At 36.8% G+C, this 130,491-nt stretch overlaps 4 protein-coding genes and 1 pseudogene across 16 annotated transcripts; 2 read left to right on the forward strand and 3 right to left on the reverse strand.

Annotated features, from left to right (window-relative positions):
* Positions 1 to 1,485: 1,485 nt before the first annotated feature.
* On the reverse strand, positions 1,486 to 5,603 carry LOC113642460 (caspase-6-like). 4 transcript variants are annotated; one of them, XM_027145990.2, is made up of 7 exons: positions 5,485 to 5,576; positions 5,197 to 5,241; positions 4,765 to 4,902; positions 3,979 to 4,055; positions 3,716 to 3,891; positions 3,411 to 3,561; positions 1,486 to 1,778 (listed from the first exon to the last, which is right to left on the reverse strand). In XM_027145990.2, exons 2-7 carry the CDS (start codon positions 5,223 to 5,225, stop codon positions 1,558 to 1,560), a joined length of 792 nt encoding a protein of 263 aa, XP_027001791.2. In that variant the 5' UTR covers positions 5,226 to 5,241; positions 5,485 to 5,576; the 3' UTR covers positions 1,486 to 1,557. The 4 variants fall into 4 exon arrangements, with proteins under 4 accessions (XP_027001791.2, XP_027001790.2, XP_027001789.2 ...); XM_027145989.2 differs by having other exon boundaries at positions 5,197 to 5,346; positions 5,485 to 5,558; XM_027145988.2 differs by lacking the exon at positions 5,197 to 5,241 and having other exon boundaries at positions 5,485 to 5,603.
* Positions 5,604 to 11,111: 5,508 nt separating this feature from the next.
* On the reverse strand, positions 11,112 to 13,133 carry LOC113642459 (annotated as a pseudogene).
* Positions 13,134 to 30,397: 17,264 nt separating this feature from the next.
* LOC113642424 (caspase-6-like) lies at positions 30,398 to 36,513 on the forward strand. 9 transcript variants are annotated; one of them, XR_007140481.1, is made up of 10 exons: positions 30,398 to 30,488; positions 30,728 to 30,772; positions 31,255 to 31,356; positions 34,047 to 34,085; positions 34,583 to 34,717; positions 34,966 to 35,042; positions 35,138 to 35,313; positions 35,498 to 35,636; positions 35,899 to 36,178; positions 36,460 to 36,513. XR_007140481.1 is itself a non-coding variant. In XM_027145899.2 (9 exons), exons 3-9 carry the CDS (start codon positions 31,283 to 31,285, stop codon positions 36,126 to 36,128), a joined length of 870 nt encoding a protein of 289 aa, XP_027001700.1. In that variant the 5' UTR covers positions 30,398 to 30,488; positions 30,728 to 30,772; positions 31,255 to 31,282; the 3' UTR covers positions 36,129 to 36,513. The 9 variants fall into 9 exon arrangements, 8 of the variants coding, with proteins under 8 accessions (XP_027001700.1, XP_027001704.1, XP_027001701.1 ...); XM_027145899.2 differs by having other exon boundaries at positions 35,899 to 36,513; XM_027145900.2 differs by having other exon boundaries at positions 30,402 to 30,488; positions 31,277 to 31,356; positions 35,899 to 36,513.
* On the forward strand, positions 36,426 to 40,629 carry LOC113642426 (caspase-6-like). Of its 2 annotated transcripts, none has more exons than XM_047812939.1 (7): positions 36,426 to 36,560; positions 37,633 to 37,699; positions 38,658 to 38,795; positions 39,130 to 39,206; positions 39,294 to 39,469; positions 39,624 to 39,774; positions 40,332 to 40,629. In XM_047812939.1, exons 1-7 carry the CDS (start codon positions 36,524 to 36,526, stop codon positions 40,550 to 40,552), a joined length of 867 nt encoding a protein of 288 aa, XP_047668895.1. In that variant the 5' UTR covers positions 36,426 to 36,523; the 3' UTR covers positions 40,553 to 40,629. The 2 variants fall into 2 exon arrangements, with proteins under 2 accessions (XP_047668895.1, XP_047668896.1); XM_047812940.1 differs by having other exon boundaries at positions 39,670 to 39,774.
* A 4,227-nt stretch (positions 40,630 to 44,856) lies between these two features.
* Positions 44,857 to 65,899, reverse strand: LOC113642423 (calcium uniporter protein, mitochondrial-like). The gene is made up of 8 exons (XM_027145898.2): positions 65,522 to 65,899; positions 48,858 to 48,912; positions 48,579 to 48,749; positions 47,746 to 47,850; positions 46,599 to 46,759; positions 46,054 to 46,257; positions 45,182 to 45,298; positions 44,857 to 45,073 (listed from the first exon to the last, which is right to left on the reverse strand). The coding sequence occupies exons 1-8, from the start codon at positions 65,618 to 65,620 to the stop codon at positions 44,981 to 44,983; spliced, it is 1,005 nt and encodes a 334-aa protein (XP_027001699.2). The 5' UTR covers positions 65,621 to 65,899; the 3' UTR covers positions 44,857 to 44,980.
* Between the last annotated feature and the right edge of the window lie 64,592 nt (positions 65,900 to 130,491).

Consider the following 130,491-nt stretch of genomic DNA (forward strand, 5'->3'; position numbering starts at 1 on the left):
CAGGAAGCAGTGATATAGCAGGTTATTAAAGGATAATAATAACTTGTCCCTCTTCCTTTCACTTGATTTTCTAGTTTGTGGTTATTTATTTTAGCTTGTTGATTTTTCCATGCACCTTCAAGGTTGGGAGTTTGATTGTTCTCCCTGTGCCCTGTGTTTGTGCTCTGTGTTTGTTCCTCATATGATCTCTGAGAGTTTATCCTTGCCTTTGTTGCCTCCAGCTTGCTCAATAGGGATCATTTTTAGAGATATACAGTAACTTCAAAGTAAACTTTTTATTCTGTTTCTATACTTTTGTAAAGCTGCTTGGAGACCTGTGGATTGTTAAAAGTGCTATTCATCTCTATAATGGAGACAAGGCAAATTATTTTTTTTTCACTTCTAACTGCGGTTAGAAGTGAAATTGCATGTATATTGCATGGGCATGGCTTTTACTGTACATACTTTTAATACTCCCTGAATTGGGAAATCTAGCATTGGAGAGCAATATAATAATTGCTTAGCAAAACAAATACACACGAACAGTTTCATAGTATGTATGAGAATAAAAGCTTGACATTTTAATAATCCTTTTAAAAATGGGGTGCATAAGGTTAATGACTAAAACATTAAAATCCATTATGTATCATGTCATAATAACCTAGGGTCCCAATAAGGATCAAGCAATTTAAATGGAATAAAAAAAATCCTGTTCAAATTCACGTTTGTTTGGCTTCATAACTTGTTTTTGCCACTGTCTTGTTTTTATCCTTGTGTTGTTTACTAAACCGTTTTCCTGTTTTTTGTGCTATTTTTGCTATTCTCGAAAAAGTTTGTTTCATCATTTGATCCTGTGTTTTGACATTTGTTCTGTTTCTCGACTTCCTATTTCTTGTTTATGCCAGTTTACTGATCACCAGCCCTCTGCATGTTTTAGTATTTCAACCTGGCCTTGAGATTTGGATTATTTGTGTTAGTGTTTATTAAAGATATTAAAGACATCTACAGCTGCAATCGCATCTCCTCTAACCTCTGCAGCATCAGACTCTCTCCACTGATTCATAGCTCGAATCTAATTTTGCTAAAAGATAATGTTACTTCCATGTTTATTAACTGTCTTTATTTCTGGTTATTATTTTCCAGTTATTATTTTGTGTGGTGTGTGTTTAATCTCAGACCTTTTCCCGGAATGAAAGTCAACACTAGCTATGCAGAATAAACGTGACACCTGAGTTCTCTAACCCTGAACTAGTTGAATAATATTCATTAATGATTTCCTATGACATGCCTTTTATGAAATAATGTTTGGAATGGATGTTTTGCATTAATCAAATGCTAATAATAATAATAATAGTGAACTATTATTGTAATTGTTTTTACTTCCAGTTTTATCTTTTGTTTATCAGTACAGCTCTGAAACTTGGAACTATTTTGAGGCATCAGCTCATGAGGATGAAGAAGATGGTGAAAAAAAAAAAAAAAAAAAAGACACACCTACACATTACATTTACTCAGTGTCATTGTTTATTGGTAAGTGAGCATTCGTAATGCACTGGGAATTGTTTTTTACTTGTTCTTCTACTTAAAGAGGAGTTTTTTAGTCAGCATGGAGATGAAACAGGGCATCTGTTTTTTTTTCTCTTCTCCACCTTCTGGGTACATGTCACGTTGGGAAACCTTCAGGTTGACCATCGTCAATAGCTCAGTGATCTCCATGGTTGAGCCATGCTTTTGCAGTGTTTCACATAAGTCCTGAATATAGTATGATCCTGATTCCTTATTGCGAATGGAATAGAATCCTATTAAAGGAGACATAAAAATCAGTGTATAAATAGATTCAGCCAAGGAACCTAATAACCTCTATTAGCATCTAGTAACCTTAATCGAACCAGGATTAAAACTCATTAAGATAAAATCACTTTTACATCAGTGACTATGGGGTCAGAATTGTTTCGTTATTCTGAATAAATATACTATGATTATAAATATACTATGAAATTATTTATGGCATTTAGCAGGTACCACGTTCTCGTGGCGCTGACCAATCGTGGCACGGTCTACCTCCAACCAATCACGTGCCACGATTGGTCAGCGCCACGAGACCGTTGGTACCTGCTAAATGCCATAAATCGATATGTTTTATGCCATAAATCTAAATGCTTCTTTTCAGCATAGGTCTAAATCATTACACCACCTATGCATTATGGATGTAATAACTACATATTATAGTGATCTAATCCCTGCTAATTGGCATTATTGAGGGATTTTATTTTCTACTTCTGAATTCTCGTAAACCATGTTGAGTCAAACTTCCCTTTTTGAATACTGAGCAGGAAGAGTTAGTAAAAAATGTTGTTGTTGACAAGATTATTGATATTAGAGTTAATTTTTAAGGTTCTTCCTCTTGTGTAGATTTTTCCTCTTATTCCCAATGAAACATGTTGACATGGTCTACCTCCAACCAATCACGTGCCACGATTGGTCAGCGCCACGAGACCGTTGTCCGATTGGCTGGAGTAGACGGTGGGCGGAGTCCAACCATTTGTGGTTTCTTGTGCACGTCTTGACGTTAGAAATGTTTCAAATCCACAAATTCACAGAACGCGATTCACAAATGAGCAGGAAGCCATTTATAAATAAATACAATAAAATATATATTTATAAATATTTTTTTATTTGCAAATCACATTTTATTTATTTGTGAATTTCATTTATTTTTGTGAAATTTGTAACATATATTTACGGTTTGCTTATTGTGCATTTGTTAATTGAAAATGTATTTGTGAAACTCTTTATATTTATTTGTGGATCATAGTATATTTATTCAGAATAACGAAACAATTCTGACCCCATAAGTGACCTGCTCAAGAAGGTACAGTAGCAAAATACAAACAACAATCAACATATTAAAATATATAAGGAAATAAGAAAGATAAATACATAAGTAGAAAATAAAATTCAAACATTAGAGAAACTTCCAAAATGCACATAATTAAAGTTATCAACAAGCACCATAAATTCAGTCTGCAAATGGAGTGCAGAAGGCAGGTAAGGCATTAAAGATAAAATATTTTCCCTCTTCCTTTTTAAAGAAGACTGTTATTTTTGTTTTTTATCCGATATAATTAATGACAAAATTAGGTACCAAGCCATATATTGATTTATAAATAAAACGATATCAGTATGCACTTGGCTTGTTTTGTGGCATATTTTGTATTATTCATAAAAATTAAATCCTCTATTAATTTTGTTATGCTTGAAAGACAGTGGGCTTAGTCCTGCAAGTCAATTAATACCTTTGTCAGCTTTACATAAGAGTTTTAAATGGAAATTTACAATCAAGAACCCTTTAACCCGATGTCATTACATAAGCTTGATATAGTAAAGAAAATTTATAGGAGTTTTATAGTTTTCATTTCTTTTATACTCACCCATTCCTGAAGAGTAACACATGAGGAAATCTGCCCCTGCTGGGATGGTGTAGATGTTAGCTGCTTCCTCCACCTCATTATCATCCTCATCATCAGAAAACTCTCCTGCCATGCCAGTCACAGGAGTCTCATACTTTTTACCAGCACATGCCTTCATTTTCAGAGATTTATAACAATATTACAGCATCTTTGTCTGTGTAGTTTGTTATATACGTATATGTTTCCTTCATGTGGAATAAAATGCCAATGTGATTGATCGGTTTTCTTTACTGTATTAAAGTAGTGTTAAACTACATTAGAGTCACCTGGAAGATGAAGATCTTGGGCTTCCCTACAAGACTTTTGCACTGATCTCCTCTGAAGAGATCAGTTATGTCCTTGATCTTGATCATATCATCTTGGGCAGAAATTTGCCCTTCTTCCCCATGAGTCAGGAAAATGCAGACAAAGCAGTCGGCATCTGTGTGGTCCATCTCAGCAGCTGTGGTTAAATATTAATATTTAGGTTGAAGGCTGGCAATTTTACAGTGAACAAATTGTTAAAAATGATAAAGTTACATGGTCGTACCTTTATGTAGTTCTTGTAGTACAGTCTTCTTATCTTTGTCATTGTAAACTTTTACTTGAAATTTTAAGTCCCGAAATCTTAGGAAAATAAAAAAAAAGTTGTAAAATGATTGTTATTTTGTTGTTGTTTCGTGTTCAATGCAGTGTTGTTTTTTCTGTTTTTTTTTGTTTGTTTTTTTTGGTTGCAGCCTGGACACTCAAGGGCTTACAGCGCTTACTGGAAACCAGTTTATGTGTGCAGAGAAGTCAGATAAAGCAGTTACAGAGTCCTAGCTTGCTGTCTGTGGTAAATACATTAAACATACATTAAATAATAAGAACTCTCTCTCTCTCTCTCTCTCTCTCTCTCTCTCTCTCTCTCTCTCTCTCTCTCTCGCGAGCGCGCGCGCTTGCTCGCTCTGATCAAAAGCATACCACTTTACCTTATGGTATATATGGTATGGACTAATAGAGCCAGTTGTATTTTGGAATGAGATGGAAAACCATTTGCATTAAATGAACAAACAGCTCTGTATTGCTCTGAGTACAACTCTGACAAGAATAAAGCAGTTACAGTGAGAGTCCTAGCTTTCTGTCTATGGTAAATCTAACAGTGATTAGTCAGAATGTTCTTTTGTTTATAGGGTTGACATGACTACATAAAATTAGCTGCTTACTGAGCCTTACATTTAGGTTTGTTAGGTTGTTTTAGTAAAAATATTAATGGAATTTTAGCGGAGACTTCCAGGTGTCCTGTAAATATATAAATATATTGATGGCTGGATAGATAGATATTGTTTTTATTTACCTTTCTTTGAGGTTGTCTCTGTCTTTATCTGTGCCATGACGTGTATTTGAATTACTTTGAAAGTTTTTCTGGTTAAATATTAGTGCATTGCCTCGCCTCTTGTGGTCCATCTTGTACTCCATGGGTGAATCAGCTTTACTGGAAAATAAAATCACATAATATGCTTTTTAAATATAAGACTACATATACAGCATACATATACAAGAGTCCAAGCAGAAGTCCTGACAGTGAAATGACAGTCTAACAAAATGAAAAAATGAAATTTTTCAAAAAAGTGAAAACCTCTAGATTTAGAGGTTGAAGAATTACTGAAGAAATAGAAATAATCCTTCCAGTATTACACAAAGTATTACACACAAACATGCACAGACACACACAACCCACACACACTACATTAAAAACTACTTTAAAACAAATGATGAATTGTTTTACCGTTTTCTTTTTGCACGCGGCCGAGACATTCTATTTCTTTAGGTCCTTCACACAGGATAAGGAAATAAATGTCAGATTTAAACAAATGTAATCCTGTTGCTGGAAATGACGTTCATACTACTGTAGCTGCTCTTTATTATAGCAGGACACCTTTAAAACAAGTTGGTTTTAAGCTTTACAGGAAAACAAAAATTTTATCAGAATTTAAACAAAAACATCTCCCTGAGACTATATGATTAAGATAAGACTAAACAAAAAAATGAAAAAATAAAAAGCCTTGAAACTTACTTGTAACCTGTCACTAAAGGAGTGTGTGACATTTCCTAGTCTGGCAATAATATTTTAGCACCACCTACTGAGTGCCCTTTTCTGAAAGATTTTAGCACCACCTCCTGAAATCTTTTTTATATGGTCTCATGCATGATGACCTAACATGCTGAAATGCAGTTATAAAATAATTTACATATTGTTATAGAGAAACTTCTATAATGTTGTGAAATACATTATAACATTATTATGTTATTCATTTCAAGGTATTAACACATTAATCAAGTTTATACTGCTCACAAAGAATTATGTGCAAAGTATAATTACGGGTAATTATACATATTAGTATCATTGCAATTATGAATGAAAAATAAAGAGAAAGGAATATAAGTTATCAATTATGTGAAAAAACTGAAAGGAATTGCGTCAGACAATAAGTATAGAACAATAGTGAAATCTGGAAAATATCAAATTACAGAAACTTTTTTTTATTTCAGTTTGAATTTTGAAAGTCTTTAGTGTAACTTTGGTAGTAAATCATTAATGATGTGACTTTTGCTGTAATAATAATTGTATTCTTCTAACTATTAATATCTCATGACTGTATATCTGTTGTTTGGTGTGTGTGTGTGTGTGTGTGTGTGTGTGTGTGTGTGTGTGTGTGTGTGTGTGTGTGTGTGTGTGTGTGTGTGTTGTCAAAAACCTTTGCACTATGAAAGTGAAAATTAAATTAACTGCTATAATAAACACATTATGTAATACTTCATTGCTTTAACCTGTTGAACAAAGTCAGTGACTTCCTCTAAATGCCTGTTATACAAATTAGCCAGAAGGAAAGAAATGTTCATGCTGTAGTCAGAAAGTACTGTAATTAAATAAAAGGTCAATGATTTATTAGCTTTGTTAATAAGACATCTATTTATTTTAATTTTTTTTTGTATTTGTACATCAATTTTACTGTTGCGTTCACAGATCTCATGAAGATACATTCATTAATTGACATTTTTAGTAACAGCTTTATTAAGATCAGAATCACCGTAAATCCTTAAAGTTTCCTGGGAACAGCAGAAAATTCACCCCAGATGAAGCACTAGTTCATCACAGGGCACAGTGTGCACAATGCTCATCCAGAACTAGGCATGTTATAGTAGCCAATATTACTGAATGGTATGTTTTAGTGCAGTGAAAGAAAATCCGATAAGCTTGAGAACAAACACAAACACAACAACAATAACCCCAGCTCAAGATCAAACCAGGAAGCCACCAAGACCACGATATTCCTTGCAAAATATTACAAAGCAATTAATTATAATAGTAGTATTCTGAACAATACCAATGCACTGTAGTAATGGTGACAGTTTGTACCCATCCTGAGGCATCCAGACATTGTACCAGCTCCCAACGTCCTCTGATGGACGAAGCCTTTGGACGTCCACTAAGGATCCTGAGACATCTCCAGTTAGACTCTGTGATACTAAGGAGATCCGAAGTCCATGATCCTTACACCAATACAACATTTAAATGACTGTATATTACAATCACACCCCCAGTGTCACCCATATGAGGATGGGTTCCCCTTGAGTCCGGTTCCTCTCAAGGTTTCTTCCTTACCAATTTAAGGGAGTTTTTCCTTGCCACTGCTGCCTGAGTCACCTCAGACTTGCTCATAGGGGGATAAATACATACAGATTGGGAACTATATACATCTAATAATAACCTAGAATTTTTATTCTGTTAATTCTTATTTTTTTTATTATTCGTTATTTCCTTTATCGTTAATTATGTCTACCTTCTGCTCTATGTTTATGTTCTGTAAAGCTGCTTTGAGACAATGTCTATTGTAAAAAGCGCTATACAAATAAACTTGAATTGAATTGAATTGAATGCACTGGGTCTGGCTGTTACTGGTTACTATTAATTGCACCTAAAGTAGATTTTTTTAGTTAGCATGGAGGTGAAGCAGAGCATCTGTTTTTTTGGCATTTTTCCAAATCCCAGGTTAGCATCACGTCGGGAAACCTTCCGGGTGTCCAGTGTTAGGAGCTCGAGTAAACTCCAACATTGAGCCATGCTGTTTCAGGGTTTCACATAAGTCCTGAATGTAGAATGTTCCAGACTTGGTATCGCGAAAAGAATAGAATCCTATTCAGAAAAAATATTAAAATCAGTGATTTAATTTAAATACGATCAGCCACTGAATCTACAGTATATGACCAATAAGTTATACGCAGGGTTATGTATCTAAATAAAGTGAGCTAGATAGACTTTATATGTGCAACTGCGCTGAATTGTATCTACACAGAGCGTTCATAACACATTGGATAAGCAATAAAAATATTTCATATGTACTTTTAGCTCTGACTCACTGATAAGAGCCAGAATTTCAATCATGTTTTTTTCATACTAACCCTCTACAGAGTAACACATGAGGAAATCTGCCCCTGCTGGGATGGTGTAGATGTATGGTAAGACCTCTTTTGTATCATCAGTAAACCCTCCTACCATGCCAGTTATAGCATCTTCATATTTCTCAATGGCACATGCCTACATTCACAAAAACACAAATTGTTTGTTTTTATGAATATTTGTTATATTTTAATAACATCTGTAGCATTTCCTGCATATATAATGAAATGAATGCTGGTACATTTAATAGAGTATTGTAAAATATTAAAGGAAAAGTAGTCACTTGGAAAATGAAGATCTTGGGCTTCCCTACAAGGCACTTGCATTGATCTCCTTTGAAGGGATCTGTTATTTCCTTGATGTTGATCATATCGTCAGAGGCAGAAATTTGACCTTCTTTACCATGAGTCAGGAAAACGCAAACAAAGCAGTCGGCATCTGCGTGGTCCATTTCGGCAGCTGTGTATAAGCAAAAGTTAATAATGTTTATCCTACAGAATTTATAGCAAATAAATCAGCTCTCTGAACCATGTTGATGTTCAAGAGCATTGTACCTTTATTTATTTCCTCGAGCACCTCGGTCTTATTTTTGTTATCATGTATGTTTACTTCAATTCCTAAGGCTTGAAATCTGAAATATACTGTAAGTAACAAAATGTTCACAGTTTATTTTCTATCTTATTTTTACAACTGTACTTTAGGTATTTTAATCTTTAAAGGCTAGATTCATAATTATAAATATTCATTAGAAAAAAGTGTGCCCTGTGATACAATTTACCAGAGCCTTACAAAAGTAAAAGTCTAAAATGTTTATTTATCCAGGGAAAAACAGATATCTATTCAGTGAAGAAGAAACTTATTTCATTCAATGTTTTTGTGTGCACCTTTGATTCAGGTTGTCTCTGTCTATCTTTGTTCCACGGCGTTCCTCAACAAATTGAAAATGTTCATGGTTGAAGATTAGTGCTAAGCCTCGCCTCTTGTGGTTCATCTCGTACTCCATTGTTGGATCAGTTTTACTGGCAATCAAAAGCACATACTATACAAGTCTGATGCAGCATCAGGTTTCAAAGATGATTTAATTAGTTGTTGAAATTTACAGTTTGTTACTGTTTTTATAAATACAGCATAAAGCTGTTATTTTCTACATTAACAGTTAATTAATGTTTATTTGCACTTTTTTAACTGTAAACTACAAATATGTTGTTATTATACTGAGAAATGGACTTAAGAAAAATACAATGTACAAATATAGTCTTTGAAACATTAAAAATTGAACACAATGCAGTGTAACTTCAAAATGTGTTTCATTAAAACTGAAAAACAAAAGCCACTTTAATGACAAAATATTCTCAAAATTAGTGGCTGATACAAGTGGAAAGACTAAAACTTAAGCTTCAGAATAAACTTTTGTTTCACTGAATAAACAAAACATTAATATATTATTAGAAAAAAATAAATTAGTGACTGAGAGAAATACTGAGTGAATATGAATTACTGAATCATCAGTAAATAAGAATTACTGAATGAAGAAAGAATTCAATGAAGAATGAAGTCAAAATTTAGGTATTCAAGAATGAACACCTGAAAAAATTGTGCGACTTTCGCACTAAAAGCATATTTTCGTTGTGTGTGAAGTGTATGTCTGAGGTGTGTGTGGTATGTTAGTGAATGATTGCGTTCACTTATATGAAGTACCATTCAAAATCCATTAGCTTCTTAAGGAGTCTGGCAACCCGAGTGTTGCATGATTTCTTTTTGTGAGCGACCTTTCCTGTCCGCTTTGATAGGACTTGTCCACCCTTGGTGCCTTTTTCAGGATTTATGCCAATGAAGCACCTGAAAAAAATGAATACATTCAGAATTTTTGTTGGTAAATGTTTACATAACGAGAATGTGAATAGAAATTAATATATGAATTGAAGCATCTAACCTCTGAATAAATTCCAACGTGGATGCAGCTTGGTACTCCACATTGAAAATGTAGAAAGTCGAAAACACATCAGCAAGCCCAGACAGGAAACTAGACAGGACTAGATGCCCTTACAGATTATTTGCCCCTCAAAACTAATCATCCATTTATGAATGCAGCTTCCTGGTTTTTCACCTAAAACATTTCAAAGAAAAAACAATGTCAGGCAGTCACATAACATATTCATTTTCTACTGCAAGTTTACAAATAAATGCAAGGGATACTGAAATCATTTTACCTTGTCACAGAGCCCTGTTCTTATTGTTATAACATAACAAATGCATTTCAAAATGCTGAGTGTGGATTGGTCTAGACAGACACAGAAGTCAACATGTGTACATAGAATTATGTATTATAGGACAAGTTTTAATGCAATTTATATTAAATTCTTATTTGTTCTGTCTCTGTTGTGGTGCTTATAAACCAGAGAGTATTCTTAACTTATACTTTTAACATTATATCTTATTGAATTGGATTGTAAGGTTGACTTTACCACATTGCGGGGTGGAATAATTGTTCTTGCAAATATTATTAATAATTTTCTGTAAATTTCTGTAAGTGCTAAAATCAAAAAACACAAACCCTCTTTGGGCTGATTGCTTTCAATACACTTAATGTATATTAATGATGTGCAGAGTATGAAAAAGAAATAATTAAGTCAATAACTCAAGTAAAGGTAAATAATTGCTGTTCAATTGTATATGAACAGAATGGTGAAAAGTGTCAATAAAACAAAAAAAAAGTCATAGCATATTTCCATGTTAAATGTTCATTACTACATTCCTCTGATTATTATTCCTCTGACAAAATGCTACTTTAATGATCGTTACAAAATGAACATTACAAATTTGTTAAAACATAACAAATAACCAATTTGGTGATGACATAATTCTGCTCAGACATTACTGATTTAAAATAAAAAAATAGTGGGTAATTTTTTATAACTTGTTACGGCCTTAGCCTTTATTCTTACTTTAGTGTGGTGTTTTCAGTTTATATTGACTTGGTCTCTTCCTTTTTTTTCTCTGAGGTTAGGCTCCCCTTGAGGGGAAGCTCTTTCTTCCTGTCTTCCGTCATATTCATGTTGACGTTTTGTATTGAACTGAGCTTCATGTGTGCGTCTTGTCCAGGTGTTGCTGATACGCTGTGTTGCTGATACGCTGTTTCCATTATATTCTCCTTTTTGTTCTGTGTTTGGTGTGTGTTCATGAATGGTTTGGGGTAATTTCTAGTTGCCTGTGATGCGTGAGTGCAGATAATTAATTAATGACTCGCGTGTCCTTTTATGTTACTTGCCCCCTCTACGAGCATTGTTGAAAATGGGGTTTGTAACAGACTGCAGTTTCAAGTTGGAATTTGAAACATTGCCTGCTGTCATTCCAAAATATTGTAGTATAATTTCAAATAACAACTGAAGAATCTTTTCAAAATAATAGAAATAACCTGTTTCAGCCTTTTCTCTTGCTTCCTCTTCATGTTGCTTAGTTTGCTCCTTTTTTTTCTCTTTCAAAGTCTTCTCCTTCAAACTTCTTCTTCAGCTCTTCTGTTTCCTTCTGTCTCCATGCTTCATTTTCTTTCAGGATCCGCTGTTTCTCTGCTTCTATCGCTTTCTCTACTTCCTGAAGCATCTCTGTAGTAATGTTCTCCACCATTTACAGTGACCATCATATCAATCTGGTGTAGAAGCTGGATGACTTGTTCTGGATTCTGGTCTTCATTATTAAACACATGGTATCGTCCATTGCATTTCTTGATAAAATTAAAAAGCTTTGTATTGTTTCGAACAAACTGATGAATATTTTTCTCCTTTAGTTGATCTGAAGAGAAGAGAGCCATAGTGTACCTGGAGGACTTTTCTCCAAAGATTTCTTGAAATAGCTGAACTGTTTTTTCTTCTCCTTCTGTAAATCTACATATTTGAATCACAACTAAAAAGACTTGAGGTCCAGGAGCAGACAAGGGAATGCACAGCTTAATCCGACCGACCACCTCATCTACAGATAACTGAGTGTCAAACAGCCCTGGAGAGTCAATAACAGACACTTTTCTGCCATGGACATGTCCATTTTCTTTCTCACACCATGTGGTTACAGATGAAGAAGACAGATCAGATTTAAAAGCCTTTCTTCCAAGGATGGTGTTTCCTGTTGCACTTTTGCCCACACCTTTCTTTCCGATCATCAGGATCCGAAGCTCGTCACTGGATTCTTGAACTGATACTGTAGAACATAACATTAATTTCTTGTCTTTTTGGCTTTTTGGCATATTGCTTCTTAAAGTATTATAACCTTACCTTGTTCACTTGAAGACTTGTTCTGTTGCATCTGTGGGAAAACAGCATTTAGAGCAGTGGCTTCCTTTAGATATTCAATATAAATACTAAGTTTGTACAGAATGGATCTAACATGTTTATGAAAACAGAATCCAGATATTTAGAGAAAATATCATCAAAGGAAGCGATTTTACACCAGATCATGTGCATGCTGCAGAATCAGTTAGAAATTGCTTTTGGTTGATTAAAATATTTTCATGTCAATTGGTAAACTATATTTAATGTTTCGGCAAATAATTTAGCCATAGAAGCATCTGATGTGTTTTACAATTAATATTCAATAATTATTTTATGTTTCTTCCTCATGCAATCTAAGGAACTTTTTTCTTGCCATTTTTGCTTTTGGCTTGCTCATTAGGGATACTTATTTTTTTAATTTATATGCAGAATTTATCTATTTCTGTAAATCTGCTTTGTGATCATTTCCAGTGTTAAAAGCATTAACAAATGAAACTGAAGTGATTTGAACTGAATTGAACTGAATAAGATAAAATATTCAGTAACTTCTATCGAACATTTAATGCTAAGCTGCAGCTCAATTTATTGTACACAATATAACTCTTCATAACAGAAGTATTTTGACAGTCATGAAATTTCAGCCTACCTGAATCCCAAGAAATACCATAAGCAAACATCCCAAACATACAAATAGTTTAGAAGAAAGCATCCAGGACGTTTCCTTCTGTTCTGTGTTTTTTTTTTTTCTGTAAGCTCATAACCTTTTTTCATAACCTTTTTTCCTGTAAGCTCATTCTGCAAAGCTGAATAAGAATGAAAGTAATCATGTGTTTAATTCCAAATAAGATAAAGTTGCAATGAAACAAAACAATAACATTATGGCATTTTTATTAAGTTAAAATACATGTTTAGAATTTAGGACTTTTCACACTTGAAATATAGAGCTCTGGGTCTTTGTAAACCCTGGGTAAACAGAAACCTGGGTTATCTTCATGTCTAACACTGCTCATACTTTACTTATGGTTTAAAATGAATCCTTAATGTTCATAACCTGGTATTTCACAAGGTACATTAATAAACTTTGGGTTAACGCTCTCATTTAATCTAAATCATGATGTGCAGCCCTACGAGTCCATGGTCCCACATGAGGAACCTACTGAATTTTAATCATGTAGCAACGATGAGTTAAAATACTCCTTGAAATACGCTGTGATTTTGTAAAAAAGCTCTTTATAATGAAGAAAAACTCAACGTATCATTGTTGCACAGACACGAGAATTATGTGTATATAAACACTGAAATGTTTACTTTTAAGATGTAATATCCTCTGTGTAATATGTATCCTCAGATTTTCTTTCTCAGCTTAACAGCACTAATCTAGACACAGTGTACGCTATTCGTACATTAATGATCTACGTGGACAATGTGTTCTTTAGTATCTTACTTTGTCTAATTATCTAAGATGTATTACTTAGATCCCCTTTGCTTCTGAGCACAATTGCTTGATGTTCGGTGTTTTGCCGCTTCACGCTACCGACTACTGACTACCGAGCCTGTTTATTTATGTGTTACTCCGTCCTGCTCATCACGTGAAATGAAGCATTCGCTGTTAAATTTCTGTGTTCGGTGTTAAGGATTTTACTCGTAACCTTCTAACTTCTAAAAGTCACGTCGTTTCACACTGAACACGTTTGGCACCGGTGCGAACGGGGAACGTTCCTCATTGTAATGGTTGATGGTTGAAGTCTCTTCAACCATCAACACACTACCACACTACCTTTCAGTGGCTAAGTAACTTTGTTTTGTATTCAGGAACGATCACTTTCACTTTAATTTCCTCTCACAGAGCATCATTTACACATCACACTCTGGATCTGGTTGTGGCACTCATTCATTTCATTAGTTGGCATTCACACATTTACATTTACAGCATTTAGCAGATGACCTTATCTAGAGCAACGTACATAAGTGCTTAAATCTCTATCATTGGATACATTAATGCTGGTTGATTAGGTTCCATACTTAAGATACCATGAGTTTAAAACATTGTTCAAAGGTACAATGAAAAAGTGTCAAAGGTTGTGTTTTTTTTAAATGCAAAAGATAGGGAAAGAAGTGCTTGTGGAAGCGTTTTCTGAATAAGTAGGTCTTCAACCGCCGTTTGAAAATAGCCAGTGAAAAACAAAAGAACCCAACACGTTTGAGGTGCAGCACATTAGAATATACAAATCACCAACCCAGTCTCATGGCAGTTCGTGACATAGGTCACGAAATGTATTCTATTTCATTCGTGTTCGTGGAGATGAATTTCCGTGTCACAAAACACGGACTTTCGATCTAGGCAAGGCAAGGCAAGTTTATTTGTATAGCACATTTCATACACAGAGGTCATTCAAAGTGCTTTACATATAAATTAGAAAACCATGATTCACCATCCAGCTGTAGTGAGTTCTGTGGGCAGGGCTCAGCCTGAGCTGTGTCTGTGAACAGTAGTTGTTGTGGCTGCGGAGTTTTATCCTTATCAACTGAATGTCCATCCAGGTGTTGGTGTGAAATCCTGAGTGGACTGGCACACTCAGCTGATGAATGATGAAGGAAGAAAAAGATATTGTCTTTAAGCAACCTAGCACCTAGTTTGTTTGGGTGGATACCATCTCTGTTAAAAAGTTGCCTTTGACTCCAAAAGATATTAAAATTGTCAATGTAATTCAGTCCTCTCATGGTGCAGGTTTTTTGCAGCCATGAATTTAAACTTAGTAGCCGAGAAAACATATTTGTTCCTCTGGCTGGGAGAGATCCACTGATGAATGATTGAACTTTCAGTCTTGCAAGTGTTTCAAAAAGTTCATTGAAATCCCTCTTGAGGAGCTCAGACTGCTCTTTCCAAATATCATTCTTTCCCACATGTATGACAATCCGACTGAGAGACTCTGTTTCATCAGAATGTTGTAAAGTTCCTTGTTAACATCAGAAACCCCCAGTGAGTGAGGGAAGGATGGAGCGGGAGATCAACAGGCGGATTGGTGTATCTTCTGCAGTGATGTCGTCGATATACCAATCTGTTGTGGTGAAGAAAGAGCTGAGCCACAAGGCGAAGCTCTCTATTTACCGGTCGATCTACGTTCCTACCCTCACCTATGGTCATGAGCTTTGGGTCATGATTGAAAGGACGAGATCCTGGATACAGGCGGCCGAAATGAGTTTCCTCCGCAGGGTGGCTGGGCGCTCCCTTAGAGATAGGGTGAGGAGCTCGGTCACTCGGGAGGAGCTCAGAGTAGAGCCGCTGCTCCTCCACATCGAGAGGAGTCAGCTGAGGTGGCTCAGGCATCTGTTTCGGATGCCTCCTGGACGCCTCCCTGGAGAGGTGTTCCGGGCATGTCCAACCGGGAGGAGGCCCCGGGGAAGACCTAGGACACGCTGGAGGGACTATGTCTCTCGGCTGGCCTGGGAACGCCTCGGTATTCCCCCGGAAGAGCTGGAGGAAGTGTCTGGGAAGAGGGAAGTCTGGGCATCCCTGCTTAGACTGCTGCCCCCGCGACCCGGCCCCGGATAAGCGGTAGAAGAAGAAGAAGAAGAAGAAGAAGAAGAAGAAGAAGAAGAAGAAGAAGGGTCAAAATTGACCCATAACACCATAGATGTTACAATAGTTAATAAAATTAAAATAAAAAAATATATAAAACAAATTTATTTAAGAGATGTGTCCTAATACTCATCAGTAATAGTCAGGAAATATAACAATCTTTCATTTATTTATGTAATTCCCTTGAGGTTAGTTTTACCATTTTTTGGAATTGAAAACGAAAAGTATAGCTGTGATTTGTGAGGCTGAACAGAGGGAGAGTATATTTGTGTCTTATTTTTGGTTCATCCCTTTTTCTTTTGGTTTATCAATGTGTTAAATATTATGCACTGCTTTGTTGTGTGGTTTGTCCCTTCTGTAAAAGTGGATCCAACCTAGTTTCTTCTCAATTGTGGGTAATTAATCGGTAAATTAGTATTAATCTGTAAACTAGTATTTTTTTAAGAGCAAATGATTGTCTTTTTTGTAAAATAAATTTGTACTTTTTTTTTTTTTTTTTAGAAAGTCACGTCTCTGTCTTCAATCCCATCCGAACCAGCAGGGTCCTTCATATTATCGTAACTTAATTTTGGTTTAATTATTCTTTTTTTGGTTTAACTTATTTTCCTGGGTAACCCAGGTGGCGTATTTTCCCTGGGTCTATTTGACCTGGTTGGAAGGTTTTAATGTGTCATAACTTGGGTTGTCTTCCACATATTTGCCTGAAATTTACCAGGATTGTTCCAAATTATGAACGTTGCAAGTATAATTAATTTTGTCTATTTTTGTTGAACTACGTGTTCAGACCAGTATATATTATACGTTGTGGGTCATTTTGACCCGGCCACATTTAGTGGGACAATAGGTCACACTTTTGCCCTTTTCAGCGCAATGAACATACACACAGACACACAAATGAACACATAAAATGTTCACTAACACATGCACCCAAAACACACACTCACACACCACACATGGGCACAAACACACACACAAATTGGGAATTTCATCTCATTAGGCCTCCAGGAAAAAAAAGCCAAACATTTGTAAATATTTCACACTTTTTATATGCCTTCGCCTAGCAGAGGGCAAAATATGATCTACGAAATGATGCCCCACACACACAGTCAAACACTGTTCAAAGTATTGGGCATTGCAATTCAGTTGGCCTCCAGACAAAACAAAAGCTACACATCTGTAAACATTTCACGCACACAGGCACACACACACGAACACGCACAGGCACACTGTTACGACCTACGTTCTTGTATTTGGTATGTGTTTGTTTTCTTTTCTCTCTTGTTCTGTCATGTTTTAATAGGTTGTCCAATGATGGTTTCCCTTCTCTCGATTGGTGGTTCAGAAGAGGCGTGGTATTTATAAGGGTGCTTCCGGCGTTCAACAGGGAGCTCATTTTAGTGTTTGGGTAGAGAGCTCCGGGATCCCTTCTCCGGACGATGATCAAACTTGCCATCTTGTAGTGAAAATGTGCCTCTTGAACAACCTGATTATGTTCCTTTGTTCTTAAAGTGATTCCTCAAGCACATGGAGCGTAGGGGTGTTCAGCCTATTTATTTTGATATCCTGCTTTGTACTTTGATATCCTGGTTTGTTAGCATTGGGCATTGTAATTTATTGGGTCTCAAAAAAACAATCATTTGTAAATATTTCACACTTATGCATTTGTCCAGCTGGGGACAATCTCTTCTCTTCTTCTACCAACAATCTTCACACACACACACACGTTGTGTTTTCATATTCAAATCATATTTGTTTCCTCTCTCTTATTCATGAATTTAGTTGCATCAGTCAGCTTTGGCCTGGCTGAGTAATGCTTGACATTTATCAGTCAGTGGTTATCCAAAATCATATTTAATAATTTCCCCTTATTTTACTCAAAACATGGGATAATTTCATAAGGTTTATTTTTCATAAATTAAGTATAATAAAAAAAACATAAGGAGGTAAACAAAGTTTTATTCACATGATATTATGGCATGTTTTTGAGGTGTGTGTGTGTAGCCTGTTGTTGGTTGATCAGATGACATCAAGTGGGCAAAATAAATATTACAAATGTTAAATAGATATTACACCCAGAATGGTGATAATTGTAGAATGTTTTTTTTTTACTAAAAAAATTAGGCATTTTTGTATATAAATAAGGTTTATTATACCAAATATATATATATATATATATATATATATATATATATATATATATATATATATATATATATATATATGTATGTATGTATATATATATATATATACATACATACATATATATATATATATATATATATATATATATATATATATATATATATATATATATATATATATATAGCAAAATATATGTTAATATCTTGGAAACAAGTTAGACTAAAAAGGTGAAAAAAAAGGCTATCATATACTTTATAAGCACTTTATAAGCAGTCAAAACAGACAAGGTCAAGTTGACTCAGTGCTCCTAATTTGTATACAATAAGACAATAGGAGGGTTAATTCTTAATACTTTAACCAAAGGTTACATACACAAACATTTCCATTTATTGTCTCTGACATTATATTTGGAAATAAATTACACATACAGTAAATGACTGACACTAGTGAGCTTAGATAAAGTTAGCTAATGTTAGGGTTTAATGCTGGACGTTATAGTGTTAGTGGTGTATTGTTTGTGAATGAATCAGTGTTTTTAAACAAATTTTGAATAAAAAATTAATAAAAAAGTGAATAATTGTTCTTGTTCACTTCCATGTATGTAAAGTCATAACTTGTGTACACTTAAGTCCTGATTATGTAAAATGTGACTACTTTGGCATCTTTTTCCTGACTGCAGGATTTGAAGCAGCAGCTCACTGGTTGGACTTATTGAAGGAAATTGGTCCCAGTACTGAGCATGACTTGGTGTTGAGTCTGAATGAGATAAGTGCTGATTCTGTATGAACTGCTTGGTGAGAACAAAGTAGGCGTAGACCCCCATGCTGGTGCCGTAGGTGATGAAGTAGGTGACAGGCTCCATGATGTCCCAGGAGTAAACCCACCATGTTAGCATGAAAGTTTTTGGTCATCATGCATGTGTTCTTCATAAAAAAAAGATTTCTGGAGGTGGTGCTAAAATCTTTCAGAAAAGGGCACTCAGGAGGTGGTACTAAAATATTTTTGGCCGGACTGAGAAAAGTCACACTTTCTTTGTGACAGGTTATAGGTCAGTTTCCATGCTTTTTTTTTTTTTTTTTTTTTTGTCTTAGTCTTATATTAATCATATCGTCTCAGGGAGATTTTTTTGTTTAAATTCTGATAAAATGATTTTCCTGTAAAGCTTAAAATCGACTTGTTTCAAAAGTGTCCTGCTATAATAAAGAGCAGCTACAGTAAGTGTAGTATGAATGTCATTTCTGGCAACATCTGACATTTATTACCTAATACTGTGTGTGTGAAGGACCTGAAGAAAGTCTCTGCCTTGTGCAAAAAGAAAAACGTAAAACGATATTTCTTCACTATTTCTTCACTATTTCTTCAACCTCTAAAACTAGAGGTTTTCACCTTTTTTTTGTATAATGTTAATGTAAGAAACCCTATAAACAAAAGAACATTCTGAGCATACACCGTTATATTTACCACAGACAGGAAGCTAAGACTCTCACTGTAGCTGCTTTATTCTTGTCAGAGTAGTACTCACAGCAATACAGTGCTGTTTGTATATTTAATGCAAACTATTTTCCATCTCTTTCCAAAATTCAGCTTGCTTTATCAGTCACATTCCTTTGCCAGCCTCACGAGAGAGAGAGAGAGAGAGAGAGAGAGAGAGAGAGAGAGAGAGAGAGAGAGAGAGAGAGAGAGAGAGAGAGAGAGATGCTGCACACACACACACATGCCAAAAAAAATGCATTAAACATAAAACAACAAAAAAATGACAATCATTTTACAACTTTTTTCTACAAGTTTTCAGTTTATAATGACAAACATAAGAAAAACGTGCTACAGGAATTACATAAAGGTTCGACCATCTAACTTTAACATGTTTCTAAACAATTTGTTCACTATAAAAGTGACAGCCTTCAACTTAAATATAAATACATTTTTAACCACAGCTGCTGTCTGCATTTTCCTGACTCATGGAGAAGAAGGGCAAATTTCTGCCTACAATGATCTGATCAAGCTCAAGGAAATAACTGATCTCTTCAGAGCAAAAGTGCAAAAGTCTTGTAGGGAAGTCTTGTAGGGATGCCCAAGATCTTCATCTTCCAGGTGACTCTAATGTCATTTAACACCACTTTAATACAATAAATACAACTGATCAAACACATCGGTCATTTTATTCCATCTAAAGGAAACATGCTGCTGGTAAGAAGTATGAGACTCCTGTGACTGGCATGGCAGGAGGGGTTGCTGCTGATGAGTGCAAAACTTCTATTTCAAACATTATTTCATAATAGGCATGTCATAGGAAATCATTAATGAATATTATTCAACTAGTTCAAGGTTAGAGAACTCAGGTGTCACGTTTATTCTGCATACTGCAGCTAGTGCTGACTTTCATTATGGGAAAAGGTCTGAGATTAAAGACACACACCACACTAAATAATAACTGGAAATAGGAAATAAAGACAGTTAATAGACATGGAAGTAATATAATCTTTTAGCAAAATATGAATGTCAAGCAAACTATGAATCAGGAGAGAGAGTCTGATGCTGCAGAGGTTAGAGGAGATGCGATTGCAGCTGTAGATGTTTTTAATAACTTTAATAAACACTAACACAAATAAGGCCAGGTCGAAATCCTAAAACATGCAGAGGGCTGGTGATCAGTAAACTGGCATAAAAAGAAAATAGGAAGTCAGGAAACAGAACAAATTTCAAAACACAGGATGAAAAGATGACAGAAACTTTTTCGAGAATAGCGAAAATTGCACAAGAAACAGGAACACGGCTTAGTAAACAACACAAGGATAAAAACAAGACAGTGGCAAAAAAGTCATGAATTCACAAACACATGCCAGGATAAATATGCAGAAAACAAAGCATATCAAAAAGGCAGCTGCTCTTTCTGAAATTGCATAACAAAACAAATGCACAACATTTCACAGTATTTATGAGAATAAAGACTAAAGGTCCTAATAATCCTTTACCTTTAAAAATGGGGAAATGTAAGCCAAATAAATGTAAGCCAAATAAAAATAAAGATACATTTATTTTACAATACAATTGCAAAGTTGTCCTCTTCAAAGTAACTATATCTGTTAAAATAAATGATTTTAAGTCATTATAAAGTGAACATTTCAGATCATCCATTTTAATCTAAGTCAAACAAAACAACTCTTATCACATCAGAATCACCATATAATATCATACAATTATTAAATAAAATTTTTCTTTATAATTTCTCTTCAAAATTACCATATATAGAAAGATCAATCAATTTTACTGTGGAACTTTGGAAGTAATTTTTTTTAAAGTCACTATGTCTGTGATATATCATAAAATTATAATCATTTACTTTGTTCCACTATATAATTCTTGACTAATTCCTAATAAATTCCTACAATTATATTGATTGACTTTAAAAAAGGAATTATTTGAAAAATTCCATAGTACATTTGATTGATCTTTATTATAAATATAGATATCAAATTGAAGTGAGTTGAAATGAATCAGTCTGATCAATGAACAATGTGAATTTTCCATTTTATAATGGATTACAAAATAATTCAATTAAGGAATCAGTATAATCATTTTAAGGGGAATTACTGAAATTCAACATTGAAATTGATTTACCTTTATTCTGAGAAAGGTAAAATATCCATTTTATAATTTTATATTATCCATTTTGAAATATCCATTTTATAATGGATTAAAAAATACTTCCTGATGCTTTATTGGGACCCTAGGTTAATATGACGTTACACAAGTTGAGCTGATTAACTAACAATTGGAACTGTTTATTCATAATGGATTTTAATGTTTTAGTCATTAACCTTACGCAACCCCATTTTTAAAAGGTGGTTTCCTGCTGGGTTTGTTGGTCCTGCCAGTGTAGTGGGAATGGCGTCCCGCAGCAGGAGCGTTATGCGGCCGCCCAGATGGCGTCTGGTGCTGCGCTGGCTTCCTAGGAAGACACAGTTTGAAAGCCTCGTCCTCCTTCTTTTTATCATCGCAGGGCTGTTGCATCAGCGCAATGGCCGGGCTGAAAAGAGCTTGACCCAGTTCAACCGGCGCTCCTGCAATGCGACGCTTCTCACTATCAGGGAGACCGGATAGATTGAGCCACAGCGCGCGTTCTCCGACCACCAAACTAAGCCATAGTTGTTAACCGTGACGATCTCCTTCCAGAGCTCGGATGATGGCGACCCATTCTCCAGTTGTTGACCCAAATCAAGCAGGAGTTCGGCCTGATACGCGGACAACAGCGAGGAGACATTGAGAGCTTGGATAGAAAGAGCCGCGCCTCGACGCAGAGAAGCAATCCATCTTGCCCGGGAGGACGGGCTTGGGTTGGGCGAGCAGCCCGCCCTGAGATGGGTTAAGGTGTCTGGCGATGGAAGGCTCGATCACGGGGGGGATCGCCCATGCCCAGACTCGCCATATGCTTCACATCCAGCCCCGCGAGACCGTGTTTCAGAGCAAACGGATCTCCCCAACAATATCTCATGTGTTTCGCACATGCAGGGAGGACGGGCAGAAGCTGCTTTCTTGGGCCGGAAGGAGGTCCCAGAAGCTTACCGTCATATACATCTCTCTCCTGATCCGAAGCATTCAGGAGAGCCGGCCATTTGATGCTGAGCCACATGGCAGCGCGTTCACAAAGCTCCAACAGTACCGATTGGAGGGAGCCTGAGGGACCGCGAAAGACGAGATGGCTTCCTCGTCACCCGAGCTGTCAAGAAGGCCCGCCTCGACCTCATCCCCGAACCTGTCGGTCCTTCGGGGAAACGGTCGTAGGCCAGTAGCAAATCCTCAAATGGGGAAGGACACATGTCGGCCCAGTCAGAGGAAGTCGCACCGCGGGAGGCCCCTGGGTGCGCAGCGGCGTCGCCTTTTTCCCCCTCCGAGTCGGACAGCTCAAAGTCGACACACTGGACGTTTTTGAACATGCTTTTTTTGGGAGCACCAGGCAATGGCTACAGTTCTCCGGGAGGTCAATAATTTCTTGAGCATGCTTGAGACCCATGCAGACAACGCAGAAGGGATGGGAATCCCTCGCGGCGATGAGTGTGCCGCATGCGGCTGGGCAGGCTTGCGATAGGTTGTCCACCGGAGTAGCCGGAGCCACTTTAGGAAGTGTGATACAAAAGAAGGCAAAAAAAGCAGGTGGGCAGCCTACAGAAAAAAAAAGGGGGGATGCGAGCATGGGCGGATCGCGAAGCTAACCTGGCTGAGGACGAGCACGTCTGGCGGAGGCTGATCAAATGATATGTCCTCCTGAAGACAAAAAGTGCAGTCCAAAAAAAAAAAAAAGGGAGCTGTGAGGTAGGATAGCAGAAGACGTGAGAAGCAAACGTTAACTGAGGAAAGGTAGCACGTGCAGGTGCATTATGCACTCGGGTAAGGGGCGTTACCTTACCTGCCATTGGTACACATTCCTGTCTGTCAAGACAGACTTCGTGCAATTGGATGCTTCTGCAGAGGTCAGGAACTTATGCCCTTCCCCATAGGTGGATCTCGAACACGAGATGATGAAAGAGAACATAATAATGTTATAATGTATTTCACAACATTATAGAAGTTCCTCTATAACAATATGTAAATTATTTTATAAATGCATTGCAGCATGTTACGTCATCATGCATGAGACCATAGAAAAAAGATTTCTGGATTTGGTGCTAAAATCTTTCAGAAAAGGGCACTCAGTAGGTGGTGCTATAATATTTTGGCCGGACTGAGAAAAGTCACACACTTGTTTAGTGACAGGTTACAGGTCAGTTTCTTATCTTAATCATATCGAGATTTTTTTTTGTTTAAATTCTGATAAAATTTTAATTTTCCTGTAAAGCTTAAAATCGATTTGTTTTAAAAGTGTCCTGCTATAATAAAGAGCAGCTACAGTAAGTGTAGAACAGTATGAACGCCATTTCTGCCAACAGGTTTGCATTTGTTTATATCTGACATTTATTTCCTTATCCTGTGTGTGTGAAGGACCTGAAGAAACAGAATGTCTCGGTCGTGTGCAAAAAGAAAACGTAAAACGATTCATCATCTGTTTTAAAGTAGTTTTTAATGTAGTGTGTGTGGGTTGACTCTTTCAGATGACTCTAATGTCATTTAACACTACTTTAATACAATAAAGAAAACTGATCAAACACATCGGTCATTATATATATATATATATATATATATATATATATATATATATATATATATATATATATATATATATATATATAAAACTAACTACATAGATAAAGATGCTGTAATTTTGTTATAAATATGATTATCTGTGAATCTCTGAAAATGAAGGCATGTGCTGGTAAGAAGTTTGAAACTCATATGACTGGCATGGCAGGAGGGTTTGCTGATGATGAGGATGATGAGGATGTGAAGGAAGCAGCTAATATCTACACCATACCAGCAGGGGCAGATTTCCTCATGTGTTACTCTTCAGTAAATGGTGAGTATAACTTTTCTTTACTATATCAAGCTTATGTAATGGCATCAGGTTAAAGGGTTTTACATTTCCATTGAAAACTTTTATGTAAAGCTGACAAAGGTATTAATTGACTTGCAGGACTAAGCCCACTGTCTTTCAAGCATTAAAAAATTTGTGGATTTAATTTTTGGTATGGAAAATACAAAATATGCCCCAAAACAAGCCAAGTGTATACGGATACCATTTTATTTATAAATCAGTATATGGCTTGGCACCCAATTATTTGTCATCAATTATATTGGATAAAAAACAAAAATAACAGTCTTCTTTAAAAAGGAAAAGGGAAAAATGTTTGAATTTTATTTTCTACTTATGTATTTATCTTTCTTATTTCCTTATTTATTTTTAATATGTTGATTGTTGTTTGTATTTTGCTAATGTACCTTCTTGAACAGGTCACTGATGTAAAAGTGATTTTATCTTAATGAGTTTTAATCCTGGTTCGATTAAGGTTACTAGATGCTAATAGAGGTTATTAGGTTCCTTGGCTGAATCTATTTATACACTGATTTTTATGCCTCCTTTAATAGGATTCTGTTCCATTCGCAATAAGGAATCAGGATCATACTATATTCAGGACTTATGTGAAACACTGCAAAAGCATGGCTCAACCCTGGAGATCACTGAGCTCTTGACGATGGTCAACCTGAAGGTTTCCCAACGTGACATGTACCCAGAAGGTGGAGAAGAGAAAAAAAAACAAAAAACAGATGCCCTGTTTCACCTCCATGCTTACTAAAAAACTCCACTTCACACACACACACACACACACACACACACACACACACACACACACACACACACACACACACACACACACACACACACAATAATAACTGGAAAAAAGAACTAAACCAATAGCAAAAAGTAAAAAAAACAATTCCCAGTGCATTACGACTAATCACTTACCAATCAACAAAGACACTGAGTAAATGTAATGTATAGGTGTGTCTTTTTTAAAATTTTATCACCATCTTCTTCATCCTCATGAGCTGATGCCTCAAAATAGTTCCAAGTTTCAGATACTAGGAAATACCATAAGCAAACATCCCAAACATACAAAGAGTTTAGAAGAAGGCATCCAGGACGTTTCCTTCTGTTCTGTGTTCTGTGAAGGCTTCTTTTCTGTAAGCTCATTCTGGAAAGCTGAATAAGAATAAAAGTAATTATGTGTTCAAGTCCAAATAAAATAAAAAGTTGCAATGAAATAAAATAATAAAATTATGGCATTTTTATTCAGTTAAAATGAATTTTTAGAATGTAGGATTTTTCACCCTTGAACTATAGAACTCTGGGTCTTTGTAAACCCCTGGTAAACAGAAGCCTTGGTTATCTTCATGTTTCACACTGCCCATACTTTACCCATGGTTTACAATTACTCTTTGGTGTTCATAACCTGGTATTTCACATGGTACATTAATAATTTGGGCTAACACTCTTATTTAATCTTTATTTGCTGTTTACAGTTTCAACGACCATGATGTACTGTAACTCTACGTTTTGTATTCAGGAACGATCACTTTCAATTTAATTTCCTCTCACAGGGCATCATTTATACATCACACTCTGGATCTGATTGTGGCACACATTCATTCCATTAGGAGGCGTTCACACAACAAAATCCTTGTGATCTTCATTCTTCCCTCACAATGTCTAAAATCTATCTGTCTCACAAAACTAAATATGTTACAGTATTACTAAATGTTTGCAAACTTGATTTTTTTATGTGTTGATATTTGCAAAATTCCACCTGGAAGCAAATTATTTACACAAGGGAGTGACATTTAACTGCTTTATACTAATGTGTTCATTCCAGCATACTTCTGCACATGTACTATTGAACATACAGTATTTACACTGGTCGGCGCTATTTTATATTTTTATAGATTTTTATTCCTCACAATTAAAATATTTTTAATATGTAAAAAAAACTCTTATCAAACTCTTAATCATTCTTGTTTCAGAAATAGCTTTCTAACTTGTGCTGCAGCTAAAGTAAGTAGAGTCTGATCAGATAATCCAGCCCAAACTTGCAAGTCATTTAACTTCCTCATTCTTTGGGTACAAAGTAAACGGTAAATCTACAGATCATATTCTGAGTATTTGTGATGCCCTGTGAATGTGTAGGACACAATATTGCCAAGGATTATAAAGTGTTTCTCTTAAATTGTGGCACTCTAACTAAAGAATTTTTTATGTAATTATAGACTCAGTGTTGAGTGAACACTGTTGATACAGCATTGGAAGCCATTCATATTGTCACAAATCTGTATAGTTTGTGGATGCATTTGCAGTTTTTTTTAAATTAAATTCAGTGTTGTAATGTAACGGAGTACAAATACTTCGTTACTGTCCTTAAGTAGAAATTTCACGTATCTGTACTTTACTTCGCTATTTAAATTTATGTCAACTTTCACTTTTAATCCACTACATTTCCTAGACAAAATGTATACTTTTACTCCGTTATATTTTCAATAAGCATCTTCGTTACTCATTACTACAAAATAAAATCAGAAGAAATGTGTGTGACTGCAATAAGGGAGGTTTGTTGAATCATGCATAAAATTTTGGTGTCCACTTTTGCCATTTAATAATACCACAACTTTTGGCTTACTATGTAGTCATATAATATATAATATACAATTGGGCAAGTCGTGGCCTAATGGTTAGAGAGTCTTACTTGTAACCCTAAGGTTGTGGGTTCGAGTCTTGGGCCGGCCACGGCTGAGGTGCCCTTGAGCAAGGCACCGAAACAACGCAACTGCGCCGCAGCATAAATGGCAGCCCACTGCTCCCGGTGTGTGTTCACAGTGTGTGTGTTCACTGCTGTGTGTGTGCACTTTGGATGGGTCAAATGCAGAGAACAAATTCTGGGTATGGCTCACCATACTTAGCCGTACGTCACTTCACCAATTTATAGAACTCTTCTTGTTTTAAATTCTCACTGAGGGCTAAAACCCCTGGAGATGAAACCCTAGAACCGTCCCTGCTCTTATACCTACCGAAAATCACTGAAATTTTACTTTTTACTTTTACTTCAAATACTTAAGTACATTAAATTTCAGAAAATGACTTTTGATACTGAAGTACAGTAAATATCAGATACTTTAAGACTTTTACTTGAGTAGTATTCTAAAAGGTGACTTTCACTTTTACCAAACTCTTTTTCTAGTATGATACTTGTACTTTTACTAAAGTATTGCTTTCTAATACTTTATACAACACTGATTAAATTCCTTTCCCTTTGAGGCACATTGACCCTCTGTTGGAAGCCTGTGTATCTGATTTCACCTTGAATAAATATTAACAAGTACAGCTGCTACTTCTTACAGTTTTGCAGTCTGTAATGTATTTTTCATATTAAACCTGACCTCTGTAAATATTATATTTTCACCGACATTTTCCCATCTAAACAAATAATTAAATCACCTTTGAAATCTGATGCTGCATCAGACTCGTATATTATCTACTTTTGATTGCCAGTAAAACTGATCCAACAATGGAGTACGAGATGAACCACAAGAGGTGAGGCTTGGCACTAATCTTCAACCATGAACATTTTCAATTTTTTGGGGAACGCCGTGGAACAAAGATAGAACGAGACAACCTGAAACAAAGGTACACACAAACATTGAATGAAATACGATTGTTTCTTTTTCGCTGACTAGATATCTGTTTTTCCCTGTATAAATAAACATTTTAAACTGCCTTGTAAGGCTCTGGTAAATTGTATTACAGAGCACAAAAACCCTTTTTTCCTATTGACTATTGAATATATTTTAATAAATTTGTGGATCCAGCCTTTAACTTACTTATATTTCAGATTTCAAGCCTTGGGATAGGGGCTTAGTGGTTAGCACATTCGCCTCACACCTCCAGGGTCGGGGTTCGATTCCCACCTCCACCTTGTGTGTGTGGAGTTTGCCCCGTTTGGTGTGATCTTGAGCTGGGGTTATTGTTGTTGTGTTTGTGTGTGTTCTCAAGCTTATTGGATTTTCTTTCACTGCACTAAAACATACCATTCAGTGATATTGGCTACTCTAACATGCCTATAGTTATGGATTAGCATTGTGCACATTGTGCCCTGTGATGAATTAGTGCTTCATCTGGGGTGAATTTTCTGCTGTTCCCAGGAAACTTTAAGGATTCACGGTGACCCTGACCATAATAAAGCAGTTACTAAAAAGGACAATGAATGAATATATCTTCATGAGATCTGTGAACGCAACAGTAAAATTGTTGTACAAATACAAAAAAATATAGATGTCTTATTAACAAAGCTAATAAAGCAACTAGATTTGTAAAGTTCGTTGCAACAAACTTTGATGTTTTCTTTGACAATGCAAGTATTCGCAACGGATGGTGCTTTTTGGAGGCAAGTGGACTTTTTGGAGGCAAGGTTGCCAAAACATGTGGAGGTAAGTGGAGACAAGCATGTGACATCATCCAAATACTCTTGAGGAAGTTCCCCACATTGGGCTGATTGTTTTGATATGTCACTTGTCCATGTTGTGCTAATTTTTGGTTTTCACGTGACGTGAGGCAGTTCCCCTCATTGTGCTGAGTGTTTTGATATATCACATGCCCACGTTTTGCAATTTTTTTATTTTCACGTGACATCATGTGACGTCACGTGACGTCATCAGAATACAATCGAGGAAGGTCCCCACATTGTTCTGAGTGTTTTGATATGTCACATGTCCATGGTACACCAATTTAAAACTTTGTTCAGAGTATGACCCTAAAGGAGCTGGCTGAGTTTGGTGTATTTAGTTTGAAATCTTGCCGAGTTATAAACCTCCAAAGTTTATAATGGGAGTCTATGGGAAAAAAGGCCACTTTGAGACACGGTACCAGGAGTACCGGTACTCAGATCACTTAGATCAAAGTAATAGCAACAAACTTCAGACCGGCGTCTACAACATATCCGAATTTGGTGCATGTGGCTCGAAAGCCCTAGGAGGAGTTACTCTTGATCAATTTTTGTCTAAGCTTAAATAGGAAAACAAAATGTTGGCTTCCACAAAGCAACATAATCATGGGGGCACGGTGGCATAGTGCTTAGCACATTCGCCTCACACCTCCAGGGTTGGGGGTTCGATTCCTGCCTTCGTCTTGTGTGTGTGAAGTTTGCATGTTGCCGGTCCAAAGACATGCATGGTAGGTTGAGTGGCATCTCTGGAAATATGTCCGTAGTGAATTAGTGTGTGTGTGCCCTGCGATGGGTTGGCACTCCGCCAAGGGGGTATCCTGCCTTGATGCCCGATGACACCTGAGATAGGCACAGGCTCCCTGTGACCCGAGAAGTTTTGGATAAGCAGTAGAAAATGAATAAAGCAATGACCTTTAATTTAATTACAGTACTTTCTGATTACAGCATGGAAATTTATTTCCTTATTGCTAATTTGTATAACAGGCATTTAGAGGAAGTCACTGGTTAAGCAATGAAGTATTACTTACACACACACACACACACACACACACACACACACACACACACACACACACACACACACACACACACACACACACACACACACACACCAGACAACAGATATACAGTCATGAGATATTAATAGTTAGAAGAATACAATTATTATGACAGTAAAAGTCACATCATTAATGATTTACTACCAAAATTACACCAAAGACATTCAAAATTCAAATTGAAATAAAAAAGACACTTCCTGTAATTTGATATTTTCAAGATTTCACTATTGTTCTTTACTTATTTGACGAAATTTCTGACGAAATCTGACGAAATGTCTTTGTTTTTTTTACATATTTATATTCCTTTCTCTTTATTTTTCATTCATAATTGCAATAATACTAATATGTATAATTAATTATACTTTGCACATAATTCTTTGTGAGCAATATGAACTTGATTAATGTGTTAATACCTTGAAATGAATAACATAATAATGTTATAATGTATTTCACAACATTATAGAAGTTACTCTAAAACAATATGTAAATTATTTTATAACTGCATTACAGCATGTTAGGTCATCATGCATGAGACCATATAAAAAAGATTTCAGGAGGTGGTGCTAAAATCTTTCAGAAAAGGGCACTCAGGAGGTGGTGCTAAAATATTTTGTCCGGACTGAGAAAAGTCACACACTTGTTTAGTGACAGGTTACAAGTAAGTTTCCATGCTTTTTATTATTTTTTTGTTTAGTCTTATCTTAATCATATCATCTCAGGGAGATTTTTTTGTTTAAAGTCTGATAAAATTTTTGTTTTCCTGTAAAGCTTAAAACCGACTTGTTTTAAAAGCTATAATAACGAGCAGCTACAGTAAGTGTAGTATGAACGCCATTTCTGGCAACAGGTTTGCATTTGTTTAAATCTGACATTTATTTCCTTATCCTGTGTGTGAAGGACCTGAAGAAATAGAATGTCCCGGCCGTGTGCAAAAAGAAAACGGTAAAATGATTCATCATCTATTTTAAAGTAGTTGTGTGTGGGTTGTGTGTGTCTGTGCATGTTTGTGTGTAATACTATGTGTAATACTGGAAGGATTGTTTCTATTTCTTCAGTAATTCTTCAACCTCTAAATCTAGAGGTTTTCACTTTTTTCAAAAAAAAATTTTTCTGCATGATATTAGACTGTTGTTTCACTGTCAGGACTTCTGCTTGGACAATCTTTTCCGGATTATTGGGGGAATTCTGGTAGAATTGTCTGTTACGAGTCTTGTCTTACTCACCAGTTTGTTATTGAGTTAAATATTTTTCCCTGTTGCGGTTAGCTTAGCTCGTCCCCATCTGAGTATGCCGCTATGTGGTTTTGGAATGGGATGTTCAAGAATCACATCAAGTGATCAGTTGTCCACATACACTTGTATGTATTCTGTACTGTATCTGTAGTCTTGTATTTAAAAAGTATATCATGTGATTATGTTTGCCAGTAAAGCTGATTCACCCATTTAGAACAAGATGGACCACAAGAGGCGAGGCAATGCAAGTACATGTCATGGCACAGATAAAGACAGAGACAACCTCAAAATAAGGTGAATAAAAGCAATATATATCTATCCAGCCATTAATATATTTATGTATTTACAGGACACCTGGAAGTCTCCCCTAAAATTCCATCAATATTTTTACTAAAACAACCTACTGAACCTTAATGTAAGGCTCAGTAGCAGCTAATTTTATGTAGTCATGACAACCCTATAAACAAAAGAACATTCTGACTAATCACTTTTGTATATTTACCACAGACAGCAAGCTGGGTCTCTCACTGTAACTGCTTTATCTGATTTCTCTGCATACATAAACTGTCCTGTAGTCCCTTGACTGTCCAGGCTGCACCCATCAACCCATAAAAAAAATTTAACAACAAAAAAATGACAATCATGTTTTCAGGACTTAGGATTTAATGAACTACATAAAGCGAGCATTTAACTTTAACATGTTTCTTAACAATTTGTTCACTGTAGAATTGCCAGCCTTCAACCTAATTATTAATATTTAACCACAGCTGCTGAGATGGACCACACAGATGCCGACTGCTTTGTTTGCATTTTCCTGACTCATGGGGAAGAAGGGCAAATTTGCCTACAATAATGAGACTTCATTGTCACCAAAAGAATATTATTGCACCTCAAAAGGTGGAATATATTAAGTGGCGCAGTCTGATTTGTTGGAAGCAGAGCTTAATAATGGGCAAGCTTAAGGTAGCTTTAAGTGACTATAAGGGTCATTTAAGTGACTATAAGGGTCAAATGCTGATGGCTAGACAGATAAGTCAGAGCATCTTCAAAACAGCAGGTCTTGTTACGTGTTCCCAGTAATCAGTGGATATTAGTTACCAGAGGTGGTTTATGGACCAGTGCAACCAGATCACATGAGATCCCAAGTCAATTTCAAACACATATTGGAATATAAGTGATAAAACAGATTTTGTGTAACTTGTGACATTTCAGCCTACTGGATAAACAAAAAAACCTCAGACAAACACAAAACATGCCAGCAGATTTGAAAAAAGAAGACATGTCTCGTTATGGAACATGTTTTATGAACAAATTAAATAATAATTCAGCCACAATAATGAAAAATGTTTACATCAAATAAAACATATTATTCCACTGGCACAATCTGATTGGTTAGAGGTACAGTATGCACTATATCTGTAAAACAGAACAGCTGACAGTCTGTGCCAGCTTTTCTCAGTAATTCTCTCACTCTCACTCATTTTCTACCGCTTATCCAAACTACCTCCGGTCACGGGGAGCCCGTGCCTATCTCAGGCGTCATCGGGCATCAAGGCAGGATACACCCTGGACGGAGTGCCAACCCATCACAGGGCGCACACACACACTCTCATTCACTCACACAATTTTCCAGAGATGCCAATCAACACCGGGGGAGGAAACCGGAGGGTTAACATTACCACCCTAGTTTATTTTTTATTACTATTTCTATAATAACAGCTCATACACAGGGATTAGAACTGCAGACTTTATACATTTTCTATAGATTAGAAAAAATATTTTAACAAAGTAAACTTTGATGTGGTGACAATTTATTTTTTACATATTTCTTGGATCATCTTGGATTACAAAAGAAATGCTGACCATCCATCTCACTCGTGGATCTGTTTGTGGCACTCATTCATTCCATTCACACAAAACAAAATCCATGTGATCTTCATTTATTCCCACAAAGTCTAAAGTCTATCTGTCTCACAAAATGAAATATGTTACATGCAGAAAGAATAAATGCATCTTTAATATAATTACTAAATTTAGCAAATTAACATATTTTATTTTTTATATTATAAACATATTGGATATTTGAAAAATTCCACTTAGATACAGATTTTTTATATAAGGAAGTGGCATATAACTGCTTTGTCTGGATCCTGTGTCAGTGTGGTTGTTGGCTAAATTATTCCTAATGACTTCTCTCAGATTGGGATTGGTGAGTTGTTAGCATTTGGTGAGTAATTGGGGATTAATGGGACTTAAAAAATAGAAAGAAAATATCACCAGGTTAGACATGTGCACATGTAAAGAAGAGACTCTCTCTCTCTCTCTCTCTCTCTCTCTCTCTCTCTCTCTCTCTCTCTCTCTCTCTCTCTCTCTCTCTCTCTATCCAGTAGGTGGTGCTATGGCTAGAGTAAATTTGTTCTACACCTGTTATAAAAAGTTTTTGCTGTTATATAAACATTGCATTCTCTATATACTGTACCTGAGCTCGTCCTCACCATTCATTTAGTTTCCTACAGGCTTCAGGTGAGGTTTCTTGTGCTGTAGCTAAAGTAAGTAGAGTCTGACCAGATAATCCAGCTCAAACATTTACACCGCTCTCAAGTTTTGAAGACAGGCAAGCGTGACATCTAAATTTCATTGGTTGTTGCATTAAATCTTACCCAGATTGTGCTATTTTCTGATTGGCTATTGTGTAGCCTCTTTTTTGATTGGCTGATAAGTGTCAGTAATAAGCTCGATTATGAACTGAGACGTGCTTGATTCCTGCCCGGTTCCATAGAGACAGCGGTGCGAACAGATATATTTTTTTCGGCATTTCAAATATATGTTAAAAAGCTTTTCTGCGTGAGAAATACAATGTGTGGCGGGAGAGCGTGAGAAAAGACCCAAATGCGTGACTGTCACTCTCAATGCGTGACACTTGACAGCCCTGCTTTTAACTTCCAAGTCATTTAACTGCCTCTTTCTTTGGTTTATTGAGCCAGAAGATTGAAAATGTCAGAAGCTGGTGGACAAAGAAAAAGGTAAAACTACAGAAAATTTACTCAGTATTTGTAATGCCCTGTGAATGTGTGGGACACAATATTGCCAAGGATAATGTATAATGTTCCTCTTAAATTGTGCCTCTCTACAGTATCTAAAGATTTTTTTAATGTAATATACTCTCAAAAAGTTGCTCAAATGTTATCATATTTGAGTGAACAGTGTTGATACAGCATTGGAAGCCACTCATATTGTCACAAATCTGTATAGTGGTGAATGGAATTGCAGTTTTTATTGAATTCCTTTCAATTTAAGGAACTTTGACCCTCGATGGAAAGCCTGTGTATCTGATTTAAACTTGAATAATTACAGCTGCTACTGCTTACAGTTTTGCCCACCGTAATGTATTTTTCACATTAAACCTGACGTCTGTAAATATTATATTTTCACTGACATTATCCCTTATGGTCAAATAAAGAATTAAATCACCTTTGAAATCTGATACTGCATCAGACTTGTATATGCTTTTGATTGCCAGTAAAACTGATCCAACAATGGAGTACGAGATGAACCACAAGAGGCGAGGCTTGGCACTAATCTTCAACCATGAACATTTTAAATTTATTCCGAAACGCCGTGGAACAAAGATAGACAGAGACAACCTGAAACAAAGGTACACACACACAAACACTGAATGCAATACGATACTAGATATCTGTTTTTCCCTGGATAAATAAACATTTTAGACGTTTAGTTTTGTAAGGTTCTGGTAAATTCTATCACAGGGCACAAAAACACTTTTTTTTTCTAATGAATATTTATAATTATGAATCCAGCCTTTAAAGATTAAATTACCTAAAACTACAGTTGCAAAAATAAGATAGAAAATAAATTGTGAACATTTTGTTACTTATATTTCAGATTTCAAGCCTTAGGATTTGAAGTGAACATACATGATAACAAAAATAAGACCGAGGTGTTCGAGGAAATACTTAAAGGTACAATGCTCTTGAACTTCAACATGGTTCAGAGAGCTGATTTATTTGCTATAAATTCTGTAGGATCAACATTATTAACTTTTGCTTATACATAGCTTCCGAAATGGACCACACGGATGCCGACTGCTTTGTTTGCGTTTTCCTGACTCATGGTAAAGAAGGGCAAATTTCTGCCTCTGACGATATGATCAACATCAAGGAAATAACAGATCCCTTCAGAGGAGATCAATGCAAGAGCCTTGTAGGGAAGCCCAAGATCTTCATTTTCCAAGTGACTACTTTTCCTTTAATATTTTACAATACTGTATTAAATGTACCAGCATTCATTTCATTACATATGCAGGAAATGCTACATATGTTATAATTTGGTTATGCATATGATTGAATGCTCTCTAATCATATAATTCCAAACAAATATCCATAAAAACAAACAATTTGTGTTTTTGTGAATGTAGGCATGTGCTGGTGAGAAATATGAAGATGCTGTGACTGGCATGGTAGGAGGGTCTTCTGATGATACAGAAGAGGACTTACCATATACCTACACCATACCAGCAGGGGCGGATTTCCTCATGTGTTACTCTGTAGCAGAGGGTTAGTATAGAACAAAAGAGTGATTGAAATTCTGGCTCTTATCAGAGAGTCAGAGCTAAACGTACATATGAAATATTTTTATTGCTTATCCAATGTGTTATGAACGCTCTGTGTAGATACAATTCAGCACAGTTGCACATAAAGTCTATCTAGCTCACTTTATTTAGATACATAACCCTGTTTATAACTTATTGGTCATATAGATTCAGTGGCTGATCGTATTTAAAATAAATCACTGATTTTAATTTTTTTTTCTGAGTAGGATTCTATTCCTTTCGTGATACCACGTCTGGAACATTCTACATTCAGGACTTATGTGAAACCCTGAAACAGCATGGCTCAACGTTGGAGTTTACCGAGCTCCTAACACTGGTCAACCTGAAGGTTTCCCGACGTGATGCTAACCTGGGATTTGGAAAAATGCCAAAAAAACAGATGCCCTGCTTCACCTCCATGCTGACTAAAAAGCTCTATTTTAGGTGCAATAAATAGTAACCAGTAACAGCCAGATCCAGTGCCTTCACCATTACTACAGTGCATTGGTATTGTTCAGAACTCTACTTTTATCATTTATTGCTTTGTAATATTTTGCAAGGAATATCGTGGTTTTGTTGGATTTCTGGTTTGATCTTGAGCTGGGGTTATTGTTGTTGTGTTTGTGTGTGTTCTCAAGCTTATCGGATTTTCTTTCACTGCACTAAAACATACCATTCAGTGATATTGGCTACTATAACATGCCTATAGTTATGGATGAGCATTGTGCACATTGTGCCCTGTGATGAATTAGTGCTTCATCTGGGTTGAATTTTCTGCTGTTCCCAAGAAACTTTAAGGATTCATGGTGACCCTGACCATAATAAAGCTGTTACTAAAAGGACAATGGATGAATGTATCTTCATGAGATCTGTGAATGCAACAGTAAAAGTGAGGTACAAATACAAAATAAATAAATAAATAAATAAATAAATAAATAAATAAATAAATAGATGTCTTATTAACAAAGCTAATAAAGCACTGACCTTTTATTTAAAGTACTATCTGACTACAGCATGAACATTTTTTAACATTTGAATAAAAAGCATTTAGAGAAAGTCACTGAAGTTAAAGCACTGAAGTATTACATATTGTGTTTATTATAGCAGTTAATTTAATTTTCACTTTCATAGTGCAAAGGTCTTTGACAACACACACATAGACACACCCACACACACACACACACACACACACACACACACACACACACACACACACACACACACACACACAAACACACACACACAAAACAACAGATACATAGTCATGAGATCTTAATAGGTAGAAGAATACAATTATTAATTACAGTAAAAGTCACATCAATAATGATTTACTACCAAAGTTACACCAAAGTCTTTCAAAATCCAGAGAGAAAGAAACTTCCTGTAATTTGACATTAACCAGATTGAACAATAGTGAAATTACAGGAAGTTTCTTTCTCTCTGGATTTTGAAAGACTTTGGTGTAACTTTGGTAGTAAAAGTCACATCATTAATGACATTAACTTTGACATTAACCAGATTTCACTATTGTTCTTTACTTAGTCTGCTGTAATTCCTTTCAGTTTTTTTTTACATAATTGATAATCTATATTCCTTTCTCTTTATTTTTCATTCATAATTGCAATAATGTAGTAATATTAATATGTATAATTAATTATACTTTGCACGTAATTCTTTGTGAGCAATATAAACTTGATTAATGTGTTAATACCTTGAAATGAATAACATAATAATGTTATAATGCATTTCACAACATTATAACGTTCTTCTAGCAAAAAAAAAAGAATGGCTTATGAATTCATTCGTAATGTGTTTTACTGCATTCTTAAGATATAATCACATTTCATATGTTCATACATAATGATAACAATAGGTATAATATCTTATAAATGCATTATAGCATGTTAGGAAGGTTTGTAGGTCATCATGCATGTGACCCTCATACAATAACGTGCTTTCAGGAGGTGGTGCTAAAATGTTTTGGCCGGACCGAGAAAAGTCACACACTTGCTTAGTGACAGGTTACAGGTAAGTTTCCATGCCTTTTATTCTTTTTTGTCTTAGTCTTATCTTAATCATATCATCTCAGTGAGATTTTGTTGTTTAAATTCAGAATTTTTATATTCCTGTAAAGCTTTAAACTGACTTGTTTTAAAAGTGTCCTGCTATAATAAAGAGCAGCTACAGTAAGTGTAGTATGAACGCCATTTCCAGCAACAGGTTTGCATTTGTTTAAATCTGAAATTTATTTCCTTATCCTGTGTGTAAAGGACCTGAAGAAACAGAATGTCTCGGCCATGTGCAAAAAGAAAACGGTAAAATGATTGACTATATATTTTGTTTGAATATTATACAATATTTTGTATAATATTCTCTCTAACAACAGTATGAATCCTATCGTGTTTGTGTTGATATAATATCCATATACAATATTTAAAACAAGTACAGTATAAGTAAGCTAATACAGCAGGCTGTTGTGTTGACAAGAGTATCTCGTGTTTATTTATGCTGAAATTTAATTAATACCTGTGATGTTTTTTTTATCACATTTATTTTAATAGAAAAAAAACAACATCAAACTTTGTCCTTTACTTGATTTGTTCCATCTAGTTAAATAAGTAGCTACAATTTTCTTGAAGCCCGATCAGATGTTCACATATTTTTAGCAGTCTTGTCTAACAAGATCTACAACCTAATTTGATGCGGCATAATGTTGGGTTGTAGATCTCGTTAGACAAGTCGATGAATACATATGTGAATGTCCTCATACTGTTCCGGCATGACAATGCCTGTGTATAAAGTAATCTCCATACAAACAAGGTAGGGTTTGCTAAGATTAGAGGTCCGGCACTTCATATTAATGTGGTTTTGGAATAGGATGTTCAAGAATCACATCAAGTGCTCCGTTGTCCACATACTTTTGTATATGTATTCTGTATATGTAGTCTTGTATTTAATAAGTATATTATATGATTTTATTTGCCAGTAAAGCTGATTCACCCATGGAGTACAAGATGGACCACAAGAGGCGAGGCAATGCACTAATCTTCAACCAGAAAAACTTTCAAAGTAATTCAAATACACGTTATGGCACAGATAAAGACAGAGACAACCTCAAAAGAAGGTAAATAAAAACAATATCTATCTATCTATCTATCCATCCATATATATATATATATACATATATATATTTATATATATTTACAGGACACCTGGAAGTCTCCCCTAAAATTCCAATAATATTTTTACTAAAACAACCTACTGAACCTATGAACAAAAGAACATTCTGAGTATTCACTGTTGTATATTTACCAAAGGCAGCTCGATGTCTCTTACTGTAACTGCTTTATTCTTGTCAGAGTACAGCAATACAGCAATACATTGCTGTTTATTCATTAAATTATTTAATTATTCATTAACCGACTTTATCAGTCCCATTCCTTACAACTTTTTTCTAGTTTTCTGGACTTAGGATTTAATGTTAACGTTTACAATGACAAACATAAGAAGAACGTGCTACAAGAGTTACATAAAGGTACGACCATGTAACTTTAACATGTTTAACAATTTGTTCACTGTAAAATTGTCAGCCTTCAACCTAAATATTAATATTTAACCACAGCTGCTGAGATGGACCACACAGATGCCGACTGCTTTGTCTGCATTTTCCTGACTCATGGGGAAGAAGGGCAAATTTCTGCCCATGATGATATGATCAAGATCAAGGAAATAACTGATCTCTTCAGAGGAGATCAGTGCAAAAGTCTTGTAGGGAAGCCCAAGATCTTCATCTTCCAGGTGACTCTAATGTAGTTTAACACTACTTTAATACAGTAAAGAAAACCGATCAATCACATTGGCATTTTATTCCACATGAAGGAAACATATACGTATATAACAAACTACACAGACAAAGATGCTGTAATATTGTTATAAATCTCTGAAAATGAAGGCATGTGCTGGTAAAAGGTATGAGACTCCTGTGACTGGCATGGCAGGAGAGTTTTCTGATGATGAGGATGATAATGAGGTGGAGGAAGCAGCTAACATCTACACCATCCCAGCAGGGGCAGATTTCCTCATGTGTTACTCTTCAGCAATGGGTGAGTATAAAAGAAATGAAAACTATAAAACTCCTATAAATTTTCTTTACTATATCAAGCTTATGTAATGACATCGGGTTAAAGGTTCCTTGATGGTAAATTTCCATTTAAAACTCTTATGTAAAGATGACAAAGGTATTAACTGACTTGCAGGACTAAGCCCACTTTCTTTCAAGCGTTAAAAAAATTAGTAGAGGATTTAATTTTTAGGAATAACTAATAATATGCCCCAAAACAAGCCAAATGTATACTGATACCATTTTATTTATTAATCAATATATGGCTTGGTACCTAATTATTTGTCATCAATTATATCGGATAAAAACAAAAATAACAGTCTTCTTTAAAAAGGAAGATATATATTTCCTTATATATTTTTAATATGTTGATTGTTGTTTGTATTTTGCTACCTTCTTGAACAGGTCACTGATGTAAAAGTGATTTTACCTTAATGAGTTTTAATCCTGGTTAAATTAAGGTTACTAGAAGCTAATAGAGGTTATTAGGTTCCTTGGCTGAATCTATTTATACACTGATTATTATGCCTCCTTTAATAGGATTCTATTCCATTCGCAATAAGGAATCAGGATCATACTGTATTCAGGACTTATGTGAAACACTGCAAAAGCATGGCTCAACCCTGGAGATCACTGAGCTCTTGACGATGGTCAACCTGAAGGTTTCCCAACGTGACATGTACCCAGAAGGTGGAGAAGAGAAAAAAAAACAGATGCCCTGTTTCACCTCCATGCTGACTAAAAAACTCTACTTTAAGTAGAAGAACAAGTACAAAACAAGTCCCAGTGCATTATGACTACTCACTTACCAATAAACAAAGACACTGAGTAAATGTAATGTGTAGGTGTGTCTTTTTGTCAAATTTGATCACCATCTTCTTCATCCTCATGAGTGAATACTGTACTGATAAACAAAAGAAAAAATGGAAGTAAAATCAATTACAATAATAGTTGACTATTATTAGCATTTGATTAATGCAAAACATTATTTCAAGGTTTGAGATTAAAAACACACACAAACACAAAATAATAACTGAAAAAAATTGGAAATAAAGACAGTTAATAAACATGGAAGTAACATAATCTTTTAGCTAAATTTGAATGTCAAACTATGAATCAGGGGAGAGAGTCTGATGCTGCAGAGGATAGAGGAGTGATGGAGCACATGCGAGTGCAGCTGTAGATGTTTTTAATAAACACTAACACAAATAATCCAAAACTCAAGGCCAGGTCGAAATATTAAAACATGCAGAGAGCTGGTAATCAGTAAACTGGCATGGAAACAGAACAAAGGTCAAAACACAGGATCAAACAATGAAACAAACTTTTTCAAGAATAGCGAAAATCGCACAAGAAACAGGAACACGGCTTAGTAAACAACACAAGGATAAAAACAAGACAATGGCAAAAACAAGTCATGAAGTCACAAACACACGTGGCAGGGTAAATACGCAGAAAACAAAGCATGTCAAAAAGGAAGCTGCTCTTTCTGAAATTGCATAACAAAACAAATACACAACATTTCACAGTATTTATGAGAATACAGACTAAAGGTTCTAATAATCCTTTACATTTAAAAATGGGGAAAAGGTTTAAAAAAACACTGAATGTAAGCCAAATAAAAATAAAGATACATTTACAATACAATTGCAACGTTGTCCTCTTTAAAGTAACTATATCTGTTAAAATGATTTTAATTCATTATAAAGTGAAAATCTCAGATCATCCATTTTAATCTGGAATAATTTAAGTCACTATATCTTTGGATATAATTCAGCCAGGAGTCGAATTTGAATACCGAAAATTCAAATTGTCAAACAAAACAACTCTTATCACATCAGAATGTAATATCATATAATCAAAATTACCATATATAATAATAATAATAATAATAATAATAATAATAATAATAATAATAATAATAATAATAATAATAATATAGAAAGATCAATCGATTTTACTGTGGAACTTTGGAAGTCACTATGTCTGTGATACAGTATATCATAAAATTATAATAATTTGCTTTGATCCACTATATAATTCTTGATTATTCTTTATTATATAGTATGTCAAAATCAGATTCAGAATCAAATAAAATTTTTAAATATCAATTTTAAGTAAATTTATACAATTATATTGATTGACTTTATTAATGACTTTAAAAAGGAATTATTTAAAAAATTCCACAGTACATTTGCTTGATCTTTATTATAAATATAGATATCAACCTGAAGTGATTTGAAATGAATCAATCTGATCAATGAACAATGTGAATTTTCCATTTTATAATGGATTATAAAATAATCCAATCAATGAATCAGTATAATAATTTTCAAGGGGAATTACTGAAATTCCACATTAAAATTGATTTACCTTTATTCTGAGAAAGGTAAAATATATAAAATAATTTTATATTATCCATTTGAAATATCCATTTTACAATTGATTAAAAAATGTATTATAACACAATTACATTGACAGATATTGTGAATTCAAACAGGATTTTTATTTATTTATTTTTTTATTCCAGTTAAATTTCTTGACCTTTATTGGGACCCTGGGTTAATATGACGTTACACAAGTTGATCTGATTAACTATCACTTGCAACTGTTTATTTTATAATGGATCTGAATGTTTTAGTCATTAACCTTATGCACCCCTTTTTTAAAAGGATTATTAAAATGTTAAGCTTTTATTCTCATACATACTATGAAACTGTTCGTGTATTTGTTTTGTGAAGCAATTATTATATTGCTCTCCAATGCTAGATTTCCCAATTCTTGGAGTATTAAAAGTATGTAAAAACCACGCCCATGCAATATACGTGCGGCTAAACGCAGTTAGAAGTGAAAAAAAAAAAATCAGCATTTGCCTTGCCAACAGTACATTGGCAAATATGTTAAAGAAATTCAATAGAATTTACTAATAACTGCATATTGTAGTAACACAGTGTCAGGGATTGTAGACACATGCAAGCTATACTGTAAGTGAGACACAACAACAAAAGCTTACATTTCTAAGAAATTAATAGACAGGAAACGGAAGTTACAACATGAAACTTGTGACTGGTCAGTGGGACATGTGACATGGTGACATTTATACATGGTAGCTCAAGTGATTAAGGCTCTGGCTGGTTGATCAATTCAATTTATCTCATCAGTATAGCGCTTTTAACAATCCATAGGTCTCCAAGCAGCTTTACAAAAATATAGGAACAGAATAAAATTTTACATTGAATTTACTACATATCTCTAAAAATGATCCCTGTTGAGCAAGTTGGAGGCAACGAAGGCAAACATAGAGCACAGGGAGAACATAGAAACTCTCATACACACAGAGCACAGAATCAAAGACCACATGTTCATAGAGCAGGAATCAAACTCCCAACTCTGAAGGTGCATGGAAAAATCAACAAGCTAAAGTCAACAACCACAAACTAGAAAATCAAGTGAAAGTGAAAGGAAAGGAGACAATTTATTATTAACCTTTAAAACCTGTTATATCACTGCTTCCTGAAAATGGATTGTTCAAATACCAAGGTGAGCTGACACATTTTGTTTAGAAGAATGGAAAGTACACAGCAGCATCATACAGAAGAAATGTGCTATTACTAAATAGTTTTGAAATGGGAAATCAAATTTGAAACAAATATTTTTTTCTCCTAAAATAAGTCACTTTGAATAAAAGTGTGCATCATTATGTGTAAAAAACAAACAAACAAAAAAACACCTTTATCATCTATTGCAAAGCAGACCAGTGTAGGGCTGGGCGATATGTCTGAAAACTGTATCACAATATCAGTGTTTCATGTCGGTCGATATCAATAATTACTGAGATTTTTAATGACCCTTTTAAAATAAGGTCCAGGAGAAAAATATATTACATTTAAACATTTTTATTTTAAACTTAACGTTCCTCTGATCATAATCCCCTCAGTTATTAAGACAGAAATGTCAACAACCAGGAAAACTCAAATAATTTAAATGTAAACATAAGTCTAAAGTCACAATGAACACTTAACAATTATCTCTTAACATTAAAGGTGCAAAATGAAAGAAAATGTAAGAAATGCTTAATAAAGTGTAATAAAATAGTGCAAAGTGTTAAATATAAACATAGAGAAACCTGACAATTTAGTGCAGGTTTAGTGCTATTTCATAATTTGTAGACAATATTGGTCTGACTACAGTCAGACTTATAATATCCAAAAAACTGCCATACTGGCGAGCTGACTTTTCCTCTTTTGTTTACAATTTCCTCGCTCGCTGCGGCTCATTTTCTGCTTATCAGTCACCGGTTACTGAAGAAGAATCCAGCAGACCAGCACGAGACAACATTGTGGCACAACCAAACTTGATACTGTTACATGATTGGCTGTTAGCGTGTCACTCCCTAAGTTGCTAGGTTACCAGAGGGTGAGTGCCTTTGTTAATACAACCAAACTTGCTTTTGCAACCTGTTTTCTTCTGACGAAGATAAAAAATATCGAACGTTTTATCGAACACATTTTTTATTGATATTTATCAAGTGTCTACCGTGATACATATCATTATCGTTTTATCGCCCAGCCCTAGACCAGTGCAGAATGTTTATATGAGGGAGTGTAAATGATAAACTCATTATAAAAGCAATCACCATGTACGGAAAAGAATAGAGACCATTACATGGTCAAATAATCTCTTAAAAAAAACATGTTATTCTACATACTTTTAGATAAAGGACTGTTTAATAATCATGTTATTACTGGTTATTATTGATCAAAGTGGACAATTTGTGGAATCCATGCTGTGAAAACTTGAAGGGTTTTTTTTTTTTGTGAATCACAAAGTTTCCTAAAAGAAAAGGCTGTACTTTTCTCTTTATTTTTATTCTTATATGCTGTGTAATATTAGTCATACCTTTATTGCTCTAACATGACAAACTATGGACCATCCCAAAGAGGTTGAATTCTTATGCAAGACATTGTACTTACAACAAGGCACAGTTCACCTCAGTCAACAATAACTTCATGTAAATAATATTGGACACAAGAGTAAAGAACTAAAAGTAGGCTTGAAGGATGAATCCAGTATAAGTGCTTTATTTTAAATATTTGGTTGATCCAAGTAATATGGTGTTTTCTAAAAGACGGCCATGAAATAATATCTGTAAACAGTATTATAAATAACACCAGTATTAAGCTCTATGTTTAGGGAAGTGCAGCATGACTGTTGGGCTCGATTTGCTCCACAGGCAGTTGGAGTCGATTTGGGTTTCGCAAACGTCTCAAGTCTTTCTCTACCTGCATGATAAAAAGAGCATGAAAGCAAAACAATGAAAAGATAAAATGTGTCATTAGAAAAGTGCTTAAGATTTAACAGTTAATTTGAGATATTTCATAAAAACCAACCGAAGCCAGCTCGTCTTTGAGTGTGTTGTATTTCTCCACGTTGAACTTCTGTTTTTTGACGCCTTTGTAGAAGTAATGCAGGAACTGTCTATCTTTTGCATCTGGATAAACATAATCCTGTAGGAGAGAATGTAAAAGTGTTCTCTGTCCAGGGTCCAAGATCTCAGCCCTGTAGTTTTATAACAGTCCTTAACGGATCCAATAACCAAACTTTATTCCTTTGTACACATGATAACATTTCCATTTACTGTCTGTGACGTTATATTTGGAAATAAAATACACATAAATGACTATGACACTAGTGAGCTTAGATAAAGTAAGCTAATGTTAGGGTTTAATGCTGGACATTAGTGTTAGTGGTGTATCGTTTGTGAACGAATCAGTGTTTTTAAAGTAAGTAAGTAAGTAAGTAAGTAAGTAAGTAAGTAAGTAAGTAAGTAAATAAAAATAATAATTATAATACTAAAGTGAATAATTGGTCTTGTTCACATCCATGTACATAAAGTATTTTGTACACTTAAGTCCTGATTCTGTAAAACGTGACTACTTTGGCAGCTTTTTCCTGACTGCAGGATTTGAAGCAGCAGCTCACTGGTTGGACGTTGGAAATTGAAGGACCCAGTACTGAGCATGACTTGGTGTTTCGTCTGAATGAGAGAAGTGCTGATTCTGTATGAACTGGCACATGTGGTTCAGTATGAACTGGAGGAACTAGTTCATGAATGATATGAATAGGTGGAGCCACGCTATGAAGAAAATGTAGCAATTTGGAGTTTTATATCTAGTTTTATTTGGAGTTTATAAACATATAATTACTGATGATGACCTGATTGATAAACCTTTTTATGACCCTACTCTACCTATGACTTTACCTGCTTGGTGAGAACGTAGTAGGCGTAGACCCCCATGCTGGTGCCGTAGGTGATGAAGTAGGTGACAGGCTCCATGATGTCCCAGGAGTAAACCCACCATGTGAGCCAGGCCAGAGCTCCACCCTGAACCGAGAGCAGAGCCAAACCCGCCCAGACAGCACGTGAAGAACTGTGCTCGGCCTTCCTGTCAAGATGGGCCCTCATCTAAACACACAAAAATAATGTATTACAGGCGTACGAATAAATAATGTGCTGCATACTGTCTGTAGCATTATATAGCATAACTAAATATGCTAATAAATATCTGATATATTTATATATTTGATATATTTAAAATATGTTGTGACTGAACCAGGTGCAGCATGCAGACACACTGATGCCATTGATGCCACAGACATACTGTAATAACCAACGAAAGCAGAACTGACTGTACTTTCATGTGGTGGGAACAAATCTGCAGGGCTTTTAGTGGACATATCAGAGACGTGCATCACAGATGTGAATTGTCAATGAGGTTGAGCCAAGTAAGTAAAAAAATATATAACCTGCTCTAGAGGCATGAGTTCTTGTTTCAGAATGTCCAGTTTCTGTTGCAGATGCCTTTCCTTAATCAGGTGATGCTCAGGAAGATTCAGTGCTGTGTGTAACATGTGTACCATGTTCTTTATATCTGGCACACTTGTCGCAGCCTCGTTTGGCACGGTTTCTACAAACACACACACACACACACACACACACACACACACACACACACACACACACACACACACACACACACACACACACACAATTATAAGAATTAGAAAAACTTAATTTAACCTTGGTTTCAAACCTGGTTTAAAGGTACCTGGTGTAAGGGTAGACCATAACAGGAATTTAGATTTTAGTTCAGAATTAAAATGGCTACAGTAAATTAGCTATCCTTCTATCCAATTTCTCTCCAGTTTTAGCCTGTGCTTATTCCCACATCTGCATCGCTGTCTGCATGAGTGTCTAAAGAACTGTTTACTTTCAGTATTTACTTTATAATTACTGAAATCTGATCAGGTTGCACTCTCCCACACAGCTCATTCTCAATGGTTGCAAAGCTCAATTATCCAAGTTTCATTGGGCTATTAATGCATCACACTGTAAACCGGGTTCTCTACCTTTTACCCCTGTTTAATCAATCCCATGGCTTGGTGTTTGCTGAAGCCCTGACATCCTGCCTCTTTACATTTCACAATTAATGCCTGCCCATGCTGGTTTGTAGACTGTAATTACTTCAAAGCCAAATCTGCATATGCCTTTTCCAATCACTTATGGTGGCTCAGACAATTAAGGCTCTGAGGTGTTGATTGGAGGATCAGGGTTCAAGCTACAGCACTGACAAGCTGCCAATGTTGGCCCCTTGAGCAAGTCCCTTAACCCGCTGTTCTCCAGGAGTGCTGTATCGTGGCCTCCCCTGCTTTCTAACAGCAACCTCCAAAGTTGGGATATGTGAAGAAAGAATGTGCTGTAATATATATGTGACAAAATATAGGCTTCTATTCCTGTCTGTGCCTTTTTACCTGATAGATATGTTTAGTTTATGTGTTTACCCACTGTAACCTAATGCATGAAAATATGGAAGAAAAACAGAAAATCTGAATGCAACCTAAAAGATGCTGAAGCTTATGGCCAGAAAAGATATCAGGAGCCTGTGATATATACCTGTTGGTGCCGCTTGGACATTGTAAACGACTCCGTTGATGCGCAGCTGGAAGTCCCTGTTGAGTAGAGAGCTTACAGATGTAGTGGAGGCAATCCTTACACCATCTGTTTAAATAGAGCACATTTTTAACCATGTAACTTCATTGTTGTATTGTTTATATAAGGACCAAATCAGCACACATTCAAATACACGGAACACAGAGTTATGATGGTATACATTCAAGTAGTTGTAAATTTTCTTTTAAATCACAAACCAATTTTTTTTTTATTTTAAATTTCTCTCAGTCCCATTATTTTCCTTTTATAAACCACATTTCTAAGATTCCCTCTATATTTATCTACTCTTCTATTGAGGCTCCTCTATACAGTATTTATCTACTCTTCTATTGAGGCTGATAATAGAAAAAAGCTTTATAGCTGCCATAAAATAAGTTATAAGTGAAGCTAATTTGTTTTATGGACATTTTACAGCCTTACATGGAATTACAAATATATAACAGTTACAATACATTTTTTATTAATAAATTTAAAAAACCTACTCAACCCTACTCACATAATGCACTTCAGTGGGGCACCGATAACATCAAACTTCTACTGATCAATATCTTTATCTTTATTATTACTTTTCATTTTTTGTACAATTATTAAAAAAAATAAAAACTGTACATTCATTAAAATTTTACATAAAAGAGAGTTTCATCTGTACAGTGTGTGTATGTGTGTGTGTGTGTGTGTGTGTGTGTGTGTGAGTGTGTGAGAGAGAGAGAGAGAGTGTGTGTGTGTGTGTGTGTGTGTGTGTGTGTGTGTGTGTGTGTGTGTGTGTGTGTGTATACCTGTGGTATGTACAGAAGCTGTTGAGACTCCTGGATCTTCTCTCTGGATGTCACAAATAAAGTCACTGACGGTTGACAGCATGGGTCTCAGGTGGAACAGACATTTCTCCTGTCTGGAAGGCAGAGGAAGAGCCAGTACAGGGCGGCCATGTTTGTACTGCACTGAAAGATCTAGAGCATGGAGAACATATCAGAAATTAACATGTATTTCTGTCTGTACACATTATAGACAGAAGAAACTTTATATTGATTACACAAGATGTAATGTAGAAAGAGTACCACTAGATGGTGCTACGGTGCTACAGCAGGAGACTGAAAGACTCCACCGACTGAACTGAAGAAAAAAAAACACAGAATAGATATGTTATAGATCTGTATTCTGATCCAATATATTCTGATACACAGCCATGTCTAGGTGTGCTTGTCAGACAGACCATTCAAATAGTGCAGACAATGTACAGATAGAGAGATGTAGATGTATCTAATAGATGTAGATAGACAAACAGATGGTAAATATAGATAAACAATGTAGGCAGAATGACAGATTATAAGGTCTATAAAAAAACAGACAGACAGATGTAGAATATGAACAGACAGGTAAGGTGGACAATATACTTAGGCAGACGGTTTAGATTATGGGCAGACAGTTAAGGTAGACTACTGACAGGCAGATAGTTTAGCCTAGAGACAGACAGACAGAATGGTCTATGGACAGACAGATGGTGCAGATTAGGGATAGACAGTGTGGACTAAGGTCAGACAGATGGTGCCAACTACAGACAGACAGGTGGTGCAGGCTATGGACAGTCAGACGTTGAATCCTATGGACAGACATATGGTGCACACTACTGACAGACAGACAGGCAGTGTATTCTATGGACAGACAAACAGTGAATCCTATAGACAGACAGACAGTGAATGTTATTGACAGACACACGATAAATGTTATGGACAGACAGACGGTGAATGTTATGGACAGACAGACGGTGAAGGTTATGGACAGACAGACGGTGAAGTTTATGGACATACAGACAGTGAAGGTTATGGACAGACAGACAGTGTATGTTTTAGGCAGATAAATGGTGAATCCTATGGGCAGATATGAAGCAGACTGCAGAAATACAGACAGATAGAGTAGGCTATAGACAGACAGGGTAGGCGATGGACAAACAGACGGTGTAGGCAATGGACAGCCAGATAATATAGACTATAGACAGACAGACAGATGGTGTTTACTGTCATTGTCGACTTGTGCAAACATTCAATGTCTACCTTAACAGGGTGTGGAGGTAAAACAGGATTGAGCATGAAAAGATCCACAAAGACCTGAATAAAGCTACCTGTTCAGATGTTTTGAATAAGACAGGAAATTTCCAGTCCTTAGGTGTGATTGGAAATTCCCAGTGCTTATTTCCAGCAGCACAGAAAGGTAATATCTTTTTTAGCAGTTTCCCTTGGCACATTTCCCCAAGGAAGTTTAAAGTTTAGTGGCTTGGTATGAAGCTATTTATGTGCTTAGTGCTGTGTGGGGGCACAGATTTTTTCATTTCCATCTCACAGAACAAAACCCTGGATTCCTTAATACCCTTACAATTAGTATCTCCTGTTAATTGGTATATCTATCTTCCTATAATGTCTAAAGAGGTTGGAGACACTTGTATCTTGGTTTATTCCTCCACACACAAACTTCAAGTCCTTTATATTCTGTAGTTTGTTCCTTTTTAATTCACACCACGTTGGAGACTGAGACAGTCTTTACAAAACATTGAATTCGTGTTTATTTGTATTTTCTTCTCTTTTTTGTGTTTTTGTGGCTCATCATCTTGTTGAACACTCTTGTTGCTCTAGAGCCAAGTATGAATCTGCAGAGGCAATCAAGTTTTAGGATGAAATATCTGCCTGCTTAGAGGAAATCATGATACCATCAAGTGTCACATGTTTCTCTGAACCACCAGCAACAAAAGAGCCCAAAGCATCAGTGAACCAGATTAATCAGATGCTATCACTAAGACTATAAGTTGCTCAAGAGCTCTTGGTCGAAAACTTCCACTTGACTAAATACGGCTGTAAAAAAGGATATTATTTATAATCACACTCCCTGGTGTTACACAAATGAGGATGAGGTTCCCTTTTGAGTCTTTTTCCTCTCAAGGTTTCCTCCTTATATCATCTCAGGGAGTTTTTCCTTGCCACGTTGCCTCAGTCTTCCTCATCAGGGATAAGTATAATTTGAATTTTAAACTTCATTATTTTTATTCTTTTATTCAAGTGGTTAACGCTCTGGGTTGTTGATACATAAAGGTTGGGGTTCAAGCCCCAGCACTGCCAAGTTGAAAAATGTTTGGCAACTAAGCAAGGCCTTTAACACTCTTTGCTCCAGGGGTGATGGATCATAGCTGACCCTGTGCTTTGACCCAAACCTCCTCAGGTGGGATTTGCAAGGAAAATAATTCCACTGTGCTGTAATGTATTTCTGGCAATAATAAAGGCTTCTATTTTAATTTTTGTTAAAAGTGACATGATATTCATGGTGACATGTGAATGGGAATTTATGTGTACAATTTCACAATTACTCGTATACCTAAAGGAAACCAAACACTGGGTTTTCATTCACAGAGAAAATTAAAACAGTATTTAAGAATCTGTACACATTTATTTAAATTTTCCTTAAAATATCCATCTGTTTTTATTATTTGAATTGATCACTATTATTATAAAGTGCAATTTTAATGTGCAAGTGTCCAGTGTTATGATCATCACACCAGCTCCGTTAACAGTTTAAATATATCTCAGTTCCTCCAGTGAGATTGAAACATTCCATCTTAAGCTATTAATTTTTTACATCATATTCAATGGCTCTCTGAACGTTTAGCAACAAGATAAAACTCTGGCAGATTGAAGACTCCCACGAGGTGGACACGGTACATTAGGTTGATGGTTACGACCCAGCACATGCACGCTCATCCAAAGGGCTCGATTGCTGCATCGATATATAATTAATGACCTCATCCGGATCCACTGAGCTGAAGCCAACGATGTAGTGATTACGACAGCATCTCGGAGAGATCTTAATGTATAGAGGAGATCATATTCATAAAATATGTTTTAGCTGGAGGAATTCTATGCATATAAATGATTTGGGCATAGATCACAGCATGGCATAAATGTGCTAGGTCTAACTCAAATTGAGATGAGGGTTATTTTCCCTTGTCAGTTTCCACCCTCTATTTTGAGAACAAATGTGTAAAATGCAAGACAAAAGAAATAATATTTAAATTTAAATATTCATAATTTTTAAAAGGTTTGAAATTAGTTTATTGATATTAAATGTTAAATTACATTGACTAAGGGTACATGGTAGCCTAGTGGTTAAGGTGCTGATCAGAAAGATTGGACGGTTGTGAGTTCAAATCCCAAATCCACCACTACTGGGCCACTTGAGCAAGGACCTTAACCCTCAATTGAATAAAAAAGGGCAATAAAAATGTTAAGGGCATCAGCCAAATGCTGTAAATGTAATTTGGATATTTTAAAGCTGCCTCAAATTAGATTAAATCCTGAGCTCATCTACAAGATATTGCAGTTTGTCTACAGAGTTTGTGGTTTGTGAAAACAAATCAAAGAACTCTGAAACACAAGACTGTGGTAGCTCAATGGTTACACTTATCAGAAGATTAGTTCAACTCCCAGGGCAAACCAAGCCACCACTTTTGGGCACTTAAGCAGGAACCTTAATCCTCAACTGCTTACATGTGTAATAGAATTAAACATAAGTTGCTCTGGAGAAGTGGGTCTGTCAAATGGGATAAATCTAAGAGTCTTGTCACCCTCCTTGAGGTCCTCCAGCACTGCATGACTGGACCCACCATCTCAAGACTCTTCTGTGTTTTGGCCCCTGGGTGGTAGAACGAAGTTCTCATTGATGTGAGAACAGCCGAGTCGCTAGAAGCCTTCAACGATGATTTACTTCCTGAAATACTTAAACATTGAACGTGTGCTATCCCAAGAGTCTGATGGCATACTTAGTCTGTGACCTACTGAACCAGTGCTAATATATTCATTGATGGAGACTTCAAAGCACTTCGGTATGTCGCTCTGGATAAGGACGCCTGCCAAATGCTGTAAATGTAAATGTATAAAAATAAAAATTTAAAAACTCAAGCTTTAACCTCAATACTTTATCCAAATTTTCCTTACACTACACACGATTTTCAAATATCAACATCACAGATATTTCTAAACTAATTAACAGAGATCCATCAAAAACCCTCAGCTTGCTTTCTCCAGCTCTAAATACACACTGAAGAAAGAACTTTCAGACATTTCACCATTGCTAATAAGAAAATACTAAAAGAGAGAGGACAGGGAGAAAATAAACTACCCTAGGGCAGGTTGGTGGATGAGATGGCTATTTTTTCCCATATATGCCTGTTACTTAATCAGTAGCTGAACTGTACAGTAACGCCTTCTTGTTTTCTGTCAGCTCACAAAACAAAGGCTTGTGAATTCGCAGGACAAAGTTCAGGTGCAAAGCAAAAATAACTGCTAGAAATAGGATTTGATTTCTGTTTGTATTATCTGACAAAGTTTATACTGGAATGTTGCTAAAGCAAGGGGTCAAAACTCAAATCTTAAAATATAAATACATTTTCAACAGCTAGGATAGGTTAAAGTGACTAGACTCGGGTGAGACACATCACTGTGCTGTTTTGTTATAAGAACACAAGATTAGCTACATCTTCACTCACTACTACTAGCTTGATTGTAATACCACCTTCATACAAAGCATCTCCAATGATTCGATGCATCTTATTTTTGTTTGATTTAAGTATCTTGATTCAATACTTCAGCAACGTTCTGTATCATTATGTTTGATTCAAGGATCTCAAGGTGATACATCAACAATGATATAAAAAGATCTCAAAAGAATTTGTAATCAGCCATTTCACTGTCTGAAAAATTATTTACAAGTGGAGAAAACAAATGTCAACATGGGCAGGTCATGTCTTAAAGACGCTTAAAGAAGTCTCCAAAAAACCCTAAAATATCATCACAAGACCTACAGCAAGCTCTTGCTACAGTTGATGTCAAAGTGCATGAATCTACAATCAGAAAGAAGCAGCACGACTTTAATTATCATGGGACGTGTGCAAGAAGTTTAACGTTTGACAAACAACACAGAGACAAAGTCCCAAGACTTCTGGAATAATGGGATTTGGACGGATGAGTCTAAAATTAAATTATTTAGACGCCATAACAGAGCGCATGATTGACGTAAACCAAATACAGCAGAAGAACCTCATAACTGTAAAACATGAAGGTGGACATTGGGGATGATTTGCTGAAGCAGGAAAGTTAAATCTCTAGCATTGAATAAATTAATGCTGACTCACTAGGTTACATACTTAAGATACCATGAGTTTAAAACTTTTGTACAAAGTTACAATGAGTGTCAAAGGTTGTGTTGTTTTTTTAAATGCAGAAGATAAGAAAAGAAGTGCTAGTTGAAGTGTTTCCGGAATAAGTAGGTCTTCAACCGCCGCTTGAAAATAGCCAGTGACTCAGCTGTCCGGACCTCTAGGGGAAGTTCATTCCACCACCTTGGTGCCAGAACAGAGAAGAGTCTTGTAGTATACATGCCTCTTACCCTGATTAGTGAAAACAAAGTGATTTTCTGTTGTTTACATGCAATCACATCACTTTTATCTACATTGGTGTCCTAATTTCTTTTCACATGACTGTATATTATTTCTCCTCTTTCTGTCTATATGCTACGTATACGTTTATGGAATGTTGCTCTCATTCAGTGTGACTTATATTTATTTAATTTATACAACTGAGCGCCTGAGGGTTAAGGGCCATGCTGAGGGCCCCAGGAATGACAGCTTGATGAACCTGAGATTCAAACTCACAAGCTTCCGATCAGTAGTCCAACACTTTAAACACTGAGATACCACATCCGTATAAGCGTATAGTAAACATTTAACCTTAATCAATGCAACTCTTTAATATAAGATATATATAACTCTTTATCTTTAATCAGGAGCGGCAAACAGCGTGCTACTTCCATGAGCTGTTGCTTTCACAAAATAACCTGTTGAGCTATGAGACCGATGGCCAGGGGACCAAATCACTGCAGTGAGCCGATAAAAAAATAAAAAAATAAAAAATAAATAAATATGTTTAAAAAAAAAAGGGTTCGTACGGCCGATTTTACTCCGATTTTACTCTGTTATTCAGTCTGACCAAAAATCCTTTTTAATTTGTTTAAAATTAAAATGTTCTTAATAGCATTAACACCCCTACTGGTATATGGGTGTATGGGAAGTATAATCTACTGCACCACAGCAGCACAATGAAAGTGTGACAGTTATATTCTATGACACAGCAATTACAGAACAGGAACCCAAGCACACCATGAAGAAGAAGTGCATTTACAACAAAACCAAACAAAGCAAGCAATTTTAACTTTGTTGGACTCAATTTGTAGAGTCTGGAAACCTGTATTGACATGAAAGAAGCTGACAAATGCTTTCTTTTCCCACAGGACAGCTAAAGCCGTCTATTCTTTTAAAAACAGCTTAGCGCTTTAGCTTTTTTATTAGCGAAATTTGCTGTGCTGTTTTTCACTTGGAGCAAATGATGCCAGAGTGACACTTCTCCTTTAATTCAATAACTGAGTTTAAAAAAAAAAGCATAAGTGGTGAAAGGAACCTCAGGGCAAAACAAAGAAAGAGTATAAATGATTAACAGTCACAGTGTGTAAATTAAAAAAATAAGCTGAATATTTGTCATGTGGGCTTTAGTCAGATGCACAGGAAGTGAACGTTTTTGAGCAGATGGCTAGGTAAAGCAGGATCTCTTTTCTTGCCTGTGCACTAAATGCCTGGCATTAAAACACATTATATTCTATTTAATTTTAGCCAAACTTTATTTAAACCCCCACGACACTAAAGAGGCAGATGGTAAATGTGTTGTAAAGCTGCTTATGTCTTTTTTTTTTAACCAGTACACCGGCATTCAGTTCTGTCGGTGGAATAGACTTATGAGACATTTTCATTCAGTATGAACAAAATAATTATTTTGTGGCTGCAAGTCTGATATAAACTTAGTCAAGAGTTTTAGTGCGAGATGTTTGTCCCTTTATGATAACCTTACACTGAATTTTGTTGACTGGGGCATCTCAAGGAGCAGAAATGGGTTTGATATTACCATTTCTATGAATATATTGCCCCTAGTAGGTTAGGTAAAAACAGAAATTCTTAAAGCGCTGAGTGTCTGCTTTTATATGAACGCTGCTGTGGAGTGTCAACTCAGATCATCTTCGTAACCTCGAAAGCGACTATATGGCAAAAGTGTACAAGGCCGCATAAAGAGAGAACATGCACATAGAGAGCTGAAGATCAAGCATTCAGATACAAAAGTGTTTGCTTGTAGCTGCCCAGAGCCACCACTAGGTTATATAAGTGGGAGGAGCTTCTGTTCACACTTATAACCAACTGAGAGTTGTGATGGTGTCCGACATAAGAGTAGGAAGATTCCATCCGAAAACTCATGACTCAAATTTAAAAAAAGAGTCTAGCAGTATTCTTAAGACAAATATAATTTAGATGTAATGCAGTTCACCAACCTTACCAACCTAACACATTTGCATTTATAAATCTGGTGCACTGGGGAACAAGAGTAATAAAGAGATAATTCATTATACAATGGCAGCAAATAATTATGAAGTGATACAAACACAGATTGATAGAGTTTCTACCAATAAATCTACACAACATAGTACTGTTTTAGTACTGTGCATGGCATTTTTTCAACCTATTTATCTCCATAAATTAATTAAGGACAGTTCCTACCCATATATCAACTTTTTGGGGGGTTGGTTGATGGGATAAAAACATGTAAAGCCAGCTGACTGCATCTTTCATAATTCCTGCTGATGCAACATCAGGGGGCAGATTAGCACACTCTGAGGAAAGCACTAGTATCTGCCCACTACAGCATGCATGGTCTATCAGAGGGCTAGGACTGTAGAGAGCAAGAATAACAACCCATCCCCAAGAGCACAGCCAACTTTATGTTCTTTAATTTTCTTCTATCCTTCCATACACATATTTTCTAGGAGAAAAGGAGTCTTTTCCTGGGACTCGCGGACAAGGTGGGGGAGAGCCTGGATGAGGTTCCAGGAAATTGCAGGGCACAATCACACACACACACACACACACACACACACACACACACACACACACACACGAGATCCTAAACAGCCTACTATGCATGTCTTTGGACTGGAGGAGGAAACTGGAGTACCTGGAGGAATCTCGTGAAACATGGGGAGAACATACAAACTCCACTAACACAGGGTAGAGGCAGGAATCAAACCCCCAATCCTGGAGGAAAAACTACCTACCGTGCACCACTTACTATTTTCCTTTCAAATGTTGATGCTGATTATTATTATTATTATTATTATCCATGTTTTTGGGCAGTTTTTTGCAAAAAAAACACACCATAACACTACGCGAGAACAACAGGCCCAGTTGTGTGCAGATGGATATAGAAATTAAAGCACACACAACAAACTACGTGCTAGATGGTAGAGTTGCGAGCCAAGTCAGTAATTGACATTCACACATGGCTGCCAGGACACAAAGCCAGCAGAACTGGCATGCTAGTCTATACAGCCTTTCCATAATTGTTAAGAAAGCAGTATAAATCAGTAGGTTTTTTGATTGTTTCACGTGTTCAATTTAACACACCAGATTGCACTTGATAATTAGCTGACAAGATGAAGTGATGGAAGAAAAGCTGAAACGCTGCGGTGTTCAGTGCGATTCTTTTTTCTCATAGATTTGTAGTGTTGACAATGTGTAGTCATGACTGAACTAGTAAAGTGACTAACATACTAATGCGAGATCTTATTAGCTTCAAGGGCATCCCAGTAGCTATAAAAGGGTCTTGAATTATAGGTCAGTGTGGACCATTAATCAGACCACAGCCATCGAATGAGAGTTCTTTCCATCAATTTGGTCCTTTCCCAGGGCTTCAAGTACAAAGTATAAAATGCCAAAGTAGCAGATGACAAAGCTGCTAATTTTAGCTTCTCTGCAAGAAGTATTAAATGTCTTGACAGGTATAGTCTACCTTAAAGGGATAAAGTTATTACGGCTTATGTCGCTGCTGAATTATGGGTCAGATTATGGATAGACCAAGCCACCATTACCCAGCAGCACTCAGCAGCTCTTTTAATCTAACCCTGAAAATGAATCACTCTTTTTTTTCCCTCTCTGCAATTTGCCTACGAACAAAAACAATCAGCTTGACATTTTTTCCCTTCCGGACCCCGGTCATTCTGCCACTCCCGTAAATTACATACTACGCTGTTTAATTACGGTAAGTGTCTATAGACCCGAACGAGCTGTGTGAGCAGGAGGAAAATAAATACTGCACTTCTTCCTCCCCCAGACCTCTACAGAGCAAATTATACGAGTAGCCAAATTCCTACAGAGCTTTCAGAGTGCTTTCCTCTCACTGTGCAAGCTTATATAAATGTTAGATAAGAAGAATCGCATAAAGAGCAAAAGACAATGAGCTTCCTACACTCAGGGCTATGATGCATTTCTGGTTTGAAATAATCTTGTGTCTCCTGTATCACTATTTATGTATAGCAATGAGCAATGTGTAATTTTTCTTTTTTAAAAATAAAGTCATAGGGTGTGTCTCAAAGTCAGGTTGTGAGAGCAGTGTGTATTTGCATTGTAAATTGTGGGTGAGCACATGAGAGAGAGAGAGAGAGAGAGAGAGAGAGAGAGAGAGAGAGAGAGGGAGAGAGAGAGAGAGGGAGAGAAAGTAATAGAGTGAGGATGAAAGGTAGAATGTGAAATACCTTAATACAGAGAGAGACAAAAAAGCAAGTGGTAGAGAGCAAGAGAGAAAGAGTGTGTGATCATCTGTGATAATATACAATTTAATGAATTGCAAGATATACTTATTTAAGCTTTATTGTATAGTATGAATTTTTAGCTTAATCATCGTTCTCCCGTCATGGAGCACGGATTTTAGTATGTAGTATGTAACATAAATCATTATACAGTTAAGAGTGTTTAGACTGAAATTAACTGTATATCAAACATCAAAAAACAACAAACAAAAAAAATCATTAACGCAAGTGAGCTACAAGAACAAGCTACTTACATATGTAAACAATGGTGGCTTATGTGTACATATGGAGACAATGGTGACTGAAAATATGACACCAGGGAACGCTAGTGGACATCAATGCTCCCTGTCTTTTTGTAGTGTATTGTAAGATATTTCAGGAATTATTTCTGATTGAGAGAGACACGTGCACCAAAGACATATATGTAGGAACATATATGTAAGTATATAAGGCGTTCAACAAGGTACAACAATCAGTTTAACAGCACGGTACAAAATCTAGTGTAAATGTAATTTAGTTACAATCGATTTTGTAACTAAATATATTCTTTCTTCCCAGTTAGAGATTCATAAGCATTGTAGGAACCACTTCCATATATGAGCCCAATGAGGATCATCTTAAATTTTTAAACCAGTAAAACATTTTGCGCATTCTGTACTGTTACTACACATAATATAATTGCACATAATTATGCCATTTTCTTCGTTTTATGTTTAATTATGAATTTAGTTATATACACGCACAACTAAGGAGGAATAGGCAGTGTTCGGACTTTTTTTTTAAAGTTGAATACAACTGTGTGAGACAAAATCTTGAAAACATACTACAGTGCATCCGCCATGTTGGCTTTTTCATGTGGTTGCTTTTCTTTCGGCTGCTCCCTGATCAAAGTCGTCACAGCGGATCATCTGCACTGAATATTTTTGTTTTGGTGCTGGGACTCGAACCTGAGCTGCAGCAATGAGTGCGCGGTATCCTGATGCTGGACCCCTATGAGGTCCTGTGACATAATATAATGCAGGTACATAAAATATTATAATAATATAATTTATGTATTTTTCTTCTTTCGGGTGCTCCCTGTTCGGGCTCGCCACAGCAGATCATGTGGTCCGCTTGGCACAGGTTTTATGCTGGATGCCCTTCCTGACGCAACCCTCCCATTTTTATCTGGGCTCGGGACTGGCCCTGAGGTCGCGGCAATGAGAGCACGGGATCCTGCCACTAGACCAACTGAGGGCCTATAATATAATATAATATAATATAATATAATATAATATAATATAATATAATATAATATAATATATATTTTCTTAATCAAAACTACAATTGTTCTGTCTTGTTAAATCCTAGGCACCTTAACACTAAAGGCACTTCCTGTGATGACACATGCGATGAAAGACAAAAATGAAATCTCTAAAAGTTGCCAAAATTAAACACTCAGGCAGACCCAGATGGATCCCATCCTTAGGCTTCTAACGAGTACGTCAAAGAGCTGCTTTTTCCCAAAACAGCATAGCCTCCTATTAGAGAGTGAATTCTCTCCAACCACCCACTCTATCTGTCAGGTGCAGACGGACAGTAATGACCAGTTTTCTGGTCTATAATAACGCAGACCAGATACCGACAGGTGAATCTGCAAGAAACACGTTCATTAAGAGAGAATTATGACATAAGAGGACGGAGGATATGCACAGATGGTAAAAAGTGAGATACAAAGGTAGATATGTGTATCAGTATACAGCTGAGATGTTAAAAGGTATTTCCTTGTGGTTAAACTGTACTTGTACAGTTACTGTATTAAACACCTGAGTAAATTGTTAATTTGTTGAAAGAAATAAGAAATAAACTGTTGCTTTTTTAGGGTTGGTTCATTCTTTGCTCTAAATAGAGCATCGGAACCATGCCATGCTGGCAAGATAAATAAATGCCCCCCATAGCATAAGAGAAATCAGTAATCATTTATTTATCCCATTTCAGGATATTCTAGTCCTGTACTCCTGTGTTTGCACTTATTAATGAATTTAATAAAAATAATATGTACATTGATCGTATTTACATTCTGCCTTTGCAGAAGATGTTGAATATCCTGATGGCAGGGATGAAGGACCTTTTGAAGCAGGTCTTCCTGCAGCACAGTGAGGTGAGACGCCCACCGCGGCTGTTTCTCTGCTCAGTCAGGGTGTTATAAAAGAAATGGTTCGTATTATCCAGGATGCCCTCCATCCCTCCCCCACAGCCTCCAGCAAATCCAGACTCCTTCCAACCACTAAGCCAGCCTTTTTTCACCAGTTTGTCCAGACGTCTTGTGTCTTTGTGTTTCTGCCTCCCAAGCAGACTGCAGCACAGAACAGCACAGAACAGCACAGTTACCACTACAGGCTGATAAAACATTCAGGATCTTAGCGTAGACTTCTGCAGATATCTGTAGACCAGCACCGAATCTCTGCCGACTGGCTGAAGAGGAAGTTTAGACCTTCGAATATAGAGCCACCAATTTTTTTCTTTCATCAAGAACTTGAGGTCTTACTATATAATACTCCTCATGTGTCTGCAAGCTAGGCTTTAGGTCAATAAAGACAATGCAAACAAGCTGAATACAGCTCTAGTCCAGATTGTTATCTACAATTATTGTTTTAAGATTGCTGATTAAATTAACAAAGGCCCGAGCTGAACAACTGGTTCTGTGTCCAACAAAATCCTCCCCTTTTTAACAATCTTCTGCTACACTGAAAATTTGTACCATGAAATTCACATTAGTTGTTTTCGAATGCCTCTGAAAATTAAGTGCATTCAGACAATTGTGTGTGTTGCATAATTTGTGTAAGAATATAAACCTTTGCTTTTGGCTTTCTTCCACTGCAAGAAAGTTCACATTTTCCCTACACATCTAAGACTTATAAACAAACGGAATTTTTAAGATGTGTAACAATGAAGTGAGATATATTATTTCCATTTTTTATACAGGTACCAGACGTAATGTACCAAGCTGGAAATCTCATGTACCATCTTTGTGAGATGAGATAGGACATGTCATATATCAAAACACACAGCATGATGAGGGGAATTTGTCACATGCAAGCACATTCACATTTTCTTTAGGAAATGTACCGTTCTAATTAAACTTGTAATACTCCAGAAGGAGCAGCAATTGTCTTCATGGTTGCAATCATGGACAGTTTTATATCCAGCTTCCCCTCTTCCTAATCTCTATCCTTCTTAAACAGTACATCGCAATACTGCTGATTCTGTACAGGATCTGTATTTGCAGAAAAAAGTGCACAGGAATCCATCAGTATAATCTGCACACTCAGTTATTTAACCCGGTAAAATCAGACTGTTTACATTCTGAGACTCTTAAAATCCTGCTTGTCCATAAATTCATCACTGTCACATCAAGCACACGCGGTTCCAGCCTTATTGCGCTTAACATCGACAGACGAATCAGTTTCCGAACCGTTGATTGTTCTGTGTGGACAGATCTGCAAGACAGGCACTATGTTAATATGTTTGCTGATTTGATTACTTTCCTTGTCATCAACAATCAAGTGGCTAAGTACAGTGCTGTCTGGATGCATGGCATGTCATCATCAAGAAATTCTAGTGCAAGCACGCGCTGCACAATAGTCAGCTAATTACAACACAATTGTTGTACAGTCCTAAGAAAATTTGCTTTTATAGATCATTCAGGCATTCTGTCTCTTCTGCATAACATAAAAGATAGATGGAATCAAGAAGCCTAAAACAGGAAGTCTTGTGAGTGCTCGTGGAGTCACCAAAGAAAAGACCACACCCATCAGAATGGAAAAGTCTCATCATCAGTCAGAATGACTTTGTATTGATTCCCAGTGATGCTTTGCTCTAAAGGGCCAAGCAAAACCAAGCAATACTAGTAAAATAAAAACCGCCCCATGTGTGTTGTGCAACCAGCCCCCAGGTGCAACAGGCAGCCATGCGTGTCGTCTGCAAGCTTTATTTTAAACGCACTTAGCTTATTGATGCACACCAGTCACAACATGCATAAACTGGATCAACTGATCTGCCTTTTGTCAAGAAGCAGAACTCCAAGATACCAAGAGTTGTCTCTTCTCCAAACAAGTCTAGTCTTTATTGTTTAGAAATATTTCATCTCACCTTGGAACTGCTTGGATCGATTACAAAATTTAATCACATCTGCACATTGTACCCTATTAGTCTATTTTTATATTGTGTATGTAAAAATGTAAAAAATAAAATTTGAATAATCAATTCATCTGCTGGTTTCAATTAATGTTCCATATAAATCAAATTTTCATCCATTCAAATCAAAATTTCAACCATTCCGTATTGAGACGATGTGATCTCGGACAAAAACACGGACAGATGCATGTCAAAATTGTCTTCAATTTTTTGGACATAAGCAACATCTCCGTATGAAAATTCTCAGACATGTGACCTTGTTGTGACCTTGATCCTGTTTGGATCAATGCCGGAATCAGACGAACAAACAACTTGAATGTGTAATGCCATGTCTAGAAATTTATAATCTGAAATTTTCTTCAAGAAAAGAATGCTAACTTGCGTCTTTAGTAACATGTTTGTAATGCAGGCATAATGAACAAATAAAGTCGTAAAATGTAATACAAACTCTAACAGAAGGCAGGAAGCAGAGCAATGGCAGTGAATCTTGCACTGTGTATTAACGCCCACTCCTCCTGTAATATGTCAGAGGGATGAAATATAAGACCACATTCTCTGTAGAGTTTTTCCAACAGCGCAATGCGGTGAGAAAGCCGGGTAGGACTTCAGGGCCCACAGGCAAAATGTGCCCTAACCAGTATCTGTAATGATCTTATTGTTTTTCTGTGAACACTGGACCGTGACACTGAGAAAAAGCTTTCAGAGGTCATGTTGGTGTTAAAAGGGCAACGTAATGGATTACTGAAATGTAACGAACCATTCATGAAAACCAAAACAAATAACTGTATAAACTACAGCGCTAATGAATACTTAAATCTGATTGGTCAGAAAGTGTTGATTAATTTTCTATAACAGCAGCTCAGACAGTATTCTGGCTGTAAAGTGAATTACAGGTTTATATTGATGCTGTGGATGTTATATGTTAGTTTTTATAGTATATTATTGTTGTACAGCAGAAGAGCCACATAAACGGATAAAAAATTTATTAACTTAGTTGTTTTATGACAAATTTTACCTTAGCTACATCACGTTGTAAAAATAGCTTTTACTACAAAGATTTTAATATTAATGTCCTGTTAAATACACAACTTGGTGTTAAAGGTGGGTGATGTGATCATGTTTATTGAAGATATTTCCAGTAATGTTACACTTTTCTGTCTAGTCTTGAGACACCAACTCCATGTGGTCCTCCTAATCAATACACAATCTTCGGACTGTGTCTGACTATAGAAAGGACGTTATTCATAATAAAACTCTCCAGTGTCTATAACAATTTATAATCACACCCTCCAGGCACCCAAATGAAAATGAGATTCCCTTTTGAGTCGGTTTTCTCTCAAGGTTTCTTCCTTTTCCATGAAAGGTTTTCCCTTGCCTCGGTCACCTCAGGCTTGTTCATTGAGGATAAATACAAACGCATTTAAATACAAGTCTAATATTAATCTTGAACTTTTGTATAATGTTAATCTCTGTATAATAAACTTTTTGTACTATATTTCTTATGTTATGTAAAGCTGCTTGGAGACCACGTCCATTGTTAAAAGCTCTATACTAATTATTTTGAAATTAGTTGAATTTTAAGACTGCAAGTAAACTCCATGCCAAGAGTATTAATAGGGCTGTTTAATGAAAAATATATACTTAAAAAAGGTATTGGAGGAAAAATATCTCTAACATTTGACTGAGACCATGTTTGAATCAATTCCATAATCTAATCAGTTTATCTACTGGTAAAAATAATAATTCTATGTAAATATAATACTACAAACGTTCAACTACTCATTTGTGAAAGAACACGATGACGATAGTCTCGGACGGGCACGCGACATGACAAGCGGTCGGAAAACCTAAAAACATAATGCTGGATTTCATAAAGTAGTATTTCAGTAAAGAGTATTTCATAAAGTGAAGATCTTGTAGTATTTTCATGATGTGCAAAACAAATAACAACCAGCAAGCAAATATTCTGAAGTTGAAGAGCAGTCAGAGGAGAATGGTCAGTCTGGTTCAGTGGTTATATCAGTGGTATACATAGCCCACTGATATAACCACTCTTTACATCCACGGTGAGCAGTAAGGCATCTCAAGACGCATCTCAACAGCTTGATCCTTCAGGCAGAAGACCACATTGGTTTCCATTCCTCTCAGTCAAGAACAGGAACCTGAGGCTGTAGTAGGCAAACGATCACAGAATTGGGCAGCTGAAGACTGGAAAAATACCAGGCCACAAGATCAGCATTGATTTAGGTTACTCATTTCCACAAGTCTTCACCCAGTGAGGTATGATGTAGGTTTGTTCACAGCCTCAGTGTATTAACTGAATTCCTGATGTTTCAGTAGTCAGTAGAAAAGTCGTGTTAGAAAGAAAATCTTCCTTCAAACTTCACCTTTTCATTTCCCTTCAGATTAAACGATGTATTTTGCTGCACTTTGTGAACTTGTTTTTCTTTTCTTTTCAAGTTTACAAAAAAGACACAGGAAAACGTCGAAGTCGTCAAAATTGTGCCACTTATTTGCTTTAAAAACCGTACACAATGATCCAGATACTAAATGAACAAAACTTATTATTATTTTTTTTATAACTTAATTAACCAAAGCAAATAATATGACGCGAGAAGTAACAACACATCAAACTACTAAACTATGCTAACGATGCTATATAGCGACAGTTGCGCGCTGTCTGACTACAAACAACCGCCTGCTCCCTACTTAGGTGCCCTACTGTTACTACGTAACAACGGGTTCTAAACTGTACTTAGTGCACTGTGTTGTCATTTGAGCGCTATTTAGGATTGAAGTCACTGAAAACTTCCGCTGGATATCTTACCGTTGGCAGAGGATTAGCGCTTGTTTTGAACGCGGAACAGCTCTGTGGAAGACTGCGATAAAATCCACACAGTTTGAAGACCGTTCTTAAAGCAGCCATGGCTGAAAAATAAACTGTAGCACAACTTTAAGGTGTCGTCTTCATTTATATCCGACACGGACTGGTTGTTGTAATGCAGAGTGTAGTCTATTTGTCCATAAAATTGTCCTATCTTCGATTAATACTGATTCTGATGTCACTTAAATTTAAAACGTTTTCTTTCTATCAGAGAACGGAACTGAAGAGTGTGTGAGGGAGTGGTGTGTGTGAGAGAGGAGTGGTGTGTCTGTGTGTGTGTGTGTTTGAGGGAGGAGATGTGTGAACGGAGAGGAGAGGAGTGGTGTGTGTGTGTGTGTGTGTGTGTGTGTGTGTGTGTGTGTGTGTGTGTGTGTGTGTGTGTGTGTGAGGGAATAGATGTAAACGGAGAAGTGGGGTGTGTGTGTGAGGGAATAGATGTAAACGTAGAAGTGGGGGTGTGTGAGAGGGAGGTGTGAACGTTGAAGTGGTGTGTGTGTGTGTGTGTGTGTGTGTGTGTGTGTGTGTGTGTGTGTGTGTGTGTGTGTGTGTGTGAGGGGAGGGGAGGGGAGGAGCTGTGAACGTAGAAGTAGTGTGTGTGTGTGTGTGTGTGTGTGTGTGTGTGTGTGTGTGTGTGTGGTGCCAGTTTCACAAACAAGTTTTAGTGATTGTTAAAACAGACATACGCTCGACATATTGGACCAAACGTTTCACCAAACTTTTTATTTACTGTAAATTAGACTATGAATGATTGCGTTTCTGTGTTCATTTCTCGGTTAAGTTTCATCTGTCTATCTGATATGGAGGAAAATTTCCACTGTGTAATAAGTGACGTTTTTACATTTTTCTGCACAAGGAAAACAGCAAATTACTTTTTATAAACAAATATGGAGTCTTATACAAGCTGCCACGAGCTGGGCACAGTGCCTGTGTGTGTGTGTGTGTGTGTGTGTGTGTGTGTGTGTGTGTGTGTGTGTGTGTGTGTGTGTGTGTGTGTGTGTGTGTTTTTGTTAAACCATGCTGAGTGTTTCATGAATATTTTAGTTCCAGTGAAAAGATTCCCGATGTGTTTAGTTTTGCTATGAGTCAATCACAGATGTATCCTAGAGGCAGCAGGAATTTCATGCGGTTTGGTTTTATTGTTTTATACACATAATGCATAAATAGAATGTAATTCTACATTGTGGTTTGGGGAATTTACAGACAAATATAACTCAATTTTATGAGGGAACAATCCATATGTGTCTACTTCAAATGATGCATATTGTAATTTCTATTTAAAAAAAATACGATAGTGTCTAGGCCTATAATAAAAAAAATATCTTGAAATAAAACTTCCCTGTTTATTAATGGATGCTGGATACATGTAAAACAACACATTGGAAAATGCACAGTGCTTTTGAATACTCGATGATTTCGATTGTTGAGATGTTTAGGAATTTTAAATACAGTACTACAGAAAATACATAACTGGAATTGAATCCACAGGTTTATATTAATGTGCTCATTCTAATACAATATCATTTCTACAGTAGAGACATATTCATAGTTCTTTTGTGTGTGACAGACGTTTTGCATTATCTAAGATATGAATAATGTGATAATATTTTTTTGGTGTAATGTTTTCTGTAAGAGATATTTATGTTCCTTATGTTCCATTGTAGAAGGAGTCAGTTAATTGAAATAATAAATATATCTTCAGTACAGGAGTTGAACTGTGTAGTTTTTTTTAACAATAACTGTAGCAACAATAACTGTAACCGTTTGTAGGTATTTGTTTGTGTTGTGGTGTATAACACTTCTCTGACTTTTAGAAAAAAAACAGTGGATAAAAATATTAACTTGGTCTTTAGGCAGGAAATGAGCTCAATTTACATTCATCCTTGTCCAGAGCAACTTACATTCGTTTACATTTGAGGGTTCAGGGCCTTCTCTAGGGGCCCAGCAGTGACCGCTTGGTTGACCTGGGATTCAAACTCACAAACTTTCAATCAGTAAACCAACACTATAAACACTAGGCTATCACATCCTCTAATTTAATATCAGGTGCCATAATACCAGTTTTAATTCATTTCCTCATACATCTTCACAAACCTAAAGGTGTAATTTCTTTAGCAAACATTATAATTTTCTTTTAGATGACCACTTGCTGTATCAGTCCTGAAAAGCTACATTTACAAATTTTAAATAAAATCTTCAGATCTCCTTAAATAACGATACCTTTTTTGCTACCCTAACAAGTGTTTTGAATACCTGCATGTCCTTAATGGCACATTTTCAGATTTATTTCTAAATGAATTAAAATATTTCTTTCAAAATTAATTAACATGAATGCGTTTTTTAATCCATCATAAAATACAAAACATTATTTGAGTCTTGTTGTGTCTCTAATTGTTGTCTCCAGCAGGGAGAATAAAAATAGCAGATTTTAAAAAATCAGTTCTGGAAGCCCAAGAAATGTATAATCGAGCAACAGAAAAACAGAACTGTAGTGAAATGAACAAAAATGTGTTGTTTTTTTATTCTTTGCCATTATGTGATGCAACCTCACAGTGTAGCTTCAGTATTAATATTTATACTGGCTGCAAGTCAGTCAGCTCCTCAGCTCCTCAGCTCCCTCCGGCATGCATCAGTATATCATGTACACGAGTTCTGGCACTGGTAAGGATCCTGACTCACTGACTCGCTACACACTGGGACACTGGGACATTTCCATTGACATGACTAGGTAGACGGTGTAAAAAAAAAAGAAAAGAAAAAAACGTCAGCACTGGCATTAGGCAATAACGAGCAAAGCTGATATACTGCCCCACCACTGCGAAGCTGCCACTGTTGGGCAACTGAGTAAGCCCTCTCTGCTTCAGGGGTGGTGTATCATGGCTGATCCTGTGCTCTGACCCCAACCTCCAATGTTGTGGTATGTGAAGAAAGAACCTTACTGTGCTATAATGTATATGTTCAAAATAAAGGTTTCTCCTCCTCAGAAAAATGATGTAATTTGCACTGATGCACCGTGGCTTTTGTTGTGTACGGTAGAATGTTTTTAGGAAGTGAATATTACAATGCACAGGAAGTATTTCATGATTAAGACAGACAGTTGTTGAATTGAATGACTCCTCGTTCAGTGCCCTGACTACTGAACAAGGGAGAACAAGGGAGCAGAATAAGACTCTCTGTCTTTAGCATTATTGCTCTGTAGCCAAATTGATATCTGAATTCATTCATATGGTTGATATTCTGTTTAAAATGCAAATGCTATGTTTTAAGGCATCTGACAGCTCTATACTAGTGTTCATTTTTTATTTCTGATGTTCATTGATATTTATCTATAAACCTGTTTAAAAACAGACAACTGATATTTAGTCGGCTCAGACAGAAACCAAATCACCACATTAATGTCAGTATTAATACTGACCATTAGTTTTTCATAAACACAGTAAGGCTCTTGTATCACATGAACACTGCTTAGGTATAGTCAGAAAAGAGAACTGTTATATACCACTGTGACTTAAAGACAGCCAAGATTAGCAGCTTGAATGGGATGACTCATTCTGTCTCCCTCAGACTCACTTTTTCTACAAAGACACAGCCTCGATACAATCTTTCTGATAACAGACTTGAATATTTAAAAACCTAGAACAGGTTTCACACATGTTAATCACCTAACATGCAGACATAAAGGGTTTGGACCATTCTTACAGCAAATGTTTTTTTCATCCATACAGCTCATCCAGGAAGCAGGGCTTGCTTCATTCCTACACTGTCAAAACACATCTTTGTGCTCATCTATCTGGCACAAACACTATCTGAAACAACACTAGTGAAAGGTTTTGGAGGTCAGGTAGAGGTGGGAGGTTGAACATGAGGTTTGTAATGTGAGGAGATTTTGAAATCTCATTTCTAGCATGATGATGAAGGTGTGTGATTATTTTTTATTATCTTTCTTAATGCGTAACGATTTGCGAAGCTGCTAATCACCCAGCCATGTATAATGAATACGTCTGCTTAAAATGTTTTAATTATTATTATTATTATTATTATTATTATTATTATTATTATTGGCATATTTTGCTAAAGATGCAGAGAAGTGCTTTAGTGTGAGATAAATCTAAATCATATATTTTTATTTAAAAAACATTTTTTTGAGGCAGGAAGTACAGGGTGTACAATGAATTCTTTTGGTGCAGCATCACATATAATGACAGTAAAATGAACAGACAACACAACACGGTACAATACAACAGAATATATTGTATTTCACAATAAATAAAAATGTTCAGTTCATTATGAAGCATACGATGGTCACATTTATGAAGTGTGCAGAAATGTAATGATGTAACTGCTTTTGTAACACATCTCCTAGATGTGCAGTTCTATTTATTTGTATTGCACGTTTAAAAAAGAAATATAATAATAATAATAATAATAATAATAATAATAATAATAATAATAATAATAATAAGAAGAAGAAGAAGAAGAAGAAGAAGAAGAAATAAGAAAAATAAGTATTAAAAACAAACAAACAAACAAACAAACAAACAAACAAACAAACAAACAAACAAACAAATAAATAAATACATGTACACAATTAAAGTTTAACATTAATTTTATCTATCTAATCTAATTAATGAATATTAACTTCAAATTTAAAATACTATATATATCTATCCCTATCAGACAAATATCTATTCTGGACTGTCAGATTATTTTAAACACTCTTTATGAATACATTAGCTTAAGAAAGTATGTTTATTGTGGGCACGTGTAGAGTTTTGGTGAAACTTTCTGTACAGGCTTAAAACAAACAGGTGTTTATAACGCAGGTTATAATGTTCACCATTCTTTCTTATTTAACTCATGCACAGTAATAACAAAGATGGAATGACAAAAATGGCGACCTCTGGTGGTAAACTAAGGAGTTGCTGTTTAAGGTTGTCACAAAACACACTTCCTTCCCCATGCTGGTTCCTCAAGCTGCCACTTTAATTCTCTCAGTTTATACTGTGTTTCAAGAAATATAATAGAAATAGAAGCATATAATAGAAAACAAACTTGGTGTTCTCCAAAACCTTTATAGAAAACTGACAGTGGTGTGATCAGTAGTGTAAATTTAGACAAGTAAATGTGCTAAGATTAAGAAAGTCAAATATAATGAATACCACGGCTTAATATCACGGCTTTAATATATTACTGTGTTAATAAAAATACTTGAAAATTGTTTTTTCTTTCTTTTCTGTGTAGTCTCCGTAGTCTTCTTTCTTTTCTTTATAGTAGAATTACATGAGGGAGCTCTTGAAAAATAACCAGTCAAAAGTATTCCTGTTTTTTGTTTTATAGTGTATAAATAAGCTTATAAATAACTTGTTATATTAGTTATCATATTCATCCATAGTCTGATGTTTCTCTTAAAGCTGGAACAACAGTAACCTGAACCTGATTTACAGCATTTGTCAGATGCTCTTATCCACTTAGAGAAGTGCATCATTGAATAGTTTTAAATGTAATACGGCGGTTATGGGGGCAAATAACATGAAGCACTGATTTGTCATCTTGCATGATTTATGGATAAGATTCTGCACAAAATCTCCAGTGCAAAACCAATGAGCAATGAGTATGTGAGTACTTTAAATAACCATTTTAGCTAAATAAGTCCTTTATTACCTCATTAACGTGAGCATCACACACACACACACACACACACACACACACACACACACACACACACACACACACACACACACACACACACACACACACACACACACACACACACATCTTGTAATGTAAGTGTTTCATGTAAAGGGTCAGTGAAGCTTAAAGTTTGATTTCCATCCTTTCAGAATTCAATAAGTTTGCCACAGATGATACTAATGACACACTTGAAGATGAATATTGTTGTTTTTCTCATTCCCTAATTTAGTCATGGATTATTAAATCTGGGATTTTCTTGTGGCATCATTTAAAAAAATGACCATATTTATCTTTGTAGTCATTAGAAGTCATCAGTGTCACAAATCTATTCAGTTGATCCAGAACTTTCCACTTTTGTTATTTCATACACAGCACCTCCTGAGAGAAAAAACAAAAACAAGTTAACTGTACATTTTCAGAAACCTAGCTGAGTAAATACCGACTGTAAAAGAACAGCGCTTTGCCTTATCACTGCAATAATGTGACTGTGTTTCTGAGAGTCATCTCTTGGAGAAGTGCATTAAAGCAAATATCATGGTGATGGTGTGCTTGGCTGGCTTGATGTATTGAGTGTCGTGGCTCAGGCGCATCCATACAGCCGGATTGCTTGAACAGCATTTCCTGACTGTTATAGCTATTGTTTTTGCTCCAAACTCATTTTGCCTGAAGCACTCAGGACCATTCCGTTGGCATTACACTATTCAGCGCTGAGGCTATTCGCATTTACACCCTTTTAGAGTCAGTGTTCAAATCAAGATCTATTTCACAGCTTTAATAAACAGATTAAAATATCAATCATGGCCTGAAACTTTAGATCTTATTTCAATGCCTTTTCCATTGGAAAAGACATTGCAGGAGAGTATAATTGGATGATGAACAGACAGGATCAATACAAGAAAAGCGCATACACAAACAAAAGGCTTAGCGACTGGTGGAAGAATTTGCAAAGATTCAAGGAACGTCTGGGTTATTTATAGAGAGCGTGCTGATTGCGGACAGATGGTGATGAATAGATGACTGATGGAAGTAGAACTCAGTGATGGATCATGTGACAGTCCATGTTAGTTTTTTATTTTTTCCCAATTTTTCACACATTTATTCATTCGACAGATTGAATTCATTCAATACAAACTCAGTGCTCAGATTTTTTTATATAGAGAGAATTACAAATGAGCAAAAATATGAAGGTGTACAATGAACTTTAATTCTCATTTTGAATGTCGGACTTTAGAGCACTGATTTCCATTCTGTGAGAATTCCATGACATGGAATGGTTCCAACATGGATGCACTCATACGAATACCCATACACTCAAGTAACTGATATGTGTTGGGTCCCCGCTATGACAGCAGTAACAATCAGAAATGTTTTCAGAACAAGCGGGAGCCCAATGTCCCTTTAGCTTTCCCTATCTCTGTCCTGATATGTGATAGAAAGACGAAGGCCCTCTCCAGCCGCACGACAACTCTATCTAATCTACTGCCTTTAAGACGTCATTCTGAGATGGATACAGGGCCAAAACCAGTTACTGTTAAATTAGCACTTCTGAACATCCATTCATTAAAGAACAAATCATTTTTAGTTAATGATCTTATCACCACTAACAACCAGAATTCTGACCAGAACCAAAACATTTGAGCACATCACTCCAGTCCTCAGGTCCTTCCAGTTACATTTAGAATAGATTTTAAAGTATTGTTACTGGTTTATAAATCACTTCATGGCTTAGGACCGAAATACATTACAGATATGCTAATTGAATATAAACCAAGCAGACTACTCAGATCATTAAGATCAAGTCAGTTAGTGATACCAAGGGTTCACTCAAAACAAGGTGCGTCAGCGTTTAGTTATTATGCCATCTATAGCTGGAATCAGCTTCCAGAAGAGATCAGATGTGCTTCAACTTTTAAATCAAGATTAAAAACACATCTGTTTAACTCTGCATTTACTGAATGAGCGCTGTGCTGCTTCACACTGACTGCACTTTTTATCCAAATCACTTTTACTCCTGTTTTATTCTTTTTAACATATTTTAAACTGTTTTTATTAAGATCACATTAATTTTCTTTAATTGTTATTTGTTTTGTTATGATTTTATCGTGTTTCTTATTTTTCATATATATTTATTTTTCTCTTTTATAAACTGTTTTCTAATTTCTATGTAAAGCACTTTGAATGACCTCTGTGTATGAAATGTGCTATACAAATAAACTTGCCTTGCCTTGCCATTGTCTAAGACCAATAAGCATGTTTTAAATGTTTCAAGCCAAATATCACCTCTGGATCATCTTAAGATTTATATGTCATCTCACAGCGTTTCTCTTGCTACTGTCGATGGGATTGTTCATTATGGGTCTAAACTTACATCTACACACAGCCTGTCTGAACGTTTTGGAACAGCAAGACCAGTTCTGCTGTGAAAACATTTGGGTTTGAGATCAAAAGATGAATATGAGACAGTAGATCAGAATTTTAGCTTTCACTTTCTCTTCATGTATTTAAACCTCTAAACGTCCTTGTCACTTCTACTAACACTTTTTGACCTTTTTGAGGGTTAAGATGCTTTATGAATAACTTTACTCTTTAGTATGATCTTCTCTTATGTCACTAGGAGAAACTCTTTACGCTAAAAATGTTAATAAACATGAGCCATGGTCTGTAATGGTTTAATTACCAATAAGGGCTTTTGATGCAAGAAATCATATCATTTATAATCTAGAATCTCACCTAGAATATGTGGATTTTTTATCATTAATCAATCCAGCTTGTTCTCTCTACCCTATCTCTCTGTATCTGTCAAGCTACATGTGCCACTCCTGAGCTCCCCGTGTGACCACTTTTTCTTTCCGGACCTTCTCTAATGCTCTACCTCTGGTTGGAGTCTTGTCACCTGGTGGTTCACTCTGCTGGGGTTAGATCTACATGGACAGCCTGTAACCCATTCAACTGCTGTAGATAGAACCACTTGGAGACAATCACACCGTCTTTCATCTGCCATTGCGTCGGCTTCTGCAGGAAAGAATAAGCTGTTTGTAATGAACTCAGAAATGATGCTGACCTGTTAGTTCCTCAGGAGCTCTTTGTTGCTTAATTCCACTTAATTGAAACTGTTGTAGAAAGGACATTATCCAGTTTCCACTGTCCAGTGTCTCACAAATGAGGATGAGGTTTACTTCTGAATCTGGTTCCTCTCAAGGTTTCTTCCTCATATCATCTCAGGGAGTTTTTCCTTGCCTTCATCACCTCAGGCTTGCTCATTAGGGATACATGTTAGAGATAAATAGTAACTTAATTTTATACTTTAAACTTTTATACTTTATACTTTATTCTATATTTTTATACTTCTGTAAAGCTGTTTTGAGACATTGTGAATTGTTAAAAGCGCTATACAAATTGAATTGAATTATCCACTGAAACAACTGTGACACAAGGACATATGATGGACTGTGCAGATAAAAGGGCTAGCTAACAGTTTTGATCATGATTGCTAATTGTGAAAGGAGTGATGATCCACAGCCTTTGAGCTTTAATGTCTCCAACACTGGTGTCATAAAAGTTGTAAAATGAAACAGTGAGACAAAGAGTAAGTAATTTACTATCATTAATCATAGTAATGATATCACCAGCAAAACACTTCAAAGCACCTCCTATTTAACACACACACACACACACACACACACACACACACACACACACACACACACACACACACACACACACACACACACACACACACACACACACACACACACACACACACACACACACACACACACACAGCCAAACATCCCTCTGCACTCATTGATTTAGTTAAGAAACATATAATTATGTCAGATTGATTACGGACATCAAAGCGCTTTTGAGAGCGGTGCAGTGATTTATGTGTCAAATTCTTTTTAATTATCTCAATGTGTGTATGAGAATGAGACAGGGCAATAAAATGAGAGAGAGAGAGAGAGAGAGAGAGAGAGAGAGAGAGAGAGAGAGAGAGAGAGAGAGAGAGAGAGAGAGAGAGAGAGAGAATGAGTAAAAAAAGGCCAGAGACCAAAGGGGAGAGAAGGGGAGAAAGAGTGATAGAGCAGAAAGAAAGAGAAAGAAAGACGAGTGAACATTGTAGAGGATAAAAAGGAGGAGGCGTAATAGACAAAAGAGACAGATTGAAAAAATAGGTAAAAGAAGAAAGCGTGAGAAAGGAAAAGTTGGATGAAGGGAAAGAAAGTGGAAATGATGAGACAGAGGGTGGGAAGTGGGAACAAAGGTGAGGAAAGAAAAGGAGAGAGAGAAAGACTTGAAGTGTTTAAAAAAGGGAACATGAAGTGAATGAGAAAGGGGGCAGACATAGAGATAAGAGAGAGAGAGAGAGAGAGAGAGAGAGAGAGAGAGAGAGAGAGAGAGAGAGAGAGAGAGAGAGAGAGAGAGAATAGAGAATGGAGGGATGTGGTGACAGGCTGCAGTTTTGAACTGTGTTGATGCAGTAATTGAGTCTGATGGCTGAGTGTTAATGAACAGCATGTGTGTTAATGTTCAGACCCCCTGCCGCTCCTCCTCACACTCTCTTCTCCTAATTGACCAGGCCTCTGCTCCCTCAGGGCCACAGTTATTATTTATTAATAATTCATCTCTAAATAATTCACAACTTGGGAGTGAATGTGTGGACAGACGCTGTTTAATTGAGCCTGGGAAAATGAACTTGGACGGAGTTTGAGTGTGCAGAGCAGGACTGCTTTCTCATTACTTCTTCATTTAGTTTCTTCTTGTTTTGTCTTTTTGGAAAAAGTATATCTTATTTTATTACTTCTTTTTTAAAACAAACAAACAAACAAAACAAAACAAAACAAAACAGTCTAGTGAGTAGAGGCAACAGGGATGGATGTAGAGAAAAAAATCTGTTAGCAAGATGTGAACAGGAACTTCAACAGGGAACATTGTGTGTTTGTGTGTTTTAACATAGATGAATAAAGAGCTCACACACAAACAATCTATCTATCTATCTATCTATCTATCTATCTATCTATCTATCTATCTATCTATCTCTCTCTCTCTCTCTCTCTCTCTCTCTCTATCTATCTCTCTATCTATCTATATATATATATATATATATATATATATATCTATATATATATATATATATATATATATATATATATATATAGTACAGACCAAAAGTTTGGACACACCACCTTTTCAACAGAACAATGACCCCAAACCCACGCTGTGTAAGGGCTATTTGACCATGAAGGAGAGTGATGGGGTGCTGCGCCAGATGACCTGGCCTCCACAGTCACCGGACCTGAACCCAATCGAGATGGTTTGGGGTGAGCTGGACCGCAGAGTGAAGGCAAAAGGGCCAACAAGTGCTAAGCATCTCTGGGAACTCCTTCAAGACCGTTGGAAGACCATTTCAGGTGACTACCTCTTGAAGCTCATCAAGAGAATGCCAAGAGTGTGCAAAGCAGTAATCAAAGCAAAAGCTGGCTACTTTGAAGAATCTAGAATATGACATATTGTCAGTTGTTTCACACTTTTTTGTTATGTATGTATATAATTCCACACGTGTTAATTCATAGTTTTGATGCCTTCAGTGTGAATCTACAATTTTCATAGTCATGAAAATAAAGAAAACTCTTTGAATGAGAAGGTGTGTCCAAACTTTCGGTCTGTACTGTATATATATATATACTATTCCTTGGAATTTCAAAAAGTTTGAAATTCCAATTAATAGAAATTGTCCTGACTGAAGAAAATTCAAACACAAAGAATGATTGTGTGCTCAATTGCAATCTCTTTTGCATTTTTAAAAGATTGATATATTTAATACATTTATGGTATTTTATCACATTACCAATGAGAAGATCTAAATAAGATGTATTGAGCTGTCTTTTGTCTTGCACTGTTTGCACCAGGCTGCACAGATGCATTTTATTTAACTTACTTAAATCCTTAGCTACCCTTCACTATGTACAGCTTCAGCTATATATGGTTAAAATGACAACAAAAGCTCCTTGATTTGTCTTTACATGACTTGAGGATGCCTTTATATATTAATAAATGTTAAACATCTATATGAATATTTATATTTATTTTTACAAAGTATAACTCATAAGCTTTAATAACCCAGAACTATAACTCATACACTTTAATAATAAACACCTTAGAATGTGACATTAGATAAAGTGTATTAAGTTTAAACTTTTAACATTTAGCAAATTGTCCTGTCTTCACAAAACCACAAAACTATGTTATGTTTGTGACACATAACCACTTCCTGGCCTTGGAGACAGAATACAGATTTAGACTGTAATTTTATTTAACAAGGGGATTTTCCCTGAACTTGCTTGATCATATCCCCTGTATCCAGAAGGGGTCAGTAACATCCTGTTTATTTGCTCTTTTCTCAGCTTATTTTCCTGTTTTCCCATATCATGTGCTTCTGTTTGCTTGTTTGTTTGTTCATTTTGAGCAAAAGTACTATAACTATTAAAGATGAAGTGACTACTACAATACTACTACTAAAAAGTGTACTATATTTACATACTATAGATGTTTTGTGTGTCAAAATCTCTGCTGTGATAATCTTCTATCTATCTATCTATCTATCTATCTATCTATCTATCTATCTATCTATCTATCTATCTATCTATCTATCTATCTATCTATCTATCTATCTATCTATCTATCTATCTATCTATATATCTATCTCAGTTGTGGCACCCCAGGAAACTGTACCTATTTAACTGTTAAAATGTGTGAAGAAATACATAAGTATTTAATATTCAGTCAGTTGATCATTTCTAAAAACCTACTACAATTGATTTCTACACTAATCTTCCATTTAACATTAGGCATTAGCACAAAAAGACCTGGTGTGTATTTATGTCTTGTGTTCCTTTGTGCTTGTATTTATTTCCTGGTGTTTGCTTAAAAGTCATTGAAAAGTTCAGTTACTTCCTATAAAAACTTCAGATTAAACCTCGTTGGTTTTTTGGCAGATTGGATCACACGTTGCTCTCCGGAGCTTTGCCTTTTTTTTTTCATACATCAGTTTTAAACATGAGAAAGTTTGGTCTCTGCTAAAGTCCAGTTATGCAAGTGTCTTAATATGTTTCTGAAATCTGACTTTTTCTCACTAGTCTTTGGAGAACGGTTCATCTGAAGCTGTCTACAAGATCTGTACAAATCTCGAGGTGCCATGGTACTATACAAACACGTTCTTTCATGATTCCTGTTTTGTGTACCTCAGGGAGAGCCCCAGAATTGTGTGTGTGTGTGTGTGTGTGTGTGTGTGTGTGTGTGTGTGTGTGTGTGTGTGTGTGTGTGTGTGTGTGTGTGTGTGTGTGTGTGAGAGAGAGAGAGAGAGAGAGAGAGAGAGAGAGAGAGAGAGAGAGAGAGAGTGTGTGTGTGTGTGTGTGTGTGTGTGTAGAGTGTGTGTGTGTGTGTGAGAGAGAGAGAGAGAGAGAGAGAGAGAGAGAGAGAGAGAGAGAGAGAGAGAGAGAGAGTGTGTGTGTGTGTGTGTGTAGAGTGTGTGTGTATGTTAGAGAGAGAGAGTTTTTGATTCTATATGAATGAAAGGATTTCTGTAGGCATCACTGTAGATTTAACTTAATCTAAGAGCACATCAAAGCATCCAGTACTGTTTGTGCTAAACTCTCATCTGGTCCTTATCACCAAAGTGCTGCTAAATGCCTGTGGGGAGGGAAAAAAATACAAAGTAAAAGCAAACACACTCACTTTTAACCTACAAATTCAGTACCAATGAGTGCTTTGAAAAAAAAGAAAAAAAAAGAAAAAAAAATAACCAATGGATCATTCAGTAAACAAAATAAAGCTATTAGTACTTAACAGTTCTTTGACACTGTGGTAATACATGAAATGTTCATTATTACAATATAACTACATTGTACTGAATATCGAATGAAAAGCAGTTACTAAACGTGGAATAAATAAGAAATAAAACATGAAAGAACATGTTGTTCTGCAGCTTGTCTCAAAAACAGACTTAGTATTACTATCCCAAAGTTTTTATCATTTTCCAATATCGGCACTATTTTATTCCTTTCATACAACAGCAATTTGATGTCATTAATATGACAAAAAAAAACCTGAAAAACAGCCTTCTGTGCTGCAGTTTTATTTTATTTTATTTTATTTTATTCAATTTAAAGCTTTATCTCTGACTGTAACAAAACACTAACACTGGAGACTCCTTCCATAAATAAATTAAAATGTTAAATTAATTCTTACAGAAATCCACATACAGTAATTCACCATATCCAGGATTTAAAAATTTGGTTGCATTTTATTATTATTTTTACAGACTTATTATTGAGTATTTTAAGTATGTGAAACTGATATTAATTCAATAAGAGTATGTTCTTCTTATGTAAAGCTTTGTAATGTTATTTAAGAAGGCAAAATCCAAGTATTTGTGCATTTCATTTTACTACCCATGTCAAACCAAATTAAGCATGAGAGGTGCAAATCACCTTTTCATTCACTGTGGATGTGTTTACTTAGCAAACACGGTTATTTTGTGAACAGTGTTGTTATGTTTTTTGTTTCAATTGTTGTCTGTCTATAATGTAATCCCTCTATCTCCCTCACATGCTCTCTCTCTCTCTCTCTCTCTCTCTCTCTCTCTCTCTCTCTCTCTCTCTCTCTCTCTCTCTCTCTCTCTCTCTCTCTCTCTCTCTCTCTCTCTCTCTCTCTCTCTCTCTCTCTCTCTCTCTCTGTTTCTCCCCTACTGTTAGCGGAGTGAGGCCTGAGCGAGTTCTGAAGCCCGAGCTGGTGAATAATAGAACAAAGTGATGATGAGCCTTTAGAGGTTTCAGTGCTCTTCATCCCCCCGTCATCCAACACAGAGAGCAAGAGAAAAAAAGAGAATGGCTCTTTTAAAAATGGATACATAGGATGCCTGAAAAACAAAATGCCCCAGACTTGGGAGTTGAAGAATCCTGGTAAGTTTAGGTAAAGATAACCAGAATAATTTGATTCGCTATTCAATAATAGCTAAAGCAAAGTGTTTGATTTTAACGAGAGTTTCTGACAGAGATCAGCCTGAGCTGTCAATCAAATCCTCAATATAAAAAAGCAGAAGGTTGAATAAGAGCTGCCTAAAGGCATGCATCGGTTTACGGTCCCTGAGAGACTCCCACTTACCTCAGGTCTCTGCAGAGGAACAGACGACACTTTGGACTTTGTTTAGACCGATTGAACTTCTGGCAGCTCTGCTGTTTCTTTGCCTGCTGATTGCACACATCATTAGGGCTGTCAGTCATACAGGCACAGTGACAGACCTGCACCATGGGATTGCCTCAGGGCCTAATCAATCCAACATTCTATAGAATGCCTCATCAAACGCTTGGCAAGAAAAGAAGCGCTCTGCGGCCTGCTTGCAAGCTACACCTTGCTTTATTGATCACATTATGAGTGGCGTGCTCTTCCTTCATGCACTTTTTACCTTTTCACTTTTACTCTAGCTTTTGCCTTTTGTGTTATTCAAGAAACTTTCTAAATAACAGGAAATCTACTTAATTTGATCAGGTTCTGTTAAACTATATTAATGATTAGTTTATAGATATCAAAGTGTTTTGTTACACTTTGCATCACAGACTCGGCATAGATAATGCAGAGACTTCAAATCAGATCAAATCAAATTACATTTATCACATACACATACATACAGAGTACAACATGCAGTGAAATGCTTTTTACGTCTGTCCGGTGTTCAAGCATAGAAAGGAATGGAAGCATTAAGAATAAAAGAATTAAGGATAAAAACCAAAATGAGGTAGATAAATAAAAAGTATAAACTATATAAAATATATGAAAATATATGTGAAAATATATGTATATACATAAATATACTTCTCATATGAAAGTGATCCAGATGTTGTACAATGTAACACAAATCAAAATATACACACATTACACACTTAAATGTGTAATACAATACAACAATATAATAATTGATAAATAAATATATAGGTCAGCGCACATAAAAAAACAGTAGCATATAATATAAGATGGCATTGCTAGATTTTCCATTTAATGCTTGTCTGAATAAACTCTAACATTTCTTTAGTTCAATCTAAGCTAATCTAATCTAATCTAATCTAATCTAATCTAATCTAATCTAATCTAATCTAATCTAATCTAATCTAATCGGAGAAGAGGCCAAGTATGTCTAAAAGTAATCGTTGCCTTTTTTCGTTGATTTATTTATTTATTTATTTATTTATTTATTTATTTATTTATTTATTTATTTATTTATTTAATTTAATTTAATTTAATTTAATTTAATTTAATTTAATTTAATTTTTACAAAAGATCTGGTGTTGTTTTGTTTTCAGACTAGACATGAAATTTCTTTACTTTCTGAGCAATATCTCTAGCCCTGGTCTAGCTAGATAGACTCTGGTCTGATGAGATGCTTTCATCTATAAATAATTTTATATAAAACTAAGATAGTAGAAATAGTAGAAAAATGTGTAAATCAACAAGTGCAGATCAATATGTCAGTATATGTACAACATTAAATAAAGCAATGAAAGGTGTTATGTGCTTAAGACCGGCGTGTACAAAATAGGAATTTGTTCCAGTTGTATAAACAGAACAATATGTCTAAATAAAATATAATTATATATGCTGTGAAAATGTGTGCATTATGTACATTGTACGTTCAAGAGTAAGCAGGATACTATACAGTGTATGTACAGATAATATACACAAACAGATGTAAACTAGGGAAAGCAGTGAATGTACAGTTATATACATTTGTAATTGGTAGAAAAGGTGGAACAAAGTGTACAGGGTGGTATTATTATAGTATTCGTGAGACATCAGTGTCTTAGCGGTGTAGTGTGTAGTGTAGAGGTCAGTGGGTATAGTAGTTCAGAAAATATATTTGATGACTTAATGAATAAATATAATATATGCTACAAAGGCTGAGGTGAGCTGAGCATCCCGTTTATATTTTGTTTTGTTTTTACCCAGTATTGCTATACTATGGCCAGTGTTTTGTTTTTTGTTTTGTTTTTCTCACTTCCTTTTCTTTTTGAAAATAATTTTTTTCAAATATTTGCTTCACGCCTGAGATGCTTTCCAAGGACTGCCATTTTTGGTGACCCCTGATTTAGGACATGTGAACATTTACTGATTTGGTTTGAACCTCAGCTTGCCTTACGTCTGCTTTGCTGCTACACTATGAGTCACAGAAGGTAATTATTTGTTGCTTTTACGTGACCTTCACTTCTTCTCCATGTGTTTGGTTCTCAAGAAGGCATGAAAAATAAATGAGCCTACCACCCCTATCTCCAACCTGAGTCCTGGAACAATAAGATATCCTCCATATTGTTCCGCATCCCAAAACACACTGTGCATGAAAAAAGAAACCTCAAAACATAATAAGACAAATAAAAGGACTTTGAAGGAAAGTTGTGCTGCCAAAAGTTCCTTTCAACAATATACAAGGCTGACTTTCTCAGTACCTTCATGTTATTCCGAGAGTTCCTCCAAATATTTGGAGAGAACGAGGGGAGATGAAAAGAGCAGAAAACAATGAGTCCGTGCTGGTGTTGTGGCGTCCGTGGACCCTGCCTCGTCCCGTCTTTGTGTCTGCTCCAGTACTTTCAAATGCACTTACACCAAATCCAGACCGCATGCCAGCACTTACGGCTCACTGCACACGTTCTGTAAGCAGAGGTGCTTAAACCCGGACCAGATTTAGTCCAATCAATTGTTCACAGGCTTCTTAGAGAGAACATCATTTAGATTGAATTGCCTCTAGAAGTAACAGAACCTGATTTGTAGGAACAGATTTCATTTTTTGGTTGGAATTTCATCTGGATATGTTTAAAAAACTTACCTACTTACTTAGAAATTCAGACAATACTAAAAAAAAGTCAGGTCTGTCTAAATATGAGACAAGGAACTGAATTGCTGTTACCTTTCTACAACCTTTTATTCATAGTCACACCTGTGCACACACCTGGCTTATCAGTCAGATCCAAGCATGAGAAGAGCGCTTTTGCGGATCTACTTTCATAAATATTTCTACAATATTATTAATCACTGTGATACAGATATGATACACTGGTTAGTTTTAAATAGATGTTACAGTATACAATTTTAAAGAGATGTGGGTTGTGTATTGCTGTCATATATTTAGAACAGAAGAGTGTGAAGGATATTGAGGTTGGAGATATATTTCTACTTATATAATATGGAACGTAATTTGAGAATCCAGCTCACGCAGTACGACAGAAAGATTATTTGTGGACATTATGGGAATTAAATTATTAGCAAATTAAAAAAAGGTCAATATCTAAGCCTCATAGCACAGTGCTCAGTTTTGATTGGTGAGAAGGTGTTAATTTATTTTGTATAACAGCAGCTCTTAGATAGTTTTCTACTAATGCCCTATTACTTAAGATATTGTTTCTATTGTAACAACTTTATTACATTTGTAGATATAATGAAGATTTCTGTAAGGAGATGTTTATTTATAACTTTGTGTTTTTTGACACTTTTCTGGAAGTCTTCTAGACAGGTGATTTTGCACTTTATTTCTCAAACATCACAGACCTTCAAGAAAGAGAGATGAAGACAGGCTGTGAAGGAAACAACTGTTTATAGCTGCAGCAGGAACTAACTGTGTCCTGTAAATAGCACAATGGATGAAGTAATAAGTGAAAATCTTCAGGATCTGCTGTTATAGAAAAACAACCAACTTTAGGGTGGAAACAGTGGCTATAACAGTAAAAGTAAATCTGATTAACACCATACTGTTGTTGACTTTTCCATCCATCCATCCATCCATCCTTTCTTACTTCCTTCCTTCCATGATGATCCACACATGATCCAGAGAACCTGGTACCTTTCCCAGAAAATACATAGATTGAAAATACATAGATTTATTTTGTCACATATACACATATGTCGAATTGCAGCACAGTTAAATTCTTTCTTCAAATATTCTAACTCAGGTGGTTGGGGTCAGAGCACAGGGTCAGCCATGATACAGCACCCCTGGAGCAGTGAGGGTTAAGGGCCCAACAGTGGTAGCTTGACAGACCTGGGGCTTGAACCCTGATCCTCCGATCAACAACCCAGCCGCTTGAGCCACCACTGCCCGAGGGGGTCACCTTAAACCCCATTGCAGGGCCAAATGTGCTAACCACTTCGCACACACGTCATGTGTAAAATTATATTAAATAAATTGAAAGCTACACATCTGGTGTAATATTATCATCCAATTTCAGCGTGGACAGCTCTTAACTTCCCCAGACAATTAGATGGGTGGTGTGTAGTGTTGTGTTATGCATTTTAGGTAAACACACTTTTGCTCATCAACTATGCTGCCAGAATAAACACAAAATGAGTCGTCCTTAAAAGAAATAATATAAAAAAGATAACTGTTGCTATGACAATGTTTGCGAAATGCAATTTTGAGAATGTAAGAAATGCAAACGTCATGAAAATGCCACCGAGCAATTAACTACTCTGTTATACAGAAGGCTGCCCACTAGAGGTCACTATTAATGGAGATGTTGCAGAGAACAAAGGCCTTCTGCTTTTCCAATTTGTATTTCAAGTCTGCTTCGTTTCTCTCTAAGGGCCATTCATCTGTGAAGTTCAAAGAGTCTAGTGTGCTTCTATTACTGTCTGCAATAACATCACCACAGCTAAAGAATCTCTCTGGACTTACGCACCAAGAAATAAAAGCACATTGGCGCAGCTTTAAGAGCTGCAGTAAGCCCTAAACAGCGTCCAGCCTCTGCGAATCAGATGGAATGACATCTTAAGCAGGACCAGGTCTCAGTACTGCAGTGGGATTAGTAGCTTTAAAGGAGTACTGAGCTCTTCTGTGTGGCCCAGATTAAACCTGTTCACAATAGAGCTAAAGTGTGCAGTCAGCGTTCGGACATGTGAGAGGATCAGTGTGTTTGGAATTGCATGACTTGGTGTGAGTGAGTGTGTGTGTGTGTGTGTGTGTGTGTGTGTGTGTGTGTGTGTGTGTGTGTGTGTGTGTGTGTATGTGTGAATGGACAGAGCTAATGCCCATGCACATTAAAACTCACCAGCACAACACTCAGCAAACCCTCCACAGCCAGAGACTCTGACACTGCAGACAGGAACACAGTGGAGTGACGATAATATTCATAACACACAAAACAGGGATTAGCGCTCTATCTTTTTTTTTTCTGTCTGTCTGTCTCTCTTCTCTCTCTCTCTCTCTCTCTCTCTCTCTCTCTCTCTCTCTTTCTCTCTCTCTCTCTCTCTTTCTCTCTCTCTGTCTCCTTCTCTCTCTCTCTCTCTCTCTCTCTCTCTCTTCTCATTTTAGCTGTCTCTCAGTCTTTTTTCTCAATGTATCTCTATCTCTGTCTTTCTCTCCCTGTCTATCACCTGCTTCATCCTTTTTTTGTATTTTTTCTCACTGTCTCTCTCCATCTGAAGTCATCTACCTGTCTCTCTCACTGTATTTTCCTTTCTGTCTCTTTCTGTCTGTGTGTCTCTCTGCCTAAATTGCTCTCAAATGTCTTTTTTTCTCAATTTCTATCTGTCTAATTTGTCTTTATCTCGTCTTCCTATCCATTCAGCTATTTCACTTTCTATCCATCCATCTATTTCACTTTCTCTCTCTCTCTCTCTCTCTCTCTCTCTCTCTCTCTCTCTCTCTCTCTCTCTCTCTCTCTCTCTCTCTCTCTCTCTCTCTCTATCACTTTGTGTCTCTCTCTCAAGCTCTTCTTTATCTATTGTCTCAATCAGTGTCTATCTTTCTCTGTCCTTCTCTCCCTGTCTATATCTCAATCCCCTCATCTCTCTCTTTGTATTCCTCTGTGCCTTTTGCTGTCTCTCTTGCTTTCTCTCCCTCTCCCTCTTAATCTATTCACCTATTTCACTTTCTGTCATAACTCCTCACTCTCTCTCTCTAACATTCTCATTTCTCTTACTGTCAAGATTCAGGTACAACATACAGCTTTATTGGCATCACAAAAAAACACTGGCCAAAGCACTGAGTACTGAATTACAGACATACACACATGCACACACATTTACACACTATAAAAAAGGTTGATAAAATAAATTTATTATGAGTAGAAAAAAACAATAATTTATTTTATTAGTCAAACTTTTCATTTTCTACGTGTTGACAGTAATAGTATTATTGTAGTATTATGTGGTTGATCGTCCTGTTCCACCCTTTTATCTGTTTTTTGGCCTTCACAACTCTTCACAATGCCTGCTGAGGTTTTTCCCAGTTGGCCTCAGATTCATTTCAGTCATTTTTCATGCCTAATTTGTGTACAGTTAGGGCATGTTGTTAAAAAGTGCAATTCTTTTTCAAATACTTTTTGTGTTTTCTTTGGGTAACCAGGTCTGTCTGTGTCTGTACATTAGCAAGGTTGTGTTCACTGAGTCTGTACATGGTCAGATAGATAAAAAGAATGAAGTGTCATTCAGAAGTAAGTGAAAGACTGCTGCTGTATAAAAGAAATGAAACATTTCAGGATGTGCTTTTATAGAATAATAATACACGGTCTACACATGCTCAGGATTTTTCTTAGTTTAAAGTCAATCACTGCAATTAGGTATTTTTCCAGTTTGTATGATCTAATAAGGGATAGATAACTTTTAATGTACTTTGTTGTGCTGTTACCTCTTTCCACTGTTTTAAACTTTTTCTTTTTGCTCCTGGTGTCTCAAGGCTTCATAATGGAGTATCATTGTCAATAATGTGTCATTAATTTTAGCTGAACTATCAATATTTGCTATCTTTCTACTTTTTAGTTGTCTTAAAAAATTTAGATTATCAAATTTATTCTATCAAATTATTTAAATCATCCATTTTCTCATTCTGTCAATCCTATATATCTATACCTTATAATCCTTTAATTGTCTTTTTCTTCTCTACATTTCTATTTTATTTCCCTCCATTTGCTATTCAGTCTCTTATCTTATCTTATCTTATCTTATCTTATCTTATCTTATCTTATCTTATCTTATCTTTTATTTTCTTCTTTTCTCTTCTACTCATTCCCTGGGAAAACATGAAAAATCTACCAACATCAGAAACAACAGAAGATACTGACACTAACACTACAAATAGCAATAACAGCAGCAATACTTTAGTAATAATATATTAATAGCAGTGGTCACAAGAATACAAAGAAGAATATTATTGAAAACTAGAATAATAACAAATGTACTATCCCTCTCTAACAGTAGCAGAGCCAAATGCAGTGAATGGGTGTTCAAGTGAAAGGGGGGTGAGGAGAAGGAATGAGGAAGGCTATAAGAGGGGGTACAGTCAGGTTCAGGGTCAGTGTCAGGGTGTTTGGTGTGTTGACGGTAATCCAGTGGGATCTGGTCTAATCTGTTACAGATACACAGCTACAGTAAATGCAGCAGCAGTGTGAGAGCTGAGAAGCCTGAAAACTGGATTACTTCAATACGGTCACATAAATGCAACAGCCTTGTCTGCAAAAACCTCTTTCACACTCTTGCTCTCCATCTGTTTAGCTTACATTAATGACTGATAGTGAAGCTGGAGTCATGTTTCACATGTTATGACCAGGTTAAGTCTGTGCTGGTAAGAATTTATATTATGAATATTATTTCTTGCATCCTAATCAAGTTTAAGGCTGGTTGACATGTTTGAAACTTGGTAGTAGATTAGATGTACTAATAGGCTTCTTATTGAGATTATCCTAAACAAATTGTATGCCCAGTGTTGCCAAATTAGAGACTTTGTCAGTAGATCTAGTGACACATTAGAAACATTTTTTAGACATCTAGACACATTTATAAACTTAGTGTTAAATCAAAAGATTTTTTTAAAGCACAATAGTGATACAGCTCTCCACCTCACATTACAGCTGCTGATAAACAAGTTGAGAGAGCAGGTTTACTCCACTTACCATCAGTTTGTATGACTGATCACTGACCATCACTGTTACAAAGGACCAACCAATGACCATCACTCTTCCCAGTGACCAGTCAATGGCCATCACTGTTCCAAACGACTAATCACTGACTACCATTGTTCCCATGGACAAATCAGTGAATTGCACTGTTCCCAAAGACCAATCAATGACTACCACAGTTTCCAAGGATAAATCACTGACCATTTTGGTAATATTTACAAATAATAAATCAAAGTAACTGTTTTCTTCGATACCATTGCAATCTTAAGAGAACAGTATTTTGTGGGTGTGAAGGTTTATTTTGTTAGTTAGTAGTTAGTTAGTTTTTAGTTTTTGTCTTCTAGAAATGACTTTTTATGTTAAATATTCAAGACATGGCATTAAAATGTTGTCAAAGCCCAGTGTCAAAGAAGTAACGAATCTAATACTGTTAAGGGGGGATTCTGGTTCCACTTGGAGGAGGAGGTAACGGGTCTGGCCCGTTATCCAGTCGAGTATTGGATGGTGAATCAGACGGGCGTACGGAGCAGATAGAGAAAGTGTGCAGCTGGAGTGGGAGTGGGAGTGATGACAGGATAGGCTTAAATTGGTGCAAGTATAAATAAGGGGAAAGTGGAAGGGGTTATCTTGTAACTGTAAATATATTTATATATATTTGTGACCAGGAAATAATGAGGGAAAATGAAATGCTCATGATGACAGGGCGTGCCCAACCGCAGAGGCTAAGCTCCCTGAACTGTGTGACTGAAGCTCTACTGCTACACCAAGCAGGCACGGAAGAGACTATTGAGGAAAAGCACAGAAGTGTTCACTCCTTGCAATACAGGTTACCACCCTGAAACTCAAACAAACTCCTATTTGAACTCCTGGTGGTAATGTTATGCACTCTGATACATATTACCGTGCTGAGACTCGACTGGAAACTATTTTCCTAACTCCTAAGAATATATATATAGCACTATGTGCTCTGAAACTTAATTGGAAACTCCTGTTGGTTCATACAGTATATTACCTCTCAGAGCTCTACATGCTCTGATATGTATTACCACGCTCTCTGGCACAAACTATTTCTGCATGCGGAGCACCGAAACTTGGCGTCTTAAATAGCGGTGTGCACTGGTGTCACGAGTTGCACTAATAATAGAGCCTATAAAGAGGCATGCTGGTGGCCACGGGGTTGCCTGAATGGCACCCGTGGTGTTACAGTACTCCCGACCCTAGCAACGGCCACAGGCTCATTGCTTGGTCTCTCTGAAAAGTCCTAACAGCTCCGGGTCAAGGATGTGTTTCACAGGGACCCATGAACATTCCTCCGAACCATAGCCCTCCCAATCACCCAAATACTGGATGCCCCTCCTGCAATGTCCGGAGTCCAGAATCTGCTGGACAGTAAAGGCCAGGGCTCTGTTGACAAGAAGGGGTGGGGGTGGGGCCTGGTCAACAGGGGGAGCTAAAGAGCTACAGAGGACCAACTTCAGCCTGATTACATGGAATGTATGGTTGATCTTCATGGACTAGGGAAGCTGCAGGTGGTACACCACAGGATTAATCCTCCACAGGGTCTTGAATGGACCAATGTAGCGTGGCTCCAACTTCTTGGACTCAACGCGCAAGGGCAGATCTTTTGTCCCCAACCAGACCCTCTGACCTTGGTGGAATGTGGGTGCTGCATGTCTTTTGCGGTTGGCCATGTGGGTGCTCCTCTGAGCAGCCATCTGGAAGCCAGTCTTTGCTTTCTGCCAGATCATGTGGAATTGGGCCACCATTTGGTCTGCAGCTGGGACCCTCTCCTGCTCGGCAAACATGGGGGGGGGTAGCCAAACTGGCATTTAAAAGGCGACATGCCCAGAGCAGAGTGCCATAGAGTGTTGTGGGCATACTCGGCCCACATCATCTGTTTTACCCTCTCTGTCTGACCATTTGACTTATAGTGGAAACCCGATTAGAGGCTGTTGGTGGCACCTATTAGGTGGCAGAAAGCCCCACAAAACCCGCTAGCGAATTGGGGCCCGCTATCAGTGACTAAGTCAGACTAAGCCGTGCTTCTGTACAACGTGCTGTAACATGATTTCTGCCATCTCCTTGGCTGAGGGAAGTTTAGGCAGAGGGACAAATTTGCCTGCCTTAGAGAACCGGTTAACTACCACCAGGATCACAGTCATTCCCTGGGAGCAAGGCAGGCTGGTGATGAAGTCCAGGGAAAGGTGTGGCCATGTATGGGACGGTATAGGCAAGGACCTGAGCAACCCCTGTGGGCATGTCCAGGGCTTTTTGTTTTGGGCGCATGTCTGGCAGGCAGCCACCAACAGGCAAACATCTAGATCCATAGAGGGCCACCAGAAACGGCACCTCAGGAACTCCATGGTTCTCATGGCGTCCCTGCGGAAGGTGAGGCATGGCCCCGGGCAAGAACCTATGGTCGGACCAGGGTTGTGACATAGAGCCTATTGGATGTACCGCTGCCAAGGTCAGGCTCCTGCCGTAGTGCCTGGCAGACCGCCTCTTCAAGATCACTATGTGCCACTATCCTTCAAGGTGGAATAATGGGTTGGGGGTTGGAGTCCTCTGCTGATGGGTCCCACTGGAAGGAGTGGGCATCTGGTTTGGTGTTCTTTGAGCCAGGTTTGAAAGAGAAGGTAAAATCAAACCGAGCAAAGAACAGGGACCACCTGGCCTATCATGGGTTCAATCTCTTGGCATGCTGGATGTAGTTCAGGTCTTTGTGGTCCGTCTATTTAAGCCCAATATAAGGCGTAACTCGGGAGCCTGAGTGACATAAAGTGACAAGGCCAATGCTCAAGGTGAGCTGATCTGTCTGCATGGTTATGGGCCCAGCAGCCAATGGGCTCCTGTCCAAGGCATGAACTGGTAAGGGTTGTGAGAGTGCCTCCAAACGGAGCTATAAGCTGCGGGCCAAACCTTTATCAATAAAATTTCTGGCTGCCCCAGAGTTGACAAAGACCCAGAGGTTTATTGGTCTGCCTCCCCCTAGGAGAAGGATGGCAGATTGTAAAAAACCAGAACTGTGAGGGGTCATATCTTGGACCAGCCAAGGCCCCTTTACCTGGGAGAGTCCCTGCGGTTTAACAACTTGTTTGGAGTGGCAGGGACCTGGGAGTCTCAGAATGGAATGGGCCGTTGTGCTGATGTAGGCCCATAGATCCAGTTACATGAGTTCTGTGGAAGCCTTTTGGGGTTTAGAGTAATCGGAATGCGTATAAGCACATGCACGTTCACTCTGGGGCCTCCTACTTGCCTGTCGCTCAGTTCCACGTGCCCAAAGGTGATTATCAATGCGTATGGTGAACTCATACAAAGCCTCCAGGTCCTGAGAGGAATTGCAAACTGCTAGCTCATCCTTCAGCTCCTCAGAGAGTCCCTGTACATAGGCCTCCTGGGGGGCCTGGCCATTACAGCCCGAGCCGACTGCCACAGTTTAAAAATCAATGGTATAGCTGGATAGCGAGCATGTGCCCCATTGTATGCGAAGTGGGGACGAGGTCAGATCCCCAATATTATGGTTAAAAAGTGTTTTGCAGGGCATCAATAAATGAACAAACCATAGGGTAGTCAGCTAGCCCGCCCTGCCAAATGGCTGTAGCACAGGCCAGTGTTCTGTCTGATAAGAGGGTGATCATATAGCCAATTTTGTTCTTTTTACAAGGGAACTGCATCTCAAACTGCAACAAACACTGCATGATATATGCATTGCAGCCCCCTGGCTGCCCTACATAGCTCCAAGCTGCTGGCCTGAGGAGCATCACCAGAAGGGCTGTCTACAGCTGGGGCTCCTTGAAGCTGCAGAAAAGCCTGGATCTGCCCTAGCTGATCAGAAACTTGCTGAAACTTGCTGAAAAGCTGGGTCAATGCCTGCTAATGCTTGCCCAGCACTGAGGCATGCCCAGCCACAACCTGCCCTTTCCGCTCCAGACTGGATGGCTGACGGTCTGGTGCAGACATACTGTTACAGGGGGATTGCGGTTCCACTTGGAGGAGGGGGGTACCGGGTCCGGTTTGTTATCCACTAAAGTAGTGTATAGTGAATCGGACAGGCGTCTGGAGCAGATAGAGAAAGCGTGTGGCTGGATAGGGAGTGATGACAGGATAGTCATCTCTCCAGGATACCTCTCGGAGCGACGTGCACTCCGATTCATATTACCACGCTGAGACTCGACTATAAACTATTTTCCTAACTCCTAAGAATATATATATCACCTCTCAGAGCGCTATGCATCTTAACTCTGTTTCTTAAATAGCGGCGTGAACAGGTGTCACGAGTTAAGGCACGTGTGAAAGGCACCTGCGACGTTACAAATACTGAGAGAGCAAAAGGATTAACTTTGAATTCATTGACCTCATTGTATTCAAATGAAACCAAAAATTTGTGTCAGAGACATTGTTAGACAAGCTTAGTAATTTTATCAGAATAAATCACAGTGTAAAATCATTTACAGCCTCTTCAATGATCTTCAATGTCATTCAAACCAAATGAACTGGACATGTAACATAACTTTAATCTTAGTCAAATAACCAATCGTGATAAAAAAAAATCATGAACAAAAAAAAAAAAAAAAAAAGAAAATCAAAAACAACTAATTCATACTTGATAAAGCTTAGAAATTGGACATTGGGAATAAACAGATATATAGTGATACAGAGCTGCCGTGGGATTTTTGTCCATCATTGCCAGATAATTAGCCTGGATTTCCTTTATTAGATGATGGTTCTCAAAGCCAAAATACAAATATAAATAGTTACAAAAAAGTAATAAATAGCTAATAAAAAATAAGAAGACATGACTTTTGTATGTTTAGGCTATAATTGAACACATCATAATCTGGTAAATAATCCTTCAGTCTAGTTTTGAGTGTAACAAGTGGGACTGCAGCTGGATATGTGGTTCTCATTACCACTGAAACACTGGTGTTGTTAAGCCTTTAGGGAAAAGCAGAAGAGAAAAATCAGAGAATGTATAAAGCCTGGGTTTAAATTTCTGTACAGACATACTGGTTGTTCATCTCTTGAATCTGGGTATTTTTGCCCCAAGAGCTCTTGTCTCGTGTTCCCTCTGCTTTTTCTTCTCAGCAGATCAAGTTTCCAGTTACTGGCTCTTCATTACAGCAATGATTGACACGTTTTTTGGAATGCTGACGGCCGATTAACGGCAATATCAAATCACAGAGCCATGTCAGAGCCGCTAATGCGCTTCTGTCACATTTAGCTGCCTAAACTCAATTACTGCAACAACTTGTATGATTAGTGTGTAAAAAAGGAATTATAGCCAGTTAGTTTGTGGACACACACTCTCACACACACACACACACACACACACACACACACACACACACACACACACACACACACACACACACTATTGATTCATATACATAATTACCCTGATTACATACAGGCACTGAAGTTTTCATGCATTCACATGGTCACACACACACACACACACACACACACACACACACACACACACACACACACACACACACACACACACACACACACACACACACACACACATGTATATTGTTTGTCTGCTATGTCCCATGACAAAGAAATAGGCAAGCAATTTTTCCCTCAAAACTTGCGTCAAGATGCCAGGAACATCGATGTGTCAATTGATATGCCTTCATACTACTCGCACAAACATAAACAAACAGACAGAGCTCCTCACGCACCAAAAACATGAGGGCCCACATCCCAAACCACAGACCACAGAGAGAGAGAGAGAGAGAGAGAGAGAGAGAGAGAGAGAGAGAGAGAGAGAGAGAGAGAGAGAGAGAGAGAGAGAGAGAGAGAGAGAGACGAACAGAGAAAGTGACAGTGAAAGCAACAAAACAGACAGACAAGGGAAAAATAAAAGATAGAAAGGACAGACAGACAGTCAGACAGACAGACACACAGACACACAGACAGACAGCAATGCACTAATGTTTATGTTTTGCAGATTAGCAATGATGAAAGAATGCCTTTTCATGTCTGGGCTGGAGGCCCCTCTCCCTTATGCCCCACCCATACAGCTTCACACACACACACACACACACACACACACACACACACACACACACACACACACACACACACACACACACACACACACACACACACACACACACACACATACACACACACACACACACATACACACACACACACACACACACACACACACACACACACACACACACACACACACACACACACACACACACACACACACAGGAGAGACCTCCCTGATTCTCACTGATGAGAGGGTACTTTCCTGCCATCTCTTTGCTTTCTCAGCTCTCCAGGCCACGGATGGCACACAGCAGCCCACGTTGTCACCCAGCCTTTGAAATGTCACCCGAAGATCTTCTTCTATCCACTGATTTCTGAGCTCATATAAAATATGCCCATTGTTCCTAATTGTATGACTCCCTCACTCTCCCTTGCTCTCTTTCCCTCTTTCTCTCTCTCTCCACTCACCCTCCTTCTGTCTTTCTTTTCTTATTTCCCAGTGCCATATGCTTGGCTTGATTTCTTAGTTTCCCCGCTCTTTCTCTCTTTTTGTGGTGACAGGGATTATAACGTGATTTATTCATGTTGCGCTCTTGTGCCAGGAGTCACTGCTATCTCTGTTGCGGTTGTGAGCGCCTCAGAACAGGATTCCTTTCCTTCCTTACTTTCCTCTCTGTGCCTGTCCCTCTGACTGTATTGGCTATGGCCGATGGAGGGACATGCTTAGACAATTTGTTTCTAATTATTTTAATGTACAAGAAATGACTTCCAAGCAAAACAGGCTTTGAATTGGCTAAGCCAGTCTTCTGTCCTTGCCCACATTGAAAGTCTTAGCCCCAACCCCCCCCCCCCCCCCCCGCTCTGACTCATACTGGGACACTGGGAGAGGACAAATAGAAACTGTTTAGCATGATTCTGTGGCATATGTGAGTCACAGTAAAGCAGACTTTAATCCCATCCCATTTAATCCAATGTTGATCCTAGGTTACGTTTCCTTGTATATAATATCCTAATGTAAGGTAATGTATCAGAATTGTAGAACTAAGAGAAACAGCATCAACAAAACAAAAAGTGAGGACCGAGGCTGGGGCTGATTTCTTTCTACCCTGATTAGAGATGCATGCAGCCAGTTAGTGACATATACTGTAAGTAATATATAAGTTGCAGGTGTAATGAATGAGAAAGTAACGAATGGATTATTTTCCTTATGATCTCTCAGCTTTAATTATTGATAAAAGTAAATAAAAGAAGCATTCGTTGCTCAAAGTACACGTTACACAAAAAGACAAACAACTGTATATATCAGACATTGTATGTTTAGTGTTTTTAATTTTGTTAATGAAATTGTGACTTTTCTAAAATTTAGATCAAATTAAACTGTTCACACTTGACATACAAAGCTGACATGGCCTGAATCAGATGGGCATCACAAACGCAGCTGTCTATGTGTGTGTTTGTGTGTGTGTATAATAGCTAGATATTAAAATAGTCATGAGTCATTTTATATCGGTTTTTGTTTTCAATTGTGAAGCAACACCAGGTAATTCCTGTTAAATAAAAGCGTTGCAACTATTCTAAAGTGTGTCAAAGGTTGGCATTTTTTCACCATGACTCATCTGGCTGATTTAGCCTCCCTACGGCTCTACATTTTCACCATCTAACTGGCAACAGGCTAACTCTTACCGGTTGTGGTTACCTCACATGACGTTGTGTTACCATACAGCAGAAATGAGCTATCAAAAGCTTTCCATACAGGATAAGGAACACACCTCAGGCTCATCTTGGGAGTTCTGTGGCTTGGGACTGTACCTGGACCTTGAAAAGTAGGTGAGTCGAGATTTTGCATGTGCTCGTGTGTGTGTGTGTGTGTGTGTGTGTGTGTGTGTGTGTGTGTGTGTGTGTGTGTGTGTGTGTGTGTGTGTGTGTGAGCTATAAAGCACCAGAATGTCATAATTATGTCCTGATTACCTTGGTAGTGCCCTAGGGAGCCGGAAACTTTTTAAACTTAGTTTGAGGTGCTAATAAAAGAGTATCCTTGTCTGCTGACCTGAAACAATTTAAAAAAGAAACAAAGGATAAGATTTAAGGAAAATTAAAGAATATTTTGGTTTTGGATCAGTGTGAAGGGAAATGGAGCTAGATGACTCAGAGAAGGAGTGACCAAGGGACCCAGCTTTCCAGCACTGAAAGGCCTTGAGGGTCTTTTGGATGACTGCAGATTGTGATATATGAGCTCTGACAGATACTGACACCCTGCCTGCTGTACAGGTTCAGGAGATGTTTAGGCATCGCCCAGACTCCATGATTCACACATTTGCAGCTAGAGAGTTAGATTACAAAGTCTTAGTGTGTGCCTTTGACTTTGGGAATAGCTGAAAGGAACAGGGATGCGCAAATAGAGGTCACCTCAGTTAACCTTCTTGGTCAACATTCTATTCTGTTTATGAATTGATGTCCTATTGAGACAGGCTTCCTTATTTAGATCTACTGTATATACAAGAGAATCCCTAGGCATGCATCTCAGTGTACTTCCATACACTGCTGCTCTCTGTAGTAAAAATACTGACATCCTCACTGTAACTTAGCCAAGACTTTGCTAGCTTTTTTTGGCAAGTTGTGTGAAATATCACAGACATGATGGCGGCTTTAAGACAGCTTGTGTCCTGTACACAGTCACAAGCATTCAGGGCATAAAATACGTCAGTGAATTAAATTGGAAGCCACTGTATTTAAATCAACATCAAGCCAGCGTTTTAGGCCAATATCATCCCTGAGAGCATCATTCAATACCACATACATGAGTCCTTAAAAGTTCTACTTAATGTACATAATCCTAACTAGGACTATACATATACAATATCTTAACGAATGTTTGAATCTTATCATATTAATCCTTAATCCTTCTTAAGTATTCATTATAAAATTGTCTCTTGCTTTCATGTTACATTATATAACATTTGACAACAAATTCTGCAGTCCGCATTTTCTATCCCTCATTTTTTTCAGGCTTAAAGGCAAATGTTTATGTTTAGTCATCTGATAGGACTGCCCAGAAATAAAATAAAAAACAAGATGAACTCATAGAACTTGCCCAACATTCAAAACAATATTGACATAATTTTTTAATAATCTTAAGTTGCCAACTCAAAATTCAGTAAACACTAAATTATCAAGTAACGGTTTTAAGAAAATGTTCACAATAAGAGACTGTACAGTCAATCTGTACAGTCTCGAATCTGACCAGGAGGTGTGCGTTCTTTTTGTTTAACTGCATAGTATAGACAGTAGAGCTGGCTGCAACTTGAAGGATAAGTTTATATTTTAAAATATTAAAATTTTATATTAACAACTTGTATGATGGAGATGCCAAATCTATTAAGAATAATAAACAGCTCCAGATTTTCCATGACCCTGACCAGGATAAAGTGGTTACTGCAGATGAGTAAATGAATGAATGAACAAATGAATGAGACAGCATGTTCTCCCTGTGCCTCTGGGATTTCCCCTAGATATACCAGTTTCCTTCCCTAGTCAAAAACATGTGTCAAATATCATCTCTAAATTCTGTGTAGTGTGTGTGTGTGTCCGTGTGTGTGTGACTGTGCACTGCAACAAACTGGCATCCTGACCTCCTTGTGCCGTGAGTGTACTTGAAAAGACCCCAGGTTCCCCATGACCCAATAGGATAAGCAGTATAGAGAATGGCTGGATAGATGTATGTATGGATGGATAGATGGATGGATGGATGGATGGATGGATGGATGGATGGATGGATGGATGAATAAAATAAATAGAAAATGTCAATGTTGTATATAAAAATGTAACAAAATCTTTCCAGTGATTTTCGACTGATGGCAGGTGTGTGTATGCAAGTGGAGTTTTATTAAGAGATGGAAGGAATATCCTATTTTTATTTTTAATTATATTCAAACTCTCAGGTAAAAATGACCTGTACCAAATATCTGCAACTCAATTTGTGTCATTAAAAATATCACTTTTCCTACTGCTTTACTTTTAGTTTAAAAATGGTTTATTTTTACTCAAATGGAACATAAAGTTTTTATGAGATTGCCACGGGCGCTAACAGGAGCCTTTTCCTTTCCTACACACAAAATGTATGTAAACCATTAACACCAGATGTGTCTATGTGTTTCAGGTCTGTGCATGTCTGAACTGACTAGATGACGTGCTCATCTCACCCCCGAAGAGCTCTGTGTTGGAATTCAGGCTCGAATTTCGGCTTTGAAATGTCTTTTGTGGAAAGAGGGTTTGAGTGGGTTTGGATTTATTCTTAATATTATGAGGAATTTCTGAACTTCTGTGCTTCTAGGTGGTGTATCTCCTGATCCTTTACTAATCCCTAAACAAAAAGAAAGTCTTTTCAGTTGTAATGTCTGCAATATTACCAAAAAATTATGATAATGTACAAATGTAATGCATTAAATTACAATGAATTACTAGGAACGTATGTAGTAAAACGTTGTAGTGTTGAGAAATGCTTTTTACAAGCAATCTAACCAAGTGTAAATAGATTATTGGTAATGTGTTGCACACAGATACAAATACAGATACAAGAGGCCACAATTTAACATGTTTATGCTAAATGTGTCCATCATGGGGATAAAAGACAAAGAACATTTATTAAACTTTTTTATTTACCTGAAAAAGAATAATGTCATTGTATGTGTTTTCAAAATCAACAAGCTATGCTTGTTAAAAATATTATTTAAAATAATAATAATAATAATAATAATAATAATAATAATAATAATAATAATAAGAGGTGATGTTGATTATGTCAGTGTTGCAATTCAATCACTTTTTCAGTAGTTTTCCAGATACATAGTGGTAGCATTCATATTTAATTAAAAAATAAATAAATAAAAGAAAATATATTAAAAAATCCACTGTGAAATGGCCATTTATGCCCAGATATAAATATTTGGATCACTAAACAGACGCAGATACAGATTGCAGCATTGCGTTACAGCCCTAATCATTACTCAGATTGATTTCATATTATTTCATAAATTATAAGATAAACTTTCGGACCAGATGATTCGCTGTGGTGACCCCAAACAAGAAGCAGCCACTAAAAACAACAACATAAGATTGACTAATAGATAGCTGAACTGTAATAGTCAATGTGCATTGATTTATGTTTCTTTTATTTTGACAAGTTTATGCCACTCCAAAACATCAATTAAAACCATTGGAGGCATATGAGACAGACTCATGCTTACAGTATTGGCTACAGCCGATGGAGGGACATGCTTAGACAATTTGTTTCTAAACATTTTAATGTACAAGAAATGTCTTCTAAGCAAAACAGGCTTTGAATTGGTTAAGCCAGTCTTCTGTTCTTGCACACACATTGAAAGTCTGAGCTTTCCCCCTCTCTGCTGCTCTGACTCATACTGGGACACTGGGAGAGGACACGTAGAAATTGTTTAGCATGATTCAGTGGCATATGTGAGTCACAGTAAAGCAGACTTTAATCTCTTTCAAAGCTGGAGTGTTGAGAGGACTGTGATTGACTCCTGTACCTTATTGATCCAGTATTTATTTTACATAGTATATAGTATCCTAATGCAAGATAACGTATCAGAATTGTAGAACTAAGAGAAACAGTATCAACAAAACAACAAGTGAGGACCGAGGCTGGGGCTGATTTCTTTCTAGCCAGATTAGAGGTGCATGCAGCCAGTCAGTGACATACTGTATAAGTGATATGTAAGTTGCAGGTGAAATGAATGAGAAAGTAATGAATGGATAAGAGACAGACTCTTACAGGCTGTGATGGCCTTGGTAGTGACCCTCTGCATGTTCCTGAGCAGGACTTGAACCATAGCTTTAAAGCTTTGATCCACTAAAACTGTGAGTTTAAAAAAGTCAAGCTCTGTAAGGCAAATAAACATTTAAGAAACTCAGATTCTACCATTCAGAGGAGTAGCCTGTTTTATTTTCTCTCTTATCTTAGTCATTTTCCCAGTTTATGTCACATAAACACGCACCTTGCTGACATACAGTATATTGACAAACCCTGGAAGTCCAACCATCACATACAAGCAGCTTTCCCTTAATTTTTCTCTTCTAATCTTAGCAATCACAACCTGATAAAACTCCATCACTGCTCTGGAAATGTGGATTATTTGTACAATTATTTTATTTATTATCAAAAGTAATCTCCATAAAAGATAGAAAGTCCACAGTAAACCAGTTAACTTCAAATAATAGAAATAGAGCTCTGTTAATAATTTGTATAGAAAGAACATCATAAGTAGGACGCAAGAGTGACAGCTAAAAGACGTGTAGCTGAGTCTTTTGTCTTGTTTATAGTGTTTATGGGGATTACTACACAGAATACTGCCAGCAAACTGCCAAATCTCATCCCACCTAACAAGCATAATGGAGGGAGGCAAACAGAGTGGGGCTTTAAGAACAACAGTCTTTAAAAGGGCACTTAATTTTAAGCTCAGAAAGGTCTTAGTCAGTGATAGAAAACTAAACAGAGGTCATTATTATTGTGACCAGTCCTGGAAGCCAAGAAGTCACGTAATAGGCCAAGCAGCTTCCGCTTCCTTATTCTTTTTTAATCTCAACCCGATAAAGCACCATCACTGCTCTGGAATCTGTTTTCCACATTTTCTCTCCTGGACAGAATAATAAATAGCATTATCTGCGAAACAATGAGGTCCCATGTGTAAACATCGTACCTTCTGTCATGGGTCAGACAAAAAGCCAGGAGAGCTGAACGCTGAATACGGGTCAATTTTCTTTTTGGCTGTGGTTCATGCATTGTTACATTACAGACACCAGCATAATAATATTGTATTTCAAATTCAATAATGATATTGCTTTGAAAATCAATTATTGTTATATTGATAAGTTATATTTCTAATATTTTATTATATTTTCTGTATATTTTTCTTTTTTCCTTAAGATTTGTGAAAAAATACTGAAAACATAATATTGCATTGGATGCAAAATATTAAGGAGTGTCAGACTGTATACGACGGTTGAAAGGACATTTTTCATATTAACACTCTTTGGTGTTTATAACAATTTATAATCACACTCTCCAATATCACCCAATTGAGGATGAGGTTCCCTTATGGCTCTGGTTCCTCTCAAGGTTTCTTCATCTTCCATCTAAGGGGGTTTTTCCTTGCCACAGTCACCTCAGACACCTCAGATTTGTTCATTAGGGATAAATACAAACATATTCAAATATATGTATAATATTAATCTTGATTTTTTTGTTTAATATGTCCATTGTTAAACACGCTAGATAAATAATTTTAAATTAGAATAAAAAAATAAAATGGATGGAACAGATTATAAAGAGGGAAATTCATAGATTACAGCAGCAATGCAAAAGGGTGGTGTGTGCAAGAAAGAGTACTGAGTGTAATAAAAAATAAACATTAGCCAACATAAAACATATATCTACTATTGAAGGTAAAGTCAGTATACAATTGACAAATGTGGATTATTTAGATTGTCAGTCAAAAGTTATTTCACAGTGTTGGAAAATATAATAGATATGCAGCCCTGTTAATAATTGGTATAGAAAGAACATCATACATATAATCTAACGATGACAGCTAAAAGATGTGTAGGTGAATCTTTGTCTTGTTTATAGTGTTTATGGGGATTACTACACAGAATACTGCCAGTAAACTGCTAAATCTCATCCCACCTAACAAGCATAATGGAGAGAGGGAAACAGAGTGGGGCTTTAAAAACAACAGTCTTTGAAGGGTCACTTAATTTTAAGCTGAGAAAGGTCTCAGACAGTCATAGAAAACTAAACAGGGGTCATGAAACTCTCATGAAACACACACACACACACACACACACACACACACACACACACACACACACACACACACACACACACACACACACACACACACGCACGCACGCACACGTACGCACACACACACACACACACACACACACACACACACACACACACACACACACACACACACACACACACACACACGCACGCACGCACGCACACACACGCACACACACAACTCAGCTGTATTTTGCACGCTATATATTGCACTAAAATGGCACAAAATTGAAGAAATCTGTATTTTTCTATAATATTTATAATAATATAATTAATATTAATAATATATGTTTATATATTATAAAATAATATAAAAATGATATAATTACTAATAATTTACTTCTATTTTAATGTAACATATTCTATTTGTATGACACAACAATATCATTATATTTTTAACTAATTTTTTTACCTCATGTTTTCATACATGTTAAAGGGAAATTATACTCCAGAACAATTTCACTGATCTAAAAGCTGTGTACAATATGTATATGTATATGTATATGTATATGTATATAAATAAACAAAAACAGTCTATTAGGGTTTGGTATCTGACCCTCTTACACAAATCCAGATCATTCCAGAGAAATTCTAAATATGTTTTTCCACCCCTGTTCGCTCATTTTTTGTGTTAGTTCTTAGTCAGACATTAATATTTTAACTGAAGCCTGTAGCATTTCTTTCTCTCCTGATTGCATTCCAGACTCCTACTGTGTTTACATTTGTTGTCTGTTGAAGCATCTTGGTTCCTGAAACAAGTCTTTCATTCTGCAAGTTGCTGTAGGCCTCCATATGTTTCTCTTGCCTCTTTCACCGGTGGCATCAAACATCCAAAAGTTCACTGCGGTCCTGTGCTTTAGTGGATACAATAAAATAAAGTCTATGATTTTCAGTTTTTTTAGCTGATTGGTCTATATTGATTGCCACATTGACTATTACAGTTCAGCACATTACATCTATTAGTCGATCTTATGTTGTTGTTTTTGGCTGTTAAAATAGCCAGTATGGATGCCACTTGGATGAAAAAACATAATTATTTTTATAGCTTTGGAGTAAACCTATAATCTGCATGTTTTCTACATTCTACACTGAAATATTGATATACTGCAGATATATTACAAGTTTGTGAATCTCAGGACATTCACAGAGCCACTGCGGTGCCTTTGAAGCCACTCCTCAGCTACATGCTTGAATAATATTTCTGTCACTGGTGTGTTTGGCATCTACTGAACAAATCCCTCTTTTAACCCCTTCAAACACGTGAAATCTCTTCTAAACTGTTTAGCAAACCTTAGTTTGACTAGCTTTAATGTTTATGGACCGCGAGGTGGCTAACGCTAGGTCAGCGGCTTGTTAAGGAAGATCAGTCCGGGGCCTCTGGCCTATGTTGGTGCCGACAGTAAATCAAAGCAGGTGGTTACCTCTCTCCTAAAGCGGCTGTGCTTCAGGGTGAAGGGGTTATGAGGCAGTGATGATAAAACTCAGGCTGTAAATCAACTCTCCATCCATATCAAAGCTATATTTCATAAGGGTGACTAACATTTAACTAGCAGAGCAGTAAAAGAAAACTTCCCATCTGTGTGGAAAGCAGACAGGATCTGTGGCCTGTGCTGAATTATGCCCTCAGACGTATATTAATACAACATTCAAAGACATAGGAAGTCATGTTCAGACACAAAGTGAGCTGGGAAAACCCCGGTGTCTCGAAGCGTTTATCGGCTCCTTATTACTACTGCGATGACTGAATATAGACCAATATTTTGGATGGTGTTTTTTTTTAACTCTAAAATAATTTGTTTTATTTCAATATTTGGTCAAGCATTTTCTTGAGGATATTCTTAGTCATTTTCAGTGGTTATACATTACTGGTCAAGTTTACTAATCATTCACCTAAATTTTTTCATAAATACAAACACATTTCAATATAAGTCTAATATTACTCTTGAATTTTTGTATTATATTAATCTTTGTGTAATATTTTTTATGATGTTCTGTAAAGCTGCTTTGAATCAATGTCTATTGTTGAAAGCGATATACAATTAAATCTGATGTTATGCCTTCATTGTTAATCTAAAATACTGAATAAATGAAATAAACATACATTCAAATTATAACTCAGCTAATTAACTAATAATAACACACCTGACATCTAGACTTTCACTTAACAGCCTCTAAAAATATCCTTAAGATCGTAAAATGACACTATAAATATAAATGTATTTAATGTATTTGCAAATTTTATGTCTGTTTGAGAAAGAAAAGGTCATAATTTTACTTACTACTAATGAAAATGTTAATTTGGCAAAAATAATTAGTTAACTAATTTCAATAGAGTCCCAGGAAACCTTTTTATTACAACTCTCTATCTATCTATCTATCTATCTATCTATCTATCTATCTATCTATCTATCTATCTATCTATCTATCTATCTATCTATCTATCTATCTATCTATCTATCTATCTATCTATCTATCTTCCCCAATATTTGATTAAATATGCAGAGAACAAATGTAGGTTGCTTACAGTTAATAATATTATTTCTACAGTAAATAAATGTTTCCAGAAATTTAACACCAAAAAAAAAGACAACAAACTATTTTTTAAACAATTATGTAGCAATCAACACATGACTATATTATGAATCTTAACAATAAAACCTCGTTCCTGCATCTCAGCCTATTATTACTAAACTTTCAGTACTGTAATTTCCTCATTTTAGTTGCGGCGTCAGAAGGAAGCCTTTGGGCATGTTCGAAATAAACCTGCAGAGGTTTGGAAGTAGTGATTTTTCGTCCCAGTTTTAAAAGCTGTTGGGATATGACTTAGAGAAGTGGAATAGAGCGATGCTTAACAGCCGTGAAGATAACGCACATGAAGGTAGACTACAGCTTTAATAGCGCAGAGTAGTTTACTGGCCTTATCCAACAGGAAGGCCGGGTTTCATTTGTGCTTTGATGTGCCGGCTCACTCAGACCTTTTTTGGTAGATCACACACATGCACATACACACACACACACTCAGATGGCTCAGTGTTTACATTGTGTTTGTCAAACAAAGACAGCCTATTTGTGTACAAAGCTAATCTAGCAAGTGTATAGCATTTTAATTTCATTGCTACTCTTTTATAATCAGCAATGAAGAAATGTTTATTTGATTTAGATATTTGTCCTTTCTCTTTCTGCTCCAAAAGTGCGATGTGTTTGTTACTTTTTCTTAATAGGCTCGCCTTTCAAGGTTGTTGACCCAGGCTCTGATGTAAGACCCAGACACTCTCACATCAAAGCCAGGAGATTTCTATCTCCGAGCAGGATAGTGACTAGGCAGCAATCAATAAAGCATTTCTCTTTGATGTTGCAAAATGATGGCAAATTTCATCGAGGCCAATCACTGGCAAGATTTCATTATGTGCCATTACATCAATCTAGTTTTATGATTGCTAACAAATTTAGCTTTATGCAGCAAAGATGGATTCTTGGGTTTTTTTTTTTTTTTTACTGGAGCAAAGTAGTAGGATACAGAAATCAGAATGCACCTGAACATGCTCTAACTACTTAGACTTTAGAACACAAGATAATGTTTGGGATATGTTCTTTATTTATAATCCAAACACACTTTTACAGAGCTTCTGAAAGCATGTGTATGTGTTTGGAATAAGATTGTGCAGAGAGAATAGAAAATGAGGGACCATTCAAGCTGCACAAGGCCCAATTCCCAAATAAACAGCCCCGAGTATCTCACCGGTGCAGCAATAGGGGCCACTTGTCACTGTTCTGAACAGGCCACACAAAAACACACAGGGGTCAAAGCAGGCTGGGGGCCACAGGTGTAGATCTCACTGATGAAGTGATGAACACTAGAACTGTGTGCAGCTCTTTGTTCCAAACCTACATCCGATATAGACATCTGCTTTTGGATGATATCCGAGTGCAACTTTTTATTGCTTTTGTTGGTTTTGGACTTTACATTGCATTGGTATTTGGTGCTGTTTCTATTCTCTGAAAAATGTGAGAAGCTGCTAACTAAAGCTAACAATTTTAACAGAAATTAAATGCTGTGTGTTTAACTAATCAGTGTGAAAGTGGTCATGTGTTTAACACTTGACATGCTAGGATTTGTTCAGAGAAGTAATCTAGCACTAATCTAGCACTTTTAGTGGCCTAATGGTTAGAGAGTCTGACTCCTAACCATAAGGTTGGGGGTTCGAGTCTAAGGCCGGCCATGACTGTGGTGCCCTTGAGCAAAGCACCGAACCTCCCCAACTGCTCCCCAGGCGCCGCAGGCTGCCCACTGCTCTGGGTATGTGTTCACGGTGTGTGTGTGTGTTCACTGCTGTGTGTGCACTTTGGATGGGTTAAACGCAGAGAACAAATTCTGAGTATGGGTCACCATACTTAGTCGTATGTCACGTCACCTTTACTAACACTCACCAGATTCTCCAAAGGTCACTGTGACTTCCTTCTAAGCTTTTATTTGTTTTTATTTAGTTTATTTTTATTATGTCCTCTACATATGTAATGGATATTTATTAGGTGAAACCATTGTTTATCAAACCACAAAAAATTACATGTACGAAGTTGGGAATGAGGAACTGAGTGAGGAACATTGGACATACTCTGGTATTCTGTGCTTTTTCTATTCGGTAGCCACTGCTGTTACTCACGGTTGGTTGTTGTTCTGATGAGAAATTGAATCATTTCTGTGGCTTCCTTTTACATTTTACATTATATTTATGGCATTTGGCAGACACCCTATTTTTCACAACTGTGGAGTTAAGAGTTAGGTGTCTTGCTAAAGGGCCTTGCAGAGACAGCTTATTGGCGCTGCGATTATACCTCACAACAATCCAATGAGTAGACCACCATCTTCACCATTTACCTCCTAAGCTTAATTTTTTTTCCTCACAATGTCTCTACATGTCTTTAATGGATATTTCAAAGATGAAACCAAGATTGTAAGTTGTTCTTCCATTTTTACATGTTAAACAGAAAATGAAAAAGAAGTACAGATTGATGTACAATAGGGAACTGAAGACACGCCAGACAACTCATCATAGAACTGGTTCAAGGATTCATTCAAGCCAAATGTTTGGTTTGCTACTTTGTTGTGTGAATTTGCATAAAACTGAGAAAATTGTTGATATGTCGCATGGTGAATATTTTGTCTGAAATCATAGAAAATGGGTGATGTTCCCACTGGATCTGTGGGTTTCCTCTAGATTCAATGCTTTTTGTAACCTACAACAAACATGCAAGTAGATGGACTGGATCTACCAAACTGAATAAATGATCAATAAATGAATTAACTCCCTTAAATTGGTAAAGGAAGAAACCTTGAGAGGAACCGGACTCAAGGGGGACCCATCCTCATGTCAGGGTGACACTGGGGGTGTGATTGTAATATACAGTCAGATAAATGTTGTATTGGTGTAAGGATCATGTTCTTCAAATCTCCTTAGTATCACAGAGTCTAACTGGAGATGTCTCAGGATTCTTAGAGTCGGCCTCGGCTCAGTGGACGTCCAAAGGCTTCGTCCCACAGAGGACGTTGGGAGCTGGTACAATGTCTGGATGCCTCGGGATGGGTACAAAGAGAGAAGCAGTGGAGAGGTATTAACATATCTGCTGTTCATAAAAATGTGCAGGTCTGATGTACTGGTGCATGATATTATAGGATGTATTATGTGTACGCCTGACTAAAGAGATGAGTTTTTAATCTACATTTAAACTGGGAAAGTGTGTCTGAGCCCCGAACACTATCAGGAAGACTATTCCAATGTTTGGGAGCTAAATAAGAAAATGCTCTACCACCTTTAGTAGACTTAGATATTCTGGGAACTACCAGAAGACCTGAGTTTTTTGATCTCAGAGAGCGTGAAGGATTGTAACGTGTTAGAAGACAGGTTAGATACATGGGAGCTAAACCATTAAGAGCCTTGTACGTATGTAGCAGCAGTTTGTAATCAATTCTAAATTTAACAGGTAGCCAGTGTAGAGATGATAAAATTGGGGTTATATGATCATACTTTCTTGTCCTAGTGAGAACTCTGGCAGCTGCATTTTGTACCAACTGTAACCTGTTTATTAAAGATGCAGGACAACCACCTAGTAATGCATTACAATAGTCCAGTCTAGAGGTCATGAATGCATGAACTAGCTTCTCAGCATCAGATACAGACAGGATGTTTCTCAGTTTGGCAATATTTCTAAGGTGGAAGAAGGCTGTTTTGGTAGTATGGGCGATATGATTTTTAAAAGACAAGTTGCTGTCTAATATAACACCCAGGTCTTTCACTGTCGAGCTACTAGTAACAGTACATCCCTCTAAATGGAAGTTAAGTTGTGAGAGTTTCTGTGCACTGGTTTTTGGACCTATAAGTAGTATTTGTGTCTTATTGGAGTTTAACAACAGAAAATTGAAGTTCATCCAATCTTTTTTCTCTCTAAGGCATTGAGTTAATTTGGACACTGTGGCTATTTCATCTGGTTTTGATGAGATATATAACTGTGTGTCGTCAGTGTAACAATGGAAACTAATCCCATGTCTTCTAATAATGTTCCCTAATGGAAACATTAGCACAGTGGAATTCTTTTCATCACATAGCCCAGCTGAGGAAGTTGGAGTCAGAGTGCAGGGGCAGCTATGATGCAGCTCCCCTGAGGCAGGTTAAGGGCCTTGCTGAAGGGCTCAACAGTGGCAGTTTGGTAGTGCTGGAGCTAATTGGTGGTGTTTTATATAATTCTCATATTATTCTGATATTATATTCTTATAATTAATCGTACAGCACTTTTGTACAGTCTGTGCTTTGCTTTGTAATTACATTCAAATTTTAATCTAATGATCAAGGTTGATCAATTTTTATCATTTTTTTTATTTTATTAAAAGTTTTATTTTATTTTATATCAAATTAAATTAAATTCAACTACATTGGTTTGAACTGACATGATATTTCTCATACGATCACTACAGGAAAAAAAAAAATCAGGCCAAATGGGAACTTTTCCACCAATGTGACAACAGACTCTGGCATAGGGGCCACATCAACTACATCTGTATTCAGCTTGGAACAGCATACTCACAGCTTGCGGCATGTTTACACCATTGTTATGTCCTACATGGGAAAAGTGCTTGAATTAACTTTGTTCCTTTGCCCTGTTGGGTTAACCACCTTGGTTGAGATCAAATTCCTGCCTCCATTTTTTTGGTTTTCAGGCAATAAATCTATCTACAGATTTTGGTAACACTTTATTTTCAAGAGTCCTATTTCAGTTTTTATTGATTTTATTGTACTTTTATATTTCTGGCACAAAAACCTGCACAATTATCCCTATATACATGTGCATCTATCTATCATATGTATATATATATATATATATATATATATATATATATATATATATATATATATATATATATATATATGGTATATATACCATATTACATTGAAACATATTGGTAAGTGTTATAAAACAGTAAGTTTCAAACTTTTTTGAAGATGATATAACAGATATAATTACATTGCTTTGTAATTAAAACATTTTTGTAATTTTTTTCTAAAAAAAAGAGAGAATAAACATCAGTTACTTTTATGGCTTCACTGTTTGAGTTGTGTTGCATTCTTTAATTATTATTTTTTTTTACATTTATCTTTTAACTTTTTAATATTAATGTTTAGAAATGATTATTAGTATGTATTATTATTATTATTATTATTATTATTATTATTATTGTTGTTGTTGTTGTTGTTGTTGTTATTATTAATAATAGCAACAATAATAATAATAATAATAATAATAATGATAATAATAATAATAATAATAATAATAATAATAATAATAATAATAATAATAATAATAATAATAATCATTATTATTATGTGTAATGCTTCGACCCAGATAACACGTTTAATGGCAGGTGTACAGGCAACGCACTTCTCTCATACATTAGGGGTTTAGCTCTTAACAGAAATAAATAACAAAACTATAACAAGAAGGCAGTGCAAACATGTCATCTATTGTGGTTCTTGTTACACCGTCGATAAGTCCAACATCATCACCAACTAGTGTGCAGTATGAGTGATCAATATCTTAAAGCTTACAGTAATGTACAGTAAAGTACAGTAATGTGATGCATGTAAAATTATAGCTATGTTTATATGTCTAATAATTTGTAATAAGTATTATTTTTTGTGTTTATATTCTGCCCACACATTACAACAGACGCATGATGAACTGGATTTAGGAATCTGCTGTGTGTGAGTGCAGATGAATTTGATTTTCTCTCAGACTTTTACTGTCTTATAATCCACGTAGGAAAAACTTTGATGAGCAAAAGCCAATAACAGTCTGCAAGGAAATCAAATTCATCCTCACTCACATGCAGCAGATTACTGAATCCGGTTTCGAGTTCAGATTTGTTCATTCAGATTCCTTTGCATGCATATCGACTGTCTATGAAAGTATTAGAGACTCAGTAGAAAACACATAGCTACAGGGAAATTTGGGTTAATATCACGGATGCTTAAGGTGCATAACGTGATGTAATATAACTATATATATATATATATATATATATATATATATATATATATATATATATATAATGTGCTAAGGAAAGTTGAATACTTCTTTATCTAATACTCTATTTTTTAATTGTAGTTAAAAATTGAATAATATAGATTATAAATAAGTTCAGAGAAATTTAAGTAGTACTGAGCCTTTCACTATTATGGGGATCTCCACTGATACCTTTCACATTAGTTTAATATACGCTTTATGCATGCTTTCTTTGAAGAACAGGGAAATACCGGTCATTAATGTCGCCTTAAAGTAAAGGCCTGTGCACTTTAGGCATGAACATTCTGTATTCTTAATTGTGCAAATACAGAATAAAAGAGAAACACACACACATGCTAATTAAAGTGAGCCGGGTTGTTATTCCCTTGCTTTCTCTCCTCGTTCATCGTTTTAACCCTGCAGGCTCTCTGTGTGCTCTGCTTTAGAGAACCTGTACACTGGGCCCTCACAAACACATACTGTACACACATACACACGCACACACACACAAAGCTCACAGGTGGCTGGCTCTGTTCCAGTGCACAGATATGGAAGCTACCTCTGAATGAATCACACACATCCACACATAAAGGGAGATAATTCCCCTTGCCCACATGAAAGAGGCAGGCAGTGGGCTGCTCGCCAGGTCTCAGCTACCTGGAGACAAAAGAGCTGCGCCTCTGGGGGTAGAGATGTTCATCTGGGATCCTGCATGCTGATGGATGTTGTCTACTGAATATGTGTGTGCATGTGTGTGTGTGTGTGTGTGTGTGTGTGTGTGTGTGTGTGTGTGTGTGTGTGTGTGTGTGTGTGTGTGTGTGTGTGTGTGTGTGTGTGGTTGCCTGTAAGCACTTTGTGCTCCCGGTGAGCCGCTCCACCGTAGCCTGCAATTAATCTGGCCTGCCATTGATCCCAGCGGTGGGCGGTTTTGCTCACCTCTAGACACAGGCAGGGAAGCAGATCCACACCACCACCATGCCACCACCGTGCCATCAACAAACACTGCATGTGCTGCTCTGCATCTAAGGGGATCCTTAGATAGCACTTCTATCTTCTGCTTTAAGGGCAGGTTCACCCCTATCAGGGGTGTTTGGGAAGTCAAAATTATACTGGTTTTGTCCTTTTAAATAATTAAAAAAGTAAAATAAGGGGGAAAAAGATTTTCTGAGGTGCATGTAGGTTAAACACCTGCAGAATTACACCTGCAGAATTGGTTAGAATTACAAAATCAAAAAAACAACAATCAACTAGTTTGTGTGTTACCAAAATAGATATAACCCAACCCTGTCCCAGAGCTTTATTTATGTATAATATATTATATGTATAATATATATAAATATAAATGTGATATTTTCTTCATACTGGGGTTGGGGTAACTTTACAAAATTTCCACTATAAACTTTAAACATTTTGTACAATGTGGCAGTCTAGTGGGTAAAGTGTTGGACTAATGTCTTAGAAGTTTGTAAGTTCAAATCCCAGGTCAACCATGCTGACACTGCTGGGCCCCTGAGCAAGGCCCTTAAACCATCAATTGCTCTAAAGAGTTAAAAATGTAAGTCACTCTGAAGTTGATGTATACTATATAAAGTAGTCAACAATGAAATTTAGGCATTTATCTTCAGAAATCACTATTATTATGGTGGAGATATGACAAGGCATTATGCACACACACTTGCACACTCATTCACCCCTAGGGGCAATTTTTATTTTTTTTACCTGGAAACAAAATTAAGAAAACACACATTGAGAGAACATGTGAAACTGCATAGAACAGGAACCTGGGATCAATTGTCTGGAGCTGTGATACTATAACTATTCCTGTAGGGTTATACCTCATTGAAAAATTTGCCGATCACATGAGAATTAGATAATCAGCATTTTCAGTCTGCATTTATCCATGCTACGGTGAAAATTTCCAATTTTCATATCTATCTGCTTAGGAGAGCAGATTCAGAAAATGTACCCATGTTAGTGTGGACTAGATCTCATTTTCACAAAGCTGCAAAGTTCAGTGTTTGCTCTAATGATTCAGCTCTTCGGCTAATTAGCAAGACCCTCATAAGCTGAATCAGGTGTGCCGGAACCGGGGGGAAAATACTGACATGTTAAGTGTTGTGGGCTTGTACAATAGAAACATTATACAGCACTTGTGTTAGTGTGGACTGCCAGCAGAGTGTCTCTCACTATTATGCTAACTAATAAGGATCCAAACAAACAAAATTCACACAAAAGCTCCCGCCACTGACCGCCGAAGTTACAGTATATAGGCTGCTTTATGGCCTGGTGATTAGTAATCATGTGTGATTGTCTATAGATGAAGCTACTGTATAGTGCAAGTCTAATGTATGAGAGAGAGAGAACAAGAAATGCTTATGCAGAGAGCCTTATCAGTGTGTCTGTGTTGCACTGCTCTTAATTAAAACCCATATCAGTGGCTTTGAAGTTAATGAGTCACTTGGGTTATGGAAGGAAAAACGAACACAGAAGATCTTTGGGTTCCTGATTGATTTTTACCTACTTTTTGCTTCTTTGATGGCATGTGCTCTGAATCAGTGGTTACATCAGTGGCTGGATCCTAATGAGATTAGAAAAGGTGCCTAATCTTAAACCTTTCCATGCTTTTCCACCACAAAGGAACATGTTGTTAGGTTCCAGGACCAAAATGCTGTTAGTCTTGATCCCAGAGCCACAGATATCATAATGTTATGTCACTGCTTTAAAAACACCTTTTCCATTGACCGCCATTGGGGAAAAAACTGGCAATCACGTGAGCAACGGTTCCTCAATGTTCCTGAAATACACACTATCATTGCAAGGTATAAACAGTTGTTTGAGGAGGGAAATCATTTACAACTTTCGCTCTAAATTGGATCTACATTGCTAATGTTCAGATTTTTATGCTAACGAAACACTTGAAGCAGCTACGCCTTGAAAACCTTTAAACAATATAATCAGTAATGTTTCATCTTTGATATAAACATTCTTTAACTTGGTGACGTGTAAATGTTACCACAAAACAATAACCATATTCAGACTGAACAGATAATGCATTCTAAACAGATACAGACACAAATAGAGATATCAATCAGACTCACAAAAAAAAAAAAAAGAAAAAAGGTTGTGCACCTCACATAAGGAGCATGAACATTAGTAACAGCCTGTGAGTGAGTAAGGTTAAAAACAGTTCCTCAAGTGATATAACTGAAGATGAGGAAGAGTCAGAGTCAGAATTCACACACGATGCAGGAAAAAAGTCTTTTCTTGATTAAGCCACATCCACTTTGAGTTAAAATCCAAATGCAGATACAGACACAAATAGTTTTATAGTGCTAAACCCTATTGTATATGCTAAAGATTTGATTTTGTGTGTCATATATTCTGAAAGTATAGTTATAGTTAAAGTTTTGGTGTCTCAACACTTTAGTCTCTGATTTGATCCTGAGTTTGGGTTTTAAATGTTTTCCCAGTATCCATGTGGGTTTCCTTTGGGTTCTTTGGTATCTTCCCACTTCCCAAAACGGATACTGTATGTGGATTAGCTACACTAAGTTGTCTCTAAATGTGTGTGTGTGTGTGTGTGTGTGTGTGTGTGTGTGTGTGTGTGTGTGTGTGTGTGTGTGTGTGTGTGTGTGTGTGTGTGTGTGTGTGTGTGTGTTTTGGATTGGCATGTCATCCAGTGTATATTCCTGCCTTGTTCCCAGTGTTCCCAGGACTCGGGTACGGATCGTCTGGCCAGTTGGAGTGCAGGTAGGTTACTAAAAACTTAATTTTTTTCCTGAACAAGCACCAGCTCTAAAGATCAGTTCAAAAGTATATTAAAACTTAAACGCTCAGAGCTGGACAAAAATTATGCAGATACACTGTATACTCATATTCTCATTAGAGCCGCACAGCAGCTGAGCTCATCATGTGACTTGAATGGGTATAATCTGATCTTGACTGCTCTTTCTGGCTTTAGTGTCATCATCTCTCTGTGTGCCCTTCATATTTCAGGCAAACATTTGAGAGGCATGACCGATCTTCAATTAGCCTCGTGTTATCCGGGACAGTAACCCGCTGAAGCTTTTCACATGTACTTCATTATGGCTTCACACACTCCAGGACACCCACTGCTATCTGAATCAGAGTTCATTTTGTACTAATGATAATGCTGAACAACCAAAGAGAGATTAACCTAAATAAATCAATCAGTTCTGAATTCATATGGCCAGATGAATGCATTAGAAAGAGAGCACTGACAGTCCGACTATAAATATATAGTGCTACAATAATATCGTGTGTAATCAGGCTAAAAAATATTATTAATTATCTAATATAACATCACTTTCTTTAATTACTTTACTGGCAGTTATTTCAAACTTCCTTCATAGTTAAAAACTTACTAAACCGACCATAAACAGACATCTAAATAACCTTTATAAAACAAATAGTGTTAAAATTCACTTATAATGAGGTATAATTTAATACCTACACTTGATTTGCAGTAATGTACATGCGTCCCATGTAGTATGTGGATTTTAGCTTTATCTGCCCGGTGTTTCCATGATAGGCTCCAGATCTCATCTTGAATCATGTGTATAAAAAATATATTAAAATAATTTAAGTGAATAAGTAAATGAATAATGTGAAAATTATTTCAGTTATGGCATTTTTATAATTGAGTATTACAGTTCACAACAAAAAATAAATAAATAAATAAATAAATAAATAAATAAATAAATAAAAATAATAATAATAATAATAATAATAATAATAATAATAGTGACGATAACAATACTAATTGTAATAATAATAATAATAGTAATAATAATTATTATTATTATTATTATTACTATTATTATTATTATTATTATTATTATTATTATTATTATTGTTATTATTAATGTATTAGAAACTAATTTCAAATGATTAAGTATTATATGCTAGAGATAAAGTATTACTGGAAAAAAGAGCATTTTATATGATTTGGAAGCCATTAATAAATGTTTTACAACTCTGATAATTGAATGAGATGAAGGACATTTCGGCACATTTGTCTGCCATATTTACACTTGTTATTTCCCTCCATGCGACGAGCTACGTGATCTATTCTTATGATAATAGGAGATTGTCGTGCCCATATGCTGTCACTCTTTAAAATGCTAATTAAAAAGTGTTTAGAGAGCAGGGCGCTTTATTCTCTCCACACACTGAGAGCGTGGCAGAGGAGACCTTGCTATAATTAGACATGCTCAGTGCTCCACACCACTGATTAACAAAGAAAAAATTTATTTAGTTTAATTTTGAGAAGAAAAGTGTATTTAGCAGACTGGGGAGGGGGAAGAAGGTCTGACATACTGAGTAAGTTGAAACTCGCTTCAAAGTCAAGGTGCATTAGAAATATTTTTTTCTGCCACATGATGCAGTTTAAACACCATCATCTTTTTATTTGAATGCCTTCCCTTAGTGTGATATCTCTTTCTCTCTCTGCCTCTCTCTCTCTCTCTCTCTCTCTCTCTCTCTCTCTCTCTCTCTCTCTCTCTCTCTCTCTCTCTCTCTCTCTCTCTCTCTCTCTCTCTCTCTCTTTCTCAGCTGAACTTCAGAGGCAGATTGAAAGCTTCCTTCTATTCCTCCCATTTTCTCCGACATCCTTTTCATTGTTTCCTGCCTTCAAAGTCAGTCACTCCCCTCTTCTATTTTCCCTCCACCCCAAAGACACTTCACTTAGATTCCAACTCTTTGCTAGCATTTTATTTTACCGCATTGTTGATTTCTTTGCCTTCTGCAGCTGAGTGATCTTCAAAAGGGCACCAAAAGGTGTGAGACACCTTGATGTCACCAGCAATAGATAGAGCTTCTCTCCAAGGGACTCACAAATACACAGACAGACAGCGAGACCAAGTATGAGATCTGCTTCACGAAATGATGAAACTTTCATGAGGGGAAGCAAAAAAATAAAGTCACACATTGTCAGAAAATCTTCACATGTAAATAATAACATAGTGGTGTTTGGGATGTTTTTGATTTTTTTTTTAAATTTTGCTTATTATTTATTAACATGGTTCATTCCTTTTTGCAGGTAATTCATTTTCATTCATTTTTGCAGTTAATATTTTGAAAATCCGCAATTTTTTCATGCTTGATTCTTACATGATTCTTTCATTATTACATTTGACATTTTTACAATTATTTATTTTCTTCTTTTTGTTTTAATGATTGATTTATTTTGTCCACATCATTCATTCATTGTCACATGTTTTTGTAAAGCTGATTTTCACTCATGATTCACGTGTGATTTATGTCATTCATTTATATTCACGAGATTTCTTTTACATTATCCATTCATTTTTACATGTCATTTCATTCACATGACTTATTTTATGTCATGATTCTTTTATTTGAACATGCTAATCTTTCACCTTTAGGACCTGTGATTTTATTTATCACATGTGATTTGCATAATGTCACATGGTTCATTGAAATAACATTAAATTAAGGAATATAAAATGTGATCATTTGAACATTCAAAGGGCAACTTCTCCATAAGAGGAGCACAATATATTTTGAAATATTATCTACAGATTTCCATATATGCCTTTAGACTAGAGTTTTATTATTGTGTTATTTTTTATTTTCATTTTTACTATATTTATTTTGACTCGTAATCTAACACACTTGTTTTGCTTTAAACTCAATTTAGAAAAAATGCAAGCGCAGTATCAACAAGCCTCATCCTTCAACATAAGTAACGTCCTTTTACTTTGCTCATGCCACAGTTTTGTGAAATATCCTACACTCAGAAGAAAAGATCTGAACGGAGTAGAAATTAAAATTAAAGCTGGAAGACAGGGTTGAAAGCACAGTTTTTGGTGAGACTCTTCAAAGGGAGCGGCTGCAAATCCCTGACTTGTTCCATCTACCCGGGCCTTCTCAAGCTGATGCACGCCGGCCTTTGGAAAATGACTTCTCTCAGCCCTGAGGTGCAATTCTGTGCAGCGAGAGACATCTGTATGGACATAGAAGTTCTTCCAAAGATCATGCTTTGTTCTGGAGTCTTTTCCCCCTCCTCATATTCTCCTCTCAAGCTCCATTTCCCTACGGCTTCTGCATCAACGTAATTGGAGATCATTACATGGCCACAATGCATCTTGACGGAGCCCGGGTCCCATAATGGAGCTGAATAGCGGGGCACACTTCAGCGCGTGCCGTCTGAGCAAACGCAAGAGCCGGGGAGTGGATGAAGAACATCCAAATTGAAATGGAGATTTCCTGTCTATAATACCATTGGTTGGCCTGAGTAGGGTGAAACTGCCATAGATTACTGGCTTACATACGACCACTCTTGTGTTTTTGTGTTTCTTTTCCTTTTTTTTTCTTTTTTTTGCTCCAGCTGAAGTGGGGTTGGGGGGTTGCCTCTGCACTTCAAAAGAATTTGTAACAAACCTAATTCATCTGAAGCGTAGGATGAGCTGGTAAGAAAGATGAAAGATGAAAGTCTGTTGGCATGGAAACTGAAAGCACATCAGTGCCTCATGGTACACAAAAGGCAGCCGGCGATACAGCGTTTTTGAAAGCAACCCACAACAGTTTTCAGCAGCATCATGGAATTATTAAGAAAATTACCCAATTATGATTAGTAGAAAGTTCAATTTGGAGTATTTGTCGTATATTATGTGAAGTGTTTTCTAAAAAGGATTAATTTTTTTTAGTGCTGAATATCAGTCATAACATTAAAACCAATGACAGGTGAAGTGAATAAAATTGACTATCTTGTTACAATGGCAGCTGTCATTGGGTGGGATGTATTAAATAGCAAATGAAAATTCATTTCTCAAAGTTGATATATCGGAAGCAGGAAAAATATCCAAGCGGACGGATATGAGTGACTTTGACAAGGGACGGATTGTAATGGCTGAACAACTGAGTCAGAGCTTCTCCAATACCGTACCGCTGGGTGCACATGTGTCGCTTACCTGAGTAAGATGACACCAGGATGCACTGTGGTCATGTGGATGTAAATCATGTTGATGTTACTTTGACACATACCACCTTCCTAGAGTGTGTTGCAGACAAAGCACACCGCTTCATGGCAATGTCGGGCAGGAAATTGCAGGAAAGGTCAGATGTTTTGAAGAGCATTAAAAAGAGTAAAAGAGTTCAAGATGTGAATAACTTGGGTTGACTTGGGTTCCTTCCTCACAGGATATATATTCCTTCCTCACAGGATACATATATATATATATATATATATATGGCTGAAGGATGTTTATGATTGCATGTTTTGTAACTTTTTATTTATTTATTTATATCAATTGGATTTATTCATTTTATTAGTCAGTGGAGTCGTGAATGCATCAAACTGACAGAAGTAATTGCTCTGTATGTTGATTGCAGGTGTAAGCAGTAAGAGTTAATTGAAAGAGAGAGAGAGAGAGAGAGAGAGAGAGAGAGAGAGAGAGAGAGAGAGAGAGAGAGAGAGAGAGAGAGAGAGTAGAGCTGTGTGAGATCTCTAAAAGGGGAATTCCACACCTTAAGGCAGTACTGGCATCATCTACTGTGCAGAACTCAATGTAGCTTAATTTCTCTCTCACTTACAGGAGACACACACACACACACACACACACACACACACACACACACACACACACACACACACACACACACACACGCACACACACATATCATAACAGCTCAGTTTCAGTGTGGTAATATCACACACAGAGCCATGCAACAGTGAAAACATACTCTCACACGTTGCTGCTCACCACATAAAACATTTTCTCCCAAATACATGTTTGCAACTTGTAATTTTCCATCAACCACCACTTTAACTAAAAGCACACTGCAGTAGTAATTACAAGGATGTTTTTAGGCACTGAACAAGATCAGGATGTGTGTGTGTGCATGTGCGTGTCTATGGATGTTATGTATGTGGGCAATTTTGTGTCTCTCTACTAAATGCATGCATTTTTGTTTGTCAGAGTAACCTAGGAGAAAAACAGAGTGAGAATATATTACAAACAGCTCAAAATACACATGCAGGACTCCTTAAGTCTTTTGAAGTTTATGTCAGAAAGCCACCTATACACATAAACATCTAAACACCGACTCATTTACTACAATTCTTTTGTGAGTATTTGAGTAATATCAAGTCAAGAAGCTTTTATTGTCATTTCAACCATATATCTGACGCAGTACATAGTGAAATGACACAACGTTTCTCCAGAACCATGGTGCTATTTAAAATGACATAAAGCTACATAAAAGAACACAGAGCTAAGGACATAAGTCCCTAGCCACATAAAGTGCAACATGTGCAACCTAGTGCAACAGTGTGAGACAACAGACAGTGCAAACAGACAAAACAATACACTTCAAGACAAAATACACAAAATACAGAAAATAGCGCTGACCAGTGTGCATACTGTATATTATGAAGTACTTTGTGCAACTAGAGCAATTGTAAACATATTTAAATTTATGTAGCACAAGCAGTTTGACCAAGTGGTTGTTGATCGGAAGATTGGGGTTCAGGCACCAGCACTGCCAAGCTGCCACTGTTGGGCCCTTGAGCAAGGCCCTTAACCCCCTCCAGGGGCGCTGTATTATGACTACCCCTGTGCTCCGACCCCAACATCCAAAAGTTGGGTATGCAATGAAAAAATTTCACTATTTTTTAATGTATATGTGACAAAATAAAGTCTTTTTCTTCTATGATATGCGATATGTTCAGAGAAATGCCTGAAACTTCATATGAACTGAGGTGAAATTTGTGAATTTGTATTAATCACATAAGAAAGTATAAGTAACAATAAAGAAATAGGTGAAATAAATGAATCGTTTAAGGAAGGTGTGAAAATATGTACTGACATTTATAATACATATATACATCATAATATTTGAACTAATATTTGAAATAGCAAAGTAAATAAATTAGTAATTAAAATTAAATGTGTGGAAAAACACACATTAACACTACATTAAGATATAACTGAAATAATCTCCATAAAAAACCTGCATGCATAAATTTCACGTTATTCACAGGTGAAGTTCATGTGACTTTCTTGTTGTCTGTTTCACGTACACTCCAGAGTACAGCAGTTTGATCTCTCGGTAACTCTTGCAGTGTCACACACGCACAGAAAAAGAAGACTAACTTCAAAAGCTGTCACTGACATGTTTTAAAGAACATAACTATATTCAGCTCCAGATGAAAGATAAAAATATAAATGAAATGTAAAGTATAAAAGAGAAACATATCTGTGTCGGGCTGACAGAAGAACGTGGGATGAGAGTAGCATGTTTTTCTACTTCTTGCAGAATTTGTGGCACAATATGACAAGATGAAATCTCTTTTGTTAAATCTTTATATAAATTCTGTAATGAAGCAAAGTGAAATGGACTATTTTTTCATTTTTTAGTATTTTTTTGGTATGTGGAACACAGTAAATTATCCACAGTATGCTACCGCAAATTGGCACACTTCATTTTGGCCTAGAGATCACAATTTTTTGGTTTTACATGCTTATGGTCATGATTAGCTTCTTCCTGATGAGCTTGGAGTGTCTTAACTTTTCACTCAAACAAGTTGGCTTGTCAGAATAACTCCAAAAATTATTATTATTTTTTTTTGTTTGCCGCCCAATTAAAACTTTTCTCTGATTCTTATACTCGTTATACTTCTGTAACCCTGTCTATTAACTGTTGCACATTGTCTGTATGAAATAAAAAATAAATAGATAGATAGATAGATAGATAGATAGATAGATAGATAGATAGATAGATAGATAGATAGATAGATAGATAGATAGATAGATAGATAGATAGATAGATAGATAGATAAAATTTAAAAAATGCTCGGCGGTAGCCAGGAAAGTTAACCACTGAAAAAGAACAACAACCAGTGAAACCAATTTGCATGAGGAAGCACAAGAGATGAGTTGTCTTGATTTTTCTACTAATAGACATTATAAATCTTGAGACGATTTAAGATCTGGGTGACTGACAAACCTGTAAACATAGCACAGCCACCCTACTTGCTTATTTGAGCTAATAGCCCTAACAAACCAAACCAACTCTCACCCGTCAGCCACCATAGAGCCTTTAGTCTGTCGTCTCTGCGTTCACTTATTGCCTTACATGTATCCTGCATCCTTTTCTCTCGTTCACACTTGTCAGTACCTGTTCAGCCTCTGATTTAGTACGTTGAATCCGAATCAACCGAAGCTGACAGGGAGAAAGAATGTTCTCTGATTGGCTCAAAGTAAGCAAACAACACTCTCCTGACACTCAATTGGAACTCTAATGATGGAAGGTTTCAGCTCATGTGTAAATGGCTGAGCAGGCCATAATTATGTAATAATCAGATGCAATGTGCCCTGAAAATGGAATCTATGCTTTTTATTGCCCGTGTCCTAAACCTCACTAGATACTATATCAAAATAATACTCTGTTTTATTTACTCTTATGGCTAAACCAAAAGTTTTATACTGTACTGAGATTTACTGTACTATTTACTATTCTGGACAGTACTATTGTGTCTTAGAAATATCCATCTATTCATACATTCATTTTCTGTACCACTTCTACCACATCCACTGAGGGTCATTGGGAACCTGGAGACTTTCCATCCATCCAACAATCATAATTTTTTTTTGTACCGATCCTACACAGGGTCAAGGGGAAACTGGAGTTTATTCCAGGGGAATTGGGGCGCAAGACAGAAAACACTCTGGACCCATCACAGGCCCAACTACATACACATTCACATACTACAGACAACTTAGTGAGGCCTATGGCCTGGGGAGGAAACCAGATGTCCTCAGAGATGCGAGGCGAATGTGGTCATAACTAAGCCAATGTGCTGCTTTCTCAGAAATATATTATGAATAAATTAATACTGTATTTGCCATATAGATATAATGTGGACTAAAAGTGAATGAGTGATGTATGGCTAAGAATTCGTTCTCTGCATTTAACCCATCCAAAGTGCACACACACAGCAGTGAACACACACACACCCGGAGCAGTGGGCAGCCATTTATGCTGCAGCGCCCAGGGAGCAGATTCGGTGCCTTGCTCAAGGGCACCACAGTCGTGGCCTGCCCGAGACTCGAACACACAACCTTCGGGTTACAAGTCAGACTCTCTAACCATTAGGCCACGACTGCCAGTTTTCTCATATCCCAGGCTATTATGAGCCTGGGGTCAGAGCGCAGGGTCAGCTATTGTGCGGCGCCCCTGGAGCAGGTGGCCCAATGTAGATGTCTCAGCAGCTTGTGGCCTTGAACCCCAACCTTCCGATTAGGAACCCAGTGCCTGGACCGCTGGACCATCACATCCTTATGGACCACCCTGGACCATCACATCCTTAAAAGCCATTAATTACTGAAAGTGGTATAAGCAGTTGCTTAGGGCCCCCAGACTTCCATTACTTTTCAAACAGAAACGCAAATAAAAGATGCTTTATTATTTATTTAAAAAAATGGAAAAAAGAACAGACAGATGGGAAACTATAATTTACACAAATTACATAAATTGGTTCACTAATGTAACAGGACAATGTCACCAAGAAGCAGCTATCATGAATTGTTCATATCTGAGCCAATCGGAGGTATCTAAGCCATTAAAGTGCATAAAGAACCTCAAAAACACATTTATAATTAAAAATCCAATGTACACCATATGTAATAAACCTGACCTGGAGACCTGCCCATCACACTCATATATACTTATGTATGTACATTTCAGCATCCCCATTCAAGTCCAGATTTGCTGTTATAATAAGCTCCCCTCTGCTGGGAAGGATTTCCACTAGATTTTGGCACATGTAGGGATTTGTTATCATTCAGTCACAAGAACATAAGTAAGATCAGACACTGATGCTGTGTGAGGAGGTCTGGGGTGCAGTTATAGTTCCAGCTCATCCCAAAGGTTTTCAGTGGGATTGAGTTCAATGAAGGGAAATTGTAATGCTACAGCATAGAAAGACACATTCATATTTAAATATAATAAGTCTATGTAACTCGGATAAGCGGTAGAAAATGAGTGAGTGAGAGTGAAGTCTATGTAACAGTATTATTCTTATTCTAAATACATACTATAAACAACTTCATGGTATGGTTGTTTTCTTTAATGCAGGTGCAGAATGTACAGTGAAGATGTAGTTTTTGTGAGGTTTTCTTATGGCCAACTCTTTCATTTAAGGCATGAGAGATAGAGGTGCTTCTTTTCTGGCCTTGCTTAGCATTAGTTCTTTGGCATTGCTTTGGATTGTCAGGAGCATCCAGGATGAGTCTCCTTTACTTAACGTGCTCCGGTCCTACAGTAAATTCCGAGCGCTGCACTGAAATGGTTGGGGTAATCATGTTGGTTATGGTGACCTTCAATATACAGAAATTAAAAAAAATAATAAAAAGGTTCCTGGGGGATTTTTCTGGAAATTCCTCTCAGGGTTCCTTTAATGGAGCCATTAATTTAGGAGGGTCCCTAGTTGGACTTAAATAAATACTTAGATTGTTTTAGGATTTTTTTTTCAGCCTTTATGCTAGCTGTGTTGTTGGTACAGGTCCATGCTAATCCATAACCTGATGGAACTGAGGCCACACCTTAAAACCCCCCACAAAACAGTGGGGACTTTCCCCATATCCACAACAGCCCTCATCAATCACTAAATTTTCTGGCTACCATCCACCTTTTCTTCTTTCCGTTCCTACTTTTTAAATTTTCCCTCTATCATTCCTCCCCCTCTCTGACTTTCCCTTTATCCTATACTCTCATCTTTTTTACTCTCTATATCTCTTCCCATCTCTTATCCCTTTCTCGTTTATACTAGCCGACACATGTTGAAAGGCAAGCAGGCCTTTGGCTCTCTAGACTTGCTCTGGCTCCAACAAGCTCTGTGAATCAGTATGATGGGCTTTCCTCACTCGTCCATGCAGAGAGAAACTGATGCCCACAGCACACCCTGCCCCCAGGGTTGGCACCAAGTTTAGATAGGCCTGCTAACTGGACTCTTTCCAGCCGTTACCTCAGCGTCTGTCGATGTATGATGTCTAGTGCCCTCAGGGCATGCTTAATATCTCTGAGGTGAAGCAGACCTCAGGGCCTTACTGACTGTGAAAAGATACACCCCAGTTGGTCTCCACTTTATTTGGATGGTAAAAATGATTATTTGTTTGACACTTGTACCATCATTGTTGCAGTTTAAGACTTCAGGGAAATGCTTCCCAAACCTGTAACACCAAGTGTAATGATTATACCCAGCAGGAAGGTGGATTTGTTGAAGCCTGAAGTGTGTCATTGCCTTTAACAACTCAGTAGGAGCTGAGGAAAATGAGACCTATGCTGAGACCAATGGTGCCAGTCCATGTACTCCAGTGAAACCAAGCTCATTAGAGGATCCACTTGGTATGTGTGTTGTACGTTTGTGTGTATGTATGTGGACCTACAGTAGCAGATACATGGAGCTAATCCACCCTTCATCAAAGAGAGTCAAGCGGCAACATGGATTGCTCTCCGTGGAGTAAAAGTGTGTGTGTGTGTGTGTGTGTGTGTGTGTGTGTGTGTGTGTGGGTGTGTGTGAGAGAGAGAGAGAGAGAGAGAGAGAGAGAGAGAGAGAGAAAGAGAGAGCAGTGAGATGACAGAGCAGGAAGAACAGGTGAAAGAGGACAGAACATGTTAACACGGCTAACTACTTTCTGAATCATGCCAGCCAAGGCCAGCTAAATGAAGAGTTATGTGCAGCATTTTCAACCAAAAATGAACATTGAAATGATACTGCAGTACTTACTTAATCATCGTTTTAGGAACATTTAACCAAGAATGTGTAAGTTTCATTTCCCAGACTTCCTTAAACTTTCACTAAAGCGCTGAAGCCCTGAGTTGTGAAGCCCTAAGGGTTCCCTTCTGGGTGAAAGCAACAGCTTTAATCCTCAAACCAGATCTACAAGGCATTGACAAGAAAACAGGCTTTTAATCATATTTGTAATTTTATAGACCTTGATACCAAAGAGATTTATGGAAATTAATTGAAGTAAATAAATGCATGTAAAAACTGCAGATATGTACAGTAGGTAATAAGTCAGGAAAGGAAAGGATAAGACCTGTGAGTTTTAAAAAACACAAAAAGCATGAACATGCCTGCCCTATTTAACCTCTGTTGGTGATTTTTGACGTTGCTGGTCTCTAAGTGAAATAATACATTGAAGCTAAGTTTACATGAAGCTAAGTGGGGCAGGGAGCATGCTGCCCCTTGTCTGAACGACATACAGAAACGCAGGCAAATCAATGGTTTCTGTTTCAGTACAGTATCTGTCAAATATACAGCAACATTATTTTATCCCAGTCATTCAGAAGAGGTAATTAGCATTTTAATTAATTTAAGTGTATGGAGTCATGAATGAGGACTTTCACAACTCCGTGGAGCAGTAAAAGGTAACAGGAAGAGTTAGCACATAATGTTTTTTCAAAGAATATTTTTTCATCTGTCACTGCCTCTATATCCTTGATTCCATCCTTTTTATCCTCTCATTTTCTCAGTCAACATCACCCCAGTCTCTGGGGAAGAAGATCAGAGCATCACATTATTCCTACAGAATCAATTCCCCACCAACACCACCAGCACATCACCTAACATTTGATCCGCTTGCCAGGTGACCCAGTGAGGGTTGACTTAACTCTTCCCTTCTCGAGAAGCCTGGCACACCATGCCCTCCTGGCACATCCTCACTTCCTCTGTCTGTGAGACATCCAACAACTGGCACAGAACGAGTAAATGGCATCTGCATTGTGGCACGGCAGCATAGGTAATGAACCCAGAGCAGTGAGGATTCTTCCCTGTGGAAACTTGGTATCAAGACAGAAGCTTCACCATTGTAGATGACTGCATAGATTTTTTCCTCACCTCTGACACATTGGTTCTGTCATCCGATAATATTAGCTCATGGGGTTTTTTTTGTTTGCTTGTTTGTTTGTTTGTTTTTTTAATAGATCTGTACACTTTTCAGGACTAGGTTCAAGCAAGTTTTTTTCTGTTTGCAATTTGTGGCCATGGGAGGGGGCAGGATGCTGTTTTGGCTCATTTAAATGGATTTTCCTCTCGCAATGCCTTTCAACTGCCTTTCAATTGCATGAAGAGAAACTGAGGGCCGTTTGGTTCCGTTAATGAGCGTGGAGCCTGCCTTCGCCTGCCAAGTGTGTAACACATGCAAGCTCCTGTGTATCGCAAAAGCTTACCTCAAGAGGTATACATGCTCTTTTCTTCTCCTGAAGCGTTTCATTTCTCGGCAGCCTCTTTCTGACATTGTTCATTAACAATTACAGCAAGCCCCTGCCAGTGCATCTCTCGAGCTGCCACGTTCACGTGGTGCCATTCACATGCAGATGCCCTGTAAATCCCTGCCTTGCTTTGTTTTAAGAAAAATCTGTGTTTCTCCTTTCTTTTTTGGACATAATATTTTGCAGCTTGATTGTAACAAAATTGTTACACCACTACGTGTTCTGTCTTTTAAACCCTCTAATACCAAAGTGCTTGAGTGTAATTTGTCTATAACAGCACATCTGGGACAGTAGTTCCAGCTGTAAGATTTATTTTAATCCACTCATTCAAATATGTTATCATTTCTATAGTAGCCAACACAGAAATATGTAAAATTATAGTCACCGATTTGGTGAAGTTTGTTCATCTTGCATATTTAATTATTTCTGATTTTTGTAAGGAGTCTCCAGTTTCAGCTATTTGTAACAGTCAGAGGTAAAGCTGTATGTCTTTCATACACAGAAACATTTTCAGGATTTTCCTGGGTATTGTGCTGGTGACACAACAACTGTGTAGAACTGCTATAACATGAGTGCATGACTAACATAAGGGAATTAACTTGTTTCACAGATGTTTAATGTAATGATAAACAGATAAAATGAATGTTGTTTTTAATTATTTGAAAAATTGTCATATTTCAGTGAATTTCTGTGCTGAAACAGGAATAAAACACTTTTGCAGGCAATAATGGAAACATTTGTGGCTTACTTTCTTTTAGCAACATGCCACTGTTTTATTCATATTTTAGATCTCTTTATTGTTTAATAAAAGTGAAACAATACAAATCATGATTGTTCCTATGTATTCCTACATTTGTATAATAATAATAATAATAATAATAATAATAATAATAATAATAATAATAATAATAATAATAATAATAACTTTATTATTGAAATGATTGTCATTTTAAAAATGACTGTTCTTTGTAGAAATCAAAAAGCTGATTTTACTCAAATTTCTGAAACCTTTTTTGTCCCTCTTTCACTCTCTTTCACTTTTTATCCTTCTCCTTCTTCCCCTCCCTCTCCAGAAGACGAGTGCTCTTCCAGTGGCATCATAGTGGCAGCTCTCGCTTTCATCATAGGCCTGCGCTGATGTTATGCCACATCTTGAACCCTTTTTCATGTGCATTAAACCTGCTGCATAAAAAAACAGACTCATATCATTGCAGAGAAAAACAAGGACTGAAATGGAAGCCAAAAGATTTTCTGGAGTTATAAAGAAGGGGGAGGGGATAGGGGGGTGAACTCTACACAGCCCTCTCTGTCTCTGTTAAAAAATAATAACAATAAATAAAGTATGAAGCACAAAGTAGTGGTAACTTGGTGATCACTAATTATTTCATGCCCCTTGGTTCTGCGGTACAGGACGACATGGTAGCGTTGGTGGGAGAAGAGGGGGAGAAAAAGAGAACGCTGGATGATTGACAGTGGCCCATCCCTCAGGATCTCATTAGGCTACTGACTAAAAGCTAGTGGGCACACTCATGCTGGTCCTCTTTTAGGACTACATTCAATCAGATGGAAAGAGAAACGCCTATTTTCAGTAAGCCATGGAAAAGGGAGAAAGGAAGAAAAAAAGAGGGTGGGCGGCCTGGTCTTATCTCATCAGATCAGACACTTCTTTTAAAAAAACCTGTGTTTTTGACCATCTTTTTATTTATAATTTCTTGGGGAGTGTTTTTTTTAGTCATCCGGCTCTCTTGGTCCCGGTTCTCTCAAGCTTTCTTTTTCATTCTGTTTTTTTTTTTTTGCTCTGTGTGTGTGTGTGTGTGTGTGTGTGTGTGTGTGTGTGTGTGTGTGTGTGTGTGTGTGTGTGTGTGTGTGTGTGCGTGCGCGTGTGTGTGTGTGTGTGTGTGTGTGCGTGTGCACTCTCTCGGGCTCAGGCTGGTGCGGATCTGATCGCAAGGCTTCTGAGAGAAGTTTGAAGTGCTCGGCCCTTTGAGAGCTCTTAAAAGGCCAGCGCTGAGCTCTCATCATGGATGTTGTGAAGTTCACATAAACTTCCAGAAGTTTTGCAGCCCTGGAAAAAAGTTTTCCAAAAAAAAAAAAAAAAAAATACCTTTCAGCCATTAATGTAAGTTACGCTGCCTTGCTGTGTTAAAAGAAACACACAAAACTAGGATGTTTCTATGTGATCCTGCTCTATTCACTTTGACATGTTTGAGGGTTTATGGTTTAAAAAGCATGAACTATTTGGAATTGCATTTGGAATTTTACCGACTAGCTTCATTGTTTGTTTTTGTTTTTTTGTTTGTTTGCAATACCAGTTTAATGGGTTCATTCATTATATATAATCATATATGCAGTATATTCCCCAGTGAAATAGGGAATGACATCCAACTGAAATCATCAAATTTGTAAGAATATGTTTTTTGTGTCCACATCAGCGAAGAAGCTCAGAAACTCTCTGTTTTTTGGGCAACAGCTTTCTGATCCCAATATCATAAAGTTTACTTCCCATATGCTAAGGAAAATGCATATGTTCTCAGATAGCATTGCAGTGCTTACTTTTGTAAACACCAATGGTACAGATGACTTTGTAAATATGTACCATGTTGTTTGTTCACACATATTAAACAATCTTAGGACAACAACATCAGAATATCTGATTTTGGCAATATTTAATTCATCCGATTCTTACATGTGTCATGTTAGTTTCTCATTTTCCCCCTTGTGTTTTCATCTGTCTGTTGATTTTGTTGTTTTGTTAATAAAACCGCTGTCTGTCTTCTATCCCTGAATTTGTGTCTCGATTTCTTCCCCTGGAGACACCCGTCCCTGGCGACATGCATTTAATAGAAGTAAAAAACTTTATTTTGTCACACTTACATTAAATCATGATGAAATACTTCACATTTCTTCACAAATCCCAGCTTTGGGTCATAACACTGACTTCATAGCACTGGTTCAGCCATGGAGCAGAGTTGGCCATGTTCAAGGGCCCAAAAGTGACAGCTTGCTGGTGCTGGAGCATGAAGTTCAATTCAGATCAACAGCCCAGAGCCTCAAACACTTGAGCTGTCACTGTCCCCAGGTGAATGAATCAAATAACGTGAAAGGTTCAGGTCTACAGGGTCAGACGAGAATTTGATCTCTTTCTAAACACATCAGGTACGCATATAAATTTGTACAGCCATCGAATACAACCATCAAAAAAGAAGAGCTTTATATTTATTTACATCAGGCCATCATAATTCACAATACGGACATGTCCAGCTTAACAAGAGTTCATAAATACTCTGTCAATCCACTGTATGCTGGCACGCTGCACTTTTTACTGTTACTACCCAAAACACATCTGCACATCTGCTATATTACTCTTTTGCCTGTTTTGTACCGTTTCTACATGTAACATCAATATTCAGTTTCTTGATACTGTATTGTTTCTATTTCTTTTCATTTCTTCTCATTTCCATTCATTCTTATTTTTATATGATAACTTATATGCAGGGTTTAAAGACGAGCAGTCCAAGTTGAATGCTGTATATAACTGTGTATGTTACAAATAAAATCTTATTTTTGAAATTGTGGTTTTGTCATCATTTACGGGATTAATTTATTTACTG

This window comes from Tachysurus fulvidraco, chromosome 4 (assembly GCF_022655615.1).
Source record: "Tachysurus fulvidraco isolate hzauxx_2018 chromosome 4, HZAU_PFXX_2.0, whole genome shotgun sequence".
Classification (NCBI taxonomy): domain Eukaryota; kingdom Metazoa; phylum Chordata; class Actinopteri; order Siluriformes; family Bagridae; genus Tachysurus; species Tachysurus fulvidraco.

Bases quoted from the DNA above. Each gene is read 5' to 3' on its own strand.
- LOC113642460 (XM_027145988.2), bottom strand. From the start codon at position 5,516: ATGTCACACACTCCTTTAGTGACAGGTTACAA. The intron at 4,056-4,764 runs GTAAATAAAAAC...TATTTTCCTAAG, and splicing joins AGAGACAACCTCAAAGAAAG to ATTTCGGGACTTAAAATTTC. The intron at 1,779-3,410 runs GTGAGTATAAAA...CTCCTTTAATAG, and splicing joins GTGTTACTCTTCAGGAATGG to GATTCTATTCCATTCGCAAT.
- LOC113642424 (XM_027145899.2), top strand. From the start codon at position 31,283: ATGGACCACAAGAGGCGAGGCAATGCAAGTACATGTCATGGCACAGAT. The intron at 35,043-35,137 runs GTACAATGCTCT...GCTTATACATAG, and splicing joins GTTCGAGGAAATACTTAAAG to CTTCCGAAATGGACCACACG. The intron at 35,314-35,497 runs GTGACTACTTTT...TTGTGAATGTAG, and splicing joins CCAAGATCTTCATTTTCCAA to GCATGTGCTGGTGAGAAATA.
- LOC113642426 (XM_047812939.1), top strand. From the start codon at position 36,524: ATGTATCTTCATGAGATCTGTGAATGCAACAGTAAAA. The intron at 36,561-37,632 runs GTGAGGTACAAA...ACGTGCTTTCAG, and splicing joins CTGTGAATGCAACAGTAAAA to GAGGTGGTGCTAAAATGTTT. The intron at 37,700-38,657 runs GTAAGTTTCCAT...TTTATTTGCCAG, and splicing joins TGCTTAGTGACAGGTTACAG to TAAAGCTGATTCACCCATGG.
- LOC113642423 (XM_027145898.2), bottom strand. From the start codon at position 65,620: ATGGCTGCTTTAAGAACGGTCTTCAAACTGTGTGGATTTTATCGCAGT. The intron at 46,760-47,745 runs GTATATATCACA...GTGTGTTTGTAG, and splicing joins TGTCCAAGCGGCACCAACAG to AAACCGTGCCAAACGAGGCT. The intron at 45,074-45,181 runs GTTGGTTTTTAT...TTTATCATGCAG, and splicing joins TCAAAGACGAGCTGGCTTCG to GTAGAGAAAGACTTGAGACG.